General features: G+C 35.8%; 4 protein-coding genes and 2 long non-coding RNA genes across 10 annotated transcripts; 4 read left to right on the top strand and 2 right to left on the bottom strand.

Moving 5' to 3' along the window:
* Positions 1–15165: 15165 nt before the first annotated feature.
* Positions 15166–28772, top strand: LOC107774076 (uncharacterized). 2 transcript variants are annotated; one of them, XM_075221412.1, is made up of 3 exons: positions 15166–15500; positions 16673–17265; positions 27737–28772. In XM_075221412.1, the coding sequence occupies exons 1-3, from the start codon at positions 15374–15376 to the stop codon at positions 28472–28474; spliced, it is 1458 nt and encodes a 485-aa protein (XP_075077513.1). In that variant the 5' UTR covers positions 15166–15373; the 3' UTR covers positions 28475–28772. The 2 variants fall into 2 exon arrangements, with proteins under 2 accessions (XP_075077513.1, XP_075077512.1); XM_075221411.1 differs by having other exon boundaries at positions 15203–15500; positions 16667–17265.
* A 5301-nt stretch (positions 28773–34073) lies between these two features.
* On the top strand, positions 34074–38259 carry LOC107809538 (uncharacterized). Of its 3 annotated transcripts, none has more exons than XM_016634190.2 (4): positions 34074–35411; positions 36637–36707; positions 36993–37512; positions 37805–38259. In XM_016634190.2, exons 1-4 carry the CDS (start codon positions 35295–35297, stop codon positions 37997–37999), a joined length of 903 nt encoding a protein of 300 aa, XP_016489676.1. In that variant the 5' UTR covers positions 34074–35294; the 3' UTR covers positions 38000–38259. The 3 variants fall into 3 exon arrangements, with proteins under 3 accessions (XP_016489676.1, XP_075077514.1, XP_016489677.1); XM_075221413.1 differs by having other exon boundaries at positions 34869–36532; XM_016634191.2 differs by having other exon boundaries at positions 34869–36527.
* Positions 38260–39231: 972 nt separating this feature from the next.
* Positions 39232–49967, bottom strand: LOC107809537 (serine carboxypeptidase 24). Its single transcript, XM_075221414.1, has 9 exons — positions 49619–49967; positions 44701–44808; positions 44502–44597; positions 43382–43474; positions 43216–43301; positions 41657–42057; positions 41025–41120; positions 40120–40225; positions 39232–39600 (listed from the first exon to the last, which is right to left on the bottom strand). Exons 1-9 carry the CDS (start codon positions 49893–49895, stop codon positions 39457–39459), a joined length of 1407 nt encoding a protein of 468 aa, XP_075077515.1. The 5' UTR covers positions 49896–49967; the 3' UTR covers positions 39232–39456.
* An 18393-nt stretch (positions 49968–68360) lies between these two features.
* Positions 68361–72547, top strand: LOC107808277 (uncharacterized). Its single transcript, XR_001653104.2, has 2 exons — positions 68361–68494; positions 71966–72547. It is a non-coding gene; the product is annotated as an uncharacterized LOC107808277 (long non-coding RNA).
* An 8317-nt stretch (positions 72548–80864) lies between these two features.
* Positions 80865–86172, top strand: LOC107808271 (uncharacterized). Of its 2 annotated transcripts, XM_075221415.1 has the most exons (5): positions 80865–80992; positions 81598–81787; positions 82707–82805; positions 83577–83728; positions 85456–86172. In XM_075221415.1, exons 2-5 carry the CDS (start codon positions 81602–81604, stop codon positions 85844–85846), a joined length of 828 nt encoding a protein of 275 aa, XP_075077516.1. In that variant the 5' UTR covers positions 80865–80992; positions 81598–81601; the 3' UTR covers positions 85847–86172. The 2 variants fall into 2 exon arrangements, with proteins under 2 accessions (XP_075077516.1, XP_016488271.1); XM_016632785.2 differs by lacking the exon at positions 82707–82805.
* A 1041-nt stretch (positions 86173–87213) lies between these two features.
* On the bottom strand, positions 87214–92927 carry LOC142164163 (uncharacterized). Its single transcript, XR_012694699.1, has 2 exons — positions 92196–92927; positions 87214–87492 (listed from the first exon to the last, which is right to left on the bottom strand). It is a non-coding gene; the product is annotated as an uncharacterized LOC142164163 (long non-coding RNA).
* Between the last annotated feature and the right edge of the window lie 19144 nt (positions 92928–112071).

Genomic DNA, 112071 nt, shown 5'->3' on the forward strand with positions numbered 1-112071 from the left:
ACAAAGTTAAACGATATTGCTTCAATTCAATTCTCAGCACAAGTTTTCCTAGTTCTAACAAAATAAAAACTAACTATACCCGGTTCAAACAAAACCCTTGGAAAAGAATCGCAGCATAAAGAAAAACCAAAGGGGAATTGCTACACTACCTACGAAGAAAATCTTTTTGTCCTTTTTCTTTAGACTTAAATCCCTCAAGAAAACTGTCTAGGAGATCCATCGTCGGGAAAAGTCCATTTTCAATATATTTTTTTTAACAAAAACTCCTACACTAAGAACGAGTACTACAACTAAGCTAAGATAGCACAAAAATTACACAGGCAATCTCCTCACCCCACACTTAAAATTGTGCAATGTCCTCAATGCATACTGAAAGTAACAATAGTGTAAAAGAGACTCCTTGATAGGCCAAAGGCCGAAGCATTAGCAGCTCACGGGATACTCAGACTTCTCCCAGGTATGATCCTTTGTGCGAGAACCTCACACTCAGTTTCAAACACATGCTCACTTTTGCACTCGCGTATGGCTTTGACTCCATGCTCGTACTCCTACAAAACACAAAAATAATACTACAAAGAGAACACAATAAAAAATATAAAAAAAATAACAGTAGAAAGAAAAAGAAAAAAATAGAATTGGGTTGCCTCCCAACAAGCGCTTGATTTAACGTGGCGGCACGATGCCATCACTTTCACCACTTTTCCTTCCACTTTGAAGATATGAATTGCGCCCCCAATTTGGCATCAATTTTCTGTCACGTTCACGAGGTGGTGGTGTAAAAATAAAGGAACCAAGTAATAGGTATCGCATCTTGCACTTCTTTGCCTTTAAGTGAGGAATGCCATTTTGTCTCCTTAGTGTGGCAAATTTCAGAATATAAACACTTTGTTCCTCATCTATTGACTCCTGCATATTCTCGACAGGATCAATTCTCATGTCACCAACCAAACACAATGTTGAAAAGTGTTTAGAATGAGGTCCAATACGCTCCAACTCCAAAATATCATTATTTTTGACATCCTCAATTTTGCACTCTTCGTCAACCTTGGTATCATGAATAATATTTTGGTCGAATAGTTGAAGTTCCTCTTTCCGCTCCACAAGCTGGCCAGTATCCACAAAAATTGGTTGTACGGCATTAGACGCATCAACCTTTTTATTCAATTGAGCTTGCATGTCATGGATATCTGAGCCAAATTGGTCTATCTCTTGCCTGAGCTCAGTTCTTCCTTCTATCAGTTGTTCTGTCATATTTGAAAGACCATCACGGAGAAACTCATGAGATTTTATCAGTTGAGCTTGTTCCTCTAGCCAAGATTCGCTCATCATATCTGCTTCATCAAAATTATTTTCTGGTGAGAACTCGCTCTCTTCATCCACTTCCTCTGCCATGGCCTTCATTCTCATGATTGCTGCACTAATTCTTTGTATAGCATTTTGATTTTCATCTTATTGCTTGGCTACTTGCCTCATCATCATGTCATGTTGCTCGACTACTTGCCTCATCATGTCCATAATACGAGCCATGCTTTCCGTATCCTCCACTTTCATGCTCCTATCAAACTCATAAATATTATTAGAAACATTATAATAAGAACTCTGAGAAGGATAATAAGAATTAGGACAACCATCCCAATGGCCATCTTGACCACCACATATATTACAAATATTCCACTCAAATAATTGAGATTGTGCGTACAACTCGCTCCCGGGAATATTCTGACAATTTTTCCACCAGTGAGGTCCTCCACAATATGGACAAGGATCATCATAATAAGAATAACCAATATTCGACCAATTATCATTCCAAGATGCCATGTTAACAAAGATAGTAAATATTAACCTAAGATAAAAATTAAAAAAAAACTTGAATAGACAAAGAGTAAAAATCTAATCTAGCAGACTAGTTAATTTCTAAGTCCCCGGCAATGGCGCCAAAAACTTATTGCTCCCAAATGCATACGCAAGTATACGTGGTCGACAAGTAATATAGGATTGTAAGTCCAGATATCGTACCCACAGGGACTTGTGATTAACTATCAACTAAATTAAACCAAACAATTAATCTATTCAAGCGAATCCTAAAGTATGAATATTTTACTAAAATTAATCTAAAGTAACAAATTAAGAGATTAAATCAAATAAGTTGGCAAATTACAAAGACGAATTCAATGTGACTGAATATTCTAGAGCTATGATTAGATAACAATCCAGTTGAGTTTTCCACTTAAATCATCTAATTAATTTATCTGGTTTATTGGTTGACAGGGTTAATATTGCTCGTAGCCTTCTGCCGAAGTACAACTCGCCTATTCAAGCTAATCTAACGCCTATATTCCTATGGAATTAGAATTAACAAGAACGCATTAATAATTCCCGTATAGTAACCAAGCAAGACGATTAGGTATATTCCTATCCTAACGGCAAATCCGCCCTCCCTAAGAGTTAAGATCTTGCTCTACTCAATCTTATATGCAATCTAGAATTCCCTCTCCTGAGTTCAATCCTAGATTCGTAGATAGTATTCAATTGGTGATCAAGCAATTAAATAATTAAGCGCAAGATTGAATAAATAAAACAATATGATAAAATAATAATAATAATAATTCAAGCTTCAAACTACACCTTTCATGTAGCACCCAAAACTCTAGAACTAATGGACTATGAAATTAAAGGAAGAGAAGAGAAGAGAAACTAGTTAGGAGCCCTCCTCCAAAGCGTGGTTTGTGTTCCTCCACGTCTAAAGTGTGTCCCTAGGTCTAAGATCTGTCAAAAGTCTTCAAGATAACGTTTTTATATGTATTTATACCAAGTAGGGTTAGGCCCAGACGAAAACACTTTCTCCCGCCCGAAATAGGACTCTGGCTCTATAAATTTTGTACAATCGCGCCGCACCCTGCGCCGCGCTAATGGAGTTTATCAACATCCTCAACTTTTTGCATCAGGTAGCATTTTACATTGCTGCGCCGTGACTTGCGACGTCCCATGCGGCGCAGCAGTGTAATTTTCTCACAGTAAACTTATTTCGTCCTCTTTTAACATCCGGACTTGGTACACGACCTCGGAACACGATCTCGGCTTAATGTCTTGGGCTTTTACTCAGACTTCAAAGCTCCAAATCACTTTAATTCATTCCATAATGCCTTCATAGATCGGAATTACTCCTACAAGGCATAAAACACATATTTAGTGCAAAACACTAGCGATTAAAGCTCAAACTCAATTAAAGTATAGTAACTTAGAGTGTAATAAGCGACTAAAATATACAATTATAGTCTATCATCAATTAAACAGATAAATGACGTGATAAATTGCCAAACTAATTATGGGGAGTGAAACCGGACTCAGTAATAGCTTTAATGTAATGCCTGCCTTTGATCCTAGGCTCGTAATAATGAAGAACTGATGAACAATAGTAAGAACTTTAAGTAGAAGAGAAAATAAGAATAAAATTGCTTTGGTATACGTGTTACAATGGCTCTAATGAATAGTCAGGTTCCCTTTTTATATATTAGGGGGTTTAACCATAAGTACAATTCCATAAAAGGTAAAAATCTTCCATTTTACTAACCACTGATCCCCTGCCGATATATGCCGAGATTCACGCCGTGACACCCAGCTGGGCATGAATAACACGGCCCTTTGTTGGTCGCGCTCTATTATCTGATAACGTTTTCCGAAGTTTAGGGATTCGAATCGGACCTGGGGGCGTGGTTCTGATTCTTCCGAAGGCAGGTGTTTGCCTGTACCTCGACTCAAGGGGCTCCTTGCCTCTATTCTGATTCCTCACATTTACATTTCTGTTCCATTTACTTCATCGAGAACCAAAAAATGTTCAAAGGGTTTGGTTTCACCCCTATACAATTATATTGGGTAAAGTATAGAGTTTACATGTGGACATCCCTCGAGTAAACACATGGCAGTGGCGATAAGATGGAGATGAGTCAGCGGTCAACCAATATTGGATACAAACATGTGACTAGCACTATGTGAATTTCGAGGACACATAGATCGAAGGCATAAATTTGAAATCACACCATTCAAAGGACATTGGTTGAAGAAAATTACATAAAAGGAACAACCGTTACAGAAATCTTAGCATTTATTCCTAACATTATACAACCATCAATCGGGGTTTTATTCATCTTTAAGAGGGCAAAATTTAAGGATCTTATCTCCTTGAATTTAATTATAAATAGCAGCATTTGTAATGTAGAACGTAGTTGATCTTTAAACCGCAAATGCTCTATCAAAAGCGATGCAAATTACATAACCGAAAGTGGTTAAAAAGTTCATTCGGATTTAGTATTTGATGTAAATACTAAGTGTGAATAATCTTTTAGATGATAAGCTTTCTACTCCCTCCCACAAATGATATGTTCACGTATAGTTTGGATTGTTTTTCCTTATTGGTAGTCTTATTTAGGGCCCGTTTGGCCATAAAAAAAATTCCCTCTTTCGATTTTTTTTCTTTCCGAAATTTGTGTTTGACCATGAAATTTTCGATTTTGATTTGAAGATGAATTTTAATTTTTTTTTTTAAATTTAAAAAACTTCAAAAAGTTATTTTTCAAAATTTGCACTTTAGACCATTCACAAAAATTCAAAAAATAGCCCAAATAGGATATGGAGGGTATAATATAAATAATTGTATACTAGATAAGTTGAGATAAACTTTTATTTGTAATTTTAACCTTGGATTGTTTAAAAGACGTTAGGAGAGAGCCTTGGAGAAGGGCATCTTTGTCATTTAGTGTTTATCTCAAAATAAATCCCACTCTCAATATGGGATAGAATAATACCCCATTATGGGATTAATTAATAGCGAAATTTGCTAATTTCGAGTTCCAAAATTCAACCAAATGCGGGTTGACATAATTTCGCATCTAATTACCAAATTACCCCATTAAACCAGGGGCGGAGGAAGAGTTTGGTTGTCGGGTTCATCTGAACCCAGTACTTTCGAGGCGAAGCATAAATTTATCTGTAAAAATTCATTAAAAATGCAATAAATGGTAGGTTTGAATTCATTACTTTAAAAATACAGTGGGTTCAATGCTAAAACCTTAAAAATTGAACCCATAAAATTTAAATCTTGAATCCGCCTCTGCCTTAAACCTTACTTGTTTCTTTAATGGTCTTTTCTCGGCTAATTTATTATAATTCATGTACAATTTATGTGTTGATATTCAAATATCAAGTATTAATTTCTTTGTTTATAACCAACAATAAGTGTTGATCCGAAAGTTATTCCTTTACATATTTTCTTGTGGCAAAATGAGATAAGAGATATGATTAGACTATAGAGAGGTTATTGAAAAGAGTGACAAAATGAAGAAAAAAAATAAACAAAAAAATCCCATTCCCTTCTGACCAATAAATCAATCCTACACCGGAAATTAAATGGAATACCACACTGCCCTAAAGGAACTACCTCCAAAACAACCGGATATTAATCACCCTCAGTCAAATAAACCAATCTCCTTCAAGGACAAACTTCTCACCAATGAACAAGAGAGAAGTTTCTCAATATCCCCACCTCCTCTGTATTTATGTCCATGGCCGTTGATACCATTGAGGATGAAGGGGAAAAGACTCCTGAAGCCCAGGAGAATGAGTACTCGATCCCAATAACTGGAAGATAAATAACGTATCTACTATCCCTGGAGATTTTCAGTAACAATCAAACTCCAAGGAAAAAAATCCTCCACCAAATTCTTAAACGTAAACTATCAGATCTTTGGAAGTCTTCAGAAGCTTTCCCTCTAATTGATCTTGGTGAGGACTATTATACTGTGAGATTCAATAAAGAAGAAAACATGATAAATGCTTTACAAAATGGTCCTTGGTTTATCTTTGGGCATTTCTTATCAGTACAACGCTGGGAACCCAACTTTGTACCTTACTACAATTTGGGTACGCCTGCCACAGCTCCCCCACAGAGTTTTATGATTAAAAAATTCTACAAAAAGTGGGTAATACAATTGGAAGGCTACTCAAGGTTGATGCTTGCACATCAACAACTTTACGTGGGCGTTATGCCAAAATCTGTGTAGAGTTACCATTGAACAACAGGTTAAATCCAACGTGTGGATTGGTTTCCACAAACAACAAATCCTATACGAGTGTGATAGACTTTTATGACTAAATTGTGGTCACCTTGGCCACTCTAATGGCCAATGCACAAAAATGAAGCAGCAACCAACAACTTTAACAACAGAAAAGACAGATGAAGAAGGAAAAGGGCAATGCAGCTTTGTGTACGCGCAACAATCCAAGACCAAGGAGGAGTGGAAGACAATCACTTTCCACAAAGGGAAGAAAAAACTCATGATAAAAGAAACTAAAGAATCTTCGGCAAAGGTAAGTATAAATGCCAATATCTTCGATGCTACTACAGGTAAGTTCCTAATCTCTCAAACTCTTAACTATAAAGTCCGTCAAAAAATAAAACCATTTGGGGGATAATAGACCTGGAAAAAAGACAATCAAGATAATTAATCCACAAAAGAAATAGATATCATCTCAAAAAACCAGTTTTCCTCTCTGATGGAGCAGGACATGGTTTTGGATGACACCCAAAATCAGACATCCGGAAAATTAAAAGATAATAATATCAAAACTAAAAAAAATTCTTGCAAAGATAACTCATTAGGACATGTTTCCTCCATTACAGACCCCACCCTAAATTACTCCCTCTGTAATTCTAAAGAAAGAAGCACCTCCATGATAATAATCATGACACTAACCCAAATCACTCAACTAATCTCCATAATTACTCCATGCATGCCATTAATGACATAAAACACCTGTCATGCCAACAACTTTCTACTAACCAAATGGCCAATGCCAAGGAACACGTACCCCAAAACCAATCTGCATCCATCCTCAATAAATCCCTCACGCTATCCCTCTCAAATGGCATGCAAATAGAACCCACAATCATTGAGGAACATCCAGTCTGCGAATTTTCAAGACACCAACAATACATCAAAAACCTCTATAAGATCTTCCTCCTTAATAAAAAATGCCAAGACTTCTTATCTCCAACAGGAGACGTTACAGGCTCATACAAATCCTTTATCTCAAATCGTTCCCAAATTATAGCAAACCCAACACCTCCAAATCCACAAACAACCAACACTCCCACAATCTTCATTCAACCCCCAATGCCGGAGAATCATCAACCCTTATCCTGGGTGGAGCTAGGTCTAATGGGGCACGCCATCTCCTTCTACGTCATGTTGAATGGGAGAGAAACATTGATTGTACACCACAATTCTCACTATCTCACACAACTAATCTCGGAGGGCATATGGTTGTCAATGAACAACTATATGAATCACATCTGGTTGAAAAATATCCTCCACCCAATTGCACCAAACTTAACTCCCAATAGAAGTCAAACAATGATGGGAGAATGGAATCTGCCACCCCACTTTGTTCCAATCCAAAATTCTCACCTGGTGATGGACCTACCATTCTTCACTCTGGAGATTGCCACCACATCAATCCAATTTTTATACCATGGGGTGCACATGCAACTCAAAATCCAACAACAAATGCCCAACATGCACAACCAGTTCCTCACCAAAGCCAATCACACCCCATGCACCAACAAACTTACCTCACCAAGAGGACATGATGGAAGAAGCAGTGGAGCCCATCAACTTAATCCCAGAATCAATAATGGAAAATTCAAATTTCGACGAGGTAAAAGTGTTTATCTTCATGGAGAGGCAAGAATATAGGCAAATTCTCAAATGTCCGATGACACTTTAAAGTTTACAATGGACATAAGGCCTCCAACCGACCCAACTGTAGGGCAACATGCAATGATACTGGTTCCCTTCCAGAGAAGGAACCTAGTGCATGCACCAAGGGTGCTAGAGAATGGAGACCTCCACAACTGGAACCTCAACATAAATAGGGTTATCTTTTTCATAATATGCAATGTGCGGATGGGGGGAGAGGGGACAATGATAACTTCAGATTGCATTTTAGGGAGATGATTGACACACATCACCCTTGCATGGTTACACTCTTTGAAACAAGAATGGACAATCATATGTTTCTTCTGAATCCTTTTGGATTCTCTGACATGATTGAAATCCCGACTAATGGTCAATCGGGTGGTATGGTGATTCTCTGGAACCATGATCTTGTTAATATTCACAGCTTCGTACGCAGGAGTCGAGAAATCAGTGCTACCATTGAGGTAATCCCCACTCACAATACTTGGTTATTTACCTCTATATATGCTAGTACTAAGATTAGCCATAGAAATGAAATGTGGGATAATCTTATCAACATGCATGCTAGTTATAAGGGTCCATGGCTTGTAGGGAGGATTTTAACGATGTTTTAGATTCAAATGAAAAATTAGGGGTAACACTGTTAACAGTAATCGCACTAAGCATCTACCACTGCCCTGCCCATACCTTTTATATTAGAAACTTATTGGTGTAGGCACCCTAGTTTTAACAACCTAGTTGAAGAAAGTTGGAAAAGCTCTAATTATCAAGAATCTTCTAACTCCTTCCTTGGTAGAGTTAAAGTATGGAAAAATAATATTTTTGGTGATATCTTTAGGAAGAAAAAAAAAATTCTTGCTAGGCTAAAAGGTATCCAAGAATCAAAATATTACCTTAATTGTACATTCCTTCAAGAATTGGAACACTCTCTACAAATTGAATACAATAATTTCCTAAAAATTGAAGACGATTACTGAAAACTTAAAGCTAGAATCTCTTGGGTTTAAGAGGGTGTTTCTAATACTAAGTTTTTCCACATCATGGCCACTAACAACAGAAGGAAGAATAAAATCATGTACTTTAAAAATGATCAGGGCAACTTGATCAATGATCCATTGGAAATTCTAAGTCATACTCAACAATACTTCATCAACACTTTCACAACATCTCATGAATCAACTAACTGGTTGAGTATCCACCAAGATCCCATAAATTTCTATAAAACTGACCTAAGGAACTTGAACAACCTCTTAATGCCTTTTGAAGTCACAAATGTTATTTTCTCGTTCAAACCCTTTAAAGCACCAGGGTCGGATGATATTCACCCTTTCTTTTATAAAAAATACTGAAAAATAGTAGGGCCATCAATTATTAATTTTTGCATGTAAGTATTCAGAAACAATTCCCTCCTAATGAATATTAATAATACTTATATTTGCCTTATTCCAAAAAATTCATAATGCAAACAATCTAAAAAACTTTAGACATATAGGCCTTTGCAATACAATGTACAAAGTAATTACTAAGATTATTGCTAACAGAATCAAACCCTTTTTAAATGATTTGATTAGTCCCTTTCAAGCTAGTTTTATTAAAGGGAGAAGAACTAGTGATAATGCCATCATAGTGCAAGAAATCATCAATCAATTCAAAAAAATAAAAGGGAAAAAGACTAATATGATTCTAAAATTAGATTTAGAAAAGGCTTTTGATCGATTAGAATGGTCCTTCATCTATCGTACCCTTAAATTCTTCAATTTTCCACAATCCATCTCTAAATTAATCATGAACTGCATCTGTACAAGTAAGATTACTATTCTAGTCAATGGTTCAATGACTTAATTCTTTAGCCCAAGCAGAGGTACGAGGCAAGGTTTCCCCTTATCTCCTTATAGTTTTATCTTTGTATGAAAATATTTTCCTGGCTTATCTCCCATCAAGTAGATATTTGCCAATGGGACCACATACATCTTAGTACTCGAGATCCTGGCATATCCCACCTATTTTTTGCTGATGATCTTACCCTCATGGCTATGGTTAATGAGAAACACATGCAACTCCATAAAAAATAGTCTTTCTCTATTTTGCAAATTATCAGGGCAAAATATTAACCTCCAAAAATCCAAGATCATCCTTTTTAAGAATTGTACCCCTAATCTAGCTAAGGAAGTAGCTAATGTCTTCAACATTAAAATAGGTAACTCTTATGGAAAATACCTAAGGTATCCTATCCTCCAGAATCAACCAACTCACAAAGATTATCAATTTATAATAGATAACATGCAAAGAAAATTAACTTCATGGAGAGCAAAGTTCCTAAATATTGCTGGAAGAACAACTCTCGCAATCTCTACCCTTAACTCAATTCCAAATCATGCTATGCATTACACTTACCTACCAACAAAAAATCTTAAAGCAAATAGACCGTATTCAATGCAATTTTATTTGGAGCAACACTAGTGAATAAAAAAAGATTCATTATGTAAGCCGGACCAATATTACAAACCAAAAGATCAAGGAGGGTTAGGATTAAAAACAACCAAACCCAAGAATTTAATTTCTCTAAGCAACCTTGCGTAGAGAACCTTAACTAATGCCCCAACATTATGGTCAAGGCTTCTTATTCACAAATATGCCAACAATAATCCAATAATCAACAGCTCTTTCACTTAGAAAAGTATCCTTAAGGGGTGGTCGATTTGCTCAAAAGGTATCACATGGCAACCCAGTAAAAACTCACACCTTAGTCTTTGGTACTCCAATTGGATTCCAAACTACCAACCTTTATGATTATACATTGAAGGTCCTCTTAATAAAGGAGATTCAACCATGAAGGTTAAAGACATCATCTCCAAAAACCAGTGGGATCTTTCTAAAATCTCCTTCCCAGTACCTAAGGATATTAAAACAAAAATTGATCAAATTCCTATGCCCTTAAAAGCTGGGAGCAATGACACCTCGATATGGAACGTTAACACAAATGGTTGTTTTACAAGTAATAATCGTGCTCAAAATTACTACAAAATACCATCAACCATCAATATGACTTCATGTGGTTTTGGAAGCTAAAATGTCCTAATAAAATTAAGTTCTTCATTTGGCAATGCTTCCACAACAGAATTCCATGTCGCCAATACTTGCATCATATTGGCATTAATATAGACAACAATTATCCTATGTGTCATAAGGAAGAAGAATCCATTACCCACATCTTCATAAGATGCCCCATTGTGCAAACCTTATGGGATAATCTAGAAATCAGGGACCTCACCAATTCTAACTCTCAACACTAGTTGCTCCACCTAAAAAACTCTAGGACAAAATTTAACCCCCCCCCCCCCTCATATTGACTGGCAACAACTTTTCCCCTTTATAATTATAATATGGGGGATATGGATTAATAGGAATTAGAACAACTCCAACAACACAACTCACACTCCATCACTCCAAAGAATCTAAATCAATCCCTAGAATTCCACTTCATGACTTCAAACGTTAAAACCATCAGAACCATTCACATTAACTGGCATGCCCCCTAAATAGGTTGGACAAAACTTAATATAGACGGGGCCTTTGAAAACTTGAAAAATGTGCATTCAGGGACAACACTGGTAAATGGATACTAGGATTTCAGAAATTCTGTCATGGCCTATTCCCTCTACATATTAAATTGCTGGCTAGCACACATGTTCAAACTATTTCTATTGGAAATAGAAACAGACTCAATATAAGTGATAAGCGCTATTAACAACGGGCATGTCATACTAGCTAATCTAATTCACTCTTGCTGGTCATTAATGTGCCAGGAGAAAGGCCTTCTACTTCGGCATAACTTCAGGGAAGAAAATGCAATTGCGGATTCTCTAGCAAAGGAAGCAAAAAAACAAGAAAACAAACAATATTTGCCGGGGAGAACAAAATTATTTGTTGCACCGCCGTTTTTTGTGGATCAAATGCTTACCAAGGATATGAGGGAGGAATGCAAATCTTTAAAACAACTACCTATTTCTGTTTGTACTATGCTTAGAACCCTAGGAAACCAAAACATTGCAAGTGATATTAACTTTTTGCATGTAGGGCCGTCTTGCCCCAATGTCATTACAAGTGATACTATGTTATGTGATATGTTGAATGATGCTTAGTAACTAATATATATAATCGTATTACTACTAAAAAAAAGATTGAAAAATAATTAAACAAGAGTTAGTTTGTGTTTGACCACTTTTTTTCCAAAAAATATAATTTTAGGGCCCGTTTGGCCATAATTTTTTTATTACTTTTTTTGGTATTAATATTTGGCCAGAATTTTTTTAAATTTCACTTAAAGTTATTTTAAAATTTTTCGAAAATTTAAAAACTCCAAAATACTATTTTTCAAAATTTTCACATCAAATCACCTATAAAAATTCAAAAACAACTCTAAATTGTATTTATGTCCAAACACAACTCAAATTTCCAAATACCATTTGCACTTGATTTTTTTTTTTTACTTTTTCTGAAATTTCGTAATTCTTATGTCCAAACGCCCACTTAGACATTCAATTACAAAAAAGACATTTACATCTTAACTTTACAATTAATATCATTTAAAAAGCTTTTTAAATTATTTATCATTAAAGACTTTGATTAAGTTTTTCATTTTTAGTTAATTAACATTTTCCATTTTTTGTCCAAAAATTTGATGAGATTTACGGAAAGAAAGAAGTGTTGGAGATAATAAAAGAGAAAAACCTCGGTGAAGAAAGTAAAGGAAAAAAATTATTTGAATAACTGGATTTCTCTTATAGAAAAACAAATTACTAACTATTAGTCAAAATCATATTTCTTTTTAACTAAATACCTTAAATTTCTAAAAAAAGTAATATTTTCAGAAAAAAGAAGTTCATTACTATAACCTTCCAAAAACTTAGCTAAACAGCCTATATAGATTCTCCTTTTTCATACTCCTATTTGTTTTTTTGCCCAATTATTCATTCCTTAAAAAGTTAAAAAACGAGTTAAGTTAGTATTTTTATGGAATTTTTACACCTTATAGAAAACCTTAGTACCCTATTTATTTTAAATAAATACCATTTTAAAATATTACATCCTATAGATACCTTTTATACCTTATAGCCAAATATCCAATTATAGTTACATCTTACATTTAAGGCACCATATATGCTAAATAATATTTCTCTCTCTCCTTTTTAGTCTTTTCTCTCACATAATCACAGTAAAATTGACTAACCATGTTCTCTCTCTTTTTGCATACACTTTACTCTTTCTCCCTCAACCCACGATTCATACCTCTCCTCCCACCCAAATTCTCTAGTTCTCCTCCATTATCACTCCATTACAATCGCCTAGGGTAAGTTTAATTCATTGATTTTGATAGACGAAGAGCAATTGATTCAACTGTAGCGGCTTGATTCTGCTTGGTAGTGGTCGTTGAAGTAGGGTTCACAGCTTTTGCGTAATTCATGGCTTCGTTTGTGGGATTTGAGGGCTGGAGATTGTTTGTAGTTGTTGTAGGAGGTTGAACAGATGTGTTAAGGGGCTGACCAACCGGAATTAATGGCTGGCCGCCGACCGGCGAAGCCATCAGGCTGCTTCTCTCTCTAGATCGCCCAAATCGCCTATTTGTATTCAGTTGTATTCGAATGTATATTTCAGTTGTATTCACATGTATTCAGTAGCATTAATTTATATATTTTAGATGTATTAAAAAGTTATGCGTATTCTCTTGTATTCAGTTTTAATCAGTTGTATTTAACTATTTTATTCAGCAGAAGTTAGTTGTATTTTGTTGCATTCAAGAGTTTTATTCAGCTGTATTCAGTTGTATTTTGTTGTATTCAAGTGTTTTATTCAGATGAATTAAGTTGTATTTTGTTGTATTCAACTGTATACAGTTCTACTCAACTGTATTATTCATATGTATTTCTCTTTATTCAGCTATAATCTTTATTATGTATCTTTCAGATACAGATTAATGAGGGATCGTTTTAGTTCGTTGAGTTAAATTAGAAGAATATCATGTGATTTGATTTCCTTAGTTCATGGAGTTAAATTAGGAGAATATCATGTGATTTGATTTCCTTAGCTCGTGGAGTTAAATTAGGAGAATATCATGTGGTTTGATTTCCTTCCGTTTTTAACCAGTTTAACCTTCTGTATTTAACGTTAATGCCGCTTGAATACAGCTAAATACATGTCAAACTTAGCTGGAATTTCAGTTTTTACGCCTATTTTTTTGGTTGTATTAATGAATACAACAGCTTAAATATATAAAATACATTGTATAAAAACATAAAAGGTATTTATAACACGTAATATAGCAAAGAGTATCTATAAATGACTAATTAGACTTAAAAGATGGTGCTTTATGAAAAATTCCCTAGTATTTACCCTTTCTCAATCAGACAGATAGATTTTTCCCAAACTCGTAAATCTTTGGTACATACACTAGTCAAAAAAGGTCCCCGATTTTTTTCTTTTTCCTTTTCAAGACTCCGTTTTTCTTCTCCGATTCCCAAAATAATAATTCAAACTTATCCAAAACTCATCGAAATTTAACCAAACTTTATGGATATGCAAAAAATCTATCATACAAAATCATTAGAATAATTAAAATTTGAGTTCGAGTCCGTTTACCCAAAAGTCAAATTTGATCAACTCTTTCAACTTAAAAGCTTCTAAAATGTGAATCATTCTTCCAAATCAATCCCGAACCATTCGAAAACCGAAACCAACCATATAAGCAAATGATAATACATAATATGAAGTTACTCAAAACGAAGTTATTAGTTATTACAATCCCTTAGTCAAGGGTCTATCGGAAACAACCTCTCTACCTCCTCAGGTAGGGGTAAGGTCTGCGTACACATTACTCTCCCCAGACCCCACTTGTGAAATTATACTGGGTATGTTGTTGTTGTAATCCCCTCGTGTTTCGAGAATCAAACTAATTATATTTTAACTGTAATTTTTTGATATGTTTTATATTTTAAAATATTAATTATTACTTATAACATTTATATGTAATTTTTAAATATATAAATTTTATTTTGAAAAATTAAGGGATCGTTTGTTAGGTTGTATAAGGATAATATCGAATAAAATGTATTAGTAATGTATGAGTTAGCAATGCAAATATTAGTTATGACAAGATTATTTCTTATGCACCAAACTGTCCTTTTTTATACGTTCAAATGCATAATCAAAATAAAAAAATAAAAAATATCACATAAATTTTTCTCGTAACACCTCGCTTTCTCCTTAATCAGAAGTCTTGAGTTCGAGCCTTGGGTATGAAAAAATATTTGATAGAGAACGCTTTCCTCCGAATGAGGTGCTACACGGTGCAAATTAGAATATAATCGGTCTCCGATGCGATTACACAGAAACCAAAAAAAACTCCTTGCTTCCTAAAGTACCTTTTCGCTGACAAAAGTAATTCTCGATATACGCTCCAAAAGTTTCCCTTTTTACCTATTCCTCTTTCCTCCATTATTTGACATTCAAATCTTACAAAACCCTACAATTTCTCTCTGAAAATCTCCGTTTTTTGCTGCATTATATATAAAATTACAAAAATTGCGACTATTTGTTTGCCGATTTTGAAGTAAATTTTTGGTATGGATTATAATTTGAAGTATAAATCGGTAGATGAACCATTACCATCACAACAACAACAACCTCCTCTTTATAGACAGCAGCATCAGTCTTCAACTCTTACTTACTTCACTCAGCAAGCAATTCGTGGTCTGTTCCTTTTCTCTGCATTTTCTCTATTTTTTAATTTTTTTTCTGTTCAATGATCAGTTTTTATAGTAACGGGAAGGGAAATCTCGGTTTTATTTGTGTTTGCTGTTAGCTATATTTAGAGAGATTGTAGTTAATTAAGGATTCGGTTAAGTGTATTGCTTTATAAAAATAGCAGCCCGATGCACTAAGTGTCGGATCTTAGCTTGCATTGTACTAGAGGCTGTTTCGGTGCCTTGAACCTGTGACTTCAACTTTTACCGTAAGTATTGTTATATAAAAAGGCAGCCTGCTACGCTCGGGTCCGGGAACGGCCCCGAGCTGTTGGGTATGAAATCTTTACTTTGCATTCTACAAGAGGCTGTTTTTGTGGCTTGGACCTGTGACTTAGGGTCCATGGTTGCAACTTTTACCTTTAGTATTGTTGTATAGTTTAGTTACTCTAATAAAGTGCAAATAGTTTATTAAGTAAAGAGGGTGATTTTCAGGAAAGTTGGTGATATGTGCTGGATTCAGAAATCTTACATTGAAAGTGCTGTGTGAGGAATAAGTCTTAAGTGTTTCATTAAAGATTTAATTTAATTTTTGGAAAATTTTAATTTGGACAATTAATTAGTGGAAGGAAATGATCTGTTTTGAAAGGTTTCAACTTTTCTGGAAACAATAAAACCATCAAAGACTATTTTTTTTTGAACGTTCTTGACATTGTTCCATTTTCAAAGCAGTTGCGTTTGGATTATTGGTAAAATGCTTGTTGTATCCAAAGAAGAGCATTATTTGCTATCCCTAAAAGTCTGGAATCACTCGTTTCTGAAAGTGTTTTCACACCCCGAACGCCCTTTTTCCTTATTCCGTAATCATGTTTTCTTCTTTACTATTTCCTAATAAGTATGACTCTCCTAAAGTATTTGTCTTACCTTTGTGAAGTTCATTTAAGAGATATATCGACTTTGAATCGTCTAACGTCCTGGAATTTTCTGTCTGCATAAACCAAAACAGAATTGAAGCGGATGAAGTGTAGTTACTTGCTAGATATAAATTTCTAAGTTTGGCTTTTTCATTGCTCTCTGACTTCTATTGGCTGAATGCTCCTGCATTGTACAATTTATGTTTGTTTCATTGTTCATTGAGACTAAAATATTACTCTTTGTGATGTTTATCACAAGTTTCAGCTGGCTACATGGCGCCTCATTCTGGAAACGCACTTGATCATTTCCAACACCAATCCGCCAATTTGCATGAGGCAATGAGGAGAGAGATTGAGAATCCCACCATTATGCGTGAGGCAATTATGAGAGAAATTGAGAAGGAGCGTATTAGAGAGGAGATTATTGCAGAAGAGATGACTCGAAGGCGCATTTTGGAGTATGAAGTAAGAAGAGAGCTCTTGATGGAAAGACAACTAGCAAAGCTGAGTGGAGAAGGATTTCCTCCTTTTCCTTCACCTGTAATGAGTTTTTCACCGACGCTTCCATTCTTGAAGCAACAGAGTGATGCAAGGTGCATAGAGGAGAGAATCACAAGATCACTTGAGGGGAGGATGGGAAAGGAAATATCAGTCTCTGGACTGGGTGCAAGAAATGAGATCAGGAGACTCGATATAGTACCATTTGAGGAGCGGATTTCAGAGATTCCTTTTCAGCAACGAAGTGTGGAACCAAAGGTTTCTGCTTTGAAGCCTGTATCCCATAGTGCGGAGCGAATGATTTCTGAATTGCAGCCCTCTTTGGAGCCTAGCAAAGAGAAAGACAGGATCATCTTGCTGGTCAGTTTCTGTTCTTCTTGTTCATCCTGCATATGTTCGTATTTCATTTGCTTTCCTGAATTTGAGGGTATATGTGATTTTCTGATCTATTGCCTTGTGTTGTTGGATGTGTTTCTATTTGAGGGATTTTTAGTCTACCTGGAATCTAGTTTCAGCATTAATGCAGTATCTTTTCTTGTGCGGCTTGCAACTTGTGTGCCCTTTCACGTCAGAAGAAACATAATCTTGTACATGCATAAAACGTAAATTAAAGTGTTGATGGATTCAGATGCTATTTGAAATTAGTCGAAGATGTGAAAAAAGATGTCCCTACTGCACAGTTTTGATATCCCTTGTACGCTTATTATAATTGGTAATGTTTTCCTTAATCTTTTGTTTTTTTCTCCCTTGAGTGGCAGGAGTAGTTAGATAGCACTGTTTATTCTGTATACAATTCAAGATGCATTGCTCTTGATAAAAACAATTCAAGATACATTGCTAAATTCAGTCAATACATAAAATCCATCTTTATGCTTTAATACCGGTTTGTAACTAACATAACGGTTTGTAAATAACTTAAGGGTCTCTGAACCAATCCAATCCTGCCGATTGCAGTTAAGCTTAGGACTGTGTTCATATACTTATACATTATCTTTAAGTCCATTCTCTCATTGATTTTTGGTATCTCTCTCTCTCTCTGTGTGTGTGTCCTTAAATTTCCCTTTTCCTTGCATGCTTACTCCTTTATTCAGCAGTAGAGTCTTAATAGGGTCCTTGTTGTGCCTCAAACATGGCAATCTCTTCTAGCAAGAATGAGGATGTAGATCAACTCTATTCACCTGACAGTGGTATAAATGTACAATAGATGTCCTTGCTTATAACTGTAATGAATTTTCCTTGAATCTCTGTTGGCATTTGGCAGGAATAATATTTTTTTTAATCAAGTAACAAAAATTTCATTAATGAAGAGCCTACAACAACAACAACAACAACAACCCAGTATAATCCCACTTAGTGGGGTCTGGGGAGGGTAGTGTGTACACAGACCTTACCCCTACCCTATGGTAGAGAGACTGTTTCCAAATAGACCCCCGGCATCCTTCCCTCCAAGAACTTCCCACCTTGCTCTTGGGGAGACTCGAACTCACAACCTCTCGGTTGGAAGTGGGGGTTGCTTACCATCAGAACAACCCCTCTTGTCTCATTAATGAAGAGCCTAAATGCCCGTATACAAGAAGTATAAAAAAATAGAGAACCTCACAGCAAAATATGGTTCTTGACAAAAGACACCCAGACTTCTATGCTTAAAGGAATCTCGTGGGTGCACCAAAACATAATAAGGGAAAAGAGGATACTCCTCAAATGAACTAATCCTTTCTCTATCCCATCAAAAGCTCTCCTATTTCTATTTATGTCCCCAAAAGCATATCACCCACTCTAAACCCTCACAATGTGGCTGGAATAATCTAAATGACCTTGGTGAATCTTCAGGACCCCCAAACCCCACTTGTGGGATAACACTGAGTATGTTATTGTGAATCTTCAGGACAGATTGCGGTAACCTAGTTTTGTATTCTGTTTTAGGAGAAACTTTTGGTCTTTGCATCTATCATCTCAACTTAGAATTGCTAGTCCTTTTTTAATTTAGAGCTCAACTTTAAAGATTTTATAAAGCTAAGGTAGCATAAAGTTATTATTATTTTCCTAAAAGACTATGTAGTCTTCCACAAACTCTACCAAGGAGGAGTGCTGTGAGAATCCCGTTGATTCTCCTATTCTCTTATTTGGTTTCCCTTCTCGTCCTCTCAACAATGTGACGAATATGCCACGCTTCCACTTTAAGTCGAGTAACTGATCGCAACGGACTCAACCTAAGGAAGAGTGAGCGCTAATACTTCTACCCAATAGTGGTATCGGGGTCAATTTTCCACAGGGAGCTTCAATTTGGAGTTGAATGTTTGTATGGTCTAGGATTATGTTTTAGCTCCTAATTGATCTTCTAACATTTTCGGTTTTCTTTTGACTATCAACTACAATTTATCAACTACAAGTTTAAAGCTAAGTTAGGCTAAGATATTGATTCTAAGTTGTATGCAATATAGAAGAAAGGCACTAGGGTCGTGGCATGTACCTAGGTGGTCAACTAACGGGTAGAGATTCCTAATGCAAGAATGATAAATATGGGACTTATGCTATAACCGTTGCACTTTTGTACCCACTCTCACACCTCTTGGTAGAGAGAGTGATTTTGCCCAGTTGCCTCTCTCGAGACCAATTAAGTAGGCCAATTTGCCCAAGCAACTTATGATTCAAGTTGGGTAATTACTCTCTCGAGGTTTAACCCGTTAATTGGGACTACCATTCTCATGGGTCCATCCCAATTCCTTGTTGGAATTAATCTTGGGGTCATAGACTCTCTTTCTCAAGAAGAGTCAAAACTCACTAAGCTAGACTTAATGTTTGCAACCACCAAATCTTAATGAAAACATAAGGTTAATCCAAATAACAAATACCCAACATCATTCATGCACTAAACAATCACACCCATTAATTACCTACACTAGGGTTGAGCCACAACCCTAGCTAATAGGTTTAGCTAGCCATAATAGAAACAGAAATTGAAGAAATAGTAGATGAAATTGACATAATAATTAACTACAATGTTAATCTACTCAAATCCATGTTAATACTAGAAGAAATTGCCCAAAATAGGCTAAAACCATGAAGTCTCGAGTTCAACTACTATTTGATAAAAAACCAAAACTGAAAAACTGCACCTAAAAAGTAAAATGTTCTATTTATACTACACAGGAAAAATCGGACAAAAATACCCCTGAGGGTCTGGCGCGGACCGCGCACAAATGACGCGCGGCCGCGTAGGGGTTTGGGTCTTCATATCTTGCTTCTGACACTGGGGACGCGAACCGCACAAATGTGACGCGCGGCCGCGTAGGGTGTTTCCACGCGAACCGCACTGATTAGGTGTGCGGTCGCGTGGGCTTTTGTCTTGAATGACTGGGTCTCTGACACTCTTGGGCGCGGACCGCGTGGAAAGGAGCGCGGACCGCGCGTCTTGACTTAGAAATTGCATGGTTTCTGAACTATCCTGCCCGGCCGCGTGGCAAAACAGTGCGGACTGCGCAGGTTGACCTTGAAATAGCCCAGCCTCTGAACTCTCCTGTGCGGCCGCGTGACACATCAGTGCGGACCGCACAGGTCATTTTGTTCCCCACTTCAGTTGTCCTTTGATACTTGGTAGATTTCACTCCTTTTTGAGCCGATCTTTGGTATTTGTCATCTTGTCGCTCAAACCTGCAATCAAGCGCAACTTGTAAGCATTTTGGGACTAATTTATGGCAGTTAATGCACAAAGCTTAGGTAAGAATGGGTATAAAACATGTAGAAATCACAGTTATCAGTAACAACAACTCTCAAAGTCAGAAATGTGTCGGTTAGGTTATGGTGAGGATAGACCTAAGAGGATTAAAGAGATGAACCTTAGGTTGACATGGCAACGATTCACAAACTCAAAGGGATAAGTGAAATGATTTTTTTTCTTTTGTAAAGTAATTATCTCACTTAGGTTCTGTTAATATCAAATAAGAAAATATAGTGATAAAAATGACGAAAGAAACTTACAGTGGAGCAATTTTGGAAGCAACCATGTAACTTGAGCAATAATTAATGTCATTAGATAGTTATGACTAGACAATCAATGTCATTATATTGGCTAGACATATAATAATGTTATTAGATAGTTCCTACATGCTATTGGCTTTCCAAGAAGAAAATAATTACACTTATTTTGCAATTTATTTGATAATGTTTTTTGGTTTAGAAATGATATTTTGTTGTATTTTTGTAAACAAAGATCAGCTTTTATCTTAACGTTATGGATTAGATAAGAAACAAAAACTCGTTGATTTTATGCAATTATATTAAATAAGAGTGAAAACTAAAGGAATAAACAATAAGCTTTGCTGAAAATGTTGAACTACTTTTTATATAGCTTTGTTTCTGAGGGACAATTTGGTCATTTAAGTTTTGTGTGTAGAAATTGTACAAATGTACAATATTATTAAAACTATTTTTATCTTAAGATGATATGTTTCACTGGTATACATAATTATATCAAATTTTCAGTCCGCTTTGATTCACGATACAAATAAGAAGCAATCAAAATCATTGTCTTGACTTTTTCTTCTTATTATTAACTGTTTCTTTAATACAACATACATGTCTATTTAAGACATTTAATGAAACAATTTTTGTTTAATATTTAGAATATAGTTCCCATATCATGCATGCTATCAGTTTTCTAAGTCAAAATCGTTTTGTTGGTAGATTTGGTCAATTTAAGTTTTTGGAAAAGTGATAGCTTGCACGATGGGAGAACTACCTTTTAAATATTTGATGAAAACTATTTCATTTAATATCTTAAATAGACATGTATTAACAAAATAGTTAATTACTAATAAGAATAGAAAACCAAGACAATGATGTTGATTACTTCTTATTTGTCTCGTAACTCTAAGCGCATTGAAAATTTGATATAATTAACGATATGACATTGTGAGAATAACTTGATCTGTAGTAGACAATTGATTGCCATGGATTTAATATTAGGAAAATGCGTTTTAAATCTTTAGTAAATAAGTGATTGACTAAGCTTTAGGTTTCTGTTAGCCGTTAGGACATGGCGCAATCAAGTTCTAGTAAAGGCTGGCAATTGCGAGCATTTGTTAATCATATTAATTTACAAGCATGAGAATTTTGTAGAAGTAGAGAACTTGTGAAATGAGATGGTCCACTTGGATTAAATGGATTTGGTGAGAGTAATTAAGTAGGCATGCAGGTGAAACCTTGGGAATCCATATTGGAGAGGCTTGATTAGGAGAAAATGTCTGCTAAATATGTTTCTAGTCTAAGGTTAAGGGCTAGGAGATGGTACATTTTATATTTATCATTGTCTATCGTTAAGGTTAGAGTGAAGAGATGCTGCATTAATTCATCTCAGTTGAATAAGTGATTAGTAAGGTTTAAGAGTTGGTCCATTTAATCCTTAGGACATAAGAGATTGTCTAGGATTTAGACTTAGGTTATGAGACAATGAATTTACCATCTAATCTCTCCGTCCCAATTTTTGTGGTGGTGTTTGAATTGGCATGGAGTTCAAGAAAGAAAGGACGACGGTTAAAATTTATGGTCTCAAACATGACATAGATATTTGTGGCTAAATCATCTCATTAATTGTAAAGTAGAAAATTTAAAGTAAAATTGTTCTAAATAAGGAATTATGACATTCTTTTAGGAATAAACTAAAAAGGAGAAAGTATGATACATAAATTGGGATAGAGGAGTATTAGATGAGTGATTGGCGAGGGTCATGGAAAAATGTGATCTCTAAACATATCTTTTAAGTAACTTTTTAGATTAATATAGGACTATTGAATGAGTTGGCTTAAAGATTAACACGTTGTAGCTAAGGCTGGCAACTGGGCTAGCCTGGGCCCGCGGGCTAAACGGACCAAATGGGCTGGGACTGTTTGGTCCGCAATTGGTGGACTCGTGGGCCGATTTTACCATTTAGGCCCATTTGGACCGGGCCTGTTTGGCCCGCCATGGGACCTGACCGACCAGACCAGTCCCATGGCGCGCCAAACGGGCCCAACAAATTATTTTTTTAAAAAAAGAGCCATTGGCTTTAAAAATAGTCATTTAACCCCCAACTAATTTTTAACCCCAAACTTTTTATTATTACACTTTTCCCCTATTTTCTACTATAAATACCTTTTATAGGTGTTTATCGGGCGGGCTGGGACTGACTGAACGAGAAAAACTCCAGCCCGTTCGGTTAGCGGGCGGGCTGGGATAACGAGCTGGGGGCAGGTTGGGAAATTTCGGGTTTTTTAGGGCCCGTTCGGGTGGGCCGGGCTACTTTTTTTTTTTTTTTTAAATTAAATTTTATTTTTCTTATTCAATGTTATTGATACGTAAATATTTGCAAACTTTTAAGGCCTAGTATTAAACTTTGAAGTTTAAAGTTTTAAATTTGAAATTTGTATTTTAAAATTATAAAATTGAAATTAGAAAGTAAATGGCTATAAAAAATTATTTAATAAGACCAATAGGCAAATTATTTATAAAATTGAACGAAAAAGAGTAAAATTAAATTTTCATGCATAATAAATTAATAATAAAAAATTCAAATTAATCTAACAAACTAAAACATTAAGCATAAATACGTCTAATAATTTTAAAATAACACAAATTGTCTCAAATCAACTTAAAATACGAATTTCTGGAGTACGCTCAAGACAACTCTTGATATGCCTCCTTAAAGAGCCTGTGCCACACTTTGGACGAAGATTTAAGACTAGACCACAGTTCTTGCACTTTAATTTCTGAGCTTCTTCATTTTCTTCTACCACCTCAAAGTGTTCCCAAACATATGAGCGCACTCTAAAAGTACGGGGCATGATTTAACTTGAAGTCTTGAATTGAGAATTTAAGAACAATAATATCAAGAGAGAATTGAGAGAGAATTAGAGTAGTAACTTGAAAGAGAGTGAATTGTGTGAAAAAATAAAAAAGAAGGGGGCTATTTATAGGTTTTAAAAGGTTAAAAATGTAATTTTTTTAATTATTAGGGGTGGGAGGGCTATATTTTTAATGGGGGAGGCCGAAATGGCCATTTCTGCAAAATCTGGTCGTTCCCCAACGGTCATTTCTCAATTTGACCGTTGGCAACGGTCCAAATAATTTTTTTTTTTAAAAATTCAGCAATAGTAAACGTGCTCATAACGGGTTGCAGCCCGTTAGCAACCCGCTAACGGGTCACGGGCTTAGCGGGTTTGGTGCACCGTTAACCAGAACATGAACGTCCACAACCCGCCCCTACCAACCCGTCCCAACCCGCCCAATAGTGAACAGTAGCGGGCTGAACCGGGTTGTAGCGGGCTGAAAACGGGTCAGCCCGGCCCGATTAACAGGTTTAATACTTTCTCATTCTTTCATTTTTCTTACGAAATCAATATCAATCTATCAAAATCTCTCTCTAATTTTTTTCAATACTTGCTACAATTGCTTACTTTATCAAAAAAAAAATAGTCAAAAAATTGTGAGTTTGCTACTATATTTTACTTTATTCAAAAAAATAGTCAAAAAATATTGAGGTTGTTAGAATTTGTGAAAAAATGTGAAGTTTGTGAATTGGAGTCTTCAAGTCTTCAACGATAATCAATTTTCAACGAGTTGTTCGTCAATTTGGTAACTCGTTCCAACTCTTAAGTTTAATATTATAGTTTTGTTTGTTTTATTTATTTGATATTAATAAGGCAAAATCTAAGATTGGCGAAACTAGTGGTACTACTGTTCCTCTTCCCCGGGCCCAGATCCAAACCACGTAGACATCGTACACCTGCTATTCTTGATACCAATAATAGTTTATTACAATTTACCGACACTGAATTTTGCCATAGTATTGCATCAGTGATTCTTAGACCATGAATTAATGAAAGCTCTCTACACTAATGATTAGATTACTATTAATGAAAACAATGATGATGAAATTATTTTTGATGAAATTCAACCGGACGATGATACACCCACTAGCCATTCTCATGATGTTGACCCAACTAGTGATAATATTGCTAATCCTAATGATGACCCAACTATACTCCCGTTACTACCCCTACTTTTTCTAGAGAGCCTACCAAGCGGACGAAAACATATGTTGTTTGGCCATTTTTTACTCAACTAGTTGAAAAAAGTAAGGCTAAGTGTAAAATTTGTGGTATAGAGTTAGCTTTTAAATATGCACCGACGCGGTCGGGGACGGGAGCTCTGTCTAGACACATAGCTAAACACCCTAATGATAACGCCAAATATCTTCGTATGAAAGCTCTGGCCGAGGGGAAAAGTGCACCTAGTCCTAGTCAGACTGACCCTAGCGGTACTGGTTCAAATCAATTTCAACTGGGAATTAACACTGTTACCGGTGGTATTTTATATTATGATCCAAGAAAAGATCGGGAAGAATTGACAAAATTGGTAACTGTTATGCGCTTACCCTATAGTTTTCCATCTGACCCTACGTTTGTGCATTACATTAGAAAAAATTAAAATCCTACTTATAAAGGTTTTCCTCGCACAACTGTAAAGAGCGATATTTATAAATATAAGCATAAATATGAATAATATTTGTGCTACTTATTTACTCATATAAATTGTCGTGTTGCTATTACAACTGATATTGGTAGAAGTAACAACGACTATGATTACCTTATTGTTACATGTCATTGGATTGATGAGGATTGGATAATGCAAAAGCACATAATTGCTTATAGAATAATTGTTTCACGGCATATAAGGCAGTTTATTGCTAGCACAGTTACTAATAATAAAAAGTTTTGGGTTAAAAATTAGTTGGAGGAGGTTAAAATGACTTTTTTGAAGAGCCAACGACTCTTCTTTTTTTTTTTAAAGCCAACTGCTCTTTTTTTTTAAAAAAATTCCGTTTGGCCCGGTCCAATGGCGGGCCAAACTGACCTGGTCCTAAATGGTAAAACCGCCAAACGGTCCCAGCCGCCTTAACAAAAACACATCTGCCTTGTTTTAGTCATGTTAGCTCTTTTACTTTACATCCTATGCTTTCTAGGAGTCAGTAGAAAATGTAAACTTCTTATACTTTACTTTTATTTTGTATAATATTGGCCTGAGATGATTTTAGATTGAGTTTGGTGAGGATTCTTATAACCGACCCCCAACTCATTTGAGATTGATGCATAATAGTAGTTGTTGTACTTTAAAATCATACTTCAAAATTTTGATTCAACTATTAAAGTCGTGTTCAAACTGTGATTTTAGACAATTACACAGGATTAACTATTTTAACCATCTGTCATTATTTATTATTAGTTTTGTGATGAAATTTGCTCTTCAAAATTGCAATTTGCTTACTGTTGGATTAATCATAAGAAATCTCATCTTGGGAATCATGATCTAAATTTTGAGTATTCTGATAAAAAGACTGTTATATAATATTTGACAATGGTTGGGTTGAAGGAAGAAAGCTAAAAACCTGAGAATGAATCTAACCTGAGAATGAGAATAAAGGTTGGAGGTCCCGAAGCTCCTGCGACTGCAAGGTAGCATAATACCACAGTATGGCCCTTCGACTATTATAAAGTACGCCAAACAAAGGGGGGTGGGAGGTGCTGGGTTGGAATTGATGCTTTGTTTTAGCGCAAAGCAGGGACTTGCACGGCATATCTGAAGAGTGATTCCTGGGCGAGTAAAGAACTCTATGATAAAGTTCCAGCAATTGGTTGGCGCATAGTGACACTAATAGAGAGTAGGAAAGTTCATTCTCAAACAAAAAACAAAAAAAAACAGAGAGTACGAAACTTATATCAGGCTTTGAAATTACACCCCTATTAAATAAAGCAAGACGTCAAACCTTTAAAAATAGAAAAGGATGACGGTGAAGATACAGGGAGGAGGGCTTCTGACAAATCGTTATGGGCTCTCCAGAAACTCCTCAATTTGGTAAATCCCTGGGCATCTCAACCAATGGGTACGGCCTTATCCCTGTCATCAGAAAAAGGAATGAGGCCTTATTCCTGCTTACCAGAATAAAAAGAAATTAGAAGGAGAGAAGGGCTAGCAAGGAGAACAAAATCCTATTTATTGCTAGGGAACCTGAATAGAGATGGAGGAATTCAGTGGACTTGAAGTGATCGGCATCTCCAATAAACTACGGCGAGAGGAATAAAGAGATATGAAAAGTGGAAGAGTAAAGAAAGATCAAGCAAATTATCTGCATGCAGCTGATATCCTACAGTAGAGAAGCTGAGTTGGGCTGTAGGATTTAGCTGTTCAGTTATCTTTGAGAGCCCATAATGTGAAGTTGAAGGAGAGGTAGTTGTGAGGAGGTAATGGCTGGCGATTGGGAGACCAATACATTACATTAACTGACAAGCCGGAGAAGTTCAAAAAAGAAGGGAAATCCGTGTGTTAACTGGATTAACTGGACCTGAGGAGAGAGTTTGACAAAAAGGCATAGGTGAATAACAATTGGAATCCACAAAGGGAAAAGGCAGGGGTTTGCGGTTTCTATCTCTCTTTGCATCTCTAGATAAAGCAGGGCGCATATTAGGTTAATAGTAGGTTGCATTATCTGGTAGTTTGATGTACTTTTCTTGTTGTGTACTGACACTGGCTTGGTGCCAAATTAGTAAAATTATTTTGAATCATAAAAAAAATGCAGAAGTTCTAACATTTACACTATACTAATATCCAATGTGTGTTTAAAATCTTGCATTAACTAACGTCACTTTGCATTTGGTATATTAGCCAGTGTTGCTCTCTTCAGTTATCTAGATTTTTATGAAAAATTGTGAATAGGCTTTCAGTTCAGTTCACCACTAATCAGGTTGTGAAAATTCAAGCAGTGCTTGTTCACGGACTTCTTTTGAGCATTTTGCTGCAGGGTAAGCCTAATACTAGTCTCTCTGGAGCAAAAAGGAAAGCTATCACGCCACTAGTGGAGGTTGCCAGTAAGCCTCCGTCATGCAGTGTTCCAAAGACAAATGGTAAAGAGGACTGGAGTTGTGCGCTTTGCCAAGTCAGTGCGACAAGTGAGCGTGGTCTGAATGATCACCTCCAAGGAAAGAAGCATAAGTCCAAGGAGGCTGCTTTAATATCACAGAGGAACGGGAAGAACTATAGTATCGGTCTTTTCCCCAAAAAAACAAAAGTTGACGACTATCTCAACGTAAAACCGAAAGTTGAATTCTTACCTGGTACTAAATCAGTGGAGGGAACATCTCTAGAGATTTCGGAGAAAGAAGGTACAAAGGACAACGTCACACCATCTTCGCAACACCATGCTGATCGCTTAGGAAAAGGTGCAAATGCGGCTCAGGAAAAGCAAAAGACTAAGCAGACTAAGAAGAAAAAGTTCAAATTCTGGTGTGCAACATGCAAAGTAGGGGCTTTGTCCGAGAAATCGATGGAGGCACACAGGACAGGGAAGAAGCATATGGCTCGGCTCCAGGAACTCAATGACCGCGGCATTGCTACTTCAACCGCTAAGGTTGAGAGCACTCAAACTGTTAATGAAACACCAAAAGATGTCGAAAAAACTGAAGTGACCGATGATGTGGGTGCAACTGTCAATAGAATTAACCCCGAAGAACAAGAAGCGGTCACCACAAGTGATAACTGAGTTAAGTCATGTTCAGTAATAACAACAACAAAAAAAAACCCAGTTTAATCCCAACAGGTGGGGTCTGGGGAAAACCCAGTTTAATCCAATAGGTGGGGTCTGGGGAGAGTAGTCTGTACGCAGACCCTTACCCCTACGTAATGCAGGAGTTAAGTCATGTTCAGTATTATCTAATTTATGTTAAGATGTAGAGGTTAGAAGAATCGTGAGGTGAACTGCGGCAGCTTGTCAACCAACTATGATTTGAACTCTTAACTAATCTTACATTGTTAAATATGTGAGTAGTCTCATTTGCCTTTGTTGGTTTAGCTATTTCATTGATTTTAAAAGTGACTCATATGCGTTTGAAATGGTGTTTGGTTGGAAAATATATTGGGAAACTGATACGGTATAGACACTCTCAAAATAATAGCCAGAAAATATATATTTTTTGTATACATAACATTTTATATGCTTTTTTGAATCCGAATTTAAATAGTTTTTGGTAAGGGTTAAAATGACATGACATTTAATTTTCTCTCCTTGAACAAAAGTTTGGCCCCAGTTTATTCATTAGTTATTTCCATTTATGGTTACATCACTCTTTTGGCGGTTAGGAAGTCCATTGAAAGAGGGTACCAAAGAAATAAAATTTCTTGGGTAATGTAATCTCATGGAAGATTGTTAGTTGGCTCGAAATGGCAAATATACGATTTGTTGTAAATATTGGGTGTAATATTTTTTTTAAAATATTGATTGCAATGTTTGTGAAACATCGGTATCACTGCAATGCAACTAATTAGATATTAACACATATTTTAGGAATGTTTTCTTTTATTGAATTCAGTCTATAAGCTTGTTTTCTTTAATTTCTTATTTTATTGTTTTACACTATAGTAATTAGTAAGTACTCATGGAATGATACTCTTAACTCACTATTTTATAACTTGTTGATCGTGTATCGTGTATACTTGCGTGTGTATTTGGCTCCAACAAGAACCAATTTAACAAACTTGAGCATGACATGAGCATGCAAATGAGAAAATACAAGCATTTATGAATGGGGAAAAAATAGGTCCAATATTTTAAAAATATATTATAAAATGGATAAACCAAACTATTTTTTTTAAAGTCTAATACTACTGGTCGATTAGATGCCCTATTTGATTGTCCTTTGCGTTTCTAAAAAGGTATGCAAAAACTTAATCTTGCATAATTAAGATGAAATTAATCTTGAGGTGCACGATTTTATAATTATATTTACTTAAGCACTAAAACAATTATTTATAAACCAAAGGCTTTTCAATTGTTTAAAGGTGAGTCATATATAAGGTTGATTCCCTACTCTTTAAGTCTTTATAGGTTTCTAATAGTTACTATATTTTTAGATATATCTAATGGCAAAATGATTTTGAGAATTTGAGAAATAGAAAAGAAAAATAAGTTACGTATTTATAATGTATTGGATACTCTTAATTGTGTTAGGTTTTTCGGGAAAAACATTGATAGTTTGATTTAATGCAGATAATATTTCACCATGTCAAGAGTATCTTAAAAATAGTTTAGCTCAACAACTGGTATTAGAGTCAATAGTTCGATTGGACAAATATGAAGATGGCAAAATGTGGTGCGGGGCCCGACTTAGCGTCTTTGCTCGTATATAGACCGATTTACGACCTTTACCAGTAGCTTTGAAAATGCATACACAACCTTTGGTCTCGGTAACCATAAATACTCGGATGATGTGGGCGGCAATAAATTAATCTCCAATTAGCCTATGAATAATGGTGGACCATAGGGCTGTGCATGGATCGGATCAGATCGGATTTCGTACATTTTGGATTCGGATTTCGGATTTCAGATTCTAGAAAATGCAATCCGAATCCGATCTGAATTATATCGGATCGAATCGGATTTTAAAGATTGGATCGGATCGGATTTCAGATATTATTATGCCTCAAGGTTGCAAACTAATATGTATATTTTCTTTGTAAAAGAGGCAAGATATTAAGAAAAATTCATGTTTATGCAATTATGAGAGTACTACGGTACCAATATAGCTAAATCTAGCAATTGTAAAGGTAATAACTTGAAAGAAGATGTAAAGGAAGTACTGACTATCCGAAATTAAAGTGTAGTATTTATATATTACCTAATAATTTCGGATCGGATCGGATTAAGATATACCAATCCAAATCCGATCCGAAATCCGAAATTTTAATAAACACAATCCGAAATCCGATCCAATCCGAAATCCAAAATTGAATGGATAGGTTCGGATTTCGGATATCCGATCCGAATGAACACCCCTGGTGGACCATGTGAAACTTAGTTGAGGCAAAAAATAAAATTAACCTCTCTGCACTATAAAAAGGAAATGAAAACAAGTACACAAAATAAGCTAAACCAGTTGCTTTATGTAAGCTTCCTCACATGTCACATTCCATCTCTCTCCTAACCATGTCTTTAATGCATCAATCAAAAAAGGCTATTAGATTAAGACCTTTCCTCTTCCTTTCTTTCCTTCTTTCTTACACACATGCACATAAAGCCAATTTATACACCTCAATCAAACAAGAAATCACAACCCCTTTTTGTAGTACAACAACAACCACAACAATAATCGAGTATAATTCCACTACTGGGGTCTGGGGAGGGTAGTGTGTACGCAGACCTTACTTTTTTGTAGTATATGTTGTTTATATATAGAATATATGGAAATGATTTATATTTTTCAACACTTTGCTGCTCTTTATTCATATTTAATATTTACAAAAGAAAAGTAATCGATTTGAAGGGGCCATTAATGAGCCAAATACGCTCTCAAAGTATGCGCGTGAGTACTGGCGAAGCCAGAATTTTTACCAACGGGTGTCAAAAAAAACACCAAAAAGTTTAGGAGAATGAACGTATAGTAAATATACGTAAAACAAAAAAATTATCTTGCAATACAATATAATTTTCCGGCGACAGGGTGTCGATTGACATCCCTTGATTGAATGTGGCTCCGTCGTGCGAGACTAAATATGCCCCATATGGAGCCATTTAAAATATGACGAATACATAATTACCTCCTAAAACTATGTCTCTTTTCTCAATAGACACTAAAACTTTACACAAGTCCTAATATCCCCTTCAACTAATTTCAAGTGGTTCAAAGGGGGTAATTATGTATTAACAATGGGTAAAACTCAATTTTACATAGTTCGAGGATATATTTGGACATTTTCCGTATAGAATATAATGGAAAAAGTTCGAAAGTTTTTAGAGCAAATAGTGGTCGAGGCAATATTTTTATTAAATTATTAAGATATAAATATATACAAAATAATAAATAAATTATATACGTACAATATAATTTTCCGGCAAAAAAGAGTTGCGCCCCTAGATACTTATGTGAGCTAATATGACCGACAACATTATTAAGGGGTATTATTATTTTTAGCATGCGATAAAAACTATTTATGTTTGGTAGTCGAAAAAGTATATAAATTTTGTATATAATTTATATATATACAAATATATATATACACACACAAAAAATATTTCGGCTATTATTTTAAAGCGGTTATTTTTCGGTTGTTGTGTTAAAGGAGGTAACCAAACTTTCAAGAAACCAGCAGCTTTTCTGCCTTAAATGGGTAGGCATATATAAAGTACCCTCTCCCCACTAACAACTAAAACTTACAGTTTTTTCTGTAAAACAATATTTTCAACCATTCTGTAGTGAAGTGTCTCTTTCTCTTTTGTCTCCCAATAATTTTATCTTTTCTCACTAAAGAATTAGAATATTTCATTTAAAAAACTCGAATTTAAAATCTCTAATTAAAAATAAAGTAATATTTCCGAACATATATTCTTACCACTTTTTTTCTGTTTTTATTTTCGTCTTTTTGAGCCGAGAGTTTATCGGAAACAACCTCTCTGTCCTGTCGGGGTAGGGTTAAAGTCTGCGTACACATTACCCTCCCCAGACCTCACTTTGTGGGATTTTACTGGGTAGTTGTTGTTGTTGTTGTATATTCTTACCACTTTGAGTTTGGTGGAGATGCAAATCTTGTTTTTTGATACTCGAAAAATACCCGAGGTTTATTTAACGTACGGTTCGAAACTCGATAAATAATTTGTGTGCTCTCTTCTCCATTAGAACTTTTGTTTGTTATATAGTTTGAATCCGTGAACTGCACCTACCTCATAAATTACGCGTTACGCTCTTAACACTAGAATAAAATCTAAATGCAAAATGCAACCTATAACTTATAATAAGGTTTTGTTAAAAATAGGCTTTGTTTATATCATCCTAGTCCCTATCTATAATTAGGTAAAATTACTAGCTTACCCCTACCCTGTAAATGGGGGGTGGGGGTGAGGTGTAGGGACCACAAAGAGGTAAGAACAGATATCTCCAGAGCCATGGATGCCCATAGCAGACTTAATGGTTGGTGATGAATATTTTAATTCATAAAAATAAAGAGGAAATCCTAATGACCAAATTACCATCAGCCTATTTAAATTACTATTTCATTTGTATGAATTTATGTAAAAATATTTGATTAGATAAGAAATTTTGAAATATATAAATTTATATAAAACATTTGACATATAACCCCAATATATACTTTTAGGAAATACCAAAATTATTTTAAATAAATAAATGATAATGAGAATTTGACATGTCTTTTATTATTTTTTTAAAAAATAAATTTTATATCAAGCCGAGTTTAATAAATCATATTATTAAGAGTAAAATAAAAAAATATTTTTTTTAAAAAATATCTTTTTTTAAAATATATTTAGCGGGAGTTTGGACGTAAGAATTGTAAAATTTTTTAAAAAAGTGAAAAAAATTAAGTGATAATGATATTTGAAAATTAGAGTTATGTTTGGACATAAATATAATTTTGGGTTGTTTTAGAAGTTTTACGAGTGATTTAAGAGAAAATTTTGAAAAATAACTTTATAGAATTTTTTAAATTTTTAAAAAATTTCAAAAGTTCATCTTCAAATAAAAATTAAAAATTTTATGATCAAATACTAATTTTAAAAAAAATTAAAAAAAAAAAGTGAAAAATTTCTTATGTCCATACGGGCTCTTAAGAGAAAGTATAACATAAAATGGGAGATGAGAGTACTAATAAAAAAACGAACATATCCTTTTTAAATGGGTGGGGACCACATGGCACACAACAAATATTAATGGCTGACAGAGTTAAGAAAAAAAGCTTCACAATCATGGTTTCCAATAGCAGACTGGTGATGAATCTTGAACCAAAGTCAAGAAAGATAAACTTCTTAAAAGGAGGGTAAAATAGTAAAAACACAATTGGCCACACCATGGGGAGTAGAGTAGTATAATAATAGAGTATTATCATTTTTAACCCGCGTCAGAAATTATTTATATTTGATAGCCGAAAAAATATACAAAACTTGTATAATTTATGTATAAAACATGAATATAATTTATGTATTATACATAAATTTATTTTATGTATAATTTATATATATATTTTTCTAGCTATTATTTTTAATAATAATAATAATAATAATAATGTATAAAAAAGCCCATCACTATCAGTAGAGGAAACACCAGCCTAAAAACAAGGTACACAACACCTTTGCCATACTAATCAGAAAAAAAAGAAGCATCTTTCTCTCTCTCTCCTCTTTTTCAGCAAAATCCATAGCCTCATTACTTTCTCTCTCTCAAAAGCAAAAAAATACACACAGACACACAGTGACACCCCCCCTACCCCTAATAAAAGTCCACCTCATAAGTCACAATTACCTTCTTTTTTCTTCTATTTTGTACATCTATATGACTGCTACAGCTACATATATGTGTATATCCTAATTCTCAGAAAGCCAAAGTAATGTAAGAAGAAGATTCAAGAAACATGAAATTCCACCCCCTCCCCCCTCCCCCCAACACCCCCCCAATAGACTCTCCACCATCAAACTCTCTCTAATGGCCCAGCTGGACCAAAATATATACATTCAAGAAAAACTCAAAAGAAATCAAGAATGGACATACACAACCAAACCCACTTCACATATACACATACTAAACCAAAAGTCATAATCAAAAACTCTCTCTAATGGCCCAGCTGGACCAAAATATATACATTCAAGAAAAACTCAAAAGAAATCAAGAATGGACATACACAACCAAACCCACTTCACATATACACATACTAAACCAAAAGTCATAATCAAACTCTCTCTAATGGCCCAGCTGGACCAAAATATATACATTCAAGAAAAACTCAAAAGAAATCAAGAATGGACATACACAACCAAACCCACTTCACATATACACATACTAAACCAAAAGTCATAATTTTTACCAGAAATACCCTTTCTGCTCCCCCTCAAAAAAATTTTATCCCCCCTCCCCCTCCCTCTTTCCATCTTCATCACTGTCTTAAAAGAACAACAACAAGAAACAATGTTTGTGTGTGTATTATGTTATGTACTACTATTATTATTACTGTTTTTTTTTCTTTTTTCTTTTTTCTTGTTTACCGGTTTATGTGGGTTTGTCCTGGTCAGAGTTTTTGCAAAGGCAAGAACTTTCTCACCACAATACACTCTCTCTATCTCTTCTCCACCCACCCCACCACCCCCATACCCCCGAATTGGTTCTGTCTTTTCTATTCTTTTCTCTATTACCCTTTGCCCTATTTGTTTCATTATTGTTCTTATCTTTCTCATTTCACACGCATCTTTTCTCTTCTTTTTCTCTCTTCTGTCGCCATACCCTTTTCTTGGTTTCTTCATTTACATCCAAAGATCGGTTCTTTTTTGTGTTTGGTGTTTTGAATTCTTTGTGATTTGATTAAATATGTCTAAGAAGATGAAAAGGGTTGCTTTAGATTCATCAAAATATGTTGTTTTTGAGGATGCTAAGGCTAGATTGAAGCATCAGACGTTGTTTCAGGACTTTCAAGAACTCCATAAGGTAATAAGTTTGGCCCTTTGTTTTGAAGATCTATGCTTTCTCTTTGATGTGTGTGTGTGTGTGTGTGTGTTTGGGGTTTTTTGTGTTGAGCAGTTGGTTGATTTGTCTCTATTGGAGTTTTTTGTTGTTAGATTCCTGTAGGTATCATTGTTGGTTTTGATCTGTTTCCTTTTGATGAATCTTGGGTTATTTTGTGTTGTCTGTATGTTCAATTATTTGGATGAAGTTAACCTTTTCCAGCTCTCAACTATTGGGGCTTTACCCTGTGTTTGATTTTTGTTCTTTTTGTTTTTTTTTTGTTTTGAGTTGAGCTGGCATAGGGGTAAGGTTACACACTACCCTCCCAGACCCCACTAGTGGTATTTCACTGGGTCGTTGTTGTTGTGAGTTGAGCTTAAATGGAGAAGTGAGGATTCATACCGCTGACCCCAACTTATTTGGGACTGAGGTCATAGTATTTGGGCGGATTTAAGGGGGTTGGAAAGGGGTTCACCCGAACTCCCTTTGCCAAAAAATTGCGCTGTATGTATAAGGTGCTTCCATATATTATATTTTGAATCCCCTCGTCACAATCCAAAAGCATAGCTTAGAAGTCAACGGGGTTCAAAACCTTTGTGAGGTTACTAGTTCAATTCCCATTGGCGATAGTCCCTTTTAATTTTTAACTTTTTCTTTTTTGAACCCTCTTAGCGAAATCTTGCCTCCTAGTAGTAGTAGTAGTTTGTTAGTTTTCCTTAGTTTTGTGAATTGAAGAACTTTTGTTTCCTTAACCTTGTGCCATTTTAGAGTTGAGAAAATTTTCAATTGCTTGCCCTTTCAGAATTTTAAAGCTTCCCTAACCTTGTACCATAGTTCAATTTTTATATGCTAGAACATTGATTAACTTTTGCTGAATCGAGCCGCATACGAAAGTCCATACTATTCTTCCACTTTTCATAGTACCAAGCCTTACTTATGTGTTATTGTTGTTGATTTTCATCTATTTTCTGGTACTTATGATGCTGCTATTATTTCTATGGTTTTTGTTGATGTGGATAGTACTGATATATTGTCTTGTTTCGTCTTCTTGAGCCGAGGGTCTATCGAAAAAAGCATCTCTACTCCCTTGGGGTAGGGGTAAGGTCTGCGTACTCTATCCTCCCTCGACACAAGAGTTTTTGTTGTTGAGTCGCATACAAAAGTGTGGTTGTAAATATTCAGTTAACTTGATAATTATTGTTTACAGGAAACTAGTGATATGAGGGACAAATTGGAGGATGCAAAAATGAGGAAACAAAGATTACTTGCTGAAATTCAGTAAGTATTCTTGTTGTTTTTCTTTTCTTTTCTTATTTGGATTTCATTTACATTATGTTAGTATAGGTTCTAATAAGAAGATTGCCTGAGGTCAACTTAGTTGCCGACTTTGACACTAAATCATTTTTGTTATTGGTCAATTATTATAATGTTTACGTATATTAATGGTTGAACACGCCAAGTTTAAATTATGGATCCTCCTCCGGCTGGTGCAACCGGTTTTCCAAAATATTTGCAGAGTTCTCCTTTTTTTTTATTCTGAATGCATTTCGCGCAAATTTGCAGTTACTTGCGTCGAAGGCACAAATACCTACTGCGAATGAAGTCGAGTCATCCGGAGGAGCAAGAACGAGCAGCCCTGCCAAACCCGGTGTTGTATTGTAAAAATGGGATGAAGGATCGACTTCCAAGCAAAAAAGAGGCAAGGCTATATAAACTGCCCCCTCTTCCTTTGCCAAAACAGAAAGGGAAGATGCATGTTGCAAAGGAAGCTGCTCCGCTGAAGACGCTTCCTGATATTTTCATGAGTCATAAGCAGACATTATGTATTGGAAAAGACGATGTTTTGCATAGCACGGTTTCAAGTTTGAACCATAAATCAAGAGTATACAGTGGAAAGGAAGTGCCATTCCGAAAAGCAGTTCCAGCATTTGATTTGAATCAAAACGACAGATCATTCACTGGGAATGGTTCTGTTTCGAGGAGCACCGCACCCATCTTTGATTTGAATCAAGAAACTCTTCATGGTGGGAAAGATGTCACATTGCCAAGTCGAGCTCCGGTGATTGATTTGAATGAAATCTCGGTAAATATCTGAACTAGAAACCTGAAGTACATTGTTATATGTTACTTCCTATATTCCATATTATGCGACTCTTTTTGTATTTTAGTCTGTTCCAAAAAATGCCACATTTCTATATTTGGATAAACTTTCACTTTGCACTAACCATTTTGTAAGAGAAATGTCAGTTTCAAACGTCTTTCTTTATTGCTTAAACTCCGTATTCGGTCAAACACATTTACATAAAATGAAACTGAGGGAATTTGTTGTACAATTTTGTGATTAACACGTTGTATCTTTGACTTCTAATTTGCAGATGGGGGAAGAGGAACCACAAGCAAATACCGAACCAATGATGTTTGAGGATCCAAAGAGAGGGTTAATCAGAAACCTAAACGATGATCAGCCTAGCGATTTGAAGTTATCGATATGCAGAAATTTGGGAGAAGGAACTTCTCGTGTTGAGAAGCGAAAGATATCGTGGCAAGACCCTGTTGCTTTGAGGGTTTGATCCATCGTTTACTGTTTCAGTTAAATAGTACTCCTAGTTAAAAACTTTTGATCTAGGGCAAGCACTATTACAGTTCTAGCTGCCCTATCCAAAGAGGTCGTGACTGGCCCTCGGGGATTTCTCCGTTGTCAAAAAAGAAAAAAGTTACTCCTAGAGTTTTTTTTTTCTCCAATATGATGTAGGTGTGTTTTTCTCCTTTTTGTATAAAGAAAACTCAGATATATATAGTGATAATGATATACATGCTATATTGATTGGCAGTGATGAAAATATAATCAACATAATCCGTTGACATTACTTGATTTGGTTAGTGGTTCAAATGAGCTAAATTGAAGTTAAGATGATACTAAACGGCAGTCCGGTGCACTAAGTTTCCGCTATGTGCGGAATCCGGGGAAGGGCCGAATCATAAGGGTCTATTGTATACAATCTTACCCTGTATTTTTGCAATAAACTGTTTCTTCTGCAACAAATTGTTTTCACGGCTTGAACCTGTGAGTCGTGATCTCCTGGTCATATGGCGACAACTTTTACCAGTTATACCAAAGCTTCCCTTCGAAGTTAAGATGACACTAAATTTCGATTATGGGAATAAAGCTGCCAATATGGAAATTACAGAGACTGCAATATTAACATATTTTGAATATTTCTTGTGCAGAAATTGACTTTTAATTAGTGAGGCATATAATGGCTGCACATCAGTAAAGCATAGAAGTAAGAACATCAAATTCTTGTTAAGAAAAACTAATGCTACTCTTTTTAATTCTTTCTGGTTCTCTTTGTTCTTCAATTCTAATATACTAGTGAAAAAACAAGTTTATTTGTGTTGGCCTTGTGAAAACATTTTTAACTTCTTCATGAATTTCGATGATTTAATTTCCTGTTAATTTTTATTGAGCTAAGCGACTCAAAGACACTCTTAACATGATATGATACAGTTTGTTTTAAGCCAAACTAATGCCTCATATCATGATAAGTTTATCGATATACCTTATATGACACTACTTTTTCATATCAAGTTTCAGACTTTGTTCGCATACCCAAAATCTTTGTCCTAGGATCTATAAAAGTTCTTTTTTATTGCATGGAAGAAAGTATTAAAATGTGATTTGGCTTCACACATTTTCTTATCCAATTCCTTTTGCAATCTTGATAAAGAAATGATGCTAATAAGTAGTTGCTTGCGTTTGAGAAAAATGGGCAGCCTATGTGCGGGGTTTGGGGAAGGACCGGACAATAAGTGTCATTGTACGCAGTGTGAAGAAATTATTAGATAGAGCTGATTCTCCTAGAGAATCATTTCTTGTCAAATGAGAAATGATGAGTTTCAAATACACAATTTTAAATGAATCAATTCTAACTCTAATTTTCAAACTCCCATAATTTCTTAGGAGCTATAAATTTGCCTTTTGCCTTTTGCCTCTCAACTTCTCAAGCTTCAATCTTGATGAATTTACTCAATTTTTTGGTAATTCTTTGCCTGCTAAGAATGACTGAAAAAGAATAAATGCTCTTCTGGGCTGAAACAATGGAACTTCATGGCCAGCTCCTCTAACCGTCGCGAATGTAAGCCCATCATACACCTCTGTCCACCCTCCCACCTACAAAAATCGCAATATTCATTTTTCAGAGGCGAATTCAGGATTCAGAGTGTGTTTCGTACGACGAGAGTCATTTTCCATGAATTTTTTTTTCTGTTTTTCGATTGGTGAATTGAAAATGTGTTAAAAAATTATATAATTAATGATCATGTATAGTAGTTTTAGCAAACAAGGAGTGTTTTGATGAAATTTTTGTGTTTAATTTCTAATAATTAGTTAAAACAAGTAATACGAAGTTTAAAGTTCAGATAGTTGTAAGAAGAATGACTTCCACTCATAAGTAAGCCGAATCGTTTTCTCCCATATGATGGAAGAAAATCAATTACGTCAACCAAAAACCAGAAAATGACTTCCTCATAAATAAATAAACACTCCTAGAGTCAGTGCGTTCAAGATAAGTCCGATCTTATCATACGTATACATTTAAAATTCTTTTCGCATATGTATATATAGTTTGATTTGAAATCAAACTTGAAGTTTAGTACTCCTAGTAGAATATACAAAATATGTTTATTTTACCTGAGATCCAGAATACCAAGGATACCATGGAGTTTTAATCTTGAGATTGAGATGACTTAGAGAGAACCTTGTGGCAGTCACTGGAACCACTGAATCTGTATCCCCACTGCATTTTAAAATATAAACCATCATTTCCTATGGTGACTAACTAGACTGTAATACATTTATAAAATTATTAGGCTATGTTGCGCATGCTCTCCAAAATGCCGTCACATCAGTATCGGATCCTCTAAAATTACACTACTTTTGGAGGATCCGACATGCATCCATTGAAGTTTTTGGAGAGTCCAAGCAACATAGGTGTCGGATCCTCAAAAATTACACTATTTTTGGAGGATCCGACATGCACCCACTGATATTTTCGAAGTGTCTGAGCAACATAGGCGTCGGATCCTTCAAAATTACACTACTTTTGGATGATCCGACACATACCCGCTGACATTTTTGGAGAGTCCGAGCAACATAGGTGTCGGATCCTCAAAAATTACACTATTTTTGGAGGATTCGACATGCACCCACTGATATTTTCGGAGAGTCCGAGCAACATAGGTGTCGGATCCTTCAAAAATACACTACCTTTGGAGGATCCAACATGCACCCGCTGACATTTTTGGAGAGTCCGAGCAACATAGGTGTCGGATCATCCAAAATTACACTATTTTTGGAGGATCCGACGCGCACCCGTTGATATTTTCGGAAAGTCCGAGCAACATAGGTGTCGGATCCTTCAAAATTACACTACTTTTGGAGGATCCGCCACATACCCGCTGACATTTTTGAAGAGTCCGAGCAGCATAGGTGTCGGATCATCCAAAATTACTACTTTTGGAGGATCCGACATGCACCCGTTGACATTTTCAGAGAGTCCGAGCAATATAGGTGTTAAGTAAGATCATTAGTTTTACCTGAACACCCATATTCTAAGACCAGCAGCCATTAGCTTCTTATAGATTGGTAGCATTGAATCATCAGAGTCCTTCCAATTCTTTAACAATACGTCACTGTTGTCCCAAAAAAAAAAAAAGAAAGCTGTCAAATATCCATTTATGTACACATAGTTTGAGCTGAGACCAACTGGTTCAGTTGAACCCACAGAATATCTGTCTTCGATACACCTCGTAAAATTCAGACAAAAATTTCATGTATACATATATATGTTTTTAGAAAATAGTGATATATTAGTAGTAGACACCCTATATATAAAACAGATTTTTGTTGAATCCAAAAGTAGTGCACCCCGACCTTCAAATGTTAGATCCGCCTCTGATTGAAATATAGTAGTGTGGAGATTACGGAAAGTTTTAATCCGGTGAATAAACTTATCCCTTGTACGCGTGAATGAGGCATATAGAAAGTGGCGAATCAAGAATTCAAAGCCAGTGGATTCAGAATGAATGTGATCTTATTTCATGTATACATTTTGAAAGCTTTTTGCATATATATCCATAATTTGAGTTGAAAGCAGTATGTTCAGTTGAACTTACAGAATTCACGTTAAACCTGCGTTTGCATGTAAAAGTACAAGAGATGTGAGTACCTGCATGCAGTCCAACTGTATGAAATTCCTGTGGTATTTGCATGCATGGCTTTCTGCACATCAGCGCGATTATAATATTTCTCTGCGTAATTCTCAGTACACGGATCATAACCCGAGAGCTTTCGATGAATAATCGTGTTCTTGAACCGAACATATTTCTGAGTTTCATTCTGCTCTACCTTGCAAGATGGTGTGTAAATGCTGTACTGATCAATTTGACCAAATTCATGGCTCACAGCATAAGTAACTGCATTATCACATTGCTTTGAGGAATTTTCTGATGTGAAATTGCAAGAATGCATGATTTTTTTGTAAGTATTGTCTGAAATCATAGAATGGCTCCACCAGTATGTAACAGTTCCTATTCCATCATATTTGTTATCAGTAACAGCATTTCCTACCTGTGTAAATTTCAAGCTTTCAGTATGTAAGCATTTCCTACGCGACATATCAAACATTTAACCTGTATTTGTCATTTGTCATTTGTAGCTATACCTTAAGCAAATTTACCATTCGTAGCTATACTTTCAGTAAATTTATCATTTGTAGCTTATAGCTAATCCATGAAATAAGAGATTAATTGTTTTGAACTGAAATAAGAGAACAACAAACTCTCGTAGCCCCGTCGGTCAAATTAAAACACCCGCTTATTTGAATTTTATAGCAAATCCATGAAACAAGAGATTAATTATTTTGAACTGAAACAAGAGAGCAACAAGCTCTCGTAGCTCAGTTGGTTAAATTAAAGCGCCCGCTTAGTTAGCGAAGATCTTGAGTTTGACTCTCAAAAAGACCAATTTATTTTTCCGTATTGTTGTATTTCGCCTTTTTTGTATTCGTTGCGCGAATGAATATAGTCGATACAGGTTGTATCCTTTGTATACACCCATGTATACAGCCGATACAACTTGTATCCTTTGTATACACTTTTGTATTTCACCTTGGTTACAGTTGATACATGTTGTATTCGTTGTGCAAATGAATACACTTGATACAAGTTGTATTTGTTGCGCGTATGACTACAATTGACACAGGTTATATTCGTTGCGCGTTTGAAATTACAAGTTAGTAATAATTGAACAATAGCTACAAATGATAATTAGGCAAACTATAGTATTAGGCTCTAAACTATAGTGCTTTATGAAAATTTCTCTAAAATAATTCTCTTTAAGTGAAGGGATAATTGCACTTTTGGTCCCTCGATTGTTGGTAAATTCTAATTTTGGTCATTGTAACAATTGGCGAAGCGCGTTTAGCCTTCAATTAGTTAAAATGATTGATTTTGGTCCACTTTGTATACTAGTAAATATATGATATTTAGACTATTTTTAGAAGTATATTATGCTCGAATATGAGAAACAATACTAATTTAACATAACATATTGGTAACTAAATGGTTTAGCACTTAATAATTCATTAAACCAAGATTAATTGAATGTTAGATATGCTTAACCTAAAATCACAAGGACTAGATTTAAACTTTAACGATAATGGAGGGATCAAAGCGCAAATTTCCCTTATATGAAGAATATTTTTACAAAATTAGATGAATTACTTACTATAATTCCTTTGAGATTGATGATTGGATGTGGAAATTTCTTGTTATAATTGACAATGGCCTGTGCCAACTGGGGAACATAATGCCCTGACAAAACAAAAGAACTTGTAATCTATGTTAAAATTATTTTTGTTAGGAAATTAATTTTATTTTAAAAAAAATATTACCTGCATAACTCTCCCCAGAAATATAGAAATCTCTATATTTATACTGTGGAAATCTTGACATCCATCTTGTGAGGAAAATTAGTGCATCCTGAGCTGTGACAAAAAAAATAAATTAAGAGTTCTAAAAATCAAATTATGCCACAATATATTACTCCTTTTTTCCCTCACTATGTGTTTTCTTTTTCTTTACAGCTTGTTTGGATGGTTGTTGCCCATTGTATTGTATCGTATTGTTATTTTAAATATAATATTTGTTTTGATTGTTACTTAAATTTTATTGTATCGTATCGTTAAATCCGTCGTTACATAACGACGAAATGTGTCACTTTATGTAACGACTGATTTTGTGTGGTCGCGTCGTTACCTTGTCTTTTTCTCTCAATCTCACCCTCTATTATTATTAAATTATTTTATTTTATCATTTATCCTACCTTTTTATATAGTAATTTTACGTTGTATCATAATTTTTCTTTATAATATTGCAAGTGTATTCTTCATATTGCTGGTGCGTGATATCATGAAACGATGGCAAACGACACAATGTATCCAAACATTGTATTTATCAAACGATACAGTACAATACAATACAGTACGATACGATACATTATGAAATGATGCGTAACAACCATCCAAACAAGCTGTTAATTAATAGATTTAAATTTTATTTTAAGTATTGGAAGGTTTTTACAAACCACAAAAAAAATTGTATTAAGGTTACATACAAGGATTTAAATTATATATTGTGACAGTGTGAAAATTATAGGCGGACTTATGTTTGGAGTAGAGGGGTTATTGGACCGCGTTAATTTCAGTAAAAGTTCTGATTATATATGCATAAACGATCATATATTTTACTTGAAACTCTTTAAATTAAAAGTCATATCGGATAACTGGTTGGGCAGTCCGCTCATGTGCCCCTACCACTTTAAAATCGTGGATTCCCCTTTGGTGAAAATTATTGAGAACATTACCTATAGTCATCTTTGAGTGACATGATAGTGTACAAATATTTTACATTGTCGGTATAATATAAGTTAAACTATATAGAATGATACACAATTTTGTAAGATCATCCTAGATGTAATTATTGAAAAATTAATATCAAGAAATGTATATTTACCTGTTCTTTTATCTCCAGAATCCTTAAGATCAGAGCTTGTATTTGTATAAGAGAAACCAACACCAGCTGGTGATTCCAGAAAAAGAATATTTGCCACTGTATTTATTAAGAATTTTTCAATGTCTTAGTTCTTTTTTTTTTTTGATGTGAAAATAATATAAAAAAAGTAAAGAGAAAATAAAAATAAAAATAGTGTTACCTTTATTCCATGAATACTTGTTCAAATAGAGAGAAGAACCAGTTTTATTTATTCTAAATGGACCTATTTCTTCTGATGCCCCATATGCTACTGATGAACAACCAGGACCTGCATGGTTCAAATTTTTACAAATTTCTCAACAAAAAAAAAAGAAATAATCAAAAGAAAAATTTTCAGGCTATCTAATTTTGTAGTTTTTTTTTTTTTTTTGAAATTCAATAAACCTTCATGCTTATTCATAAATATTGCTAGTACTGAATCGTAGGATAAAAACAACAACAAACTTAGTAAATTCCTACGAGTTGAGTTTGGAGAAGGTAAGATGTAAGCAGCCTTACCCCTACTGAAGCATAGGATGTACTATAATATTTATTCTTAAGATTCAGGCTTTCATTAAGTGCAAACAAATAAAATTCTAATCTTAGTTAAACGATGTCATGTCTATATATTTAAGTATTGGGTTTTAGCATCTTAGCCATTGTTTTGAGACAATTGACCATCAAGACTTGTGGTGAAGTCGATAGGATTCTCCACTTTTATCCAGAGATCTTGTGTTCGAACCCAAAAAATAATTTTTTTTTGATAGGAAGCGTTTTTTCTTTCAATAAATTTTGTTCCGCGCAAATTCGAATTAGTTAGGGTTTTGAAGAGAGTATGGAATACAAATGATAAAAAGAAAACACAATTGTATTGGATAGAAGATGTAGAAAACACATGATTCTCATAATGTCACTAACCACCATTAATGAGTTGAACATAACAATCTGCCATAACTAGTCACCTACTATCTCCTTTCTATCATTTATTACTTTTTTTTTCTTTATTATTTTTAATTTTGCAACAGTTAGCTTCAATTATTAAATCACAAGACAATGACCTTTCCTTTCCTTTGAGATATTGCTTTTTTCTCTTTTTTGTTTAATAATGATAACTCACATAAAATTCACCAAAAAATAAATTTTAGCGTCATAGGTCAGAAATGAGAATAGTGTAACTAGTCGACTTTTGGCCATCATCATGACACCACTATTTACTACGCATGCTTCTCAACACTCAAAGCTTTAAATATTCACCATTTTAGAAGTTCTCTTTCACCCTTTTATAACTCCATGTCAATCTTTTATGGTGGGAGAGATATAGTCAAGCGTGACGGTTAGCTCGGTCAGAGCGGAAGTGGCCGTTAGGCAAAGTTTTCATCATACAATGTAGTGCAGGCGACTGGTAGTGCTTGCCATATAAAGAAAGCGACTATAATAGGAGACGAAGGCGGCGTGGGGGTCCCACGAATCGTCACTAGTGTCATCGATTGTTTTGAATACAGAACGGTCACACTATTGATTATTTGGAACGCTAAGGCTGAACGGCAGGCGGTCAGGAACAATAAAGATCGGCACACATATATACTGACAATATAAAATTTTAATATAGGGTAAGAGTAACTTAGCTTGTGAAAGCAGATAATTTATAATTTTTTAAAGATAATCAATTAATGCTTATTTATAAATTTATCTATAATTACTTATAAGTTAACCGGTGTAGCACATAAGTTATTGATTTTTATCAGTTCAAGATATTTATTTATAAGTACCTTATAAATAATCTAATTGTAAAAATATTTTCTACATTGTAAGTGCATAAAACTTAAACTCTAATTTAATTATCTTTGAAATATTCAGCTTACTGACTAGGACTCAAAAAAACAAAAGGATAATATATTTTTACAGGTTTATCACCAAATTTTCTATACTTGGGAAATGAGAAAAGGATTTAAGGTACGTACACTAGTCGTGGAATAGCAGGTTAGTTATCACCTTTACACAATTATTACTAATTAATACAGTCGACATCCCTTTAACAACATCTCTATCTATATAACAGTTATTTACTATAAAAGTCATTTTTTGCTTGGAACCGATTTTTATGTAATGTTATAATATATGTCCTATATAACAACACTTCACTATAACAGTCAAAAAACATCGAAACAAACGAGACTGTTATAAAGAAATTTGACTGTACTTATATTTGCTTGTATTTATCATAAACTTTACATTTTTTTTCCTTTTTTATGGTAGAGAAGTTATTTTTTTTTTTTTTTTTTTTTAAATTTGCGTGGGGATCTTTTCCTGTTTTAAAAAGATTATAGGAAAAGTTGGACGTAAATGCTAGAAAATGGAAAGAGTGTAGGACAAAAAAAGAGGGAAAGGTATTCTACTTTTATGTTGAGTTTGGAATGTTGTTCTTGTTTGTATATTATCAAATTGTGTAAAGATAAAGACAAAAAGGCATAAACCTAAATGCAGCTTTTTGAATACGTAAATACAAACAAGGAATAAAACTTAGAAGATGAAGTAATAAGAAGGAATAAAAAGTAAGGGGACAGAACGGTATCACGAGCACTTATGTATTGATCTTTCCTTTTCCTTCTAATTCATTATTTTTTTCTTTTCTTCAATTTTGTATTATATATAAACTGCCAAAAATATACCTATAATATACCATAGTATATATTTTGCCACCTTTATTCCACAAGATCTGAAAGGTGACATCTGCATATTTTTGGCTTCTCGTAGTGGATTTTGCTAGTGAATACGACTAGTTTACTCTTGTGGTAGATCCACTGCTAGAAATTCGGCCAAAATCGACCGCGGTTAATAGACCGACTTCGATCGATCAAATATCGACCGAAGTCGTTTGTTTTTTCAAATATTTTTTTTTACGAAATTGACCAACTTCGGTCGATTTTTTTTGGCGAAAAAATGCTGAAAACTATTTTTGCATCCCGCGAAATTTATTTTTTAAGAAACCAATCGAAATCGATCGGTTTTTCATATAAATAAATTAAAATTAATATTCAAACAACCGGCCGAAATCGATCGTTATTTTCGCGCGAAAATGCAATTAAAGACTACAAATAAAATAAAAGAAAGTCTTAAACCAAAATGTACCAATGGTCTAGTGGTAGAATAGTATCCTTCTACAATACGGATCCTGGTTCGATTCCTAGACGGAGTATTTTTTGTATTGCATAATTCAAAATGTTGACCGATATTTTTTCGATAGATTTTTTCTTTTGGGTCGTTTGTGCAATTTAATTGACCGACGAACTAGGTCGAAAATTGCGACCGACTACGATCGCTATTCATTACCGACCAGCCTAATTTCGAAGGATTAAAGTCAGTGGGAAATCGGTCGATTTTTCCAGTTTTTCGACTGATTTGTTCGGTATTTCTGGACAGTTTTAGGCAGTTTTCTAGTAGTGATCAAGAAATCTACCTATATTGTTTGGACTCTTTAAAAATATCATCGGATGTGTGTCACATATTTCAAAAAAATTGTATTTTTTGAAGTTTTGCCACAAATATGACAATATCTTTGGAGAGTTCACTAACGTAAGGTAATAAAAGTTGATTGATTGTATATAAAAGTAATGCGTTCAGTTGAACTTGGTAAATCTGCTCTGGATTTGCCTCAGCAATTTAATGGTTGTCATTTCATGTTAATTGGAATTTGAGAATTAGGATGAGTCCCATTAAAGAGAGGGACTCCTTTTTGGAAAGTATAATACGTATTAGAGGTTTCGGATCCGAGCTCTAAGAATGACATCATTTTGCTATAGACCTATAAATCCTCCATAGTGGACATTTTAAAGAATAGTCGGGTCAGTGAATTTCGAACACCAACAATTAATCCAAAAAAAAATCCAAAAAAATAAAGTTTAATAATTGGAACTAAGGGAAAGGGATAGGAAGTAGTGGTTGAACCCATCCACCACTTTTCATGAGCCAAGTAAACATAATTTAACTTTTTTCTTTTATATTAATTTTGGAGAAGTGAAAAAGTGAATGTATATTACGTGTTAAGATGAAAGCTATGAGTATTATTATTATTTATGTTTGAACCTTAATCATAAGCACATGTATCATGTCTTTGTCCTTATTTAATTATCATTTAACAATTATTGCTTTGACGTAAGACATACTAGATTTTAATTAGTTTTGACTAAATACCAATATTTTTGCATGGATAAACGCTAATGATTTGTTTATTTTTTCTTCAAAGAAAAGTTATGGTTCTTCTTCCTCAAGTTTCTTGCAATTATATAGGATTTCCTTTATTTTATGGTTTCCTTATTATGCATTAAACCTCAATTACACAAAAAAAGTTTTATCCAAGAATCAGTAATATAGTTTTTCTCAAAAGTAATCAAATTTATTCAACTAACTATTTAAATACAACTTCTTCAAATTCTTTTTAAATTACTTTAAAATTTTGTAACATACTAAATATAGAAAATATTTTAAGATTCTACCAATACTAATTCATTGTATTTTAATTTGGAAGGATAACACCTCCACCAAGCTCATCTACCGTCCGAAGTGAGGCGATGAAGTCAAGAATTTCTTCAAAGGTGTTCAAACTTTTAAAAAAAAAAATCAACAATGGATGTTCGTTATATGATATACACCTCTAAAACCTAATATGTTATCTATATACACAATACAGTGTAATTTTTCGACGAAGAATGGTCTAATAAATATAGCTTCGCCCCTGGCAAAGTGTGGGATCAAACATGAAAGAAGCAAAAAAAAATCCAACAACGGGTGTTTAGAATATGTTATACACCTCTAAAACCTAATATTTTATCTATATAAATAGTATAATTTTTCGACAAAGGGTGGTCAATTAACCACCCTTTGGATAATGTAGCTTCGCCCTTGACAAAGTATAGTTAGTGATAAAGGATGATCAGTTTTTTTCCATATCCCATATATATATATATATATATATATATATATATATATATATATATATATATATATATATATATATATAATTAATGAAAATTTTGATTCTGCCACTATCCTAAAAACAAAAATATAAAAAAAAAAGAATTTAAAATAAATATTAGACTAACCTCCATTAAGCCAAAGAACAAGAGGTTTCTTTTCTGGTTGAGTAGTAGCTTCTGTCAACCAATAAAACAAAGCTCTTCCATGGTTTTCATTGACGGTAACGTAGCCGGAAAACTGTGAGAAAGTCACCGGAGGTTGTCCCGGAAGTGAAATTATACGATCAAATTCTTGTTCTTTTGTTAAAGAAGCTGCAACATTATTAATGGTGATAGTTAAAGAGAGAATAATAAGCAGAAATTGGCTCAAGAAAATTGAATTATAAGCTCTTTGGGACGCCATTGTTGCACCCTTCTACGAGTTTTTTTTCTCTCTCTCTCTCTCTTAAATTCCCTCCTATATGAAATTCACCTAAATAAGGTAATATATATACATTGCACTTGATGAAGCCTTTTTCTTTCTTCTTTTTTCGGGCAATCATCATTTTTAGTCCGCGGCCGAAACTATTGACGTTCAGTAACCATAAAAATAGAAGTGGAGACAGAATTTAAAATTTATGAGTTTTGAATTTACAATCGAACCCATAGCTTGTTAGTTACTGGGCTTTCAATAAGTGTCTATACATATTTAATAGTTTTTCAGTACAAATATAGGGTCTAAACAAAAAGTTAATGGGTTCATCCGAACACGTAGATAACACCCTTCCTCCGCTCCTTGTATATAAGCATATCAAATTTGTATATTTTTTGTATATAACATACAAATATATATATAAATATATATTTTGGCTATTATTTTGGGAACAACTACACAATGTCATTTTTCCGATAAAAAAAGGCCTCCCCTCCACCCCACGGCCCTCCAGCCAAAAAAGAAAAAAAAAACCCTGCCTAAACCAACCAATCCAAACGCCCACATGCACTTCTGGCTTGTAAGGAATAGTGGTCCAATGAAGTAGGAAAAGAGAAGGGAAAAATGTTTAAAAGGAAGAATAGAAAGGTGTGGGGTTTTGGATTTTTAATGAATATAATATATAGTACAAGAAAAAAAAAAGGTATTAAAACAATAATAAAAATCCTTATCATTCTTTACTCTATGAGGATTTTCATCATTATCTATTCCTATTCCTATTGTGGATGTAGAATTCTTCTTTTGGTTTATCTCTGTAGTAAGACATGTCCAAATCTTGAAAATAATGGACAAATTTACAAAGGCAATAATGCTGAATTACATGATTAGACTAATTGACTAAGAAAACTGCATGCAGTCAAAGTTCCTACTGAATATGACTATTGTCTAGCATAGTATTCCATCCAATTCACTTTAATTAATTTTTTAATTATTTTTATATGTATATTAAGGAATCTACTTTTTAACATTAATTAATAATGAAATTGGTCATATTAACCTTTACTATTATTTAATTTTATCATTGAAAATATAATAAATACTTCGAGAGTATATACTCCAAAGGCAATTTTTTTTTAAAAAAAAAGTTAATTTCTTCTTGATATATAAAAAAATTAAATATTGTAGACCACAAAAAAAAAATCAAAAGATCAATTAAAATTGATCGGAGGAAGTATAATTTTTTCACGATTAAAGGAGTGAAAAAATGGAGAAACTAATTTCACCTGCAACGAGTATTCGCTTTAAGCCTCGAAATTAATGGAGAAACTCCTTAGCGCTTACCCTTTAATGAATTAACCATCATTAATTTGAATTAGTCAGGCCAGTGGATATCGATATAGTGATAAGTGGCGGAGCCATATTGAACTTTCTGACACCCCTTCGCCGGAAAATTACACTATTTTGTTAGATAAATTATTTTATTTTATGTATATTTATTATACGTTGACTACCCTTAAATTTTCGATATATCTAATTATTTATATTTTGACATCCCTTGATGAAAATTCTGGATCCACCACTGATAGTGCTTATGAAAAATATAATATTTTCTTTTTAAATGTTATATATAGAGAGAGGGTAGGGGGTTGAGTGTGGATCATCCACCCTTTCTTATCATTCCTTTTTTTGCTAATCAATCAATATGTGAATTTTATAAATTTTGATATTGTTGTGTAATTATCAAATGAAGTGGGTAAAATCATTTACTCATTGTTGCTAAGTAGTTAAATTTGATTAATTTTAGTAGTACCTAATAATGCATGTGGTGTGTCATTTCAAGATAAGTTTGTTATTTTACTACTATTATATTTTTTCAATTGCATTAATTATAATATATGTCAATTGTTACCAACTATTACATACCAAAAACAGATATTTCTAGATACTTTGCCATTCTCAGTTTTGTCCTACCTTATGTTTTACTCAACAGCCTTATATGGTTGTTGAGGTGAATATATTAAAGATTGTAAAATATATAGCAGGCGTTTGGACATAAAATTTGTAATTTTTGAAAAAAATGTGGTATTTGGAGAAGTTAAAAAATATTATTTAAAATTTAAAATTATGTTTGGACATGTATTCCACTTGAAAAAATGTTGCAATTTTGTGAGTGGTGAAATAAAATTTTCTGAAAATTTTGAAAAAATTCATTTTTTAAATTTTTTCAAAAACTTGTAAAATTTCATGGACAAACACATTTTTGAAAAAAAATTCAAAAAATGAAACAAATATCTATGAACAAACGGGTCCATAGTTTTCCAAGATTATAAAGGTAAACATATTCTTTTACATTGATGTTTCAAATTTTATCCACCAAGTATAGCCATTTCAATTTATATATATATATATCATTTGTCTAATTTCTATACTTCATCTTTTTAACAGATAGAATTAAATTTGATAAGGAATGTATAATTATTTTTTGGCTTATATGAACATATAATAACACTAATATATATGTAACAACTAATCAATGAGTTAGAGATAAGTTTAGTTGGTCAAAGATAGGGTGTATATAAGACAATAATAACGATATAAGATATGAAATGAAACAAATGTTATTTAATTTTTTTCAAAAATATATAGGGGTCATATATATAGGACAATAATAACGATATAAGCTATGAAATGAGAAACGAATGTTATTATGTTAATTTGGTTCAAGTACAAATAAGCATGTCGGCATGAATTACAAGAACAAACAAGTACGTGATGAGTTTGGTATATTTGAATTATTATGAGATTCAGTTCCATATAGTGTTAAATGCATGTCGTTGAATTGTTAGCTTTTACCATTTGTGCGCATTAATCTTTCTTAGGTCTCACAACCCTAGGATTGCCCCATTCTTATTAGTATCGGAATCATAAATTTTAATCTAAAAAATATAAGAATATATTGTTAGGTGTTTGCCATAGTTTTCTTACCATATTTGGTTTTCCTATTTGTTGAAGGAAAGGGCAATATAATTACCTTAATTGGGTTTTCCTTTTTGTAGAAGGAAATTATAATTCTCCTATACTTGGCTAGTCTTTTTTCTTGTAGGAAAAGGTTTGGACTTCTATAAATTGAGGATCCGTCCTTCTCATTCAGTAGCATCCACAATGTAGCCATAGGGGCTTGAGAGTCGTGTTTAGGGGGAGAACTTTACGGGACAAGTGTTAGTGTGTCACTTGTGTTTGCCTCTTCGTAAGGTTGTTCTCTCGATATTTTGTACTCTCTTTTTATATAGTGGATTGCTCATCTCCGCAGTGGACATAGGTCAGTGACCGAACCACGTTAAATGTTTGTGTTTCTTTTGGTATATTTCTCCTTTGTTGTATGATTTATCGTCGCTCAATGTTTGCTTAGCTAGCTTCCGTATGACACCTGATTTTTACGGTCCTAACATATATCTCTTATCGCTGATGACATCATTCTTATTGGGTGGTGTTAACGACAAGCGAGAGATTTGGAGACATACTTTTGAGTCTAAGAGTTTCAAGTTGAGCAGGACTAAGACAGATATATCTGGAATGCAAGTTCAGCGCCGAGTCGGGGAAAGTGGGCATGGACGTGAGGCTTGGATCATAGGTCATCCCCAAGAGAAGTAGTTTTAAGTATCTGGGGTCGATTATCCATGGGGACAGAGAGATTGATGGGGACGTCACACACCGTATAGAGGTGTGTTAGATAAAATGGAGGTTAGCATCAGGAGTCCTGTGTGACAAGAAAGTCTCACTGTTACTCAAAGGTAAGGTAAGTTTTATAGAGTTGTGGTTAGACCGACCATGTTGTATGAGGCAGAGTGTTGGCCGGTTAAGAACTACCATATCCAGAGGATGAAAGTAGCAGAAATGAGGATGTTGAGGTGGATGTGTGGGCATACTAGGATGGATAAGATTAGGAATGAAGTTATTAGGGAGAAGATAGGCATGGCTCCTATGGATGACGAGATGCGGGAAGCGAGGCTCAGATGGTACGGGCACGTGCGAAGGAGGAGCCCTGATGTTCCGGTGAGGAGGTGCGAGAGTTTGGCCTTGGCGGGAACAAGAAGAGGTACAGGGCGGCCTAAGAAGTATAGGGGAGAGGTGATCAAACAGGACTCAGCTTTGCTGCAGATTTTCAATGACATGATTCTTGATAGGAAGAGGTGGAGATCGAACATTAGGGTTGTAGATCCACCATTGCCTGTCACATCTCTTCTAACCTCTTTGTCAATTCTCACTCCAAACCTTCGAAAAAAGAAAAAGGAAAAAAAAGAAAAGACAAATAATAGTTATCAACAAAGAAGAACGCATTGACTCGATTGCGTGGATCCCACAGCAAAAAGAATGAAGGGCCAAAAAGTCAATCAAGACCTAAGAATAACTGTAGTAAATTGTTGCTTTGAAATGAAGTATATAAATAAATTTTTAGTATAAGATTGAGATCTTGCCCAAGATTTCCGAGATGTTGTTTCCTGCAGCTTCTATAAATCACCATTTTTACTTTAATTTCTATCTTCATTTCGAGCTCTATGTCTCAGAAATTAAAAATATGTCGTGGGTTGTTCGAGTTTTGGTCTTATAATATTGTTCCAACACTATCTAAACGCTATTGAACAAAAGTTAAACTTACTAATGACATATCCAAGAAAATTTGATGAGTTTATATATAGAGAGAGAGCCAACTGACTCTTTAACCTTTCTTTTTTTCCGAATGAGTTGCAGGTTCTACACCTTAAGATATGCAGCACCTATTCAAGAGCTGAGGAATCGACTTGCTTTTTTATATCAGCGAACTAGACCCCTAAAATGCTCGGTACTTTAAGGTGGGGAAACCAATCCTCCTTGCTCGTTCCTAGGTATTTTTTTTTATCGCCTTATTTCATTCACTGATTTCTTTAATTCATTTCTCTTTTATGAATAGTTAAATTAACGTTGAAATACAAAATGTAGAAAATTCTCTTCAAAAGACTCGAATAATGTTAAATGGTTTCTTGAGGCATCTTCGCTCCGTGAACCCGGCTGCTATTGAAGCCCGAATGGAAGCAAGCCGTCAAAGAATTCGGGAACTAGAAGAAAGACTCCAGGGACTACGCCAGGAGCAGCAGGCACTGATCGTGGAGGCAATCTTCCTTGGTGCCCGAGATCAAGACTCTAATTCTTTCATTCCTTCATCTTCAGATAGGTGAATCAATGGGCTCATTTCCTTTCTTTCTCTCATCAACTGGGGAAAGGTTCCTCTTTACTTTGATTTGATAGTTGGAACTCTTTGTATATAGGTTATGCCTAGGGCAAGTCCCTTAGGCAGGTTGATAATTAATAGTCTATTTTTCTATTATTCTCCACTTGAATATCAGAATTTTGTTTACGACGTGGTTCAAAATCGTGATAAGCATCTAACCAACACATACAATTTGCATTTTTGAACCATTGCCCTAGGGCAAACTTGTATTAGTTTTTATACTAACACTTCTCAATCAATACAAAAATTTATTGATTATATATCCTCTAAAACCAACACATTCAATAAAAGTTTTTTTTTCCCGAAAATTTTCCGGAGAAATTCATAGCTGCTATCTTTCGGGTACGCATTGGATAATCAGCTCACGGTGCAATAGCTTGCAAACTACACATGAAATGTAAACTGCACTAGGCAAAGCCTGGTGCGACCAACTCTGACTGAGGAGGCTGTTGGTGAGGGAAATTGATCTCTGATCTCCCATGTGAGAACAAAGGCAGACCTACCACAGTATCCAGTAAGGTTCGGCAAAAATCTTGTATATGTATATGTATATACCTTGAAAATAGTTAATTTAAAGTATTTGACACCCTGAACACTAAAAGTCTTTAGGGAGCACTGGTTGAGTAGAATAGTGCCCGTTGCGTAAAAATCCCGGGTGTTTAACCAAAAATCTGAGTCTTTGGTCAAAGCTAAAAAGAAATTCGGGTTACTGATAATCAGGAGACGAAAATAAAATACTTTTGAGAATGATGGTAAAGCAGCAAATAGTTTTGTATTTCAATAAGTTCCCAATAGTATTCCGTGTCCTTACAAATGATGATACTTCTTCCTTTTATAGGTAATTCTAGGTAAAGGAATGAAGCCTCAGCTTTAATGATATAATTATGAGTAATAAATGATATTAAATAAGCCGTTATACAATCATTCCTATTAAATACCAATTTTCTAACGTATCAGGTATTTAATAATGAATTTGGACTCCTTTCTGTCATCAGATCTTTGTCTTTAATGCCTTCTAATCTGTTGGCTTTAAATGACTTGAATTGGTACGAGACTCGTATCTGCACTTCGTCTCGTGCCTATTTAAATTCCTCTTCCCGTGGTTGTCTCCATCCGTGCCTCTTAGTCAATTGTTGCACTTTGACCATTTAACCAAACCACGTGTCATGCCACGTCATCTTTAATATAAACTCAATTTTTTCCCAATACAAATAGTCCCCCCACTTTCCATTTATTTATCAATTAAATAATTGGGAAGTGGATCTTCATAAAAAAGGAATTTTCGCCACAATTAATGCTTATGACAGTATTACCGCCTCAGTCGTCTTTTCCATTTAATGTTCTGCCCATATGTAATTTTCTGATTGATTATGCTATTTACACCCTTTTTCAAGACTTCTTCATTCTCACTATTCACGAAGTGATAGTTGCCTTTATTATAGGCTTTCCATCATTACACTTCTAAGTTTGATGGTTCCCATTATATACATAACTTTTTCTTCCTTTGTCTTCTTCACAAATCTTCAGCAAACATTTTCTTCTTTATTTCTACTTTCTTTCGACTTATCCTTCCTAACAATGTCATCTTCAAACCCTAACCGTAAAAAAGTTCCGATTCTAGACCAATTCCCCAACGCCCCTGTTAGACACAGAAGAGGCGGAGGAGGTAGGCTTCGAACAGGGTTAGAATCTACTCGAGACGGCTCCTCTGGTTCTTCTTCAAGGAGTTCTATCCCAAAGGCCCCCTCTTCTAGAAGTAGAGAAATTCTTGATTCTTCTCAAGAACCCTTAGTTGATGAGATAGTTCCCAGCGATTTGTCTTTTGAAAGTGACAAAACGTCTCTTCAAAAGCAAATTGCAAATTTGGAAAAAGCCGATGCTTATCCTACAATAGTAACCGAGCTTACAATCCCCACCATAAGAAGAGATTGTAACTGGAAGGATAGTCTTCGAATGTCAATTCCTTCCCCAAATCAGAGAATTTCCTCCTTTAGAAGTGGGTATTCTTTTGTTTATACTTACCCCTTCACTTTAGGTTTTAATCCTCCGATTGACCCAGTTATTCTTGATTTTTGCCGTTTCTTTACAATTTGTTTGGCCCAAATCGGTCCCCTAGTGTGGAGAACAGTGGCTTGTTTGAGATACTTATCTTCCAAAGCCAATGTCAATTTCACCTTCTCTCACCTCATTCATTTATACCACCCTAACTTAATACGCCATGGGGTTTTTACCTTAACTGCAAGGAGCAAAAAAGTTCTGGTAAATCCTGAAGATGACAAAGATCGTGGATGGTATATCCGTTACGTTGCTGTTCGTACGGTGGACTTGATTGGCGAAACAAATACTCCCTTCCCTGAGAAGTGGAATTTTGCACGTAGGTTTCCTTTTACTTACCGTACCTACTCTTGAGAATTTCAAAAGAAATTTGTTTTTAATCTCGTCTCTTCTTGGTTTTTTATAGCAACCATGGGAGATGTGGAACCTATTCCTAACTTCCGTGGTTGGGTAGACTCAATTTTGAAGATTGCTTCTAGGGAGCAAAGAACTTGGAAATCGATTTCTTCCTTACATGGCTGGAAGGTAAAAACACATGGTATGCCCCTTTTTATATTTATTTTTTTACATGTTAAGCATTTTTTCCTCAATTTTGACCATGTATATCCTTCCTTTAATCAGGATTTGGCGTTAGAGGAATGACGGCTGAAGTAGCTATGGCCATTCGCATGTCTGCTAATGCTGCTCTTGATTTGGATAAGGCTCGAGCCTTGCTGCCAAAAAGGAAAGCTATAAAAGAAAGTTCTGAGGAAGAGGAGGGTACCTCCCTAATTACCAGGCCAAGGGTCAGGAGGCGAATAATCATTGATGATGAAATTGAAGACACTCCTGCTCGAACCTCAACCACCGAGCCTGTTTTGATTCATTCTGACGAGGACAACGAACCAAGAGATAGTAATGAGTCAATTCAGCATCTTTTTGATAGTGGTTTCGAGAGTGGCGAGCTCGGCCCTGTTTTTGATGAAGCTCCTCTTTCCTCATTCGTTCCTATTTCCTCCATTCCACTGCCAACCGTAAGTATTTCTTTACCACTTTTGACGACTTCCGTTCTTTTACCAGTTTCTACCGCTCCTATGTCCGTTCCCTTGGCAGTTTCTACTGCACTTGCTTCCGTTCCTGCGTTGGTTTCTACATCTTCTCCTTCCATTCCTGTTTCTACATCTTCTCCTTCCATTCCTTCCATTGCTCCTCTTCCCTCTGTTCATCATACAGAGACGGGTTCTAGCAGTGGAAGTATGACTATGAGAAGTGTTACTCTTGAAGTTCCTGCCACCCATAGCCTCTTGAGAAAGACTGGTAGATCCGATGTTTGGCTCGAGCCCCTAATTGGAGATATTGAGAAGAAGAAGATGGAGAGCCATAGCTGCTTGACTCTGATGAATGACATAGTTCATTCTACTTTGAAGGTATTTTTCCTCTTCTTACCAACAAGTTTTTTTTTATTATCTTCAATCCCTCATTTTTATGAGTTGTCTCTGTAGGCTAACCTCATTGTTACAGAATTAATGGGAAGAATTTCCCTTCTGGAAAGAAAAGCCCGTGAGTCTGAAAAAACTGTCCACGAGGCCGAAGAAATAGCCAGGGGAGCCCAGCTTGAAGCAGCCAATTGGAAATAACAGTTTGAGAATGCTCAAGGGACCATAGAGGAGTTGCAAGAAAATAAAAACCTCCTGGAGCAGCAAAACCGTGGTTTGACTTCTGAACTGGCAACTGCCAAGGCTTCTTCAAGCCAATTTAAAAGAGATAAAGAGCTTTTGGAATGCTCTTTGTTAGAACAATTATCAAAGGCTAGTGAAGAAGTTAGGGAGCTTAAGGCACTTTTGGCTAAGAAAGAAGAGTATGCAGGAGAGTTAGTGCAAAGTTTGACTCAAGCTCAAGCTGACTTACAGACCTCCTCTGACGAGATTCATGCTTTGAAGAGTTCTCATGCCTCTCTTGAAGCTTCCCTTGATTCCCATTTAGCTGAGCACCAAATCTTGAAAAACGATCTTGCTATGTGGGAAAAGGAATATGGACTTCTGGAGGAGAACTTCAACATAGAGGTGAGTTGGGCTTTCCTAAAATCTCGCCGTGATGCTTTGATGGAAGCTGCTCAAGAAGGCTTTGACTTGCAGTCTGAACTGGCCAACGTCGTAGATACTAACGAGAAAAGTCAACAATCTACTGATACTCCTTCTCCTGTACTTGAAGCTCATGGAACGGAAGAGCTTTTAAATGAAGAAGTGGCTACTGCTGCAATTGGGGTTGCAATTCCTGCTCCCGAGGGTGAAACTTCTGATGTTCCAAACCCTTCAGTGACTAGCTGAAAATGAAATTGTTGTTTTTGTTTTTATTACTTGGTGGTGTTATCCCTTGGCAACTTTAAGGGATCTTTTGACGAAGTCCCCAGTTATCATAATGGGGCATTTGTAAAAAACAAATATTTTGCTAACTAAGTTTGTACTTAGTCTTTTATATTAAGAAGTTTTTATTGGTACTTCCATATATTTTATTCTTGCCCATTTATCTAGGACTTATAGAATAGCTTAGCATTTTTATTCTTTTAAAATGCTTTATGATTCTTCTCATGGATTATCAACATGAGGCTTATAAAAGAGGGCCCTTTTATTTTATCGACACTTAATGAAGAAGACGTCTCAACTTCATAATGGTGTTATAATACGATGAAAGAAATAGGAATACACATGTTTTGTATGAAACAAGTGTTTGACTATTACATGTATTACAGTACATCTACAACTTTCTCGTAACTATTTTTTGTGTAACAGATTTGTACATAACATAGAATAAACAAGGTTTTTCTTCATAACCTGTTTTAGTACATAGTCATGACCCTATCTTTATATATTAAGAAGGATTTGAGAGGTGACTTTGTTTATGAGTTTTGAGAGATGATTCTGTTATTCTCATGAATGCTGAAAATTTCGTAACTTTTACTCAACACTTGTCTCTTTGTGGCCGACTTTTGTTCGATATTCGTATCTGTTTCTCTACACATATATGTGTACAATATGTAGTCCCCCAAGTGTTTGAGCGGTGAAGTATGAAGCCTTGAGTACTTGTTTATTTCTTTTACTTTGGCCCTTTTCCTGAAACAGAAAGATATACGGGACTCGAAGGTGTGATTATAGATGAAGACTGCCTAACTCGTGTGTATTTCCATCAGATTAATTGTAACCCTGGGCTGGGAATTTAAGAATACTCCATTTTGCCTTGCAGGTTGTGACTCATCATTTGGCACGAGTTAGGGTGTTTTGCCTAGCATCTAAAATCGTTAGTAAAATATTAATAATCCAAGAGAGAAATTTTAACATGGTGATACCTGACCGTAGGTACTTTCTCAAAAGTAATATCTTTTTAAGTGGACGACATTCCAATGTGAGGGTAAAATTTTGCCGTCCATTGTCTCCAACTGGTATGCTCCTTTTCCCGCATTGTCACGGACTTTGTACGGTCCTTCCCATGTTGGACTTAGCTTTCCTGAGTTAGCAGCCTTTGCAGATTGGAACACCTTTTTAAGCACGAAGTCCCCAATTTTGAAAAATCTGAGGCGTGCTTTCCTATTGTAATATCGTTCAATTACTTGCTTTTGTGCTGTCATCCTTATCAATGCAGCTTCTCTTCTTCCTTCAAGTAAATCAAGGTTGACCTGCATCTCTTCATCATTAGATTCCCCTATTGCCTGATCGTACCGTGTGCTTGGCTCACCTATTTCAACTGGAATTAAGGCTTCCGCACCATAAACCATTGAAAATGGTGTTTCTCCAGTGCCTATTTTGGTCGTTGTACGATAAGCCCATAATACTCCAAGTAACACCTCAGGCCAATTACCTTTTGAATCCTGTAACCTCTTCTTCAAGTTGTTGATAATGACTTTGTTAGTAGACTCCGCTTGTCCATTACCTACTGGATGGTATGGCGTAGACGTTATCCTTTTGATCTGCCAACTTCGAAGAAATTCTGTGATTTGAGCTCCAATGAATTGTGGTCCATTGTCACACACGATCTCCATTGGTGCTCCAAAGCGGCATATTATATTTCGCCATATGAAATCTTTAACCTCCTTCTCTCGTACCTGTTTAAATGCCCCTGCTTCTACCCATTTAGTGAAATAATCTGTAAGTACAAGTAGAAACTTTACCTGACCTTTTGCTTGTGGAAGTGGACCTACGATATCCATCCCCCATTTCATAAAGGGCCACGGGGCTATAACAGGATGTAGTAACTCAGCTGGTCTGTGCATATTGTTGCCGTACCTTTGACATTTATCACATTTGGACACGAAACTGGTTGCTTCTTCTTCCATCTTAGGCCAATAATATCCTGTGCGAATTAATGTTCTTACCAGTGACCGTCCCCCTGCGTGATTCCCACAATGTCCTTCGTGCACTTCTCTCATCACATATTCTGTTTGAGAGGGTCCGAGACACCTTGCTAGTGGTCCACCGAACATCTTTCGATAAAGATTTCCTTGATATAAACAATATCGAGCAGCTTTTTTGCGAAGCTCATGAGCCTTTCCTTTGTCATTAGGCACGGTACCGTGCTGTAAAAAGGCAACAATTTCGTTTCTCCAATCCCATGTTAAATGATTAAAATTTACCTCGTTTTTATCAGATTCGAGAACGGAATGAAATAAATGTATGACTGAAGCATTTGTGTCATTTGCTACGTCCGCTGCAGATGCGAGATTTGCTAAAGCATCTGCCTCTACATTCTCGTCTCTTGGGATCTGCACTACTTTCCAAGTTTGGAATTGTTTTATTAACTCCCGTACCTTTGCGAGGTACTCTTGCATTCGCGTCTCTCTGGCTGTATAAGTCCCCAGCATTTGATTGACCACGAGATGAGAATCACTCTTGATTATAATCTGTGTTATGCCGAGTTCTCGTGCCAATTCTAAACCTGCAATTACAGCCTCATACTCTGCTTCATTGTTAGTTATAGAATGACATTTTATAGCATGTCTTATAGTCTCACCCGCAGGTGGTACAAGGACTATTCCTAGGCCTGCCCCTTTTACATTAGATGAACCGTCAGTGAATAAAACCCAAGTCCCCGAGTTTGCACCATTAGAAACTAGTAATTCTTTTTCTTCTTCTAAATGCATCCCCTGGATAAAATCAGCCACGAAATCAGCTAATACTTGAGATTTTATAGCTGTCCTGGGTTGATAAACAACTTCATATTCACTTAGTTCTATAGCTCATTTTGCTAATCTTCCTGAAAGTTCGTGTTTATGCAAAATATTTCGAAGCGGAAAAGCAATAACTACATTAATGGGATGACATTGAAAATAAGGTCTTAATTTTCTAGATGCCATGATCAAAGCTAATGCCAATTTTTCTAGCTGTAGGTATCGTGTCTTAGCTTCCAATAAGGACATACTTACATAATAAATAGGAGATTGTTTACCTTGGTCCTCGCGGACTAAAACAGCACTCACCGCGACTTCAGATACGGCCAGATAGATGAAAAGTTTTTCCCCTACCTTTGGTTTTGCCAACAACGGTGGTTTTGACAAATAAGCTTTCAAATTTCTAAGGGCTTGTTGACAATCTTCATTCCATTCAAAATGATCTTGCTTTTTGAGTGCAGAGAAAAACTTAAAACACCTTTATGAGGATTTGGAAATAAATCTCCCCAAAGCTGCAATTCTTCCCGTTAATTTTTGTACTTCCTTTTTATTAGTAAGGATATCAGGGATTTCTTCTATTACTTTGATCTGAGAAGTATTCACTTCAATACCACGGTTAGAAACAAGAAAACCCAAAAACTTACCTGATGCGACTCCAAATGCATATTTTTCTGGGTTGAGTTTCATATTAAATTTTCGCAAAATTTCAAATGTAACAGACAGATGAGAAATATGATCATGAGATTGCTGGGTTTTGACGAGCATATCGTCTATATATACCTCCATTGTTTTCCCTAAATGTTCTTGGAATATTTTGGTGGCCAACCTTTGATAGGTTGCCCCAACATTTTTGAGACTAAAGGGCATTACTTTATAACAGTAAATCCCCCTGTCTGTGATGAAAGAAGTTTTTTCTTCATCACCAGGATCCATTTTAATTTGATTATATCCCGAGTATGCATCTAAAAAGCTTAAAAGTTCATGACCTGCGGTTGCATCAATTAGTTAGTCTATATGCGGTAAGAGAAAGGAATCTTTTGGACAAGCTTTATTTAAATAGGTATAATCCACACAAACACGCCACTTACCATTTTTCTTGGGTACGACCACCGTGTTAGCTAACCAATTAGGATACTTTACCTCACGGATCGATCCGATTTTTAATAATTTTTGGACCTCATCCTGAATCACCTGGTTCTTGAAAGCACCTTGCTTTCTTTTCTTTTGCTTTATTGGTGTGAAAGAAGGGTCCTCATTGAGTTTGTGAGTCATCACATCCGGTGGTATCCCTGTCATATCAGCGTAGGACCAAGCAAAGCAGTCTAATTTAGCTTTTAAAAATTCGATTATCATACCTCGCATGTTTAAGCTTAAATTGGCCCCGACATAAACCTTCTGTTCAGGCCATTGCTCAAATAATATCACTGCCTCGAGCTCTTCAATTGTCGTTTTGATGCTTTCATTTTCTTCAGGTTCTTGAATTGTGTCAGGCCTTGAGTCCAAATCTGTCTTTTCTTGTTCAGCTGAAGTTTGATCTTTTTTACCTTCAACTGTTTCTTGTAATTGCTATTTTTCTTTATTTACGGTGCTCGTACTTGTTACAGCATTGACACTTCTAGCCATCTGCTGGTCCCCACGAATTTGGCAAATTCCCCATGGTGATGGGAATTTAATAACTTGATGTAGAGTTGATGGGACAACATCCATATCGTGTATCCATGCTCTCCCCATGATCATATTGTAGGCCATTTCCATATCAACTACCTGAAATTTAGTTTCTTTAACAACACTCGTAGTAAAAGTTGTTAGAATTACCTCTCCTTTTGTTACTACCCTTGAATTGTCAAAGCCTGACAAGGTGTGCGCCTTGGGTATCATTTTGTCTTCAGCTTGCATTTCACGTAATACCCTTAGTAATATAATATTTACAGAACTCCCTGGATCAATCAAAACTCATTTTACATTAGTATCATGTACAAGTAAAGATATTACCAGTGCGTCATTATGTGGAGTTGTCACTCCTTCGGTATCTGCGTCATCGAACGAAATACTTTCATTTTCTAGGACCTGCCGCACCCGTTTCCCGTGTGTAATTGTTACCTTAGAAACCTTGTTGGAGGCTGTGTAGGTTATGCCGTGAATATTTTCTCCCCCGCTTATCACATTCACTGTCCTCTTGGGTGAAGGAGGTTGTGGTGGCTCTTGCCTGTTTTTCATATAAGCTTGTTTTCCTTTCTCGCTAAATAACTCAGTGAGGTACCCTTGCTTCAATAGATGATCCACCTCACTCTGCAAGAATCTACATTCTGAATTTTTGTGCTCGTGATCATTGTGAAATTCGCACCAATGATCTGGATTGCGTCTATTTGGATTTGACCGCATCTCTTTTGGCCACCGTACCTTATCTCTCATGCTTCTTAAAACAGATACGAGCTCGGAGGTAGAGACATTAAAATTATATCCGCCGAATCGTGCCTTTAAACTTCTGTCATCATCTCGTGATTCTTGTCTGTTCCGATCATTCCTGAACTTTGAAGAAGAACCAGAGTCCCTGTTCCTCGATTTTTGATCATATTGCTGGCTATCTTGTTTCGACCGTGGGTCTTTTCCTGCAGGTCCCATATATGGATCGTGCCTGTTTTTACCTGATCGTTTTTCGGTTTCTGATCTTCGGGGACCACCCCTTTCTTCCTGATGAAACTTAGGTACGGTATCTTCTTCAATTCGCAGCTTCGTACTATACCTGTTGTAAACATCATTCCACGTGGTTGCAGGAAATTCTCGAAGGCTTTCTTTGAGTCGTCTCGTGGCTTCAGAACTTTTGTCATTTAAATTACTTGTAAAGGCTATCGCAGCCCAATTGTCAGGCACATGAGGTAGAGTCATTCTTTCACGCTGGAATCTATCAACAAAATTTCTAAGCAACTCCGAATCCCCTTGTTTGATTTTGAAAATATCTTCCATTCTTTTCTCAACCTTTTGTGCTCCCGAATGTGCTTTAATAAAAGAATCTGCAAGCTCAACAAAAGAATTAATAGAATTTTCAGATAAAAGAGAATACCAGGTTAATGCACCCTTGGTGAGTGTTTCTCCAAATTTCTTGACCAGTACTGATTCAATTTCTTGTTTGGTCAAGTCGTTGCCTTTCACGCCTGTTGTAAATGCAGTCACGTGGGTCTGTAGTACCATCATATTTTGGGATGTCAGGCATTTTGAACTTTTTCGGAATCGGAAGGGGAGCAGCACTTGACTTCCATGGTTGTTGTGAGTATTTGTCCATGTCTACTCCTTTTATTACAGGCGGAACTCCAAGGATTTGTTCAATACGCTCATTTTGTTCCTTAATCTGTTTCTGCAAGGTTAGTACTAAATTTTGCAAATATGAATTATTTGAATTACCTGGTCCCCCTTCCTGTGGTTCACTGAGGGTTGCTCCGTTTCCAGAATTATCAAGACCAGAACGGGGATTTTTCAATGTATTATTATTAGGAGTTGGTGTGGGTGGTGCAGCAGGCAATCGACTAACAAGTGCCTGAAGAGCTTTGCCGACCTGTACATCAATTAGCTTTTGTAAAGCTTCAGTTGTAACTCCTTCAAAGTGTTCAGATTGTTCTTGTTGATCAGCACGGGATTCAGTAACAGGAGTGCCTTCACGAGATTGACGTGGTGAATATGGAGGGGAGGGAACCATGTCATCTTGATTTTGATGTATTTGATTCTCATGGTTTCCCAATGTGTTATTACTATTATTGTCGGTGTTGTTGTTTGACATGGTGACGACAATGGACAAGATATAGCTTAAAAGAAAAGATTATCAGATTCCCGGTAACGGAACCAATTTGTTTAACCAAAAATCTGAGTGTTTGGTCAAAGCTAAAAAGAAATTCGGGTTACTGATAATCAGGAGACGAAAATAAAATACTTTTGAGAATGATGGTAAAGCAACAAATAATTTTGTATTTCAATAAGTTCCCAATAGTATTTCGTGTCCTTACAAATGATGATACTTCTTCCTTTTATAGGTAATTCTAGGTAAAGGAATGAAGTCTCAGCTTTAATGATATAATTATGAGTAATAAATAATATTAAATAAGCTGTTATACAATCATTCCTATTAAATACCAATTTTCTAACGTATCAGGTATTTAATAATGAATTTGGACTCCTTTTTGTCATCAGATCTTTGTCTTTAATGCCTTCTAATCCGTTGGCTTTAAATGACTTGAATTGGTACGAGACTCGTATCTGCACTTCGTCTCGTGCCTATTTAAATTCTTCTTCCCGTGGCTGTCTCCATCCGTGCCTCTTAGTCAATTGTTGCGCTTTGACCATTTAACCAAACCACGTGTCATGTCACGTCATCTTTAATATAAACTCAGTTTTTTCCCAATATAGTACAGGTAAATAATATTTGAAATCACTCACCCAACCAACACAGCTAACACTTGCCAATAAATATTACTCTGTACATATTTTCAGTTTTTCTGAAAAAATTATCAATATATATCCTTCTACTGTTTTAAGTCTCTCACGGGATTTCCATGCATCTAAGAGTGTGTGCTACTCCTCTGACTTGAAAGTGAAATATCCATTTATTTTTGTTTCTTTCACATATTTCTTGCAATTTAATTTATTTATACGACAACTAGGACTTTCGACGAAACTTCTTTTAGTTTCTATATATAGATAATTTTAGCTGTTCTTTCATATTAATTAATTACAAGTGATCATGACATTAAACATAATATCTGAAATGAGGAGCTGTAGGATTTCCTTCCTCATTTATCGGAAACAAAAAAATTTGATTAGTAATTAAGCAAGAAACCTTGATGAGATTGCACGTTATGTGGCAAGAGTGAAAATACTTAGTTTTTTTATTTAAATTTGAATATAAATTTTTAAGTTTATCAAAATAAATCTTGATAACTACGTAAAAATTATAATAATTATTATTATTATTATTGACAACATGTTTTATGTAAAAACAAGTTGTTTTTTATATGAAGCAAAAAGATATCCTCAAACGGCATTTGACTACTTTGTTTATCTTGGAGTTTTTCATATCTTGTAGGAAAGTCTTATCTATAGAATCTTATTCTTTAATTAGCGAGAGCAAAGGAGAAAATGATAAAAATGGTCCCTTATGTTTGTGGATAGTTCAGACTAGTTCATTAAAAATATATTTAGGTAGTTTTGGTCCTTTAAGTTTACGAAAAAGAGACGCTTTTGACAAACTCCGACCGTTAAAATTAATGAGAAGTGTGTATAATTTTTTTTTTATTGGAACTCACATTTGAAGGTGCAGTTTTTTTCTTCATTTTTTGCTATTTTTGGCCTATTGCTAGTAGTTGATGTAATTTTAGAGGTGCAATCTGCTATTTTTGTTCAAATTTTTGATAGCTGGTATATTTTTTAATGTTGCAATTTATGAGATTTGACGAAACATTTCTAGAGTTTCTTGTTAAAATATATTTTTTTACAATTGCGTTTCTAAAAATCAAAGTTTGTAAAATATTTGACGCAGACTAAAAAATATTCATTTATGACAAATTTAAAGGATCAAAACTAATCAAGTATATACTTAAGATACTGTTTTGAACCTACACCCAACTAAGGGTTCATTTTTGTCATTTTCTTGGGGCAATGTTTCTTACTCTAAGGGAATTTTTGTCTCATTTGCCATTTTTGAATGTTATGAGTAACTGATTAATTACTTTTCATAAGAACAATAAACTATATTATACGATGAATTTGACCAAAAGCTTTCAATGGTTTTTGTCTGATTACTCTGAGCATTAAATAAAACAATTAGCAAATTGGATTATGCAATCTGCTGCTGAATTATCTAGACGCTCTTATTTATTTATTTATTTATTTTTCTATACTTTAGAAGAACAAGACTTTCGACGTGTATGCTTTAAATCTTTTTAAAGAAGCTTGAGGACACTTCAGTCATTTCTTATCAGCTCTATACGTGTTCTTTTATGCTTTCTGGAGATACACGTGTAGATTTTTGGCTACTCCCACATATATGCTTTTCTTCTCTTTTAAGTTTTAATATATCTCTTAGCAAAGTAGACACAAGAAAAAGCAGCAGAGAAACGATCCATCACAAGACCAATTCAAAATCAGGTAAAAATTTCTTTCTAAAGTTCATATTTGAGTTTGATTCAAAGTTATTTTGCTCGATTATTGCTCTGTATCAACTTTACTCCTTAGTTTCTAGCTTTTAATCCATTCTCTTTGATTTTGGCATTTATTGGTCTGTAAGTTGTGTTTGTACGTACCTATGATTTGTGCTGAATTTTCCTACTTTCTCTCTCTCAAAATAGCGACGTACTATTTATGTAGTATCAAAGCAAATTAGGAAGAACTCTAGAAATTATCGTTAGGGCATCAAGATTATTGCTACATCACTAAAGTTGAAAATTTCGAAAAGGTTAAGGGCCTTTGTCTTTTATAATGTTTTACACTAAAAAGATTTAATGTTCTTGTATTTGTATTCGTAAAAATAACATTTATAGTCACTCTCAAAATAATAATCAAAAAAATATTGTATTTTCGTTGTATATATATCTATCTATCTATTTACTATACTATATTAAAAGCACGAAGGCCCTTAGCAAAATATCGTTCGCCCTTTTTACCCTTTAAAAATTAATTTTATATTGGATAAAATTATAATTTAAACTATTTCCCTAATATTTAAGACTAAATCAAGTCAAATTTTTGTTTACTAATTCAACCTTATTTGAATTAGGTAAGAAGTCCTTAACATATCCGAAATTTTATGACCTTTTCAATTAATAAAAGAATTATATCAATTTATGGCATATGCACACAGTACACGTTAGGTGCACGTTAGGTTTGTCTATTTTTTCTTTTTTGCTTGAATATAATTAATCATTTAAATTCTATTAGAATAAATTTATTAGTGGTATATATTTATACAATTATGAGAAGTAAATATATCAACATAAATATACTTTCCATGTTAGATATAATATTAACTAACATTAATATTTATATGTTGGATATTACAATTGATTTTCTAAATTTTCTATTAACTAATATCTTAATTGTATATAATTTTAGTATCTTAATAAAAAAATAGAGAAATTTTTCTTACACCAAGAATACCGTCTATAAAAGATATTAGTGATACAAAAACACAATATATCATGCTTATCTTCATAAAAAAATATATAAATAACCTACCTAAATTCTTAATCATTGCAAATTCAAAAAATAACCAATAACTATGCATTCAACTATTCATCAACGTACCACCAAAGGATGTGGTGCAGCGGATGAGGCTGCTCTTTCCTTAATCAGAGGTCTCGAGTTCGAGCCCTGAGTATGGAAAAATCCTTGGTAGAGAGCACTTCCCCAGAATGAGGCCCTATGCGGCGCGAATCCGGATATAGTCGGGCTCCAACGTGGGTACCGGACACCGGATGGGAAACCAAAAAAAAACTATTTCATCAATGTAGCATTTACTTTTTAATTTAAATAAATATTACATTTATCTCGATGTCAATTGTTATTACACATAATTCATTCTTATTCTAAATTCTATGCACTTTTTATCAATAAACGCAAAAATATATACAACGCATGTACACTAAAATTAGTATGTGTGTATATATAGATTGGGGGGATATAAATAGTTTTGGGTGCGGGGTAAACGCACGTTATTTTTTTCCCTTTTTCTTCGGGTATTGAAAGACAAATTGAGGTACGTTGTACGTAGTAAAAATTAAGAAATCAAATGAAGAGTTTTTAATTTACCCATGTCGTCAATTTTTTTTTACTTTACTTTTAATCTTTATACGTCAATATTATTATTATTATTATTATTATTATTATTTTTTCTTACCATGTTAGCCTCGGGAGGCGCTAGTTACATTCCAATAAAATGGGGTAAAGGAAACAAGAGCAAAATTTAAGGGGTGGTTTGGTAGAGTGTATAAGAATAATGCGAAATAAGGTGTATTAGTAATACATGGATTAGTAATGCAATCATTAGTTGTGCATATATTATTTCTTATTTACTGTTTGGTGTGGTGTATTAAAATTATAATGCATTACATAATTTTTAAGAAAAATAGTTGTTTACAAAAATGCCCTCAATATTCTCTAGCTTTAAAGGACTTTAAGGACAATTTTGTCTTTAAATACTAATGCATGCATTAATAGCCTTGGTATTACTAATGCCATGATTTTCTATGCACTATTAATGCATAGGATAATACCAAGTATGACGTATAATTAATACAAGTATTAGTTATACAAAGATTAAAAAAATATACCAAACAAGGTATTAGTAATGCATAGAGTTAATGCTTGCAATATTTTTTCTAATACCTCCTATCAAACGACCCCTAAGTTTGACCGTAATTTGACTTTTTAGCTAACGGGTTTGTATTTTGATGTTGAAATTAGGAATAGGTTCGTATCACTATTTGAAACTTGTCTGTTGGATTTGAGCTCGGTATAGAATCGTCTTTGTTGGTTGAGTTATATCTCTTCCCCGCCCCATCGAGAAATAGAACTGATTAATCCTAAGTCAAAGGGTCGAGAAACTCAACACCAATATTCTTGAACAACTTGGAGCCGGGCCTTCTTTTCGCGCTATTATGGATATGAAAATAATGGTCAAAATCGGATTCAATTGTCAACTGCCCCTATCGGAAATAGGATTGGAGTGCTTTACCTCCCTCCCCCTCCCCCACAAACCAATATGGGATTTTTCAGAGCAATCCGAATTTAATCGCGCTCCAATATAAATACCGGTGAATGTAAAACCAAAAAAAAACATTGATCACATCCATAGTTAATTGACTGGATAAGGGAACCGAAGCAAACTGGTGATTGCATATCGAGGACGTGACCTCAGCCATCAAATCACAATATCACTTCCAAACGACTTAGGCACCAAACTCTTTGACCACTTCACAGTTTTTTTAATTCTTTTTTATTTGATGTTTGATATCTTTTCGAAATTCAATTTATTCGGATTAACGTTGAAAAATTCTAATTTGCGATAAAAGTTTCTACTAAAAGCGATTTCATACTCAGCAATCAATTCCAAGATTTCTGATTGAAAATAGAGTAACATATCACTTTGGAATAGTTTGTAACTTTCGAAATACTTAGGTAAATCTATGCGATTTTTTCCTTACCAAAAAAAAAAGTATAATAACCATTTATGAAATTTACCCTATTGTTTCTTGTCTTTTAAATCCATTTATGTAGATTTCCAATCTCATTCTTCCTTTTTGTTCCTTCAAGAAATTCAGAGCTTTGGACAAGTGGACAAGGGAATTCATTGTGTTAAATAAGTTCAGTTGGACAGTAGGAAAGTCTAGAGGCTTTCAATTATTTATCATGTACGGTTGAACATTTTTTTTAAATATTATTATTATTTTAAAACAAAGAAGTTTTTTGGAGAAATATTTTGGAAGAAGCTTTTGGACAGAGTTTTTGAAAAATATTTGCACAAAATTTTGGGTCCATTCAAGTATACTTATACCGAAAAATCTAATGTTTTTATTTATTTTTTATGTCAAATTTTCGATAACTAATTATTCTCTTTTGCAGAGGCGGAGGCACGCTATAGGGTGAGGAGTCACCGGCATCCGGAAACTTCGGCAAAAACTCCATATATACTTGCAAATATCTTCAAAAAATAATCGGATATTAGCATAGGTTCCGTACCAATCTTTATGAGTGGTAATAAATTTATATTGAATGTCATAGTGCTTTTGCGACCGTCAAATCCTGGCTCTGCCTCTGCTCTTTTGTAGGTGATGCCTACATGAACTCCATAGAAATAATAAAATGATACCTTTATTAATAAACTCGAACTATATATAGGCTTATTCTTTTTGTCTTTTTTCTTTTGAGTTATGATGACTATATCTTGTATTTTAATAAAATAAGCTAAAATAGTTGTGAATTAATGATCAATCATAGTAGGAGTAAAGCTCCATTTTACCAACTCATTCAGTGTAAGAAATTGAATGAAAAAATCAGATTTGAAAACTTTTGTGTTTTCATTTCTTGCTTTGTACATGTATATATTATACACTTCACATATATATTTATTTCTCCCACACTAACCCACTAAGTTATGTCCCCTTATATTATAATATACCTGCTAACTCCATTAATTATGTCCCCCCATGCCCACTAATTTATGTTCTCTAACTCATTAATTATGTTCCCCTAATGCTAAAGACAGAATATACTATGCACGTTGGTTTCTTCTTCACCCTTCTTCTTCTTCACGTTCTTCTCTATCAAGTTCAGTAAATCTCCATGAGTATTAGAATTAGGATATGGCTTCTTCTTTCCAATATCTCCCCTCAAGTTGGAGGGTAACTTTGTGACCCCTAACTTGCTCAAAATTTCGGAGTGAGAAACCCCAGAAAGTGGCTATGTGAAGAGATCTGCCAGTTGGTCTTTAGATGGAACAAAAGAAAGGGTAATTAAACCGGAAAGGAGCTGTTGACGCACAAAATGACAGTCAATTTCTACATGTTTTGTGCATTCATGGAAGACGGGGTTACAGGCGATGTGAATGGCTGCCTTGCTGTCAGAGTGAAGAGAGGTATTGGAAGACTTATTGGTGTAGAGAGATTTTTAAGGAGTCGAACTAACCATGTAAGTTCTGCAGTAACTTTTCTCATAGATCGGTATTCTACCTCTGCAGAAGATAGAGAGATTGACACCTGTTTCTTTGATTTCAGGAAATAGGGGCTCCTCCTAGTGTGATGAAGAATCCACTTACGGACCTCCTAGAATTCTTGAAAATGCAAGCAAGGAGAATAAGTGTTCTGCGGAGAGAAGAATTCCTTGTCCTAGATCATAGCTCAAATATTTGAGCACTCGTAAGGCAGCAGAGAAATGAGACTTACACAGTCTCTTCATGTATTGACTGAGGGTAAGGACTACAAAAGAAAAGTCCGGGTGAGTGTTAGTGAGATAGTTCAACTTGCCAACCAGATGACGAAATACTGTTGGATATTGCAAAGGGTGTCCATCATCAGCTTCAAGCTTGGAGGAAGGATCAAGTGGAGAACTGACTCAAGGCAGATGAGATACATCAAATTCCTGCAACATATTTAAGGTAAATCTTCTTTGGCTTACAATAAAACCTTCCGTTTCTCGCAGAATTTCCATCCCTAAAAAATAATGTATGTCTCCTATATTTTTGACCTTGAATTCACTGTGTAGAAACTGCTGAATTTCTTCCAAGTCATCTCTAGTAAGCAGTATATCATCTACATAGACAGTTAGGATAGAAACCAGGTTTCCTGTTCGTTTAAAGAATAGTGAGCAATCGTTTAATAATGAAGAATATCCCTCCCTTAAAACTCAAAGCTCCTGCAAGGCTAGCATACCATTGCCTAGAAGCTTGTTTTAAACCATATAATGACTTCCTTAGTAAACAAACATGCTTAGGACTAGGAGGTGCTAGGCCTGCTGGAAACCCCATGTACACCTCCTCTTGTAGATCACCATGCAAAAATGCATTGTTGACATCTAATTGACACACATTCCAATCTCTTTTGGCTGCAATAGTGAGTAAATACCTTATGGTTGTCATTTTCACCACTGGTGAAAAAGTCTCACTATAATCTATTCCTTATCTTTGGACATCCCCCCTGACCACTAGCCTTGCCTTCAACCTTTCAATTCTTCCATCCACCAAATGCTTTACCTTATACACTCATTTGCAAGGTAAAGCCTTTTTTCCTTTAGATAATTCAACCACATCCCATGTGTGGTTATCTTCTAGAGCTTTAATCTCCGATTTCATAGCTTCTATCCAACATGAATGTTGACAAGCCTGTCCAAAATTGTTGGGTTCTGTCAGAGTAGAGATGGATTGCAACACATGTTGATTGTTGGGTGACAGAGAAAAGAAACAAAATTCCTTAGGCTTACTTGGTTGAGTGAAACAAGCTGTTGCTACATCTGTGAACATGATATTACTGCATATATAATCTTTCAAGTATGCTGGTTGATTGGAAACTCTTCCTGACTTTCGTAATGGTGTAGGCTGCTGGGGTATAGAAACAGGTGAGGTAGTGTGTGGTGTATCTATGATAGATTGAAAATAAATTGGGCTAGTAGACAATTGGTGATGAGAGGGAGTATATGAAGATATTGGTGATGGTGAGGAGAAAATATCACAAACTTCAGGTTCTAAAGAAATGGATATGGATTGATCATGTGATAAAGGTGAATAGGTAGGTTCTGTAGTAAATGTTGAGCTTGGAAATATAGGATGTTGTGATGTGTTGGTTTCAACAAAAGGGAAGTGTGATTCATGAAATTTCACATCCATTGATACAAATACTCTTTATGTGAACAAATCTAATAGCTTATATTCCTTCTGATGGAGCAGATAACCAAACAAAACACAAACTGTTGCCTTATCATCAAACTTACCTCTTCCCTAGGCTATTGTAGAAGCATAATAGAGGCATCCAAAATTTCTTAAATGATCATACTTGGGCTTCTCTTGAAATAAAACCTCATATAGTAGCTTTCCTTTAAGAACATTAGACGGCATCCTATTAATAAGATGTGTGGCAGTTAGGATAGATTCACCCCAATATGAAAAATGTAGCTTGGATTGAAACATTAATCCTCTTGCAATCTCTAAGAGGTGTCTATGCTTCCTTTCAACAATTTCATTCTGTTGAGGAATTGCTACACAAGACATTTGGTGTAGAATTCCTTTTGATGCTAGAAAAGCTGCCTCTTGTGTCCCTTTTCCCAATTCTAATGCATTGTCAGATCTTATTATTTTGACTTTCATATTGAATTGCCTTTCAACCATAGACAAAAAAGATTTAAGCATAGGAAAAACATTACTTTTTGCACTTAATAAAAATATCCATGCTCCTCTACTATAGTCATCTACTACAGTAAGAAAATATTTGAATCCATTGTAAGTATTTGATTTATAAGGTCCACATGTGTCTACATGTATAAGTTCAAATATATGCTTGGATTTTATGCTACTGACAGGAAAAGAATTCCTGATTTGCTTAGCCTTACGACAAACATCACATATAAACTCAAAATTTGACCTACAATGAAGGAAATCTAAATGTTTCATTGCTGAAAATGGGAGGTGTCCCAATCTTACATGACAAAGTTTAACATCAGGAGCACCATTAACTTGAATTAGACTAGAAAAGGAAACAGACTCTGAAACGGGATTTCTTTCTTTTGGAATTGAAAATACATTACTACTGAACAACCCCTTAGACTTAAGGTTATTTGGTTCCAACAAGTAGAGTCCCTCTCTAACTTCACCAAAAACTTGTGAACTCTTCATTAAAAGACCCTGTAACACACACACAATAGATGTGAATAGGACATCATACTTGAACCGAGCACAAAACCTATTAACTGATAATAAGTTATATTTGAAATCCAGAACATGTAACACATTGTTCAGGATATGACCTGGCAGAATAGAAATACTCCCTATATGAGTAATAATCACCTTGAAAGAGTTAGGTAAACTGATATTCAAATGTACAGGAAGCGGAATTAGAAACAAAAAAGAATTAGAATCAAAACACATATACTCTGAGGCACCTGAATCAATGATCCAAATGTCTGATTTTAGACTAGTAAACACTGAATCAGAGTATTTTAGAATAGTACCAGCAACTGCATTAGCATTGATTCCTATATTTTCTACATGTGCTAACTTTGCCTGCTTATACATCTGCTTATTTCTGTAATTTGTTCCTTGCTGAATTGATGTCCAAAATTATTGTTATTGAGCTCAGTGCTTTGTCCTACTGAATTTTCACGTTCCTCATGTGTTAGGACTACATTTCCTTTAATTTGAGTCTGATAACCTTTGTGATTGGTGAACTCAAAATCTTCTGGAAATCCAATAATTCTATAGCAGTTTTCTTGTGTATGTCCTATTTTGCCACAATTAGTACAAGACACATTTGGATTGTACTTCTTTTTTCCTTTAAACCTTTGCTGAAATTTTAACAAACTTTTGCCCTTAGTTGTTATATTTATGTGATATGGCTGGTCCTCTTTGTGTTTGGCTTCTAAGTTTCTCATAATTCTTTCCTTGTCCTGTAATTATAAATGCTGCAAAATCAGTTAGAAGTTGTGCATTAGGCTGCTTGGCCTCTCCAGCTGCCATGAAAGACACTGATTCAGAATTAAAATATCCATTTGCATAAACTTCTCTTTGATTTTCATCTTGCAAGAGAAGTGAATAAGCTACATCCATACTAGGCAAAGGGTTCATCATGAGGATATTTCCTCTTGCTTGTGCATATATGTCATTTAATTCCATTAGGAATTGGATCAATCTCTGATCCTCAAGAGACTTAGTCAACTTTGCATTTCCTTCACAAACACAAATACATGAACAATATATGATAACATTTAGAGCATCTAATTCATCCTGCAGTCATTTGAGCTTAGAGAAGTATGTTGCAATGTCACTGTTTCCCTATGCTAAACCTAATAACTCCTTCTACAGATGATAAAGCTTAGCTCCATTTGATCTCCCAAATCTCTGCTCCAAGCTGTCCCAAAGCTCTTTTGCAGTTTTGGAGTATATCTCACTATCTGCAATATCCTTTGAGAGAGCATTTAGAATCCAAAAGATGATCATGTCATTCAAACAACTCCATTGTTCATGGTCTGGAGACTTCAGATCTGGAGATTGACATGCTCCATTGATGAAACCAAGTTTCTTCTTGGCTGACAAAGATAGAAGAATAGATCTCTTTCACCCTGGGTATCCTCTTCCATCAAATACAGTGTTGACTAGAGTCATTCCAGGTGAATCAGAGTTGCTCAGATGATAAGAGTTATTGATACCATAGCTGACTGCTTTTGCAACATTGCTTGTATCACTAGTAGACGTAATGGTTGTTTCAGGCATTTTAGATTACTGATTATGATGATGAATCTGATATAAATGGATTTTGATGGTCGGGCTGTTGGAATGATCTTATTGCTCTGATACCATGTAAGAAATTGAATGAAAAAATTAGATTTGAAAACTTCCGTGTGTTTTTATTTCTTGCTTTGTACATGTATATATTATACACTCCACATATATATTTATTCCTCCCACACTAACCCACTAAGTTATATCCCCTTATATTATAATATGCCTACTAACCCCATTAATTATGTCCCCTCATGCCCACTAATATATGTTCCATAACCCATTAATTATGTCCCCTCATGCCCACTAATTTATGTTCCCTAACCCATTAATTATATCCCCCTAATGCTAAAGACAGAATATGCTATGCACGTTGGTCTTCTTCTTCACCCTTCTTCTTCTTCACCTTCTTCTCTATCAAGTTCAGTAAATCTCCATGAGTATTAGAATTAGAATATGGCTTCTTCTTCCCAATATTCAGGTGGAAGAAAAAAAAATATAACTCTACTAATTAACAAAAATTAATGAACTTAATTAATCAAACACCAACTTTCCCTAGATAAATCATCAGATAAGCTAATTAAAGGGTCGAGTGTGGTTGTTTTCAGTAACGAGTAACAACAGAAAAGCTAGAGTTATTTAATTTGGGACATGTTGATTACTAATGCTATAATAATTGCTACCTCACCAAATTTGACGCAATCTCCATAGCAGAAAAAGATAGGAAGGCGAGAAGATGGGACAACGGTGAATTTAGAATTTAAAATTTAGATATTCAATCTTAATTAGGGTTCATGTCACTAAATCACTTGCAGTTTTAAAATCATGAGTTCAAATTATAAAGAGAAATGTATATTTTTAGTTGCTCTAAAAAATAATAGCTAACAAAATATATATTTTTCTATATATATGTGTATTATATATACATATAAATACATATTTTATATATATTTTGGCTAGCCAATGTAGCTTGTTTTGATCGACCGATCAATATTGTATTTTTCCAAACTATAAATAATCCATATATTATAATTTCCACATATATAATATGTCAAACAAAGTAATCCCTAAGTGCATTTGCATCTATACCCGCTTTTTATGTCACGTTTTAACTTGTGCCCGCTTTGCAAAAAAAATTGCAAACGTACCCGATTTTTCGCATAACTTCAACATACGGGGCTGAAGTAGCAAAGGTAATCATGCAAAACTTCAGCATTCTAGTAGCCGGGACTGAAGTTCAGCTCTAGAGCTGAAGTTTTTGTTTTTTAACTGGCGAACTTCAACTCTAGAGCTGAAGTTTTTGTTTTTGTAACTGGCGAACTTCAGCTCTAGAGCTGAAGTTTTTGTTTTCTAACTGGCGAACTTCAGCTCTAGAGCTGAAGTTTTTGTTTTGTAACTGGCAAACTTCAGCTCTAGAGCTGAAGTTTTTGTTTTTGTAACTGGCGAACTTCAGCTCTAGAGCTGAAGTTTTTGTTTTGTAACTGGCGAACTTCAGCTCTAGAGCTGACGTTTTTATTTGTAACTGGCGAACTTCAGCTCTAGAGCTGAAGTTTTTGTTTTGTAACTGGCGAACTTCAGCTCTAGAGCTGAAGAACCACTATTAGCAGTGTTTTTTTAAGAAAAATAGTGTACATTTTCTCAACTCAAACGCGAATAAACATACAAAAACTCCAAAATTTTACAGCTCATCCTACTAGTAACTTAAAAACTTTTTTCTAAGACTAATTTGTTGTAAATTTGGAGCAGAAGTACAACTGCCGAACTGTTCAATTAAAAGAAATTGACCTTATAACTAAAGCAGCGTTGCTTCTGGAGATAAATACCAGTTTGTTTTGTAACTTGAAGAAGAAAACGAATGAGGATGAGAAAGGGGGCTGAAGTTATTTAAAAAGTGGGTACAAGTTAAAAGTTTAAAAAAAATGGGTATAGGTTAAATGGGGGCGACCAAATAGGGCGCCCGTGCAATTTTTACATGCATTTGGATGGGGAATTGGACATGCTGGGTTTGAGATTCACAAGCCCAAATTGTTTAGGCCCGTTTGGCTAGATAATAACGTGAGAAATTTAAAAATAGTTAGATTTACAAATGGCCATTCAAAAATAACCACAGTTTCAAAAGTAATCGAAATTTAGTCACTTTTCATGTAAAGATAAATCTGAACGAAAATACTGTTTAAAATCCGAAAAAATACTCCAGCACAAAAAATACTCCGATATACTTAAAGAATGTTCGCTAAGAATATGTATAACAAGATAAGAACTTAAAAAGTTTAAAGAAACTAATATATGATCTATTATGTAATGTATTGGGAAATTAATATGGTCTAGAGCTAGTAGGCATAGCTATATAGCAGAGATTACGACCCAACACTGTACTGCCTTAAAACTTCAAAAAGGAGTCACGAATATCAAACTAGCCCGTTTGTCCATGAAATTTTTTTCACTTTTAATTTTTTTAAAAATTTAAAAAATTTCAAAAAGTTATTTTTTAAAAAAAATTTCACTCAAATCACTCGCAAAAATTTAAAAACGATCCAAAATTATATTCATTTCTTAACACAACTCTAATTTCTAAATACCATTTTTACATGAAAAAAAAATCACTTTTTTCTGGAATTTAACAATTTTTATGTCCAAACGCCCTTTCATTGTGAATTTAGACATAATTTATCTAAGTATTTAAAAGTAATATTTATATATTTGAAATTATATAAAAAATATATTATAAGTCATAATAGTTAGTAATTTAAAATACAGAAAAAAATAGAAACATAATTAAAGAAAAACTTCTTTTTCAAAATTTATAATAGTGCCACATAAGTTGAAGCACTAGGACTAGTAATTGGTATTGGATTCTTGACTATAATTTCTTTTGTTTTTTCCACTGCTGTTATTGAGTTTTGCTCGCGCCGAGGGTCTATAAAAAATAATCTCTCTATCTTCGTAAGGTAGAGATAAGATTGCGTACACATTACCCTCTCCAAAATTCATTTGTGGTATTATACTAGATTTTTTATAGTTGTTATTGCTGTTGTTTTGATACATTATCTGATACCTACATCCAGGGCGGAGCTAGAGTGTCGGGAGTGGGCTCCACGGAACCCAGTAGCTTTGGTTCGAACCTTGTATTTGTCTTAAATTTTTTATTAAATATATATAAATTATTGATTTAGAACCTAGCAACTTAAAACGATTAGAATCTCGAATACATAAGTTTGAAATTTTGGCTCCACTTCTGCTTATATCGGGCCTGATTAAATTTAGATTTGCACCGAAAATTTTATATTTGCAAATACAATACTTCTAATAAATGCGATTTCATCAGATATTTTAAATCGAAATTTCTGATTAAGAATGAAGTAGTACTTGCGCTCCAGCACCGCCCTGATCGGTGGCTACAGTTTCATTAAAACACAACTGCCATTTCAGTCATCAGTACTTTTAAGAAAATTTGTGACATTGGTTTGCGTACCATCTAAAAGTTTGCCATCTCATACCATGCAAAATTAACAAGAATTAAAAAAATAGTAATAAAAATTTCATCCTCAAAAAAATATAAAAAGAACACAAGCAATACCCTCTTTTAATTTGTTCAAAGAAGCTGAAGCAAGGTAACTTCATGGTGTTTGAGTAAGCTTCTTCAAATTCATAAAAGAGAAGCAACTAAGGTATAAGATTATTATTACTACCATTTTACAATATTCTCAATATATTTGATAATATTGACACATTTATTGATGGTTGTAGCTTAATTAGAAGATAAATATTCGTACTTTGATCATTTATATTTGTATTTATTCCTTTTTATTGTTATTCTTTTTTGTTATCATTACTTTTGTCATCCGTTCTCCAACTGAGGCTCTATCGGAAACATCGTCTCTGTCGGATAGGGGTAAGGCTCCGTAAATCTCACCCTCACAAACCTCACTTGTGGAAAAATACTGAGCTTCTTGTTGTTGTTGTTGTTGTTGTTGTTGTTGTTGTTGTGATATTTGTATTTATCTATTGTAAAAGTGGATTAAAAAATTAAACATAATGAGTTCAACTTTTAATTTTTTTAGTAGAACATGTTCGAGCATATCTTGCTAATTTTGAATTATTGACTCTGAATTTAATATTTGTTGAAATTACTCGTATTTCATATTAAATCGAGTACTAAATTTTGCTGAACTCATGCTTCTTCTTGTAAGCACTAAAAACAAGAAGAAGAAAAATAAATAAAATAGATTTATTTTATTTTAAAAATGACTAAAAGATTGTTTTTCTTGTGCAGTATAATGGGGTCAACAATGTATGAAACATCAGAATATCAGAAAAGGTTTTTCACACCAACAACTTGTACTCAGCAAATTGATTCACTTGGGAATGTATTATATGGTGCTGGATCTGATCTTATCAAAAGTGAACTTGGTGCTTATGGGGAGAAATTTTTTGGTTCAAGTTCTGACTATGTTCAAAGCAATGTAAGATTAATATTCTCTTTGTTTCAATTTATGTGTTATAGTTTAACTGAGTACGACGTCTAAGAAAAGTAAGACAGACTTTTAAATTTTTTAATTTGAAAATGAAGATCTATAAATGTCCTTAAATCTTATAGTCATAAACAAAAAGGTGGAGAATTAGGGTGAAATGTTAGTAGGTAGTCAAGCGATTTCTCTCTTTTCTGTGGGAGAGAGTATGATTCTAGTTTAGAGTACCTTATCTACCCCTTCCTCTCCTTACGAGTATTATTATATTTTATTATTCACAAGTTCAAGTTGTGGAAACAACCTCTTGCAGAAATGCAGGGTAAAACTGCGTACAATAGACCCTGTGGTTCGGTCCTTCCCCGGACCCCGCACATAGGGGAGCTTAATGCATCAGACTATCTTTTTTATTTTTTATTTTCTTTATTTTATTACTAGCTACTGTTCTTTATTTTGCTTTAGTTATCTTACTATTTCTGTTATCAATACTTTTTTTCATAACTTCTTTATTTTAGTATTTTTCAGACTTATTTTGAAAATATTTTCCTTGAGTTGAAGGTTTATCAGAAATAGTCTGTCTACCTCACAATATAGGACTAATGTATACGTACACTCTACCGTCCAGACCCCATTTGTTTGATTGTTGTTGAATTTTGTAGTTTTAAACATGTATGCCGTGTAAAATATTGGAGTTAAAGACTTACTAATTATAGAAAGTGATATTTTTTCTCAACAGACAAAAAAGAAAAGTAAAACACATAAATTAAAATAGAAGGAGTACCATTTTTTTAAAAGAAAAGAAAAAGAGGTGTAGTTAATATTTTCTAAATAGTAAATCTTAGAGTGTGGATGTTGAATTTGAATGAAATTATTGTTACTGTATTTTTTATTTTCTAATTTTTTTTGAGATTCACAGATTAGCAGATACATTTCGAATCCTAAGTATTATTTTCAAGTGAATGAAGAATACGTGAAGAATAAATTGAAGGTGATTTTATTCCCATTTCTTCACAAGGTAAAGACTAGAACATTTTCAATATTATAAGTGCATTTGTTTTATTGGAATTAATATCATAGTAGAAGGGTATTAAGTTATTCCCTCCGTCCTATTTTATGTGATGCACTTTGGGTGATCAGGGGTTTAAGAAAAAACGAAAGATTTTTTTAAACTTGTTATTTTAAATAAATTATAGATATTTGTATTAGTATTACTCAGTTCATAAATAGAAATCCAGAAAACCAAAATGTTAATTAACACAATTTAAAAATTATTCCGAGCCTAAAAGTTTCTTGTGTGTCCGAATTTGAAGCCAAAGTATAGCCGAGCTATGACGTCGACGCCGCAAGACTTGCTTTCTTCTCAACTCTTTAAGAGCTAGAAAAAATGCTTCTATATATAAGCATAACAATATTCCTCTTCCTTTCCAACGAGCGACAAAGTTTCGAACCTTAGTAAAAAGGAAACTTTGAAAATTTTCATTTTCCATCATTTTTTTTCTCTATTTCAGACCTCAACTAAAACTCAATAATTGTATAGTTATAAATCATCTTAATAAGAATAAAATGAAAATTTTAAAGTTAAATTATTTTTAAAAGTAAAATGCTATTATTTTTTTGGGACAAACTAAAAAAAAATGTATTACATAAATTGGGACAGATAAAATATATATTAGTGTCTTGGTAGGGGTACATAAGGTAACTGTATTTATAAAAGTCCTGAATTTCTCTATTTATTTTCTTGATCTTGAGTTGTATATTTATTTCTCCTAAATATGTTTTTATATAGGGACATTGGATGAGAACTGCTGATTTAGCTGGAGGAGAATTTTCATTTAAACCTCCAATTTATGATATTAATGCACCTGATTTGTACATCCCAATGATGGCTTTTGGTACTTATTTGGTTCTTGCTGGCTACTTCTTGGGCATTACCACCAAGTAAGTTGGTTAATTTGAAAGAAATTCCATGTTTATATGTTATAGATTTAACTTGTAAAAATAGCATGGGCTGGCCAGTTTTTGGACTGGTCATTCAAAAATAGCCAGCATTTGTAAAATCATTGAAAAATAGTCACTATTTTGCTGTAACACGGAAAGTTCCAGCATAATATACTGGAGATCGGTGCATCTGTGTATGAACCCCAACACGCGGAAAGTTCCAGTATATTATGCTGGATCGGTATATTATACTGGAACTCCAGTATATTATACTGGAGTATTGTTTCGAATTTTGAACAGTGTTTTCGTTCAGATTTATCTTTACAAGAAAAGTGGCTAAATTTCAATTACTTTTAAAATTGTGACTATTTTTGAATGATCACTTGTAAATATGGCTATTTTTGAATTTCTCCCATTTAACTTGTATACTCTAATTAAAAATTCAATCATATATAAAGATGATTTTCAACTATGAATAAAAGATCTTTAAGCAAATATCCTGAGGATTTCGGGTGAAGTACATAAATAGCCCTTAAAGTTGATGGTCTTAAACTGTTGTCCCTATTTGCTTTATCGGCAGAACTTTAAATTTAACAAGTGTTGCCTTTCGCTCACCCCGTGAGCAACACTTTTACCTTGTGACCTTAAAGTTCATAGCGTAAGTAGGTGCTAAAATTTAAAGATCACCCCTAAAAGTGTCATATTTATGCAATTTTAATATTTTTGTAGCTGGTATACATAGATTATACAATAATTATATACAATTATATATATATTATACATAAATTATAAATATATTATGCATCCGCCATTTATTTTTTGTTTAAGCGGTTGAGTAGGAGATTATTTAGGTTAATTCTTCAAAATAATGTGTATTTGTTGCATTTCAAGCTTCTCATCGTTCTTTAATAATTGAATTTAAATTGTATACATAAGCAAAATAAATCCTTTTTACATTATCAGTACTATTGGTGCACTTGTGATCAATAGTAGGTTATTACCATTTTTACTAGATCAAAATGCTTATCATAAAAAAATATCTGTAATTTGATCTGATAGTACAAATATTTTTGACACTGCATCACTACATTAATCTTCTTAATCAGCGCATAATTTATGTATATCAATTAAAAAAGTGGCTATTTTTGTAAAGATTCCAAAATTTTGTCTGCAATTATTTTACAGATGGCCTGACTTGTGTGAATATCTTAACATCGGGAGAAAATAAAATAAAAAATAGTTACAACTGGTAATTGAAAAATAGTCACATTTCAAAAGTAATCGAAATTTAGCCACTTTTTCATATAAAGATAAATCTGAACAAAAACATCCTTAAAATCCAAAAATATTCCAGCATAATATGTTGGATTTCGAATTTTTTCATATGAGTTTCCAGCATAATGTGCTATAATTTCATAATATGCTGCATTTCCAACATAATATGTGCGAAATTTATATGCAAGAGCTCCATAATCCCACATATTATGCTGAAATTTTCCGTGTGCTGGAGTTCCAACATAATATGCTGGACGTTTACACGCAAGAGCTCCATAATCCTGCATATTATGCTGGAACTTTCCGTGTTTCAGTGAAACAATGACTATTTTTCCGTGATTTTATAAATGCTGGCTATTTTTCGATTGTCAGTCTGAAAGCTGGCTAGTTCGTGCTATTGTCACCCGTATATCAGTGCATAAAACTTAACCTCTTTTGTGATTTTGTTGCAGATTTAGTCCAGAAGCTTTAGGTGTACAATTCACAACAGGATTACTTTGTTGGCTTTTGCAAATCCTTTTACTTGAAGCCACATTACACTCTTTAGGAAGTGGAGAAGTGCCACTTCTTGACATGGTTGCGTATGGTGGCTACATTTTTGTAGCAGCATCAGTCATTTTAATTGCTAGGATTATTTGGGATTATTCATTTCATTTAATTACATTTTTTGAATGCTTTTGCATGGGAATTTTCTTAATAAAAACCATGAAAAGAATCCTAATTGCAGAGGTTAGGAGCTTTGAAAAGCATTCAACAAAAAGAAATTACATTTTGCTTTTCATTGCCTTGTCTCAAATTCCTTTGCTTTTTTGGTTGGGAAATGTTGGTGTTGGAGCCAAGTGAGAGCGGAGGCAGAGGCGGACCCAGGATTCGGTGATCACAGAGGCTCTATGATATTCAGTATAAATTTATCACTGCTCATAAAGATTGGTACGGGGTCTATACTAATATTTGACTAATTTTTGGAGATATTTACAAGTATACATGAATTTTTTGCTGAAACTTCGGGTACTGATTACCCCTCAAGCTATAATGTAGGCTCGTCTTTGAGTGAGAGCTTCAATAAACTTATTGCTATTCTGTTGCTTTACATGAATGTAAAAGAGTTTGAGAAAGAAAAAGGAACATAAATAAAGGATTATTCAAATGATCCTATCTGATTATGATTAGTGAATTTGAGAAAGGTGGGGTATCTTTTAGTTACCAACGACATCTTTACATAAATAGTCGAGGGGATTTACTGTTTATTTTTTCTAATCGGTATACTTAGATTATATATTAATTATATACGGTATACATACATTATACATAAATTATACATAGGGCAGCTCGGTGCACGAAATATCAATACATCATACATTTACACAGGGTCTATGGAAGGGGCGTGCCTCAAGGAGTGTGATATAGGCAACCAACCATGATACAAGCATCAGTGCCTGATTCTACGTCTCGAACCAGTGACCTAAAGGTCACATAGAGACAACTTCAACGTTGCCCCAAAGGGTGTGATATGTAGACTATTTTTAGTTTAAGCGATTGGATTGACGACTTTTACGTTTATTCTTCTTTAACGAACTGCCAATTCCCATTTAGTTATCATGTTTAGTAAAAATCATTGTTCCAAAACAATGTGTGGAGAAGATAGTATGTACGTAAATTTTACCCCCTATCTTGAGAAGATAGATAGACTATTTCCGATAGAAATCCTCGGATCAAGGAAAGATAACACAAGAAGCAGTAGCAAACGAGCAATAATATCATCAAGATAGCAAGAAAACTTTATCCTTTCATGTTTTGACTTTTCAACAATTTTTTGCTTTTTCTACCAACAAGGGTTGTGGTGGAGTGGTAAGTACTCCTTCATCCTTAATTAGAGGTCTCAAGTTCGAGCTCTGGGTATGGAGTCGCCTTTGTTGGGGAGCACTTTACCCCCCCCCCCCCAATGTTTGAATTTTCCGATGCGAATTCGGATTTAGTCGGGCCCCAATGTGGATACCGAACACCAAGTGAGAAATAAAAAAAAAGAGCATTTTTGCTTTTGGAAGCTCTTCGAGATTTTGTCACGACCTGGATTTCCCACCCTCGGGAGTCGCGATGGCGCCTACTCGTAGAAGCTAGGCAAGCCGCGAAATAAAGAATCACTAACTCTTTCATTTTAACCCTTTTTAACAATTTGAATTAGCATTTAATCAACATTGAAATATTAACGATGAATAAAATCAAGCGGAAGACTTAATCTAATAAAATAACTAAAGCCAGTACGACAATGCCAACATACGTCTCTACCCAGAATCCGGCGTCACAATATCACAGATTGTCTATGAATACTACAACAAATGTCTGAAAGGAAAGTACAATCTGTCTCGGAAACAACTGAAAACAAAATACATAATAAGATAGAAGAGAACGCCGGGCCTGCGAACGCCTGCAGGACTACCTCGGGATCTCTAGCTGGACTGAAGACAGCCGCCCAAATGCTACTCTGGGATCTACACATAGTGCAGAATGTAGCATCAGCACAACCAATCTCATGTGCTGGTAAGTGTCTAGCCTAACCTCGGCGAAGTAGTGACGAGGCTAGGACCATACTACCAAATAAACCTATGCAGTTATATAATATGTAACGGAAAATAAAACAGGAACAGCAAGTAAAGATGAGAGGGGGTACATGCTGCGGGGGTATGTCAATATCAACAGTAAATCAAGAAAAGGCATAAGGATAACTTAGAATCTACAACAAAGCAATAAGGAACTTGTAACCAATTTATAAACACTTTATTTCATCAATTGTTGCGGCGCGCAACCCGATCCTATCACATAACAACACTGTTGCGGTGTGCAACCCGATCCATATCATTTATCACTATTGCGGTGTGCAACTCGATCCAATTATATCATTGTTGCGGCGTGCAACCCGATCCAATTATATTATTGTTGTGGCATGCAACCCGATCCACATATAATATCAACAACAATCATAACAAGGGTCCCGACAAGGGAGCAATCAAGAACTACACTATCCCGGCAAGGGAATCGACAGTATAAGTAAACTACATCCCGGCAAGGGAGAAACAGCTATAACCAAACTTGTTCCAACATCTAACTATCTCAGCTAACACCAATACTCAGTCATAACTAATTTCCACGAGAATAATCATAATCCTTGCTCAGTACAGAGAATCATCAACTTAAGCATCCGTAGTATTATTTAATAACACAACATAATTCAATTTAAGGCCCATGGTCATGCTCGACACTAACATATAGATACTCGTCACCATGCCTATACGTCGTACTCAACAAGAAACAAGTAGCAAATAGGACACAACTCCTAATCCCTCAAGCTAAGGTTAGACCAAACACTTACCTCGACTACAATGATCCAAATCAGGCCTCAAGCACCACTTTTCCTTTCGAACCCGACTCCAAATCAATCGTATCTAGACATATTTGACTCAATAACATCAATAAATGCTAAACAATTCAATTCCAATGCTTAATTATAGATTTCCCAACATTCTTCCCAAAAATCCAAAAATCGACCACGGGCTCGCTTGGTCAAAATACGAGGTTCGGACCAAAACCTGATCACCCATTCACCCACGAGCCCGAATATATAATTTGTTTTGAAATCTGACCCCAAAACGAGGTCAAGTTCCCAAATAATCATAAAGCCCTAACTCTACACAAATCCCTAACTTTCTACCCTTAATCTCATGTTTTAGGCCTAGAAATCTAATGGGTGTTGATAAAAATGGAAGAAAACGAGCTTAGGATTACATACCTATGAAGCTATGGTGAAGTTTCTCTTCAAAAATCGCCCAAAAGGTGTGGAGAAGAAGAAGTTTGTGAAAAATGGTGAAATTCCCTTAATACATTCTGTTTTTGAACTTAAAAATAACTGTGCGGATTTTGGTCTATGCGATCGCGAAGAAAGGAATGTGATCACATAGTGGACTGCTTCCTATGCTACGCGATCGCGAATGAGGAAATGTGATCGCACAGAACAAGCTACCCCAGTCCCCCAGCCTACCTACCACTCTATGCGATCGCGAAACATGCTAAGTGATCACATAGTGTTACAGATTTCCTCCCTTAACACTGAGCTATGCGATCGCGAAAGGCCCTATGCGATCGCATAATAGTCAACACCAGACACTAGAAACTGAAAAACCTGCAACTTTTATGAGTTCAAAAACTTCTCGAAACCTATCTGAAACTCACTCGAGCCCTCAGGGCTCCAAACCAATAATGCATACTAACTCAAAAACATCATATGAACTTATCCGTGCGATCAAATCGCCAAAATAACCTCTTAAACAACGAATTTAGTATGAAAATCTAAAAAAATCTCAAAACTTTCAAAACATAAATTTTCACAACTACGGGTTCGAATCACCTCAAACGACTTCCGTTTCTTACCAAATTTCACAGACTTATCTTATTTCACATATAAGACCTATACCGGGCTCCGGAACTAGAATACGGGCCCAATACCAACAAATTCTAAATGCATTTCATTTCCAAAACTCATAGAATTTTCCAGAAAATAATTTTTTAAAAAAATTATTTCTCGGGCTTGGGACCTCGGAATTCGATTCCGGAAATACGCCAAAGTGCCATATTTTTTTACGGACCCTTCGGGACCGTCAAATCATGGCTCCGGGTCCGTTTACCCAAAATGTTGACCGAAGTCAACTTAAATGCATTTTAAGTCAAAATCTCAATATTTTTCACAAATTTTCACATATTAGCTTTCCGACTACGCGCGTACGGACTGCACACGCAAATTGAGGTGATGCTGAAAGAGGTTTTTAAGGCCTTAGAATGAAGAATTCATTTTAAAAATAAGTGATGACCTTTTGGGTCGACACATTCTCCACCTCTAAAACAACCGTTCGTCCTCGAACAGACATAAGAAGGAAGTACCTAAGTCGGGGAAAAGATGGGGATAACGGCTCCGCATATCGGACTCGGACTCCCAGGTCGATGCCTCAGCAGGCTGGTCTCTCCACTAAACATGAGTAGAAGAAAAACTCTTCGATCTCAACTGACGAACCTGCCGATCTAGAATAGCTATTGGCTCTTTCTCATAAGACAAGTCCTTGTCCAACTGGACAGTGCTGAAATCTAACACGTGGGATAGATCGCTGTGATATTTCCAAAGCATGGACACATGAAACACTGGATGCACGGCTGATAAGCTCGGCGGCAATGCAAGTCTGTAAGCCACCTATCCCACTCGATCAAGAATCTCAAAAGGGCCAATGAACCTAGGGCTAAGCTTGCCCTTCTTCCCAAATCTCATCACGCCCTCCATAGGCGACACTCGAAGCAATACATGCTCACCGTCCATGAAAGTCAAATTTCAAACCTTGCGGTCGGCATAGCTCTTTTGCCTGGACTGAGCTGTACGAAGCCTATCCGGAATAATCCTGACCTTGTCCAAGGCATCCTGAACCAGATCCATACCCAACAACTGAGCCTCTCCCGGCTCAAACCATCCAACCGGAGACCGACACTACCTACGAAATAAAGCCTCATAAGGAGCCATCTGGATACTCGACTGGTAACTGTTGTTGTAGGCAAACTCTGCTAAAGGCAAAAACTGATCCCACGAGCCTCCAAAGTCAATGACACAAGCTCAGAGCATATCCTCTAAAATCTGAATAGTCCGCTCGGACTGCCCGTCCGTCTGAGGATGAAACATTGTGCTCAACTCAATTTGTGTGCCCAACTCTCGCTGAACGGCCCTCCAAAACCGTGAGGTAAACTGCGTACCACAGTCCAAAATGATAGACTCGGGCACACCATGAAGGCGAACAATCTCCTGGATATAGATCTCAGTTAACCTCTTGGAAGAATAAGAGACTGTCACGAGAATAAAATCCGCTGACATGGTCAGCCTATCAACAATGACCCACACTGCGTCGAATTTCCTCCGAGTTTGTGGGAGTCCAACAATGAAATCCATAATGAACCGCTCCCACTTCCACTCGGGAAGCTCAATCCTCTGAAACAAACCACCCGGCCTCTGATGCTCATACTTAACCTATTGACAATTCAAACACCGAGCCACATATGTAACGATATCCTTCTTCATTCTCCTCTGTCACACCCTTTTTTTACAAACCTCACTAACCCTCTTAAAAATATAAAAGTGATTTGTAAAGCTTGAAAAGGGTTTTCCAATTAGAACGTGATAAAAATTGTGTTCAAAAGGAAATAACTCAGAGTCGCCACCTGACATTGGTTTCGGTGTGCCAGGTCACCATTTTTTAAGAAATAAATTTTCCTTTTAAAACACTTTGAACTCCGAAACTAAGTCTGCACCAGAGATTCGGGTAAGGAGGTTCATTTGACTTGGGAAGAATGTATTAGGCATTCCCCGAGTCTCGTAACTAGTACGGTTGCGTATATGATCAAGTTGGCTTTTAAGAATACTCAAATTGAGGTGAAAACACACAAACAAAAATAAATACAAAAGAGGATCGAGGTCGTCCCCACCTAATATAAGAAAAATAAAAATAAAAATAATAAAAAATAAAATCCTAAGCTAACCTACACTATACTTCCTCCACGGTGTAGATGCGGCCTTCGTTACATTCACTTCGGGGCATACTCCTGAAATAAAATATATACAAATCCCTCGGGGCATTCCCCAGATAAATTTAACTAAGGGAACGACCTCTCGCCTTGAAACTAACAAAATCGTAATGCTTGCCTACCCGAGTATTGTCAGCCTAAGCATGCTTCTAACGAAAATATCAAACAAACATATTAATTTAAACTATGACTCTATTGAACAAATTGGCATGGTATAACAATAATCCAAAACGTAAACTCGTTAAAGATTATATCCATGTAAAGCCTAAGGTGTCAGCCAAACATCCACTTTGATTTCATTTCTACAAATCCAAACCCAATTACTATTAAAAGGCCCAAATTAATTCACTATAAACTCTTAACGACCCTGATTACTTAACCTGCATCCACTATTTGGAATTTTCAAATGAACACCACAGAAGAACAAAATCAACGAAGAGAAACAAAATTAAACAAAGAGAACATTATTAAATTTTCTAAAACAGAACAAATGAGTAGCAAAATAAAACAAACAAGCAGGGCAAAAAATATTCAACATTAAAATGTAACCAAGCATTGAAACAACTGAGAAGGGGTTAGAGTGAACCTTAGCAAGCAAATTCCTTATACTTAATTTCTGATCGAGCGCACGGACAAATAAAACGTCAGTGACGAAATTTCAAGCTCGAACAAGCGCAAACAACGACAAATTGAACAAACTGAAATTTGCTTTCTTTGCATATCAAATAAGGCAAGCAACAGAAGTAAAAACAAAACCCGAACGTGAATCCTTGCACAAACGAACCGGGACCGACGAACCTTGGATGACAACGTGACCCATTTCTTTCCGGCGATTTGGCTGTGCATTTTCCGGCGAGTTCGCCACTGGTTAGTAAGAGGAGGAGTTGAAGAAGCAGCAATTGCTGCTATTTTTCTTCGTCTCTAAGGTCATTTTTTGGGGTGGGGTTCGGCGGGGTGTGGTCGCTGATGGAGATTGGGGTTAGGGTGGAGGCTGATGGAGGTCGTTTGTGTATGGAGGTGGTTGAATTCCGGCGAGATGGCCGGTGGTGGACAGCTGGAGATGGAAAAGATGACTGGCGGCTGGATGATTTGTAGCCAGCGGCACTGGTGCTCATTTTCCGACGAGTCTTGGGCGTTAAGGCTGGCGGCGGCTGGTGGTCTCTTAGGGTTTAGGGTTCAGCTTGCTTTGGTTCTAAGGTTGAAGAAGGCTGCTGGGTGCTCCAAAATCATAGGGGTGGGTCGTTCCTTCTTTCAAAAACAGCTCTCTAGGGTTTTGTTGTATGTTTTTGTCTAAGGTTCCCGAAGAATATGAAAAAGGGTGTAGTCTTTTATGTACTAGGGTCACATAAAACATGGGCTAGGGTTAAATTGGGCTAGAAAAATGCTGAAAAATTAATTTGTTTTTTAAAAATACTATAACAAGGTATAAAATAAATCTCAATTGATTTTAATAAACTATTATATTTAAATTAAAACTACAAATTAAAGTTGAAACTATTTTTGGCATTTTCAAAGATTATATTAAAATAAAATAGAAATAGGTTCAAAGTAATATATCCTTCTAAAAATATCTAATACGTGAATTAAATAGAGAAATATGGAACTATTTTTGTATTTTTTTAGTTTTACGAAAAATAATAAACTAAAAGCAACTAAAAGAAGAATTTTTTTTTTTTTGTAATTTTCATTTTTTTGATAAAATAAAGTAAAAGAGTCGAGACTACTTGAAATATCGATATTAGGCCTAAACTAAATATTTTACGCTAAAATGGGTGAAATCTCGGGGAGGGTCAAAAATTACATGTCTACAGCTGCCCCTTTTTGACTGGAAATATGAAGTATTTTCAGACAAAGAACGACTAGACAGGTTTTTTGACCCGACCCTTATTTAGCGAGACCAAAAACTAAGAGGAAGAAGAATGTGACCGAGCCCTGGTATCTGAGCTGCCTACATATCCTTGGCTATAAAGAAATCAGGTCACGTGTATTCAGAAGTGAATGAGGTGATGTAGTATACTAAGGTGGAGAGCCGGTCGAGGTACCATTCCGTCGAGGTTCTAGTCCGCGGTCCTGTTATTACATCAAAATTAAAAAATAATAAAAAAGACTAACTAAGCATGTTAGCTATAAGTTACAAAATTCCTATCTATAAGTCTTCTGAAGCTTGATCTTGAGTCTTAAATGGTTCTTCATGCAGACTTTAGATTTGAACCTTGACGTTTGCTAGCTGCAGGTGATAGTTCATTCCTCTTCACCTTTTTCGGATCAAACCAGACATGCTGTCACGCATGACTTCAACCATGTCTTGAGCAATTCACACTTCTTCTTTTTTTCTTTCTGCTTCTGCATTTTGGATTCACTTCTTCTTCTTTCTTTTTCTTCTTTTTTTTGGATTGAGACTACTTATGCTGGTCATCTCGGATTGTTGACTCGTATTCTTGCCACGAGCTTCTGCTACTTCTAACTTGAATTGAATTCTTAAATGACTTCCCTCGTTCTCCAGGTGGGTGCCTGCTACTGACTTGAATCTTGAAATAATTTCGAAACGAATTCCCTCATTCTCCAGGTGGGTTCCTGCAATCAAAACAACAAATCAAGCAAAATTTTCTGCCCCAGTTTGCCCAAGGAAGATTGGTGAGTTGTTAGCAAAACTGTAAATCACCTATGCTATTGATGCAATTATGAGAATAAAACTAAAGACTTGACTAGGATGTGCGTCTCCTGTGAATAAAACCAAGAATATTTGACTAGCAAATTCATCAGACTAGGTCTTCTAACTTAGGAGAAAGATTCATCAGACTTAGATTTTGATCCTAGGAGAAAATTCATCAGACTAAGTCCCTTTTTTCTCTTTTTTTCTCTTTTGTTATTGTTGTTGTTGTTTTGTTGTTGTTGTTGTTGTTGTTATCTTAGGAGAAAAATTCATCATACTAGGTTTTCTATGTTAGGAGAAAAATTCATCAGACTAAGATTCTATCCTAGAAGAAAATTCATCAGACTAGGTATTCTATCTTAGGAGAAAAATTTATCAGACTAAGATTTCGACCCTAGGAGAAAAGTTCATTAGACTAGGTATTTTTTTGTTATCTTAGGTGAAAGATTCATCAGACTAAGATTTCGATCCTAGGAGAAAATTCATCAGACTAGGTCCTTTTTTTGTTATCTTAGGAGAAAGATTCATCAGACTAAGATTTTGATCCTATGAGAAAATTCATCAGACTAGGTTTTCTTTTTATCTTAGGAGAAAGATTTTCTTTTTATCTTAGGAGAAAGATTCATCAGACTAAGATTTTGATCCTAGGAGAAAGTTCATCAGACTAGGTCTTTTTATCTTAGGAGAAAGATTCATCATACTAAGATTTTGATCCTAGGAGAAAATTCATCAGACTAGGTCCCTTTTGTTATTTTAGTAGAAAGATTCATCAGACTAAGATTTTGATCCTAGGAGAAAATTCAAGAGACTGGGTCTCTTATCTTAGGAGAAAGATTCATCAGACTAAGATTTTGATCATAGGAGAAAATTCATCAGACTAGATCCCTTTTGTTATCTTAGGAGAAAGATTCATCATACTAAGATTTTGATCCTAGGAGAAAGTTCATCAAACTAGGTCTTTTTATCTTAGGTGAAAGATCTATCATACTTAGATTTTGATCCTAGGAGAAAATTCATCAGACTAGGTCCCTTTTTGTTATATTAGGAGAAAGATTCATCAGACTAAGATTTTGATCCTAGGAGAAAGTTCATCAGACTAGGTCTTTTTATCTTAGGAGAAAGATTCATCACACTAAGATTTTATCCTATGAAAAAATTTATCAGACTAAGATTTTGATCTTAGGAGAAAATTCATCAGACTGGGTCCTTCTTATCTTAGGAGAAAGATTCATCAGACTAAGATTTTGATCCTAGGAGAAAATTCATCAGACTAGATCTTTTTGTTATCTTAGAAGAAAGATTCATCAGACTAAGATTTTGATCCTAGGAGAAAGTTCATCAGACTAGGTTTTTTTGTTATCTTAGGAGAAAGATTCATCAGACTAAGATTTTTATCCTAGGAGAAAATTCATCAGACTAGGTCTTTTTGTTATCTTAGGAGACAAATTCATCAGACTAAGATTTCTATCCTAGGAGAAAATTCATCAAACTAGGTTTTCTATCTTAGGAGAAAAATTTATCAGACTAAGATTTGATTGGGAGGAAAATCCACCAGACTAGGACTTTTTATCCTAGGAGGAAAAATGTGAAGAGCAATGGCAACATTTTAGGCACACTAACAAGATAGATAAGGGAAATGATTTGAGAAACTTCCCTTTGTCGATTCTTCTCTTCTTTTTTTTCTTTTTTCTTTTTTCTTGTTTTTGAACCCACTTGCTTGCACTGCTTTGTTCCTGTTTCAAACAAAGAAAACTTGTGAGTTTAAATGTGATGGTTAGTTTATGGCCTTGACCTTGAAGGCGGTTGCTTCTGCACTTGCCAAGATAACTTTGATTTCAACTTGGAAAACTTTGTCTGTCATCGACTACCCATTTTATTTCAACCCTTATCACAGAAAATACCTATTTTCCATTCGATCCCAATATCCTCTATCCGTTGCATTTTGCTCATGAATTGACATTTACCGAACCCTTGCATTTCACATGAATCCTAAAGCATGTTGATTGTTACCAACTCAGTGTGCATACCACTTTTCCCTGACTTATGCCACTTTGATGTGATAGCCAAGTTCATTTTGTGCAATTGGAAAGTTGGTAGCAAATTTTGAAGTCATTTCTCACTTGTTCTGACCAAATAGACTCAAGAAGGGACTCAAACAAAACAAGAGGAACAATATAAGGAACAAGGAAAAGAGATGGTACCTAACAAGAAAATTACAAAGTAGAAACTTATCAGATGTGGATACCAACTCTAATGACCATGACACATACCTTTGGATTAAGTGGCCTAATCTCTCAAGCGAGTCTATTATTCAACTCTTGTTGTACCTCTTCGCTGTGAAACTGGGCTTCAGCGCTTCAATTGTCCCATCTGGTCCACAATCCTTAATCGACTTGTAGTGCCCTGAAGGGTTTTCACCATCAAGTCTCTCTTATTTTGCTCTTTTTCTCAACTCACTATCGCCTTACGGTGACCATGAGTGTTTTCACCAAAAAGACTCTCTCATTTTATCATTTTCTCTCTTTGCGATGAGAACAAGGTATTACCCATGATACAAGAAGATCAGACTTTTACCGCACACTTTATTTGACATCCTCAAAGATTGGTTGGAAGGTCTTTCTTTGGACCGTAATATAGGCTTTTGGACAGGGTTAGAAAGAAAGGGTGGCATGAAGGCTCAAAATAATTTAAGATGAAATGGTTCAAATTTATAACTTTTGGAATTAGGCCTTTTGGCAAAATTAAAACTTCTGCCCCAGTTTCTTGGAGTTTGGGGATTTTTTTTTTTGCTTTTTGCCTTTTATTTTGATGGGATTTCTAAGAAAATCTGCCCCACTCTTGACTTCGGAAGATCATGAAATATTTTATTTGGTGCGACCGAACCCGTAAGGCTGCCTACGTATCTTGTGGTGACAAGAATCAGGTCGAACGTAGTTCAAAAAATAATGTTTTTTTCTTTTCCTTCTTTCTTTTTCTTTTTTTCTTTTTCTCTTCTTTTTCTTCTTTTTATCTTTTCTTTTTCTTTTCTAGTTCCCAACTCTACTTCTGATTCCAAAAGAGGGGTAGTAAAGTTGAAAATTAAGGCTCAAAAGGGGTAGTAAAAGATAAAAATGTTTGGGGTAGCAGAATAAAATGCCTTCGTCATACTAAACTTTAAAATGCCAAGTACAAACATGCAATTGAAGATAAGCAAAGAAATCATGTACAATATCTATTGATGGCATCATCACAAACTAAAAGTGCCGACAAGCAATACCTTTGGTCCAATGAATGATCCTTACCAATTCGAATCAGACTTGACTCAACCTTATATTGATGTGGAAGAATGCATTTCAGCACTGACTGGTTATTCTCAAACTGCTTGAGAGACATTTCCTTATTGTATGCTCTTATCAACCTCTTGATTTCCCAGATTTACTATCTCGGTTTCACTCAATTTAAATTTCAGGTAATCTTAGAATGCGTGAATCTCTACTTGTTTCCTCAAATGCCTCTTTTATCATATTCAAAAACCGCGTCATTACTTCATGATTAGACTAACTTTCAAGACCAGGCTGAGAATTATGTGTGCATGTCATGTTACTAGAGTTAGCATGAAAAGAATTATAAAAGAAAAAATGACCTAAACGAAACTGACTAGAACTAACAAAAAACATGAGATTGCATTAGACAGATGATGAGAAGGGTTTGAACAAAACAAGCAAAATAGACATGGGTTACAACCCTGGAACAATCCTAGATAACACTACACGAGTTACTATCACTAAACGAACTAGGTAAAATAAGAAACAGAAGGGTTTGATCCACAAGACAATGTCCGGAGTACAACCCCGAAATAACCTGGACAAACAGAAATAACAACAAAATAAGCCATCGAAACTCCTCCCTGGTGTCTTTCCAATTACCAAGAAAGGAGTGTCTTTCCAATTACCAAGCTCGACGTCTTATCCACTGGGTTGTACATCAAAATTACTGGGACCTTCATCAATTTCAATATCATTCACTTCAGTCAGCAAGTTCCCCAGAGGATTCTCATACTCCTTATCACCACACATCTCTCCCACAAAGTGTGCATTATCATGTGCAAGTAAAGGAATCTGCGCGATGTTCTGGGTGACACTGTCTTGGACCACAATTATCCATTCTTGAATCATTCTTTTTATCTCCCTTTTCAAAGCACGACAATCTTCAATGTTATGCCCCTGGACATTAGAGTGGTACATGCACCGTACAGTAGAATCAAAACCTTTTGCATATGGGTCCGGAGTATAGTCGATGAGCGGCTCAATCAGGCTAGACTATTTTAACCTTTCAAACAAGCTTGTGTAGGATTCTTCGATTGGAGTGAAAGACTTTTCTCTTTGCTACTGCCTCCTCATTTTGTACTCCAACCTTGGTTGGAACCTCTTTTGGGTAGGGGGTTGATATGCTTGTAGAGGTGGGTAGGACATTTATGGAGGCGGTGCAATCCGTTGCGGGTTTTGTGAGTGTGGAGCATATGGCGGTGCATTGCGGATAGAGTAATGGGGATGTGAGGTATGACTTTGGGGATTTTGTGGAGGGAAGTATCATTGGTGAGGATTATCTGGAGTACGAGGATATTTATGGGGCCGGTATTGAGGCTGAAAACGTTCAGTAGGAATGCCTACTGGATCATGTCTTTGGCGGGGCTCAGAAACATCTTTTCTATCAATCGAAGAACTGACCCGAGCAACTTGTTCGTTCCATCTGAACCAAAACTCCCTAAACTTTACTTGGGTCTCTTTCCTTGAGCATCGAGGATTTTGAACACAGTCTCGCTAGAGGATCGAGGAAGAGTAGCTGGTAGAGGAGCTACAAAAATAGGAGCAGATGTCGGAGCAGGGTATGAGGTTGTTTTGGCTGGTGGAGCATGGAAAATTTGGGAGGAAGTGCCAGGGTAATTGTGGTAAGGGGTAAAGCCCGGTGCATGTTGAGAGGAAAGGTCAACGGTAGTGGGAACCTGGGCTTGTGATAATGGTGGGATAGTTGCAGAGTTTTCAGTGTAGTTAGTGAGGAATGAAGGTGGAGGATGCCCCCGGACCCAAGACTGATACATCTCTTCCATCTGCTGTTTCAACCTTCAGACCTCCTCTTTCAGTTCCGATTCTGATTCTACAATCTCCCTTGGTGGGTGTACAACCTCAGTGTCTGTTTCTTTGCTAGCCATGACTGACTTATGCTTTCTGGTGTTGTATGGACGAATCACCAAAGTACCAAAAACTAACCACCCTCTATTATAATAACAATGAAAGTAATAAAGAGGACCAAAACAAAGCCAACATGTTAGCGTTAGAGCATTTATCAAAGAGAAATATCATATTCCGTGCAATGCCCCTAGCAACAACAATTGGGATGACTTATGCTTCGAGAGCATTCATCCCAATTTCACTCTTCTGGCCCTTTTCCTTCTTCATTTTCCTTTCTAACACCGCTTGGTTTTTCATTTCTTTCCCCCTCTTTTCTTTCTAATTATCGCTCTCTCTTTTTTCCTCTCATTTCTCACATGCACAATTTCATCTCTTTTTTTCTTTTTTTCTTTTTTTTTTTCCTTTCTTTGTTTTTTTAAAAGATTATTCGATCGAACCCTATGTAGGTTGCCTACGTATCATGCCCCTCATGAATCAGATCACGCCTAGTTCTAAAAAAATAATGGACAAAATAAACTAAGAAACAAACATTTTTTGGGATTTTTCATTTAGTAATTTTTTTGGTTTTTCAAATACAAAACAGGAAGTACTGTAACAAAAGACTCGACAATCATAACTAGATTGACAGACTAGATACTACTGTACAAAACTAAAAATTAAAAGACAACATAAGATAGACTAAAACATAAAAGTATTTATAAGCAACTCATAAATGCAGTGGTCTTGGGGTATTTATCATGCTCGAGCTTTGGTACACTGATCCATACCTGAATGGGAAAATAAGATCAAATAGAGTTAGACTCAAGACACATGTGATGCCACGACACCTTCTATTGGACACATGCAAGGCATGATTAAGGCTATTTTTGTAAAATGACCTACGTAGCCAAAATGTGGCTATTAGGGTAAAATCAACAAGACTGACCTCAAAAACGTGAAAAATGCCTCAGTAAGGCTTATATGGCTTCAAACCCCCAATAATTATGGCCCAAAATTATTTTGCAAAAATGACCCATTTTGCAAAAACGGTCAATGTGGCCAAATGTGGCTAGGGACACAAACACGACAAGGATGGACCTTAAAGTGATATGATATCGAGTTGTGGCCTCAAGATCCTAAGACATGGGTAATTGAACCACTTTTGCGAAAATGACCCCATTTTGCAAGAATGACCGATGTGGCCAAAAATGGCTAGACACGCAAATTCAACAGGAACGGGCCTTGAAGTAGGGAGACACCTAATTGTGGATTCTAGACTCTCCAAACACGGCCCAATAAGCCACTTCGCAAAATAGCCCCATTTTGCAACAAAGTCGGTGTGGCCAAAAGTGGCTAGATATGCAAGATTTGGCTAAGACCCCGCGAAGCCAAAAACCTAAGGCTTACTAAGAAAGACCGGACCCTATGTGAGTTGCCTACGTATCCTGCCCCGAAAGACGAGAATCAGGTTCGCGTAGTTCGAGAAGATCTGACACGAGAGAAAGCTTAAAAAATGCAACTAATTTGGAGAAACTATAGTTTTTGAAAAAAAATGATGGAATTCTTTTTTTTTTCTATTTTTTGGAAAATAATGGGAAAGTGCAAAATCTTTTTGAACTTTCCTTTTCTTTCTTTTTTTTTTTTGATTTGTTTGGGAAAATAATGGGAAAGTATAAAAAGAATTTGGTTTTTTATTGAAAAAGTTGTGAAAGAAAAATAACTTGCTTCATTTTTCACCCTTCTTTCCAAAACATCGGTCTGCCAAATGACCTTTCTACCCTCGTAGATGCAACATTTAGCACATAGGATGATTAAATGTCATTGGGCAATGGGCTCATTTTTTACATAATTTGGATAGGCCTCCTACGACGGGACACGATACCTGGGACCGAGCCCTGCCATGTCTAAATAACATTATGCAAATAAAAATGACCTAAAGGCTTACCTAAGTTTGGGGTTCACTAACAAGGCAATTCGGGGGAGCGTATGGTCGATGGTGGCTGCTCAAGCTTTTCCACCCACTCCATACGCCCGACGGCCCCCCTCCTAAATTAATGGTGACTCAACAAAGAGTTCGTGCACGCGACGCGTACTCCGAGACTTGTTGCAGAAAGAAGACCCATGGTTATGCAAATGATGACAGTTTATAAAGCAGTAGCACATTAAGAAAGGCGATAAACAAATAACCAACAAAACAAGGAAATAAGACAAACAAAGCAAATAAAGAAAACAAACACCTCAACCGAATATCCTAAAAGCCAACAAGATCAAGTACTAGCTCGAACCTGCAAGTTCCCAGCAGAGTCGCCAGAGATGTCACACTCTTTTTTTACAAACCTCACTAACCCTCTTAAAAATATAAAAGTGATTTGTAAAGCTTGAAAAGGGTTTTCCAATTAGAACGTGACAAAAATTATGTTCAAAAGGAAATAACTCAGAGTCGCCACCTGACATTGGTTTCGGTGTGCCAGGTCGCCATTTTTTAAGAAATAGATTTTCCTTTTAAAACACTTTAGACTCCGAAACTAAGTCTGCACCAGAGATTCGGGTAAGGGGGTTCATTTGACTCGGGGAGAAGGTGTTAGGCATTCCCCGAGTCCCGAAACTAGTACTGTTGCATATATGATCAAGTTGGCTTTTAAGAATACTCAAATTTAGGTGAAAACACACAAACAAAAATAAACACAAAAGAGGATCTAGGTCGTCCCCACCTAATAAAAGAAAAATAAAAATAAAAATAATAAAAAGTAAAATTCTAAGCTAACCTACACTATACTTCCTCCACGGTGTAGATGCGGCCTCCGTTACATTCACTTCGGGGCATACCCCTGAAATAAAATATATACAAATCCCTCGGGGCATTCCCCGGATAAATTTAACTAAAGGAACGATCTCTCGCCTTGAAACTAACAAAATCCTAAGGCTTGCCTACCCGAGTGTTGCCGGCCTAAGCATGCTTCTAACGGAAATATCAAACAAACATATTAATTTAAACTATGACTCTATTGAACATATTGTCATGGTATAACAATAATCCAAAACATAAACTCGTTAAAGACTATGTATGTGTAAAGCCTAAGGTATCAGCCAAACATCCACTTTGATTTTATTTCTACAAATCCAAACCCAATTACTATTAAAAGGCCCAAATTAATTTACTATAAACTCTTAACGACTCTGATTACTTAACTTGCATCCACTATTTGGAATTTTCAAATGAACACCACATGGAGAAGAACTAAATCAATGAAGAAAAACAAAATTAAACAAAAAGAACATTACTAGATTTTCTAAAACAGAACAAATGAGTAGCAAAACAAAACAAACAAGCAAGGGAAAAAATATTCAACATTAAAATGTAACCAAGCATTGAAACAACTGAGAAGGGGTTAGAGTGAACCTTATCAAGCAAATTCCTTATACTTAATTTCTGATCGAGCGCACGGACAAATGAAACGTCAGTGACGAAATTTCAAGCTCGAACAAGTGCAAACAGCGACAAATCGAACAAACTAAAATTTGCTTTCTTTGCATATCAAATAAGGCAAGCAACAGAAGTAAAAACAAAATCCGAACGTGAATCCTTGCACAAACGAACCGGGACCGACGAACCTTGGACGACAACATGGCCCATTTCTTTCCAGCGATTTGGCTGTGTGTTTTTCGGCGAGTTCGCCACTGGTTAGTGGGAGGAGGAGTTGAAGAAGCAGCAATTGTTGCTATTTTTCTTCGTCTCTAAAGTCGTTTTTTGGGGTGGGGTTCGGCGGGTGTGGTCGCTGATGGAGATCGGGGTTAGGGTGGAGGCTGATAGAGGTCGTTTGTGTATGGAGGTGGTTGAATTCCGGCGAGACGGCTGGAGGTGGACGGCTGGAGATGGCGAAGATGACTGGCGGCTGGATAGTTTGTAGCCAGCGACACTGGTGCTCGTTTTTTGGCGAGTCTTGGGCGTTAAGGCTGGCGGCAGTTGGTGGTCTATGGGGGTTTAGGGTTCAGCTTGTTTTGGTTCTAAGGTTGAAGAAGGTTGTTGGGTGCTCCAAAATCAGAGGGGTGGGTCGTTCCTTCTTTCAAAAACGACTCTCCAGGGTTTTGTTTTATGTTTTTGTTTAAGGTTCCCGAAGAAAATGAAAAAGGGTGTGGTCTTTTATGTACTAGGGTCACATAAAACATGGGCTAGAGTTGAATTGGGCTCTAAATCTACCAAATTGGGCTAGGAAAATGCTGAAAATTTAATTTGCTTTTTAAAAATACCTATAACAAGGTATAAAATAACTCTCGATTGATTTTAATAAACTATTATATTTAAAATAAAAATACAAATTAAAGTTGAAACTATTTTTGGCATTTTCAAAGATTATATTAAAATAAAATAAAAATAGGTTCAAAGTAATATATCGTTCTAAAAATATCTATTACATGAATTAAATAGAGAAATATGGAATAATTTTTTGTATTTTTTTAGTTTTACGAAAAATAATACACTAAAAGCAACTAAAAGAAGAATTTTTTTTTTTGTTTGGTAATTTTCATTTTTTTGATAAAATAAAGTAAAAGAGTTGAGACTAATTGAAATATCGATATTAGGCCTAAACTAAATATTTTATGCTAAAATGGGTGAAATTTCGGGGTGGGTCAAAAATCACATGTCTACATCCTCCATCAATAATGCTGTCGCAAATCCTGGAACATCTTCGCGGCGCCCGGATGAATAGAGTACCGGGAGCTATGGGCCTCCTCTAAAATCAACTCTCGGAGTTCATCCACATTAGGCACACAAACTCGACTCTGCAATCTCAAAACTCCATCATCACCTAAGGTAACCTGCTTGGCACCTCCGTGTTCCACCGTGTCTCTAAGGACACACAAATGGGGATCATCATACTGCTGATCTCGTATACTCTCCAATAATGAAGAACGAGCGACTGTGCAAGCTAACGCACGGCTGGGCTCAGAAACATCCAACCTCACGAATTGATTGGCCAAGGCCTGAACATCCAAAGCAATCGATCTCTCACCGACCGGAATATAAGCAAGACTGCTCATACTGGCTGACTTCCTATTCAATGCATCGGTCACCACATTGGCCTTTCCCGGATGATATAAGATGGTGATATCATAGTCCTTTAACAGCTCCAACCACCTTCTCTGCCTCAAATTCAACTCCTTCTGCTTGAACAAGTACTGCAGACTCTTGTGATCCGTGAACACCTCACATGACACGCCATATAGATAATTCCTTCAAATCTTCAATGCGTGAACAATGGATGCTAACTCCAAACTTCAACTGACGCGAAGCATATGCAATAACCTTGACATCCTGCATCAACACCACACCAAGTCCAGTACGAGATGCGTCATAGTAAACTGTATATCGCCCTAAAGGCAAAACCAACACCGGTGTTGTAGTCAAAGTTGTTTTGAGCTTCTGAAAGCTTTCCTCACACTCGTCCGAACACCTGAACTGGGCACCCTTCTGGGTCAACCTGGTCATCGGGGCTGTAATGGACGAAAACCCCTCCACAAACCGACGATAGTAGCCAACCAACCCCAAGAAACTCCGGATCTTAGTAGCTGATGTTGGTCTAGGCCAGTTTTTGACTGCCTCAATCTTTTTCGGATCAACCTGAATACCATCTGCTGATACAACATGACCCAAGAATGCAACTGAACTCAACCAGAACTCACACTTAGAAAACTTGGCCTACAACTGACTATCCCTAAGAGTCTGAAGAACCACTCTAAGATGTTGCTCGTGCTCCTCCCGGCTGCAGGAATAGATCAAAATATCATCAATAAAGACTATCACGAATGAATCCAAGTAAGGCCTGAACACTCGGTTCATCAAATCCATAAAAGCTGCTGGGGCGTTTGTCAACCCGAATGACATTACCAGGAACTCATAATGCCCGTACCGAGTGCGAAAAGCTATCTTAGGGACATCGGATGCCCTAATCCTCAACTGATGGTAGCCAGATCTCAAGTCAATCTTCGAAAATACCTTGGCACCTTGAAGCTTATCAAATAAATCATCAATCCTCGGCAATGGATACTTATTCTTGATTGTAACCTTGTTCAACTGTCGGTAATCAATACACATTCGCATCGATCCATCCTTCTTCTTAACAAACAACATCGGTGCACCCCAAGGCGAGACATTAGGTCTAATAAAACCCTTTTCAAGCAAGTCTTGCAACTTCTCCTTCAACTCTGTCAACTCAGGTGGGGCCATACGATACGGCGGGATAGAAATAGGCAGAATGCCCGGAGCCAAATCAATGCAGAAGTCAATATCCCTGTCGGGTGGCATACCCGGTAGGTCTGAAGGAAATACCTCAGGGAACTTAGGCACAGAATCAATAGAAGGAACCTCAGCACTAGAATCGCGAACATATGCCAAATAGGCCAAACACCCCTTCTCGACCATACACCAAGCCTTCACATAAGAGATAACACTACGGGTAGAATGACTAGGGGTCCCCCTCCACTCTAAATGAGGCAAACCTGAAAGGGTAAGGTCACAGTCTTGGCATGACAGTCCAAGATAGCGTGATAAGGTGATAACCAGTCCATCCCCAATATGACATCGAAATCAACCATGTCTAGAAGCAACAAATCTACATGAGTCTCAAGACCCCAAATCACCACAATACATGAACGATGGACTCGATGTTCCACAATAAAATCACCACCGGTATAGATACATAAACAGGAGCAATCAAAGAATCACCAGGCATGACCAGATACAGTACAAAATAAGATGACACATAGGAGTATGTAGACCCTGGATCAAATAAAACTGAAGCATCTCTGCCGCAAACCAGAACAGTACCTATGATAACTGCATCAGAAGCCTCAGCCTCAGGCCTAGTTGGAAGAGAATAACATCGGGGCTAGGCCCTACCACCCTAGACTAAATCTCTAGGACGGCCTGCAGCTGGCTAGCCTCCACCTCTAGCGGTCTGAGCTCCACCTCTAGCACATCTACCTCCACCTCTAGCACCTCTACCCCTACCTCTAGCTGGCTGGGTGGGCTGTGGAACACCTGGTGCCTGAACCATAGCATGGGAACCCTGCTGCTGCGACTGAGAACCCACCAATCTCGGACAAGCCTTCCGGATATGACCATACGTACCACACTCAAAGCATCTATCTGAATGTTGTGGCTGAGGAAACTGAGACTAACCCTGGCGACCTGAATGACCACCCCGAAAACTCTGGAGCGGCGGTGCACTGATAGGAGCTGGTCGATGAGAGCATGATGAGAACATGACGAGCCAAGTCGATGAATCTGGTCTCATATTGGGTAACAGTCATAGGAACCTGCTGGAGACGCTCAAACTGCCTCCGATAGGCCTCTCTTTGAGTGATAGGGAGAAACTTCTCCAGAAATAAATGAGTAAACTGCTCCCAGGTCAAAACTGGTGTTCCGGCTGGTCTGGCCAAACAATAATCTCTCCACCAAGTTTTGGCGGATCTCGGCATGCGAAAAGTAGCAAAATTGACCTCATTGGTCTCTACTATCCCCAAGTTCCTGAGAACCTCATGACAGCTATCTAGATAATCTTGGGGATCCTCAGAAGATGCACCGCTGAAAGTAGTAGTGAAGAGCTTGGTGAACCTGTCTAATCTCCACAAAGCATCAGCAGACATAGCCGCTCCATCACCGGCCTGAGCTACCACACCCGGCTGAACTGATCCAACTGGCTGAGCTGCGGGAGTCTGAAACTAGGGAGCCATCTACTCCGGAGTGCGAGTAGCAGGAGTATGGGGTCTTCCTCCAGCATGAGAGACGGTTGGTGCTACAGGAAGCAAGTTTGCCCGGGTGACACTCTCCATAAGGCCCACTAGACGGACCAGAGCATCCTGGAGTACCGGGGTAGCAATAAACCCCTCTAGGACCTGAGCTGGGCCCACCGGAACTGCTTGGGTCGGAACCTTATTATCAAAGTCAACCTGAGGCTCTGGCGCTGGTGCTGCTGCTCTAGGCTGAGCTCTACCCCTGCCTCGGCCTCTAGCACGGCCTCGCCCTCTAGCATGGCCTCACCCTTTGCCCCTCGTAGGAGCCACTGTTGGGGGCTCGGGCTGCTGATCGGTGGATGAAGAAGTGCGTGTTCTCGCCATCTGTGAAAGAACAGAGTAGAAATTCAATTAGCATTGAGAAACCAAACCACACAACAAGAAAGAATAAATGTGAAGTTTTTTCTAACTCTGTAGCCTCTAGGGGATAAATATAGACGTCTCCATACCGATCCCTCAGACTCTACTAAGCTTGTCTGTGAATTGTGAGACCTATGTAACCTAGAGCTCTGATACCAACTTGTCACGACCCGGATTTCCCACCCACGGGAGTTGTGATGGCGCCTACTCGTAGAAGCTAGGCAAGCCGCGAAATGAAGAATCACTAACTCTTTCATTTTAGCCCTTTTTAACAATTTGAATTAGCAGGTAATCAACATTGAAATATTAATGATGAATAAAATCAAGCGAAAGACTTAATATGATAAAATAACTAAAGCCAATACGAAAATGTCAACATACGTCTTTACCCGGAATCCGGTGTCACAATATCACGAACTGTCTATGAATACTACAACAAATGTCTGAAAAGAAAGTACAATCTATCTCGGAAACAACTGAAAATAGAATACATAATAAGATAGAAGAGAACGCCGGGCCTGCAGACGCCTGTAAGACTACCTCGGGATCGCTAGCTAGACTGAAGGCACCAAAAGCTACTCCGGAATCTGCACATAGTGCAGAGTGTAGCATCATCACAACCGACCCCATGTGCTGGTAAGTGCCTAGTCTAAACTCGGCGAAGTAGTGACGAGGCTGGGACCAGACTACCAAATAAACCTATGCAGTTATATAATATGCAACGGAAAATAAAACAGGAACAACAAGTAAAGATGGGAGGGGGGTACATGTTGCAGGGGTATGTCAATATAAACAGTAAATCAAGAAAAGGCATAAGGACAACTTAGAATCTACAACAAAGCAATAAGGAACTTGTAAACAATCTATAAACACTTTATTTCATCAATTGTTGAGGCGCGCAACCAATCCTATCACATAACAATACTGGTGCGGCGTGCAACCCGATCTATCATTTATCATTGTTGCGGCGTGCAACTCGATCCAATTATATCATTGTTGCGGTGTGCAACGCGTTCCACATGTAATATCAACAACAATCATAACAAGAGTCCCGGCAAGGGATCAATCAAGAACTACACTATTCCGGCAAGGGAATCGACAGTATAAGTAAACTACGTCCCGGCAAGGGAGAAACAGCTTTAACCAAACTTGTTCCAATATCTAACTACCTCAGCTAACACCAATACTCAGTCATAACTAATTTCCATGAGAATAATCATAATCCTTGCTCAGTACAGAGAATCATCAACTTAAGCATCCGTAGTATTATTTAAGAACACAACATAATTCAATTTAAGACTCACGGTCATGCTCGACACCAACGTATAGATACTCGTCACCATGTCTATACGTCATACTCAATAAGAAACAAGTAGCAAATAAGACACAACTCCTAATCCCTCGAGTTAAGGTTAGACCAAACACTTACCTCGACTCTAATGATCCAAATCAAGCCTCAAGCACAACTTTTCCTTTCGAACCCGACTCCAAATCAATCGTATCTAGACATATTTGACTCAATAACATCAATAAATGCTAAACAATTCAATTCCAATGTTTAATTATAGATTTCCCAACATTCTTCCCAAAAATCCAAAAATTGACCACGGGCCTGCTTGGTTAAGACGCGAGGTTCGGACCAAAACCCGATCACCCATTCACCCACGAGCCCGAATATGTAATCCGACCCCAAAACGATGTCAAATTCTCAAATAATCAAAAAGCCCTAACTCTACCCAAATCCTTGATTTTCTACATTTAATCTCATGTTTTAGGCCTAGAAATCTAATGGGTGTTGATAAAAATGGAAGAAAACGAGCTTAGGATTACATACCTATGAAGCTGTAGGCATATAAATTTTATTAATTTTAAATTCATAAAAGAATTTGGACTATATTTTAAATTCAAGATATACTGGTCCAAATAAATATATGGGCTAATATAATTGAATTAATTATATAGGTCCAATATATATAGATTAAATAAATGAGTCTTAATCCATTGGGCTAACCCATTTAATTGGGCTAAAGTGATGAGCCCACTTTATTAAGTACAAGATGTCATCTTCCTAGAGGCCCAGTTTGGTGCGACGTGTCAAACGACATGGCATGTCAAGTCAAACGGAAGAGCCAATGGGATCATGCCACATGTCAAAATGACAAGGCATGCCAAGTCACACTCAAAGGCCAATGAAATCGCGCCACGTGTGCAAGTGACATGTTCTGGCCAGTCAAATGTGGTCATGTCACACTTCAATTTGATTGGTCGGAAAATGTTTGTTCTTATCACAACACTTCCCTTCGACAACTATAAATAGGGGTCTTCATAACTCAGAAAAGACACCAGAAGTTATAACAAGAAGCAAGAAAGAGCTCGTGGATCAAACGGTGCAAATTCCTCCACAAGTTTCAAGCTTCAAGCAATCAAGTTTAAGTTCAAGAACGAAGAACAAATTAAGTATTCAAGCTCAAGAATGAAGAACAATTCAAGTATTCAAGATCAATAACGAAGTGAAATCAAATACAAGGCGTTCAAGATCAAAGCTACTTGTTCGTAATAAAATTTGTGGCAACAATCAAAGTGTTCACGACGGATAAATCAAATTCAAATCCAAGATCAAGCTCAAAGGCCCTTGAATTTATACTAGAAAAGTAGAATTAGAGGAATCATAGAGATTGTAACACTCAAATATTCGAAATAAAATACTACGATTATTGCGATATTTTTCGGTCTTGATTTTATTTTCTCGACGCAAATTTATTGTCTATAGAAGCTAAGGTGAAGTTTCTCTTCAAAAATCGCCCAAGAGGTGTGGAGAAGAAGAAGTTTGTGAAAAATGGTGAAATTTCCGTAATACATTCTGTTTTTAACTTAAAAATAACTGGGCGGATTTTGGTCTATGCGATCGCGAAGAAAGGAATGCGAGCGCATAGTGGACTGGCTTCCTACGCTACACGATTGCGAATGAGGAAATGCAATCGCATAGAACAAGCTACCCCAGCCCCCAGCCTGCCTACCACTCTATGCAATCGTGGAACATGCTGTGTGATCGCATAGTGTTACAGATTTCCTCCCTCAACACTGAGCTATGCAATCGCGAAAGGCCCTATGCGATCGCATAGTAGTCAACACCAGAGACCAGAAACTGAAAAACCTGCAACTTTTGTGAGTTCAAAACTTCCCGAAACCTATCCGAAACTCACCCGAGTCCTCGGGGCTCCAAACCAATAATGCATACTAACTCAAAAACATCATATGAACTTATCCATGCGATCAAATCGCCAAAATAACCTCTTAAACACCGAATTTAACATGAAAATCTAAGGAAAATCTCAAAACTTTCAAAACATGAATTTTCACAACTACGGGTCCGAATCACCTCAAACGACTTCCGTTTCTTACCAAATTTCACAGACTTATCTTATTTCACATATAAGACTTGTACCGGGTTCCGGTACCAGAATACGGGCCCGATACCATCAAATTCTAAATGCATTTCATTTCCAAAACTCATAGAAATTTCCAGAAAATAATTTTTAAAAAAAATTCATTTCTCGGGCTTGGGACTTAGAAATTCTATTCCGAGCATACGCCCAAGTCCCATATTTTTTCATGGACCCTCCGGGACCGTCAAATTACGGGTCCAGATCCGTTTATCTAAAATATTGACCGAAGTCAACTTAAATGCATTTTAAGGCAAAATTTCAACATTTTTCACAGACTTTTACATAGTAGTTTTTCGTCTACGCGCCCGGACTGCGCACACAAATCGAGATGATACTGAAAGAGATTTTTAAGGTCTCGGAATGCAAAATTCATTTTAAAAATAAGTGATAACCTTTTGGGTCATCACAAATTTCCAACAATATTCAACTTATCCACGTATGTACAAACATGTATTATAACAATTTAAATCCCTACCCCTTTATAAAGACACAAGGAAAATACCCTTCTTTCAATAATTACTTGATTTTAAAATGATTTGAGAAAGGAAAAAGACAAAAGATTAGTCAAATGATATTTGTGTATACGGGTAAAATCGAGGACAATGCATATTCCGATTTTTCGATGAAGAAGACGGAAGAAGGGCACGGACGCACGAGGTTGAAACCGAGGGGGAGAGCCCTTCATATTGAGATCCATGAAAGGTGAATGATGTGTTCATCATCGGGCGTGATAAAGCAACGCTTCCCAGACCTAGAACAAGCTCTAAGACCTCGGGAAGTATGGCAAATGGTTACACACGACGGATAGAGGGCCGTGATATCCGTATCTAACCGGATATCACGGCACAGATCTAGCTCGATGTCGGTTACGGATTAATAATTAACGAAAAAAGAATATTTTACCTTTTTTAGACTTGTACTATAGATGAAACTCTCATATTATATAAAGGGAAAATTTTTATTTCGTAAGGATGATTGTAACACTCAAATCAAGGCAATATAAATTCATTTTTTGCTTTCTAGCTATTGCAAAAGTTCTTATTTAACTATTTGTTCTTCATT

This window comes from Nicotiana tabacum, chromosome 9 (genome assembly GCF_000715075.1).
Source record: "Nicotiana tabacum cultivar K326 chromosome 9, ASM71507v2, whole genome shotgun sequence".
NCBI classification, from domain to species: Eukaryota; Viridiplantae; Streptophyta; class Magnoliopsida; order Solanales; family Solanaceae; genus Nicotiana; species Nicotiana tabacum.

Coding starts and splice junctions, on each gene's coding strand:
- LOC107809538 (XM_016634190.2), top strand. CDS start 35,295: ATGTCTAAGAAGATGAAAAGGGTTGCTTTAGATTCATCAAAATATGTT. Junction 36,708..36,992: donor AGATTACTTGCTGAAATTCA/GTAAGTATTCTT, acceptor GCAAATTTGCAG/TTACTTGCGTCGAAGGCACA. Junction 37,513..37,804: donor TTGATTTGAATGAAATCTCG/GTAAATATCTGA, acceptor TCTAATTTGCAG/ATGGGGGAAGAGGAACCACA.
- LOC107808271 (XM_075221415.1), top strand. CDS start 81,602: ATGGGGTCAACAATGTATGAAACATCAGAATATCAGAAAAGGTTTTTC. Junction 82,806..83,576: donor TATTCCCATTTCTTCACAAG/GTAAAGACTAGA, acceptor GTTTTTATATAG/GGACATTGGATGAGAACTGC. Junction 83,729..85,455: donor TTCTTGGGCATTACCACCAA/GTAAGTTGGTTA, acceptor ATTTTGTTGCAG/ATTTAGTCCAGAAGCTTTAG.
- LOC107774076 (XM_075221411.1), top strand. CDS start 15,374: ATGGATTATAATTTGAAGTATAAATCGGTAGATGAACCATTACCATCA. Junction 15,501..16,666: donor CACTCAGCAAGCAATTCGTG/GTCTGTTCCTTT, acceptor GTTTATCACAAG/TTTCAGCTGGCTACATGGCG. Junction 17,266..27,736: donor AAGACAGGATCATCTTGCTG/GTCAGTTTCTGT, acceptor ATTTTGCTGCAG/GGTAAGCCTAATACTAGTCT.
- LOC107809537 (XM_075221414.1), bottom strand. CDS start 49,895: ATGGCGTCCCAAAGAGCTTATAATTCAATTTTCTTGAGCCAATTTCTG. Junction 44,809..49,618: donor TGTTCTTTGGCTTAATGGAG/GTTAGTCTAATA, acceptor TGAACCATGCAG/GTCCTGGTTGTTCATCAGTA. Junction 40,226..41,024: donor CTTAGAATATGGGTGTTCAG/GTAAAACTAATG, acceptor TTTAAAATGCAG/TGGGGATACAGATTCAGTGG.